Consider the following 119,992-nt stretch of genomic DNA (forward strand, 5'->3'; position numbering starts at 1 on the left):
ACTGCTTGCGGTTACTAAAGTAGGAATTGAACCAATCAAGTGGAACTCCATTTATCCCCATAAGTTCCATCTTTTTAAGCAATTTTCCTCTATCAACGGAATCAAATGCCTTAGCCAAGTCCAAGAATATTAGAGCACTTTTTTCATTGTTACCTATAGCCAAATTCAGGTCTCTAGTTATAGAAAAGAGGGCATCTGAGATATTTTTTAATTTTCTGAACCCATATTGGGAGTTAGTTAGTAATTCATTACTTTCAATGTATCTTGTTAATTGATCTTTTACTATTTTTTCAAGAATTTTGGAAAATATGCTAAGCAGGCTGATTGGACGAAAGTTTGAACTCTCTCTAATATCTCCTGACTTGAACAATGGGACTACTTTTGCTATTTTGAAAACATATGAATTCATCTAGTGTGGAGAAAAACAAATTGCATGATGAATTTATGTCTTGAGAACTAGTAACATTACTCCAAACACACTTGCTGATTAACTCATGAAGAGTTTTTTTGTCAATATATTTATCTTCTTTTTTTGATGAATTGATTCTTGGGAATGAAATTTCTAATACAATACTGAAATGGTCGGTTACATCAGTCATGACTACCGCTGTTTTTAGACTATCCTCGTAAGCATCCTCGTAAGCATCCTCGTAGAGGGGAGGCAAACAATACTAACCAAAAATCTATTTTTTCCAGGAAGGGTACAATATGGAAAACGTATGTTAAATATTTCCTGCCGCCAAAGTGCAGTACTTTATACCTGGCACTAGAATTTTTAGAAATAGAAGCATTTGGTTAACTTTGGTTTTACGCTTCAGTGAACATAGTCTATGAGCAGGGTAGTTCTACCTAAGGCAGGGTAGTTCTACCTAAGGACACCACCGATGACAAATTGACCGGGCTTTCCAGAAGTACCTAACGGGAAACATTTGACTTGTTTCATGGGAGCAAGGCATTGTAATACTGAATGAGTATTTATAGTTCTATAAAGCAAGGCCTCTTGGTTCTAATACCCGAGACGTCAGTCTGCAGATTGTTGTTATGGAATGCAGAAAACACCTTTCACCAACCTTAGACAATAAATGCTGTTTCAAAAGATTGAAAAGATAGAGACATGCCGCTTCCAAAATCTATGGATATGGTTTTTGTACTATATATATATATATATAATATATATATATATATATATATATATATATCTGTGAGTGTAGCATAAGGGACACACTATTATTCCTCACCCACCATATAGCATATAATATATCGAACTATCTCACTCCCACTCAACCACATCACTCTCTCACACATACCCTTTCCTTCGGGCTCACTCTCTCTCTCACATGATAATGAATTAAAACGCAGATTTCTGTCTTTGACACTAATATCATGCTTTAGTTAGATCAATAATGTTTCAATAGCCATCTAGATCTAGGTGAACTATTTGTAACACATAAACTAATAATTAAAACCACCCTAAATAAACCTTGATTAGTCCCAACCGATATGGGTTTCAGTAACTTTAAGGACATGACAATAAAACAATAATTGTGGGTTGGAAACGTAATTTTGAATATTTATTATAATAAAATATATAAATCCCATTTTCCTCGTGCTCTAAACTCGTTATTTAATAATAAGCCTACAGTTTAAGAGCCATCACTGATAAATACGTCACTTAGTATAAATACAGAAGAACAAAAATCATAAACCTTATTCCGGGCCACTTTCTCATTAATTCTAAATTCTCGTATATGTGTGTGATAAACGAAATTTGAATTTGAAATCACAACATTTTTTGAAAAACATACAGTTTTGAATTACGTGCTTATTCTACGAAAATTGAAACCCCTTTCTTAGCTGGCGTCTAGGAATAAGAAATATATTGACCGATAAATACAAACAATTTGGATGTAGATTAGGCCTTGTCTAAAGAATTCAGCTTATAGTCTGTTATACAATAAATGAGCAATTCAATTCATAACATCTTATAGTAGTCATCTTATGAATAGTGTAATCATTCATCAAATCAGTCTTATAAAGTCATAATTATCAACACCCAGTACAATTGAATAAATAAATAAATAAATAAATAGATTTATTTGTTTCAAGCACATATGCATCCAAACGAGTTGAGTTGAATACAGTCATTACATTCCATGATATCACATTACTGGTATGTCTTAAATCATGCTTTAAATATATATATAACGAGTATGAGTACTTTAGTAAGTATATATGTTCCTAATATAGAGAAGAATAGATCTATCACATTCGAAAAATTTGAAATTTCAAAATAAAATATCTATCAGTACATTTTTATGTAATAAGAATTCCATATCTATCAATCATAGCACTCCAGTATAATATATATACCTATACATATTCTGTAAACGTGCAATAACAGTTCAACTACAAAAAAAATCTGGTGTGGTACACTCACACAACTTTCCTTGCTCATCTTTGAAACTACGATCAGACTTCTGTATATGTGTATATATAATTGTTTTAGAGTACTTTTTCTTTGTGTGAATTGTGAAATTCAATGATTTTTTTAGTCGTCATTTTTTTAAAGTCGTCAAAACAGCTGTTCTACAGATGAAATATCTCGACTATGTGTTCTTTTTATGAACTGCGCTACCTACCCACCTCATGCACGAGAAGGAGGTTACTAAGTCCATTTCCCAAGGATGGGGTGGACCCCCATTGGTTTCCCAGAAAGAAGACTCATGCCAGTTGATAGAGCTGATGAATAACTATACAGGGTATGAATTTGAAAAAAATCGGTCAAGTTATTTTTGAGAAAATCGTGAAAAACATGGTTTTTTAGTACGCCGCACTTTTCTCAAGAATATTACGGAGCTCCTGCAATTTTCCCAGAAGAAAAACTCATGTCATTTGATAGGGCTTATAAATAGCTATCCATGGTATAAATTTGAAGAAAATCATTAGAGCCGTTTTCGAGAAAACCGTGAAAAACATGGATTTTTAGTCATTATCCGTCATTTTTCTCAAGAATATTACGGAGCCTCTGGAATTTTCCCAGAAATGAGACTCATGTCAGTTGATAGGGCTTATAAATAGCTATCCATGATATAAATTTGAAGAAAATCGTTAGAGCCGTTTTCGAGAAAAACGTGAAAAACATGGTTTTTTAGTAATTATCCGCCATTTTTTCCGCCATCTTGAATTGAATTTTATTGAATTTCTTATTGTCGGATCCTCATGGTATAAGGACCTTAAGTTTAAAATTTCAACTCAATCGGTTATTTAGGAATGGAATTATCGTGTTCACAGACATACACACATACACACACACACACACACACACACACACACACATACACACACACAGACCAACACCCAAAAATCATGTTTTTGGACTCAGGGGATCTTGAAACGTATAGAAAACATGAAATTAGGGTACCTTAAATTTTTTTGGAAAGCAATACTTTCCTCACCTATGGTAATAGGGCAAGGAAAGTAATAATGAATTTTTCATAAAATTTATCCAATACTATATTTCTTACATACTGAAATATAGTAATCAACAATAATAACATTCTAGTTTTAAATATCTAACTATTCGTATTTTATAAACGAAACGAGTAATAACAGTATTAACTTCAACAATAATAAATTGTAGACAAATATATCCAATAATACATTTTTATATAGTCTAATAATCCGCCACACATACAATAATCTCTTCCAACTATCTTATTTTTAGAGCTCATTCTATCCCCATCATACTTTATTCAGCTCACTGCATTCCCATTTAACCGTCTAAAATGAGCATCGAATACTTTTAATATTTTCAATGATAACCTCTGTTCCCCGACTATAATTATCGGAAATTATTCAAGTGTTTATTATCATGGATCTGATTTCGATTGCTTTCATTGTATACCCATACAAACGGTTGATTTTCTGCTCCGTAAAGTTCGAAAGTAATACCATGAGTTTGTCATCGTCAGTAACCACATTTGTAGTGAATTTTCTAAATAGTATCTTCTTATTCCACCATACATCGGGCACCTCAACAGAAAATGCTCCACATATTCCTTCTCTTTCATATTACTTAATAGGGCATTTTAATGAGCTGTTAATCCATATTCCCAGGTCTCTATTATTATATAAATAGAAAGAGTTTCTAGTGGCTAAGCGCAGTTGTGCGACGCAGCGCGTTTTCGCGAAAGACATTTTATACAGTAGCTGTTCACCAATCATGAAAAGAGGGTTTAATCTTTTATAATTTGGGCTGCTTGTTGAGTTCAGAGCTGCTTCTATTTCTTGTCCGTAGAGTCTGTCAAAATAGCTTTGTACCAGTTTTCCTTTTTCAACTTGTAAGACTTTAGAAAACTTTTCTCTGTCCTGCCAATCTCCAACCAGATTGCAACCCGCCAGATGCAACTGATTCTTCAACAAACACACCCAGTTACGTTGGTTATCTTGATCTTGCTGCGCCAACTCGTATAATCTATCAATGCATTCTCTGGGGTATCTCCCGTTAGCCATTGACATAACTCTACAAATGTATTTAATTGACTTGACGAATATAAAACTACTCAACCGTAGTCTTCCAGTCTCCAATCTCAATGACCAGCTGGGAGTGCTTCTATTCAACAGGAGTAAACGCTTTAGAAAATAAAGCTGTGCCTTCTCCACTACATTCATACAGCTTAGACCCCATATCTCCGATCCATATAGCACTGTGGGCATGAGAATTGAACCATAGAGCTTCATTTTGCTCGCCCAAACATCCGACTTCGCCTTTCTTAGAATATTTATGGTTGTCTCTCCAATGTATTTAGATCTACTAACTTGAAACTCCGCGAATTTATTGAATTTTCCCGATGAGTGGAACTAAACTCCAAGGTACTTATAGCTATTTACAATATCCAGTTTATTATCTCTGTAATAGAAAGCTGCATTACTTCTGAGGCCTTTTTTATGAAATGCAACTACCTTTGTTTTATCTATGTTTACTAACAACTTCAATTTATCACAATACTCGGCCAGGCACTTCAACTTGTTTCTTAGATCTGAGTCACTGTCTGCCAGAATAACTACGTCATCAGCGAACATTAGCATCATGACGTCCAAATTTCTATTTAAAGGGATACCATGTAGACCTCTCTCTCTAAAATGATGCTCTATTTCCCTTAAATAGCATGTAAAAAGTAAAGGACTCAACGAACCTCCCTGTAAAACGCCTTTTGACACCTTTATAGGCTGTGAAATTCCATCCTGACGACCCTTATCGACTATGAGTGTGGCAAAGCCATACAGCGCTCTCATCACCCTTATCACTCTGCTGCTTACTCCGCACATACCTAGCTCATGCCATAGAAGTTCATGCGGCACCGACTCGAACGCGGATTCGTAGTCAACGAGCAAACCAAATAAATTGCGTTTTCTTACTGAGATCTGATTGAAGATCAAAGTTTGTAGTACAAAAATGTTATCGATACAACTGCGCCCTCTTCTAAAACCACTCTGGCACTCGGGGAGTACGTTGCAGAGATCTGCCCAGTTTGAGAGTCTGATCTCGAGTAGTCGAGTAAAAATTTTAACAATATTATTGATCAGGGCGATTCCGCGATAGTTTTTTGGATCCAATCTATCACCTTTTTTGAATATGAAAAACATCTTTGTTTTTAACCAAGCCTCGGGAAACTCTCCTTTCAAAAATTGTTTATTGAAAATACCCAGTAGATAGTCTTTCCACCTTTCTTGTAGTGCTTTATAAAACTCATTTCCAATTCCGTCAATACCCGGTGCCTTTTTCTTTTTCATAAGTGAAAGTACATGTGACAATTCATCTGAACTGAACTCTTGATCCAAGTATGGGTGACGAGCATCTGCAAATCTAGTCTCAATATGAATTCTACCATTTTCTGCTCAACCGTATTTATCTTTCAAAAATACCTCCCAAGCCTCCAAAAAAATGTTATCAGTTCTGTATTCTTTATTTTTAAACAAGTTAACTGCTTACCAGAAATCTTTACTGCTCCTAATATTAGAAAGATTGGCTCTTATTCTTTCGAAATATTCTAATTTCTTCAATTTCAACAATTGTTTGTAACACTTCTTTTTAGATAGGTATAATAGTGATAAGTCTTGCTCATTGAACATTCCACGCTTCGCCACTCTAAACAGTCTTCGCATTTCTCTTTTCTCATTTTTACATTCTCTGTCAAACCACGGCTGATTATTATTCACTCTATCTCTTCTATCCTTGATTATCATGTCCGACGCTTTAGCACCATTGTAGATAGCAGTTTGTAATTCACGGAACAGAAAACCAGCTGATTGATTTGTTATCTGCGGGACATTCCTAGATTGCAAGGCACATTTGAAATGCGCTTTCTTGTTATCAAACCAGGTGAGCTTGAAATCATAGATACTGTTATTCCTACCTGTTGCATTTACAGTTACATTCAATTCTAAAGTTAAAGGCAAGTGATCGGAACTCAAAATGAAATCTGTGACAAGAAAATCGTTCACTATATCCAGGAATCCAATATTAATCCATATATAATCAATTGTACTACAACCATTCTCATTAAAAAAGGTGAAGAGGCCAGTGCTATCCCCCCTACTTTCACCATTTGATACTACAAATGATTTGTCCTCCATCATTTCTATTAATCTTTTACCTTTACGATCCAATATCTTATCATTCGATAATCTATTCGAATGCAGATCAGTGTGTTGGAACAGGCCTTCCTCATACATTGAATTCATATCCCCTATTCTACTATTAAAATCACCCCCGAGTATCATAGCAATCTTATCCAAGCGCGCTGAACATTGCGTTAAAAAGGAGTCTAACTTGTTCAAACCTTCCAGTTCATAGCCTGAACGAATATAAACTAATCCTATCAAAATTTTATTCTTATTTACAAAAATTTCAACTATCAGGAATACATTATTCAATTCTACAACTTGGAACTTCAATCTTTTATTTATTAGCATTATCAATCCTCCAATCGCTCTACCTCTACTATTATTCTTTTCTGCCTCTTTTTGAACTATGTTATATGTATTAGAGAAGGTTCCTACATGTTCTAATTTGTGTAGGATCCAAGTTTCACATCTCCCTATTATGTCGTAGCCGATAAGATCTTCTTGCTGGGTTAAACTCAATGCATATAAATTATTAAGACCATGACAATTCCAAAATACTACTCTAAATGGGAGGTTTTGCAAGTTTTCAGTCTCTTTCATATTGTTTTGAACGACTAAATTATTAGAACCTATACTAAGATTAGTGTATGATTCTACCTCTCTCTGCTGCTGGGAAGGTGAGGGTCCCATCTCGAATATGTCCAATCGTTTGGATTCCTTATCTTCCTTCGTTCTCCGTGCCGACTCCTCGTTTCGCGTGTTTCCAACCTCTTCTCTATTCTTGATTTGAGCCGATTCCCCACTCGAGACTCCGAACGATGTAGACCGGCCGCGCTCTCCAGCTCTCCCCAACTGCTATCCCGAATGTGGTTGGCTGCCTTGTGCAGCCTTTGTCCGCGAAGGTGTCTTACCGCGATTCAGACACGTTGTCATTGTGGATGGCTTTCTCGCTGGGGTATTTGTTGATTTCGCCTTCGGATGAGAATTATTTCCAACTGCTGCTTTGTTGGATCGTAGTATTCTGGAGCTGGAATCCGAGACGCTCCTCGCCCTCATGTTGTATGTCATATTCTGGCCTCTGTTTTGTTGTCCTCGTCTCTCCTCGGTAGTATGACTGGCTGCTGCGTGGACCATCGCCTGTGCTCTTACTATTGAACCAGTCTCAGAGCTCATCTCGTGCTGCGCTGCCTCATTGAGATTTTCAGTTTGTAAAGCTGTAACATCGGAAGATGACTCACTGCTAATTCGAATATCTGGCTCCGCCTCACTTGCATTCATTTCACTTGTTTGCGTTGTAGTCGGGTTGCTACTAATGTGTTTTTCTACTTCTACTATTTGATCTTCTCCTCCCACTTGTTCTTCGACATCCTGGATGTTCAAATTTTTGGATTGCATTTTCAATTTATCCAGCGTATACGGCTGACCGTTGACAAGCAGTTTGTCGTATTGGAGAACTGCATGAACTGCATGCTGTCCATCTCTCCTAGCCATTGACATGAATTGTTTCAACTCTCTACGAACGCTTCTAACTCGGACAGTAAAATCCTCTTCAACACCAATATTGGAGTCTTTGAACCGTTTCCTTTGTGACAAGACTTCCATTTTTTTCTTGTAATTCGCGAATCTCACAATAATTGGCCTACATTGTCAGTTCGACGACCAGTTCTATGAGCTCGTTCTATATCATACTGATCCAGATTGACGTTTAATCTCGTAGATATAATACTCTTTATGAGGATCTCGCACTTATCACTGTTTTCCGCCTTCTCCTCGCGAATATTGAAGAAAACCAAATTATTCCGTCTGGAAAAACCCTCGAGACGATCTACAAGAAAGTTCAGGCGACTGTTTTCTTCCGTAAGCTCATTACACGTTTGTCTCAGCGAGACAATATCACCATTCAAGTCTAGAATATTCTTATTAATTTTAAAAACTTCACTTTTTATATCCGGCACAATGGAGATTATTTTTTGTACCTCTTCCAACTTGAGATACACATCGTCCACTGTCCTTTGCGGCCCCGGGTTTGATTCTATGCCCGAAATTGCCAGAAGAATTAAAACCACACACGCCGCGTAAATATTAAATTGTTTGCAGTTCAACAACGATTTAGAAGCCTTATTTAGTTTAGAAGGAATAGCACGAAAAACAATACCGAACATTCCAATCCGCACACGAAAAAGCACAACATCAATCATTATCGCCTAGATAAGAGAGCTCCCGAAAATGCGACTGCTCTGGTCAACGTCTACAACTCAACTCCCAGTACAATTATTGAATAAATTAAGTCATACATTGAAAAAATCATAAATAAACTATTTATAAACTCACAGAACTGAATATCACATTTTCAACAATTTGAAAATTAATTTACGGAATAAGAAGCATTTTCATTCAGAATTAGATTTAGTGCGTTTTTTAATTTATTCAGAGGCAAGTTTCTTCTAATAATAAGATAGTGGCAGATTATTGAACATGGAGTACACTGAATAGGAATAAATTTCAAGCTCTTACTCAATCTGACATTGGGAGTTACAATACTTTAGTAGTCCAGATAACAGTAGACCTCACTGAACATCCTTTGCAATGTGGTAACGAGAATATTCAGCCATCTACTAGAAATGCTATCTACTAGGAATAAAGTCATTGTTATAATATCAGGGCTTTTTTAAAATGTTTGCCAATGGCCCCACTAAGAAATCTGATCAGGCTGGTTGGAGACTTCCAATCATAGAAGTCTATCAATCATTTGAATCACTTCAAATCTGATCACATTTCATTACATTGCATTACATTACCAGGGCTACCAGACATTGTTTTGCAGTATACTATATCATAATGGAAAAAGTAGAACTTTGATATGAAAGTAATGAACTCACCTCGTTACAAATAAAATCTATTGGTGTGCTAATCTAAATGTTGCACTACTTCAATCCTGTAAAAATGAATACCGGTATAATACTTATTCTGAATTGATGGAATCCCAAGTCCCATTGCGCTTATGATAATTTTTAATGTTACTTTATTAACTCAGTAAGTTCAGAAAGTTATTTCTCAGTTGAATCAGAGCTACTACGATTAAAAAGATGATTTGGGAATTATCAAGTGGCACTTTTTGTTTTTCACTGGGATTTTCATTTTGTAACATGTGGAAACGCTTGTAGAACAACAATCTGTTAAAATTTTCATGGGAAAGATTTCATGAGGAAAATGGAGTTTTTCATTGACATAATTATCCGTAACTCGGAACGCCATGATAAATCTTGGCATCTAAAGCTACGTTTACACCAAAGTTATTAACAAAATGTTAATAACTTAATCCTCACAGATTATTATAGATTGAACGGCACTTGAAAAACACATATGTTCATCATGTGTATGATATGTTCAATCTAATAGAATCTATAGAATCTATTGGTGTTAACGCAGCTTTACTCTGTGACTGCCTGAAGTTAATATTATATCAATTTTAATTTACAATTCGAGACCGCAGCTCGGAAAAAGAAGAGATGATTAGCTCATAATATCGGGGACCGAGCTTCGCTCAGGAGTACAAAAGCATAAACCATTTATTACGAAAGAAGGAATTATAATGAAAAACCATTTTGGCCATGTGGTTTTTAAGAAGCGGTGATGAATAGGTCAGTGGTAGGCTATTTGGCTTTTATATATTCCATTTCATGTTGATTATTCTTTCGGGTTGATGGTCTAATATATACTTACACTTATTAGATATATTGGAATAGTTATCTTGGAGTTTGGTAGAAATATATTACATTTGCATTTTTCTCAATTTATTTATTTAAGTTATCTTCATAATTCTATCTATCTTCTATCTAATTCTAATATGTTACCAACCCATCCCTATCTTATATGATAAACCTTTAATCATAATCATATACCTACTTGATTAAAAAACAGCAGACATTCAATTTACTAGAATGGAGTGCCTTCAAGTTCAGATGTAGGCAACACGCCTAACTTCTTCCTACATTCGCTACCTTGTCTCTATGACACTGACCTTGCTTCTGTGAAACACCTTGTTCCAGTGAGAACTTGCTTCTGTGAGACTGCCATTTATAGCACTACTACTTTGGACGGAGACCTTGTCTCTATGAAACTGCTTGTCTCTGTGAGAACTTGTTCCTGTGAGATTGCCATTTATAGAAATACTTGCTCCTATGAAACTTGTCTCTATGACACTAATATCGTTCAAAAACACTACTTGTCTCTGTGAAACATCCCCTTTACAACCTTTTGCTATTCTCAAGCTATGAACAGAGCAAGCAGGTCGATGTTCAGCTTTCATTCTTGATCAATGCCACCACTCAGGTCTAGTGAATGAAGTGAATCGAAAACATCTGTTGTCATAATATATTGTGCTGAAACGCGATCGAGTCTTTTCCAGTCATTCCATTCACTCCCATGCCTTACAATGTGTTTGTGTTACAAAGAGGTTGATCGAGAGCTCGACCTAAACATCGACCTGACCATTATGTTCATACGTTAGGACGTCACTGATGGACTATGTCGAGTGAGGTATAGATGACACTGTCGTTCAGACTGTCACGTGTGGCTTCAGAAGGTGACAGATTGTCTTGGTGACACCTGAACATGAGCGAGCGAACGAGATGATAGGTACTATTCCATGTAAGATGATGACTATCAACTGAAGTTTCAGATGGTGATTAGTTGTTTGAGGTGACACCACAAGCAATCACCCAGCTTGCTCCTCCTTTCAAATTGGAAATCCTTATTTGACCACAACAATTTGTTAGCAAACAATTTTGTATAGACGTAGTTTTGTAGACCTTAAATAACCACTAATGAAGCAGTCTCTGTAGCATTTCTCAGTACACTTTGGGTTAGTGGAAGAGTAGGCTCTTATTGCCTCAACTTCGCACACATCACATGTAATATTTTAAAGTGCGATAAATAAAGGAAATTACCTATCTATCAACACTCGAACTATCTTATACTTATAAAATTCTTATCTCACTGACTCACTCACTGATCACGATTTCTGGAAACTACTGGATGGATTGCAACAAAACTTGGAATATAGCTTCCTTATACTTCCTAGGTGCTCACTAAGGAATATTTTGGCGATATCTCAACTCTGATGCCCGTTTCACCAACCTTGGTCAAGGCATTTGAACATGGTTAAAGTTTATCAGCTGGTCAAATCAGAAATATTTCGTTCCACCAACACCAGTTAAGTTTAACCACAGTCAAACCAATGGTTAAGTTTGACTGCCGCCGAACGGGCGATCAAATTATTTGAACACGGTCAAAAGACTGGTTCGATTAATTTCCTTGCTTGTTTGTAGGTTACCATATTATGTTTTTGACGCAATGAAAAATGTCAAAGTTTTTAGTGCGATTGAATTTAGTTGTAAGTTATTTAGCAGTCGTTAGGTCATGTCAGAGGCCCTGAAATTGGTCAGTTGCGACCTGAAAACTCTGACACCAGACCTGAGCCAGCCAGGTCACACGATATTATTATTATTTATTTATCAGGTTTGTTCTCGGAATCTTTTAATTAGTAAATTATTATAGTATAGAAAATAAAGGAAGATTTTGAAAAAGATTTGCTTTACTCTTTTATTACACAGTAGGTCTATATTATTCAATCCTTAGATCAACCTTGCTGTTTAATGTATATCATTAGTATTGGAGTGTTCTTTTGTTCATAAAAAAATTGTCAAAAATGATTTGTAAATTTCTTTGTACGAAAGTATTCAATTCATATTTGAAATATTATTATAAATTAATGTAGATGTGTGACTACACAAAACGTCAGTGCCAGGGGCGTATATAAGAAGGGGGCCCAGGGGGCCTGCCCCAAAATAATGAATATGAAGAAAAATCAGTACAGTAATTACAGAAAAAAGTACAGTAATCTGAATTTTTGACGGTAAATTACCCTCTGAATATGAGCAGCGAAACTGATATTAATAAGTATCATGGGGTGTTATTATATTACAAAATTTAATTCGAATTTTCGTTTAATAATAATTATTAATTCATTAGAATTTGAAAGATTGCAATATCTCAGTAATTTCCATCCATAAAAATCAGATGTAGCCAATAGCAAGCCAGCAAACATGTTGGCCAACTTCAGAAAAGTAGCCTACAGCCTCAAGAGTTGACCATGTTCAGATTTGACCGACGGAGTTTTGATCAATCCCGAGGTTGGTGGAACAGTTGTATGTTTGAACGAGTGATCAAAGATCATTAGACTATGGTCTAATTGACCATGGCTGGGCTATATTTGGTCAAGGTTGGTGAAACCGGGATAAGGGTGGTTTTTAAGGGTTTAAAGTTCGTCTTTTAACATGTATATTCTTCTTCTAATCTCTTAATAAATTATAATTGAAATGTCCATATCATATGTTACTATAGAACTATTATCATCTAGAGAGAGTACCTATTCGAAACAGTTGCTAACTGGCAACTAAATTATGATTAATGCAGTTGAAGATTGATATAATGTATAAAACAATAATTGAACTTGTGAGAGGTAGAATTGTCTACATTTCAAGTCAGATTGAAAGCTTTAAATTTGAAAGAATTCTCTAATTAAGGGCCGATTTCCGAGCTCGGGATTTAGCTAAGTTCACTTTTGATATGGTTCACTGTACAATTCAATATAAAAATTCTCAAATTATGAAAACACTGACACAATATTGTTGTATAAGCTATAAGGAATGAATATGGAATTTCCACAGTTTCAGATGTTTCACTTGATTGTAATAAAGTTGTATTACTGAGAGTATTCAGTTAAAATAGATAATAATTATGTATGAGAGAGAAAACAGGGGAGAATTGACAAAAGAGGAACCCTCAGTATTGATAGATCATACTATGTAAAATTATGAACTTTCAATTGTGATTAAACTAATAAAAACGAGAGTTCAATAATTCTCGAGGAACAAGAAAACTTCACACTCTATTTATTGTAGAACTTGATATAATAATAGTGTGATGTATCAGGAGTTGTCTATTATAGTAAGAGATCATTTCTAGAGTATATATTCAATCACCCTTTTATTCAGATTAGCAGGCTATGTTCAAATTGAGAAGTTTGTTTTGAAATACATAGAATTGACGAAATTTATTCCATGTTAACATTTCAAGTGAATTCTCAATAATATTATTATTCTGTAATCGATAAGAATTATTTGAAACTTGCTGAATTCTAAAGCTGATTAATACAGTTGAAGATTGATATAATGCATACAACAATAATTGAACTTGTGAGAGGTAGAATTGTCTACATTTCAAGTCAGATTGAGATCCTTTAATTTGAAAAAATTCTCTATTCAGATGGTATTGTCTGAATAGAATAAAATTATTCGAGCCCAGGAGAGTTTTCTGAAATTAGGAGAATTTACCCTCCACAAAAGAAATTGAAGAAATATCTGAGAAATTGAATTTCATTTATATTACATTCATTGACCAGAAAATATGAAGTTGAGAATATTTTCAAACTTTTGTTACATGATAGAAATTAACATACATGAACTTCATCTATAGTGGGAGTAGTTCTCATTTACAAAATACGGAATGTGAAAGACTCAAATCTCATTCAAATTGCGCTGGAGTTTGGCTCTCTTTTCGAATCATAATGAGCTTTCTCAATTATTGACTAGCTATTGAAGAGTATTGATAACCTATTGAAGATTAAAAACCTAATGACATTACTTATTTATTCCGAGTTAGTTCCCTATTGACAGATCTCTAAATAATATGGATGATTACTCCTATGTTTCAGATTTTAATTATTCTGAATAGTTATAATAATAATTATACAGAATAGCTCTGTATATTGTTCATGGAAATCAATGTATTACATATTCACCATTGTACAATGATTGTGTCAAGTCGCTTATTTCTTGAGTTCAATTCAGCTTCAAAATCGATCGAGAACAATAATGTAACATCAAGCTGAAGAGAATTCAATGAAACAATGAATTCTACTAGGTTTCTTGCAATTTGCTGTAGACGTATCATGAGATTATCATTAAAGAGAGACCATCTCAGGAAATAATCGTTTTTCACCAATGTACTTATAATTAAAATTATTGATACATCTATTTTCCTTCATCATTTTTCCATTATTATATTTGTCTCACAGTTCCATTGGAGAGGGATCAATAGATTTTCGTCGGAGAGTTGTGTGGAGATGCTATTTCAGAAAATTATCGTCTTTCAATATGGCATTCTTCAAAGAATGTTGAACTCTTGGAGATACAATAAATTAGAAAGCTCTGGAAAATCATTCACCATCCTTTAGCTTGACTGTTTCAAGATATTTGTCTTCAATAACACTTTTTAATTGAAAAATCGCTGGAAGCATTAAAACATGAGAAAATCTGTCAATCCATCTATTGATTCAAGCAGACAAATGTAACTAGAAGAGCTCAATGTATTCAATTATTTATACTGTATTAATTTTTATATGCTATTTGTTATATATAGTTGATTAATGCAGTTGAATATCGATAATTATAATGTATGAAACAATGATTGAACTTGTGAGAAGTAGAATTGTCTACATTTCAAGTCGGGTTGAAAGCTTTTAATTTGAAAGAATTCTCTATTTAGATTGTATTGTCCGAATGACATTTGTCATTGTATTGTCCATTCGTTCACACACCGCTTGTCTTCATTCACCATAAACTCAATACTGACTCACATATCCAAGTTGTCCCTCTTTAATACTGGCTGCGAACTTTCTAGATCATTCCAGAGACGTACCCTTGTTGACCACCTGTCAATCAAGCTCCATAGAATGTTCTCGAATTCTCTAGAAGTCTCAAACCTGCCACTGGTTAATAGGTGAGAGTGAGATGGAGTGAGAGGAACATAGAGGGAGAGTGGCCGCATTCAGCTGGAGACAATGTAACTTGTGTCCCTTTGTTCCATCTCCTAGAACTTCCACACATTCCCCCTGCCCTGCACATTCCAGTCCCTAGGCCTTTTTGTCACATTACCCCCTCCTTAGGGCTGCTCGTCCCGAGTAGCCTCATGATACAGTGCTAGATGGCCACCATGAACCACTCTCTTCTGGCTCCAGGGATGTTTCTGTATCCTGTAGACCAAATCATTGATCCTGTCTAAGATGTTGTAAGGTCCTTCCCAGTGTGTGTCAACCTTCATCCTCTCACTGTCCTCCTTTGTTGGTACAACCAAACTTTGTCACCAGGTTGAAATCCTTTGGACTTGGCCTGTAGGCCATACCGAGCCTTCATGCTGTTACTGGCAATCTTCAGGTGCTGGTTTGCAGGGAATTCTTTCCCATGTGGTGTGCCAACATTGTACCGTTTCATGCTCCCTTTGCTCCTGGTTGCTGGTCCTTTTCTAGCTGCACAGATGCGACAAGAGTGGCACTATTTCTTCACATCATCACAAAGATGTAGCCAGTAGAACCTCCCTCGTGCCTTGTCAATGGTCTCCTTGATTCCCAGATGTCCTGGCCGTGCTCCCGATTCCTCTCCTTTAACTAGTGGTCCAATATCTGTGTCCTCTAGCTGGCTCTTTCTCATTTCCTCTTTGCTCCACCTCTCAGCGTCCCTGATTGTTACTTGTTGAACTGTCTTAACTTTATTTCTGTCCTCAAACCTGGTACAATGCTTACAGTTTGTGTCACTAGAACTTGCATTGCCGGGTTTCTTCTCTGGTCTATATTCTACCTTTCGAATTCTGAAGCACTTCATTGTCTTGCTTTCAGATTTATTCAATACCACTGTCCCTTGACGAAGTTGTAGTATGTGTTGTCCCAGATCGACTTTGACATCATGTGCTCGGAGGATATCCAGTCCCAGGATGAGATCATCGCAGATATCAGCCACAAACGCCCAAGCCTTCAATTTCACTACCCCAAAGAACAGTTGAATCAAGGCCTCCTCAAGAACAGGTAACTCCTCCCCGGATGCTGTCTTGATTTTGTATTGCCAGACAGGTGTGCGCCATTTACAGCCCTCTGGTAGCCTGTCAGGTCGGATAACAGAGACTGATGCTCCTGTATCAATGGTCACCTGACAATGATTTCGCCCCACTCATCTGGTAGCTGTCAGACTGTCAGTTCCTCGCCAAATAGTAGAAATTTTCATAGCTCTAGGAGGTGATGTTGTAGGTATCAGCTGGCTGACGCCCTCGTTTCCCTGATGATTGGCTGTTGCATTTCCCACTAACATTAGACATTCTCTCCTTAGGTGGCCAGGCTTGCCACAATTCCAACAGTAAAGTTCAGCTGCCTTGTTCTTGTATTGCAATCTTCTTCCTTGCTCCTCTTCCTTTAATTGGTGCACTTTCATTGTGGGGTGTGTCAGTGCTGCTGCAGCTTCCATGCGAAGAGCCTGCATGAGAGCCTCACTAATATTCTTGGGTCCAGCCAGCAACAGGTGTCTTTGAGTTTCTGCATCCTTGAGACCTTGTATGAAACTATGAGCTGCCTCCTCCTGGACATAGGCTCGTGGAAGACCGGCTAGAGCCTTTACTGCAAGCTGTTCAATGCTCGTAGCGAATTCTTGAAGAGTCTCTCCTGCCTTCTGTTGCCTCCCGCGCAGTTGACACTTGTATATAGCAGCCAGATTGTGCTCTCCATAGCGACTCTTCAAAGCCTCACACAGTTCCCTGTAGGTTGCCTCCATTGGGACTGTCTGTAGAATGTCTGCAGCTGGTCCTTGTAGAGCTGTTACCAGTTGAGCATTCTTCTCATCTTCTTCCCACTGGTTGTACAGAGCAGAAGTCTTGAACTGGCGATGGAAAACTGCCCATGGCGATGACCCATCGAATTTTGGTGGCTTCACTAGTCTGGATGGCTTAGCTGTACACTCATTGTCCACTTTCAGTTGCTTATCATTACTAACACTGGCTCCACTTATATTTCTTACACTATCAATTTTCCTATCACAAGCTTTAATATTTGACAGTTGTTCTCTAATGTCTTTCATATCTGAGCTACATTTTTCTACTATTCCAGTCACTGCTGATTGTACTTCAAACAATTCTTTCCTATGACTATCTACATCTAATTTAACATCACAAATTCTCTTAGAAATTTCATCTTCGAGATCACTCCTGAGTTCATCTATTGCTCCTTGAATCTCAGAAAAAGTCGTTTTCATCTCAGCCATCATTTTCACTAGATTTTCAAGAATAGAGTCCTGTGCCATTTTCAAATACTTTCTATAACTTCAGGGTGACTTGAAATTCCTCAAATAAATCCCACTTCTGACACCAGTGTGATGTTTTTAACAGGGTTGGTTCGGGATTTATTTGAGTGAAACTACAAACGGAAATTATACTTGAATTTATTGAAATAATCTGAACTAATACTCTATGGCACAGACTAAACGAATATTTACAGAGACATAGAAAACATTAATTGCTAGATTATAAGACTCACCACAATATTAAAATTACTACAGTACAATCAAAAGTCCATCGATTCACACGGAAAATAAACTAACACTAGCAGAACAAATTTCTGATTCCTTCAACTCTTAAAAGATTAACAAACACTGACAGATTAAACTGACATCAACCCTTCCTTTGCTGAATGCAGAGTCCACTTCGCCAAAACCCTACACTTTTACCGTTCGTTCACACACCGCTTGTCTTCATTCACCATAAACTTTTCAAAATCCCGATCTCGGAAACTGGGCCTTAGAGGAGTTGAATGGTCAGTCTGAGAGAGTGACAATATTAAGCTGAGGAATGGATCCCATAGAGAAAGTAGTGCAACGAACAATTATTTCACTTCACATTTTTTATTTATTTATTCATGTGGCTTTTATTGGCAGAGATCCTTTTGGATGTTCTGCCTTACCTATTACCCAATGGTGTTTCCTATATACACTCGGGTCTATAGGTTATTATATTGGGTTCTTCAAGTTTTCTCACTTCACATTATGTACCAACACGAATTAATTACTTAAACACTGAAAGTGTACACTTGTTTACACACAGAATGGAGCGATTTTAAGTCAAATCAGACTCATTGTCAACATGCAATCATATTGAGAAAAAATATTTGAACAATAAATTCTAAAATTGAAAATTTAAAAACACGTTTGAAGTGGGAACACTTACTTTTTAGCAGTGATGACGTTTCAACCTGTTGTGGAGAGTTGTCTAAAAAATTGAAAAGACCCCCAAGGCCACAGCAGGTCGAAACGTAAGTGTTTCCACTTAACAGCATTTTCTAAATTCAAAGTTTTAGTTTATATTGGGAAAGAATGGATACACAACATAGTAACAAATTCCATTTAGAGAAGAGGGTCGACCAGTCAAAAGCTTTTGTTTATGATGTCATTACAAATTGACACAATATACACTTCCACCTTTCCTATAAAATGAATTAATATTGAATAGTTATAATAAATTAAGTAAGATATATTTGTGCAAAGATGGTCGCACTAGCTCGGCAACATGTTTGCGCACATGTTGAACACAAAATTATGTTTTACAACATTCCACTTATTAGGCTACTCAACAATAATGTTGAACGTTCTTTAGAATGAAATCTTTCAAACTGTTATTTTTATTTAAAATAAAATTTCGGCCAATCGTTGACAAAATTTTCTTTCATTATCGTCGCAAATTAAGGGTATTATAATAGGTTTGTACAGTGAATCAACAGTACCCAATCGCAATAATTGACTATATTATACCCGTACACAAAGATGTACAAGTGCACAATTCAGTGAGAAGCGGAAACCAGCTTTTTCATAATAATTACGGTTTCCAAATAAACCATTCCACAGTTTGGTGGGAAAAATAATTATTCGTACAGTATGTAAAAGATCTAATACTCAGATCTCATACAAGACCTTTTAAAAGTAAAAAGGACAAATTTCAGCAGTGAAGTGTTGTTTAGTGGCAGTTGAATAGATCGAAGTTGGAGTCCTCAAAGACCTGCGATGGATTCTGGAGAGGCTGCTGAGGTCGGGGCATTTGCTGCGGAAGTGTCAACACTTGCGGCCTGTACTGAGGCTGTTGCTGGAAAACATGCACGAATGCATTCACCATTAAAAACCTGATAATTAATCCAATAAACAAAAAAAATCATTTTTAACATAATTGATTCATTTCATTTTATACTATGTACACTTCAATGAAAAAGGAACAACTGATTGGAACTGAAGAAAGCATTGCACTCAATTGATATTTTTCCACGTTGCAAATCAATATTGATTCCACTTGCTCCACTGAATACAATGAGATATCGCTGCTTGAATCAGTGCTAAAGATGTGTAGATGTTTCAGTCACGAGGAAAAGCTTGACATTGCAGCCGAGCTTTTTCTCGTGACTAAACCATCTACACATCTACATAGGACTGATTCAAACAGCAGTGTGTCGTCTAGTTTTTCTCCAATTCATATTCCACGGTAACAAGAAAAAGCTCTACAGCCATTATTTCCCAGCAATTTCAAGCTTTCTCTAGTGAACACTAATTCATTCATTCATAAGTACAATGATAGGCAGAAAAAATAAGGTAACCTTGGGCTATTACTCTTCCAAATTAAGAAAAGGTTACACATAGTCCGAAATAGGTAAGTCTTTAAGTTCTTCACTTCACAAAATTTTCAGTCCTTAATTATTTTCACAAAGTATATTTTCAAATTTAGATGCTTCGAAACCAGATATAGAAGAAACATTCCATATTATTATCATTAAAATAGGAAATATGCACATATTAAAGAAAAAATTTGAAGAAGGACCGAAAAACAAACTAATGAATATGATATTTTTCTCATCTATACTTCCAGCTTGTTGCTTTCACATACTAAAATACTTTACATGCTTGATAGCTACTAGAGGTGGCTAGGGTTAATTGTGTTCGATTGGAAAGTGAGGAAATAAGTATTAAACAAAGAAATGAACAGAGACGCTACTGTGACAATGAATGCCACCTCCAGTTGTTAGTTATCATCTCAGGGTAGGGTACCGTAATTTAGGTTGGTATAAATTGTTCAGTCGCGAGAAAAAGATGGGCTAGTGAAGAGGAGGACGTAAAGGCGTACGCAACAGCGGCAGACACAGTATGCAGAAGTATGCACAGATATACGGACGTCTGTGTGCGTTGCAATATTTATCATTTATCCATTTATTCGTGGACATAATCACAAATCATATAAATATGATTAGGAAGGAACAACAGGCTTGGCCCAAATCTATTCCATTCCCAAATTTTGATAAATTAATAAAATGTCCAAAAATTAGGTTATGTTTCTACTGTGAAACATTCTAGTTCAATTTTCGCCCAAAAATAAATATAAGCTAAACATTTTGAATTTAGAGAAATTAAATTCAAAACTTTAGATATTATTAGACTTTATAAGACCAGGGGAGGGGTCCGTCTGCCTACTGCTGTTTGTGCTCGCTTCAAGATTGGCTGCCCTGTCAGCTAGCGCACGAAATAAAATATGCGAAAGAAATAAAATATGCATTACTCTATTTGCCCTGAGCATTCTGTAATAATTTGAACGTCTTTCTTGTTGGTGAACAAAAGTAGGAATTGTTCACCTGCTGCAGGAGATGTCTGAGACCCGGATTGGCGATGCCCGGTCGCATCATGCGCTGCTGCTGTGGCACAGTGGGTCCCCCACCTCCCGGTTGTTGTTGTTGTTGTTGTTGCTGCTGCTGCTGCTGTTGTTGCGGCGCCATGCCTCGCTGCTGCTGTTGTTGCATCTGCTGCAGCTGAGCTCGCAGGTGTATTTGCTCTTTCTGCAAGCAAACCAGTCAAGTAGCCTAACCCACATTTCAATTCAATATCGATCTATTTATGTCAGAGGCTATCGAGATTCAATTATTCATCATTGCAGTACAACATGGAAAGTGTCAAAACAGGCAATAGAGCTAGAATATCCAGCAGACAGTTACACTGTGATAGGTCTAAATCCGAGCTATACGTACGTAAGTTAGCATTGACGATAGTCCTACAGAATATTATTTCATGAACAAAACATAAAATAAAAACAGCAATACAAACAAATGAACATATTAAGGCTGTGAAAATGCTGAAAATAAACTCTCCGCTGCTGATATTTTTCAAAGTTTTTCAATTTGTATACTATCAAACTATGAAAATGAAAAAAGTTTTCTTAGGAAAACATTTTTTTGCCGATCATTACTTTTTACTTTCCTTGCCCTATCACCATAGGTAAGGAGAGTATTGCTTTCCAAAAAAATGAAGGAACTCAAATTTATAAATTTCTATACATTTCACGGTCCCCTGAGTCCGAACAAGTGATTTTTGGGTATTGGTCTTTATCCTATTATATTAAGCGAGGAATTTCTGTATTTCTATAAGATAGTAAACCCAGCTGTTACATTATCTTCACTATCCCTATCATTATAATTTTTTGATTTTACAAGAATAAACAGTTCAGTTTTAGAACCAAAACGAACCATATTACTTAACTGGTACCGAAACCCTATTTGTTAAATTTGTTTGTTTTTGTTTAAATTTATTTCTTTTTGTTCAACTTTGTTTAAATTTGTTCGGTTTTTGGCTTCGTTACTTCCTTTTACCATGGCTGATGATAAAAGGTTATCAACCCGAAAAAAGGTTTAACTGGGATACTCAAGAACTGAAGCAGATAAGAATAATGATTAGGTTAGCAACAATTAGATGTAAAAATGGGCTAGATGTGAACTATGATTTAATCAATAGGGTCAAGAGTTTGTATGATATTAAGGTGATGGAAGCAAAAAGAAATATTTTGGAAATTTGGTTTCTACACCCAGTAACAAATCGAAAACTAGTTGGAAAATTATAAATCATTTTAGAGGTAAATGCAATGGTGTAACTGAGAGTATTAACAAATTGAATTATGATGTTAAATTAACCGAGAATGATTATGAAACAGCTTGCGCTTTCAATGAATTTTTTGCTCTCATAGGATCCAAAAATAGAAGTGATAGTAGATTAAAACAGATTGACACAGCTGACAATGACATGGGTTCCTTTCAAGAAAAAAGTCTCTTCCTTTCACCCACCGATCCAACTGAGGTAACTAACGTGATCAAAGCACTGAAGATGGAATCATGTATTGGCTATGATGAAATACCAATTAAAGTATTGAAGTATTGCCGTGAGGTCATTGCTGAGCCGATTTCGCGGATTATAAAATCTTGCTTCCAACAAGGCATCTTCCCAGATGCTTTGAAAATAGCAAAGGTCATACCCATATTTAAGAAAGGGGATAAATTAGATGCTAACAATTATCGTCCAATATCAATTTTGCCGGTCATTTCCAAAATATTCGAAAGAATTTTGTTCATTAGGATAATGAAATATCTAAGAAAAAATGATATTTTAGCCAAATTCCAAAATGGCTTTATTCCGGGAAAATCTACGACAACTGCTTTGATAGATATTTTTGAGCAACTGATATCAGATATTGAAGACAGGAAATTCGCTTGTGGTGTGCTGATAGACCTATGCAAAGCATTCGATTGCGTGGATAAGATGATCCTTCTTGATAAATTATACCGACTAGGAATTAGGGGTAATAGCCACAAGCTACTCAGCTCATACATAACAAACAGGTTTCAATAGCTTATAGCTTAATGTACAGCTTATCTCTACAGATACAAGTGAGAATAGATCCAATAAATTGAAACTAAGTACAGGAGAGCCTCAAGGCTCAATATAGGGGCCCCTCTTGTTTATAATATATATCAATGATATACAATATAGATACAAAGACAAGTCATCCATTACCCTATATGCTGATGATACAACTTCGATCCATAGTGATAAATGTCTTGAAAACTTAGAGATGAACATGAATTCAGAAAGTAATGAGTTAATTCAGTATTTAAACGAAATTAATCTTAAAGTAAATGCAAAAAAAAATCCAATATGATTATATTTGAAAATAGACCTTTGTCCTTCCAGCCAATGCTTGTACTTGACTCTCAATCTTTAGACAATTCCAATGTTGTTGAGCTACTTGGCATACTTAAAGACAGCAAGCTCACTTTTGTACAACATATAGATGATCTTATTAGTAAAATCTCAAGAATTATATTCATACTACGCAGCATGATAAATATCGCACCCAACGGCACAGGTAAAACTATTTATTACTCCCTTATATACTCCCACTTAGTATATGGTATTGAATTGTAGGGCAGTTCATCAAAAACGAACTTGGATAGAATTTTCCTCATACAAAAGAAAGCTGTTAGGTATCTGGCGGGACTCGGATACAACCACCCTTGTAGAGAAGCATTCAGATCGCTATCGCTACTGACTGTACCCTCAATTCACATTTTCAGGCTGATCATGTATTCAGTCCAAAATAGAACGAATTTCAGACTTAGAGCCGATATGCATTCGTACAATACTAGAGGGAGAGAAAACTTTGCAACTCAGCCTCATAGGATAAAGCTATTTGAGAGGAAGCCTAGTCATGCGGGGTGCAAGTTTTATAATAGACTTCCACGCTTTTTAAAGCTGTCGTCCACTAGCGGTGAATTGAGAGGGTTCAAGGCTGACTTTGTTGTTGGTTGAAGGAGCATATTACACGGTTGATGAGTTTTTTGAGGGCCATCCATGATGACTATTGTGATTTGTGTAAATTTGTAGATATTTTTTGTTCTGACTGATTTGTCGTGATGATGAGATTATTTTCATATAATTGACACATTCATGTGCATTTTGTGTAGTCTGAGAAGGGATGATTGATATAGATTATTTATGTTTCATACAATGTTCTGTGATTTGACCTGACTGTGATTGATTCTTTTTATTCTCCATTTACCTGACTGTGATATAAATGTTATCAATTTGTATTGTTTTAATCATTAATAGATATGTTGTTGTTGTTTTTCTGTTATAGTTGAATTCAATTATGATCTAGACTGATTCAGCAGTGGAACAAATAAGCTGTGATAAGATTTATATTGAATATACTATGGAATGGAACTTATAATAATATTGACTCTAAATTACTGTATGACGAAACTCTATGTTTGTAAAAGCTCTTGAGTTAATAAAACATTATGACTATAACAGGAGTTAATTATGGACCGAGGGAAAGAGTTTTGCAATAGTCAAGTGAAGGCAGTATTACAAGAGTTTGGAATCGCAAGTCATTTTACAACAACAGGACATCCAAGATCCCACGGCATCATTGAGACATTACATAATATTTCAACAGAGCACCTTCATCTCTTAGAGGCTGATAAATCAATAACTGGAAAAGAAGCTATGGCGAGGGCAATATTTGCTTACAACAATAGCATTCATTCAACAACAGGCCTTACGCCTCTGCAATTAATTCATCAGCATGAGATGCACAAACCAATTTGGGAAAAGATGTGTAAAGAGAAGAATAGAATTGTACGGCATAATTTGGAAACCGAACAAGTGGACGAAAAGATTAGTCGGTGATATAATCTTCAAAAAGAACCATTATAAACGGACTAAAGCAGATCACCGTTTTATAGGACCTTTTATTGTTCAGGAACTTCTCTCAAGGAATCGATTGAAGCTTGGAAAATTGCAAGGAATGCCAAAACGTTCTGAGATAACACATGTTCATGAGATAAGAAGAGTCAAGAGGCGATCGCCAGATTGGCAAACGAACTAACATAGGCTTGTTTTCATTGTTATTTTGGTTTTTATGTTTGTTGCAGGGATAGTGAAGACTGGGGAGGGGCAGATAGTAAACCCAGCTGTTACATCAGCTTCACTATCCCTATCATTATAATTTGTTGATTTTACAAAAATAAACAGTTCAGTTTTAGAACCAAAACGAACCACATTACTTAACTAACTGGTTATTTTTATATCTGGTTATTTTTAATAAAACAAAATAAATCTTATAGCACCCTTCATTTTTAAAAAAACTTAAAATAGTTGAACAACTAGTTTCGGTTTACACCATCTTCAGGTTATAGAATAAATTATAAATAAAATAATAAAATAAGTTATAAATGAATTTTTATTTTATTTTATAACCTGAAGATGGTGTAAACTGAAACTAGTTGTTCAACTATTTTAAAGTTTTTTTTTAAAATAAAGGGTGCTATAAGATTTATTTTGTTTTATTAATTTAAAAGTAGCCCATGTCAATAAGTGTTTTATAAAACTGCTTATTTTTATATCTGGCTTAATGTTTAACAGATCTCGAAAACGGCTCTAACGATTTTCACGAAATTTGGAACATAGTAGGTTTATGATATAAAGATTCGATTGCACTAGGTCTCATCCTTGAGAAAACTTGCTGAACGACATTGAAAGGATAATTCATCCTTGGCTGGAACAGCTGTGGATAGTAAAAAGTGAGTATGTGAAAAATCAAAATATCGCATCCCCGAAATTCATAAGATGACGTATAGCCAGCTGTGAAATATAAACACGATCATTTTAGAGAATCGTGTTCTGTTTTTCAATTAAAAAATAACGAGCGAAGCTCGGTGCCCCGATATTATAGCTTAATAGTTTAAAAATCGAAAAACTTTGAGAAATATAAATCACCATCAGAAAGTTTATTTTTTGCCTTTGCACAGCCTTAAAGGCATTTTTATTTGCAGTGATAATGGAGAATGCCTTTTTTGGGTCCTGCAAATATTTATGTATGTCGACAATGTTCTTGCTTGTTGATTTGTTACTCGTAAATGTCGAGATTTCACACACTTTAGTAAGTCAATTTTACTCTTACGATGTTAATGGAAACAAGAATAGAATAAATGAGCAAAATTACCTCCATCTGAGCTTTGTATTGATTCTCCTGCTGCTGACAAACTTCCAAATTTTGCTGAAGTTGCTGAATCTTCATGTGACTTATTATCTGTCACAAAAGAAAAAAATATAGATTACTAGAGGTTCATTGATCAATGAATGTATTACTGATAGAAATTTATTACTTAGTAATAATAACATTCAACATTACACAATAATCTTCGGGAATAATTGAGATCAGAAAATAAAAAATAATGGCTACATATTAGGATCGAGGAATTTTTACAGAGGTTTGGAAACTCTCAATTTTGATTTTTTAGAATTTTATACCTCTGAGATGGGATAATTATTGAAAATACAATTTCATTGGGAAATACTCATATTATGAAAATAAGATAATGAAAACAATAACTTAGACTAGTATACTATAATTGAAAGAGAAGCGGTTGTAAGTTGAATAGACTAATAAAACAGTAGAGTGTCTTTCCAAAAGTTGAATCATTTAAAACTACTCAATACAAAACCACTAGAAAATATTGTATTTTGGCGAAATAAAGTTTATTATTATTATAAATCTATATTTCTATATTTATAAAATTTCAGATCTTTAGGTAATTGTGTTTTTGTACGTTCTAACTTCTGACTGAGCCACTTGAATTAATCACACAATTGACAAGCATTCCATCCCAACAATATTAAACCTTTTTCTAGACAATTTCAATGAAAACACTTTTCAATAATGTAAAGGTTGGTATAGTTTATTTATGCTCAATCCAATTCGTTATTCCTTATACACCCGTTTTTCCCTTATTCTTTCGTTTTATTCTTTATTTTAACAAATATCAGTAATTATTATTCATTATAATTATAAAAAATGATTGGGGAAGGCGAAATAAGATTGACCTTGAGCTTCTGCTCTACCGAATTTTTATAAATATTATTTCAAAGCAATATACAGACCTCAAGTTGGTTTTTGTACTGGAGTTCTTGGGCTTGAGCCGCTTCTAATGTCTGTCGCAGTCTCTGTATCTTGACCAGGTTCTCTTGACGAGCGGCTTCTATCTGGAAAGGAGGTCTCTGTCCCATCATGCCACCGGGGGCACCCCCTTGACTGGTCAGCCCCCTTGACTGACCGTCAGCCCCCGACACCTGTGCCACGAACACACATTGTCAATAATATTAGATATCTATAAGATTCTTGAATTTCTAGATACAGCTCTGCACAATACGAATTAAGATGTTTCATCAAGTGATTTCCAGCTTAAGATACAACCTACGTCATCTGTCACATAAAGGTGCGTGAAGATTTATGCGCCACGAGCACGCGCATTTCACTTTTCATCAGCTGATGCTATGCTTTTTATTTATATTTGTATCTTACTGTTTCTGTACAACAACAGAGTCTGTAAGTCTGTACGCACCTTACACATTTCGCAAACAACATTAAATAAGAGACTGAGTTTTTAGATACCGTACTAGACTTAAAGAAACTACATGTTCCATCAAGTTGTTTTCAACTCTTCGAAATTAGCCCAATGCAGTGCTTGGTTGGTTTAATTAAAAAGTTATTCATCTATTAAATTGAATTTACAATGTTAAAAATTTATTGAAAAAAATCTTACTTGAATAATCACCTCTAACCTACTTATATAAAGTGAGTTATAATGTTGAAACATTTAATTCTAATTTAAATTGATGGCTGCCTTGGCACTTGATCTCTAGTATGTCCGCAGTACCTAGGTATTTTCTAGTTTTGACCCAGTTAAGATCACTTCTCAAACTAATATCGCTAACCCCATCTAGTTATACAAATTTCTGATTGAGTGGACTGTAATTTTAATCGATTTAATATTCAATATAGTCTGGCAGAAAAATACTAATGAATCCATTCATGATGCAATGAAAAACTCTATTATTAAAACTTACCCCGGCTGAAGATCTATGCTGTAAGTCAGAGTGATTTTTATCTATAGGTTTGGGTGGTAAAAGGGTAAAGGGAAGAATTAAGGAATAGAGAAATGTAAATAAATCACTTGACCTCTGATGATTTATGATGTACGGTAGCCAGACACTGCAGAGAATTGTTGAATCATGTATGGAATTCTGCTTCTCAATTTTACTAGGTATTAATTCACTACTACTTTCGATATAAAAAATAATCAAATTCTCACATGTACTTTAAATTCAGTACGATCGGATACACGGAATTAAAATTAATAATTTCCGATAGAAATACAAACAAATCAACAAACGAGTCGAACTGTCCTGTCAATGGAGGCAGCTTTTCGAACCGACTGAACGAAAACTACAAACCAACAATTAAACAATTATGCACTAGAGTACGCCAGTAGACGGGGAAGATTCGAAACTAACTTCTCAGCGCCAAACTCCATTAAATTCAAACGGCGTCAACATACCCCCGACCCTGAAAAATTAATTTTCAGCCAAAGCTGGAAACACAAAAAAAATCCGCAAACCCACAAAAAAAACATTCTAGAAAAAACCAACACAGAATAAAACAAAAGACCAATAAACTAAATGTGTGAACTACACACAAAAAAAAACAACTTGACAAATAGAAGGCTACGGGAGCATATAATGCTCATTGAGTAGGCAATGGATACAGTTTTGTAGCCGGTCGCTTATAACGTCCATTAACCAACCGTACTGTAGCCACCCTTACAATTCCGTCTGATCCAGGAAATACCTCCTCAATCACACCCATTGGCCACTTCAAAGGGGGAGGATTAGGCTGGTCCACTATCACCACCATTCCGACTGTGAGCGACGCTGTATCTTTACTACACCACTTCTGTCTGACCTGTAATTCGTGGAGGAACTCCAAAAAGATTGAACCATGGCTGACTAACTCGAAACGATTCAAACGATTGATTGAACATTTTTCGACATCCTGCATAGGAAGATATTTGAGAGGTGTCAATGTCAGGAAATGTGCGGGTGTGAGCGCTAGTGGTTCGCGCGGATCTGAGCTCAATGGACACTGGGGTCTTGAATTCAGCACGGCTTCGATTTGTACTAATACGGTGTTCAACTCTTCGTAGGTCAACAACTGTTTCCCAATCACACGGAACAGGTGTGACTTAACGTTCGCCTCCCATATGCCACCAAAATTAGGACTACCTGGCGGTAAAAATTTCCATTCAATACGGTACTCCGACAATTGAGATGAGAACATTTCTTGAAAGGCTGCTGAATTCAGTAATTGTGACAATTCTTCGTTGGCACCAACAAAATTCGTACCACAATCGTAGTGCATCACACGACAGGGCCCACGACACGATAAAAATCGCCGGAAAGCATCCAAAAATTGAGGCGTTGATAAACCTGACACCAGCTCAATGTGTACTGCCTTTGTCGCCATGCAAACAAACAAACATATGTAGGCTTTAAGGATGAAAGGATTCCTGCGCCTAGCCATGGTGATATTTATTGGACCTGCATAGTCCACTCCACATTCTTGGAAGGGTTTACATGACGTGACTCGACAAGACGGTAGGTTACCCATTTTGGGTGTGATCTCTCTTGGACTACATCGAAAACAGATATTACATTTATGAACACGATTACGAATAACTGTACGAGCGGACGATATCCAGAACTTCTGTCTAATTAGTGACAACAATAAATGAGGCCTTGCATGACAGTTTGTTTTATGATAGTGATCAATCAACAATGTGACTAAGTGATCTGTTTTCGGTAACACAATTTGATGACAACTATCAAAGTCAATGCTCGCATTCTGCAAGCAACCACCAACTCGAATAAGCTCGCTATCTAAAAAGGGGGATAACCACTGAAAACGAGTAGGACAATCTTTTCCATTTTTCAATAAATTCAGTTCTGATGAGAAATGAATTTTTTGAATCACTCTGCACAAATACAACTCGGCTATCTCCAAGTCCGAAGTTCCTGGTTTCGGTAATATTCGTACAGCCTTCGAAACAATGACAACAACACGCAACAAATAATTATAGTTGGAACAGCGCTCAATCAGACGATAGATTACATTATCAGATAAATTTTCTGACTCGAATACAGTCAATACAGTGTTTTTTTTCACCTCTGGCGGATTTTCCAGCTCAACGAATTCCGTATTAACCGTCCGATGACTCTCATCCATAGACAACCACTCAGGCCCCGTCCACCATAAATTGTGCTCTACAAGGTCGCGCGGAGTCAATCCTCTCGACAAACAATCAGCTGGATTCTCCACACCTGCTATGTGCATCCAACGATCAATCAGACAATCTTGAATCCGGGAAACTCTATTTGCGAGAAACGTTTGTCACCGAGATGGTGATGCTCTTATCCAATGAAGTGTAACAGTGGAGTCTGAAAACGCTAACACTCGATCCACTTGACAACGTTTGCGAATTAACAACACAGTAGTGTTCAATAGCTCACTCAGAAGGACTGCCGCACATAATTCCAATCGCGGTTTCGAGACCGTCTTTGAAGGAGCTACTTTAGACTTAGCACACAATAATGAAATCTGAGTCGAATGATCACTATTTTGAGTCTTCAAATAAATTACAGCACCATAGCTCAATTTTGAAGCATCACAAAAACCAATCAATTGTATGGGTGAATCAGATGATACTCCAACATATCTGGGAATAGACAACTTTGAAAGGCAATTAAACTCTCTTTGACAATTTTCCCACAATGTTCGAATCTCAATAGGTGCAATTTCATCCCAATCTAGACTTAATTTCCACAATTTCCCTATTAGACATTTCAGAAACAAAGTCAAAGGAGCTAGAAGACCAAGTGGATCAAATATTCTCGCAACAGTGGAGAGTATGTTACGCTTTGTTTGTCCTTCTGTTCTGAATTCACGAGAAAGTTAAATACGTCAGTACTAGGCTGCCATTCAAGTCCCAAAATAGCCAATGTACTAGCCTCAAAGTCTTTTCCGAGAGAGGATTTTTCGCTATCCAACATTTTTGACAACATTTCCGGAGAATTTGATGCCCACTTCGTCAATTCAAAACCTCCCTTTCTAAACAATTCTTTAGACTGATGTTAGAGCGCGTCTGCTTCATGTAATGATGGAACTGACGTGACTAAATCATCCATGAACATCGAACACGGGATTCTTTTCTCTGCGATCGGAAAATTTTCACCCTCTTCTTGTACTAATTGATGTACTGTTCTCAGCGCTAAATAAGGCGAGGAAGTGATACCAAACACTACACAATTCAACTCGTAAATCTCGACTGGGTCATCAGGAGAAAATCTCCATAAAATTCGCTGAAAACGGCGACAAGACTCGTCAACAACAATCTGACGATACATCTGTTTGATGTCCGCTGTTGAGGCTATCGTGAAAAGACGAAAATACAACAACAAAGAGCAAATATCCGTCTGCAATTTCGGTCCCACATGGAAGACATCATTCAGAGATAGGCCAGTTACCGTTCTAGCACTCGCATCGAAGACAATACGCAACGGTGTACTTGTACTGCGAGCTTTAATAATACAGTGATGAGGAATGTAATATCCCTGTTTATCTGACTGATCATTCACTAAAGACATATGACCCTGCCTCAAATAGTCAACCATAATTTCATGATACGCAATTTTTACACTTTCAGAACGAGCAAGACGTTTTTCCAAGTTTAACAGTCTTCGTTTCGCCATTGAGAACGAATCTCCTAGATTATCAGACGATTTCAAAAATGGTAATGATACCACAAACCGACCAGAGTCCAAACGACGAACCGACGATTCAAATTGATTTTCACAATCAATTTCGTTCACAGTGAGAGAACTCTTAGCCTTAGGACATTCTTCAATTTCCCAGAATTTTTGTACAAGATTATCCAATGATGGATTACAAACAAACAAACAACTATCATCTCCATCATTGTCTAATGCATTCACCACTGGTGCGCGGCCCATCACAATATGGCCAAACACACTGTTGACAGTTTTAACTGGGCCTAAACGTTCAGTAGACTGCTTATCTTTCAACAATTCTGGGATCAACTCGGCGCCAATAATGCCATCAATATAGCTAGGTAAATAATATTGCGTATCGGCAAGATCAAGACCCTTCAAATACGACAATTTAGATCTATCTACTCTTCGAGAAGGCAATTTATCGACAATATGATTTACGACCAAAGCTTGTACAGAAAAAGAAATAGCTGGCTCTTTGAGAGAGGAAAGCATAAAGGCCGTTTCACCCCGCACAGCTCTCGACCCTACGCCGAAACAATTAACTGTTGTCGCCAGACGTGTTATCGGCAAATTAAGTCGTTTACAAGTTTTGGTAGTAAGAAAGTTACACTGACTCCCAGAATCTAGCAGCAATCTAACCCTACCTCGATTTCCCTGTCTACTCAAAACAGTAGCCACTACAGTAGACAACAACACAGTTGATTCAGCATTCTTACTGTCATTGACCTTGGTCGAACAGTTAACCACTTCCTTGTTGACATTATTCACATCACTCTGAGACGATTTTTTATTAAAATCGAAATGCAATAAGGAATGATGCGGCTTTTCACACTGGTTACAACGCACTATACTAGTACATTCACGAACGACTGACTATTCAGTCTATACTATTCAGTAGAATGACTATTAAGCAAACACTTGAAACAACATGATTTGTCTTTGACAAAAAGGAAACGTTCCCATGGTGACAATTTCAAAAAAGAACGACAATCAAGTAAGCTATGAGTACCTTGATTACACTTCAAACAATTTGACTTTTCACGAACATTACCAGTCGAAGTCGTCTCTGATTGAACCGCCAAAATCTTAGAATTCGACAAGTTCTTGACTGGCTTCACACCACTTGATAATTCGAATTTATTAATTTTATCACATGCCAATGACTTGAACTGTCTTTCAACGAAGTGTACAAAATCTTTGTAAGTCGGAAGGTCCTTATCTCGACAAGAAATCTCGAACTCTCTCCCAGATGTTGGATCTAACACTTTCAATCCCTGGTACAAAAAAATACAATCCTCCAAACCCTCATTTTTTACCCGCTTCAAAGCTGTAATAGAATTACAAAATCTATCTAATATCGATGCCAAGCCCGCCCTAGATTCAACCTTCAAACCTTTAAACTGAAATATTTAATCTAAATAAGCATCTATCTGAGATCTAGGGTCATTATAACGGCTAACCAATACATCACAAATACTTTTGTAATTAGTGGCTATAGGTGGAAGATGTTTACAAATATTCGCGGCCTCATGAGTAAGCTTTGAAACTAAATTCTGGACCTTATGTTGATCTGATAAAGTGGTATTGTCATGGACTAATGATTTGAATAATTCAATAAACGTAGACCATTCAGCCTGACGTCCACTAAAATTTGGCAATTGAATTTTCGGTAATAATTGTTGTTCATTAGCTACACTACTTGCTGAAACTGTCAGTGAAGCTGCTTGCTTAGTTTCTGATTGTTTTTTTTTCGACTGCTTTATCGATAAATGCAATCATATCTAAATGCGAGTCATTGAATTTAGAGACATATTCTGGGTCTACACTCATTTCTAACTCATTAATCTTAAATTCAATACTATCATAATCCGCGACTGTTGCTGGAATTAATCTAGCCAAAGTTAAAACATATTGAGCTGTTTTCTGATCAGATACATTTTTACACAAATCAAAAATCTGGTGTGGCGCACTCACACAACTTTCCTTGCCGTTATGAAAATTGATCACCTGACGCTACGGTAGTGTTCCCGCGCATCTCAAGTCTACTATTCAAAGATTAAAGCCAGCTGGTGACAGGGTGAAACGCTAAAGACACACGGGATCTGCTATCTCTTCATAGTGAATCATTTAATAGAATCAACAGTTGCCAATAGTTTGAAATTGGATAATCACATTTTCTCGATTTTCGAGTTTATTTTTAATTTTAGGTGAAAATGTTACTAAACATTAATTGTAGAGATTCTCATGCTCAATCTATTCCACTCGAAATTTTTTGTTTAAATTGTATCTGAAGCTTGATAATTAAGAATCTAAAATCAAACTTTGTATAGATGGGGCGGAACTCCTGAAATTTTTACAGATATGGGACTTGTGGCAGTTGATAGAGCTTATCGATGACTATATCAGGTATAACTTTAATCAAAATCGTTGGAGCCTCTTTCGAGAAAATCGCGAAAAACCCTGTTTTTGACAACATTTTCGCCATTTTAGCCGCCATCTTGAATCGCATTTGATCGAAATTGTTCGTGTCGGATCCTTGTATTGTAAGGACCTTAAGTTCCAAATTTCAAGTCATTCCGTTAATTAGGAGATGAGATATCGTGTACACAGACGCACATACACACATACACTCATACACACACACACACACACACACATACAGACCAATACCCAAAAACCACTTTTTTGGACTCAGGGGACCTTGAAACGTATAGAAATTTAGAAATTGGGGTACTTTAATTTTTTTCGGAAAGCAATACTTTCCTTACCTATGGTAATAGGGCAAGGAAAGTAAAAGTACGCTGTATTCTCTGTTATAATTGTTCTAACTTCGCCCTATGAATTTTCAACATTGCAGGAATAGTTTTAGGATCTAATTCTCCTTGCGTATTCATTTTGAATAACTTTGTTATCACAAACGATAAGATAGTGATGAACAAACAACTTATCTGTAGACACAATCTTACTGATAAGCACAACAAAGTTTAGCGTGTCTGCTCTACGCTCTTGAACTTGTCGACTACAATACGAACAATACTAACAAACTAAAAATGCACATATGATAATTTGTGTCCAATTTAGGCCAATACACATCACGGACCGGTCGACCATCAATAGTTATACAAATGTCTGATTAAGTGGACTGTAATTTTAATCGACTTAATATTCAATATATTCTGGCAGAAAAATACTAATGAATCCATTCATGATGCAATGAAAAACTCTATTATTAAAACTTACCCCGGCTGATGATCTATGCTGTAAGTCAGAGTGATTTTTATCTATAGGTTTGGGTGGTAAAAGGGTAAAGGGAAGAATTAAGGAATAGAGAAATGTAGATAAATCACTTGACCTCTGATGATTTCTGATGTACGGTAGCCAGACACTGCAGAGAATTGTTTAATCATGTATGGAATTCTGCTTCTCAATTTTACTAGGTATTAATTCACTACTACTTTCGATATAAAAAATACTCAAATTCTCACATGTACTTTAAATTCAATTGTTACTCCCTACGATCGGAGACACGGAATTAAAATTGATAATTTCCGATAGAAATACAAACAAATCAACAAACGAGTCGAACTGTCCTGTCAATGGAGGCAGCTTTTCGAACCAACTGAACGAAAACTACCAACCAACAATTAAACAATTATGCACTAGTGTGCGCCAGTAGACGGGGAAGATTCAAAACTAACTTCTCAGCGCCAAACTCCATTAAATTCGAACGACGTCAACACCATCTTTTATCATAAAACACCAGTACCTTGGTATTTTCTAGTTTTGACCCAGTTAAGATCACTTCTCAAACTAATATCGCAAACCCCATATTTTATCATAAAACACCAGTACCTTGGTATTTTCTAGTTTTGACCCAGTTAAGATCACTTCTCAAACTAATATCGCTAACCCCATCTTTTATCATAAAACACATGTCAATTGGTCCAGTAGAGCGTTCACAGTGTTGCAGTCATTAGTTCTGCAAAAAGATTTAAACATACAGTGGAATATATAACTTCATGTTTTGGACTGTTGTATAAATTAGATTTGGAACCGTTTTGGGCGTAAGCCTGTGGCACTTTTCTGTGAGTTGTGTAATTCTGAAAGATTGAATAAATTTTTAGATTTTTTGGTGATCATTCTTTGAACTGATAAGACTCACGTATTCCTTACACTTTTTACAATAGTTTTCTGTGCATGTACAGATGTTAAACCTAATTGAGGTTCAAAAGTTGACATCAGTTGAATAGCATCAATTTATTGATAATTATTATAAATAATCAATAACAAAAGTATTGTAATATCAAAAAGTTATAAATTTGGAACGATTATGTACTGATGGTTGATTCACTTTGTCTAGGCTTAGTCTCACACCTTGTGGTAAAACACAGTTAGATTTTCAAAATTATTTTTTTCATTTCCATAAAGAATACAACATTACATGTTTAAATAAAGATTAACATTTATTGTCTCTTTTCTGTATAGGGCTGCTACTTGTAATATGGATAGAAATAAAAATAAAAATCTTAGTACCCTTTTTTGAATTATTTAATCACAACATGTTTCAACATTGATGCCATTTTCAAGTGAAAATGCCATCAACATGTTGTGATTAAATAATTCAAAAAAGGGGGTACTAAGATTTTCATTTTTATTTCTATTTAGATTAACATTTACTATAATATATTGGAAATGAATTTCACCACCGGAAAAAGTACAGCTTGCTCGCTGGTGGGTTGCGTTATCAACTTCACTGACAACATTCACTGTTATAACTATCATCAGAATGGTTGTCACTGACCTGCATGCCGAGCGCAGGGTTGGCCTGTTGTTGGGGTCCGCCCACCCCTGTGGGGGGCCGGGTGGGGTCTGGCTCTGCGAAGTGGCACTGCCGCCCCCGCCACCCCCCACCGCTGCCATGGCTTGCATCAAGTTGCTGGCTGCACTGCTGGAGGCAGCACCCCCCACTCCACCGCCTCCACTCCCCTGGCCCCCCTGCACACCACCCGGGCCGCCTCCCAATCCTCCACCTCAACACACAAACATCACACTAATTCAATAAATGAAAATGATTTACTAAAAAAACTATTATTTAAAACACAATATTACACTATTAACACACTAAATAAACATTAAATTTACACTATTATCACTATTTAGTACAGTCTTTGTCCCAATTTTTATCACATTTTCATACATTTTTATTGGAAAAACAAAGATATGGAATTAAAGATCTATCTAAGAATATTGATCCATAGATAAAATGGCTTATTATTTTTTTGATTCAAGATTTCCAAGATTGATGTTCGTTGCAGCACACAAACTGGTTTAGCTGGCAACGCCCATATGATTTTGTTGAGGAAAATATATTTATTTCATATTTACATTTGAATTAGGTATTTTAATAGTGTTTTTGATTTGAAAATTGTACGGTTTTACGGTAAATCAAGAATTTGATTGAAAGAATTGTAAATACATGGAATGATCCAATATATGTAGTTCAATTGTTCAGGGATACTTGTATTTGTATTTACATAGAAAATTTAAAATCGAAGTACCCTTTTTTGGAACATATACTCATCAAAATATTTATATTTACTATCGTGGGTCAAGTGGAAGAAGGGGGAACTTATTGCTTCAACTTTGCTAATATCACTTTCAATGTTATAAAGTGCAAATAAAAACATTTATCTATCTATCTATTATTCACGGCATGTTTTGGTTTTATTCAAAAAATCTAAAGCCGAAACATGACGTGAATAATAAAAATATATGTAGAAGAACGGGTATAGCCTACTTTTATTTTTAATTCTTATATAATAATATGGAATTAAATTTGTAATAAATAAAAAATATAGTCCTGAAACTCACTGATTGGGAAAAATGTTATATGAAATCGGAAAAAATATGTGAGTGAACTAAAAAATACAATGCAAATCACTGAAAATAATAATTACTCGTCGCTTGGTCGTCAACAGATGATTTCTTGGTGGTTAGAGTTCTAACTCGTACTTCATCATGCTCAAGCCACATAAAAAGCAATATTGGTAGATTCGGAATCAACAGTTGACTGATATTGATGGAATAAAAGAACTACTACAAATAAAATTCAACAGAAGTAATGCTAATTGGAGATAAAGATTTCCAAGATATATGAAATATTGAGATTCAAGTCTAAAGATGATTTACTAGTTGGGAAGAACGGTGAAGAGGAGGGGATGATATTACAGTAGAACTCCAATTATCCGAACACCGACTATCCGAATCGCCGATTATCCAAATCACTTTCAGAAAAAAATTGCGCTATAATTCTTCCCCCTGCGATGCCAGTGTTTGCGCATTCGCTCACTATTGTCATTCTCTTGTACATAAGTACATTTTATTTATATTTAAAACATGTGAAAATATCATGTTTCTTTCATTTAATTCAATAAAAAATAGTGAAATATCAAAACGTAGCCTTTTTCTCTTAAATGACAATTTAAAAAAAACTCCGATTATCCGAATATTTGATTATCCGAATGGGTCCCGGTCCCCATTAATTCGGATAATTGGAGTTCTACTGTATTATGATAAATGAAGAACTTGAGATTTTCGAAACCCGGAGATTAATGACTAATGAATCAGAATACTCAATTTATCAAGCTGTGAAGAATATGAGATGAGTATCTTCAATATCGATAGAGGCTTTACCGATTTTAAAGCAGAAGATTATCTTACATTATTGGAATAAAGTATGGAGACACTTTAAAAATTAGTAAATAAAAGAAATAGAAGCACCATGTTAGTCAGAGTTATTTGAATAAGTAAAATTGTTATTTATGGGAAAATAATGCCAACGATAACCAAAGTATAGGAATAAAACAAGTTGAATACTCCAATTACCTTCGGAAAAATGTAAAATACGGTGTAAGTACAGATGCATACAACAAAATATAAAAAAATCCTAGGAATATGCGGCAATATAAAAAGAAATCTGAAAAATAAAACGTATTTGTTCAAAAATAAAATTCCCAACAAAAATGTACAAAAGAATTTTAGAAATTGAATTTCAAGGATTTCAATTTGAAAATTGAAGTTTCGAAGTTACATCAACGTTCAGTGTGCTTGGATTTATGGAAATAGGAAAATAAGGAAATCCTGTACATGTCAATAAGAGTCTAATAGGAGAAAACTGTAAGAAGCGAAAATGAAGAAACAAATGAATTGAGTACTGTGAAAATGACGAGGCAGTAAACCTGAATGACTAATTCAACGAAACTACACAACTCAACCCGCAGAGAAATACTTCATTCCAATTGGAGCAACAATGTCTCAGTAAACCTATTGAATTCAGTAACTCAGAATCGATAAATAAAGTATGCTAATTGAATACTTCAGCTACCCTAGAAATAATAATTATTCTTTCAATGTATGATGTTTATGAGTTGTGTGTGGTTAATTAACTTAAGGAAGATACAAAAATGGATTTTGGACCGAATGAGAAAACTAACTCATAATAATATTATTGTGTGATTCTTTATCGTAAATTACAACGTATTGCCAGGTCTTGCAAGACCCATTGCATACTAACACCACAAAAATTATGGAATTGCTACGGCTTCCGTTGTATCGCTATTACCCAATTGATATCTGTATGCACAGAGCCATAGGACGACTAGGACTGCTAACATTTGTTTTGGTATGAACATGTAAGTATTGGTGTCCGTCCAAGTAAGCAAATATAAGAATTTAATTTGTTGATTTCCTATGTTGAAATTGATTAAATGAAACTAGATGAATGATGAAATATTTTTAATGTTGGAATGACAAAATAGAACTCTGGATAAAATTTGAAATAAACTGTTACAAGTGATAAACAAACTATACGAGTTGGAAACATCACAGGTGGCAATCATATGATTCGCCACATTAAGCCCCCCACCACGGGCAGACGATTTGGCCAATCGAAATTTTGAAGCTCACTTTTTTCTGGAACAGGGTGGGAAGGCTGAGGTGAGTCGTCTTGAAGGTTGTGTAAGAAACGGTCGAGGTTTCTCTGTAGATACATCACAGAGCACAGTAAGTGGTGATTCAGGAATGAGTACTCGTTTCAATGAAAAGAGAAGAATTCTCTGGTGTTATCTTCTGAAGTTGGATACCTTTGACATATTTGTATATCCATCGAAAACTCAGAGAAGAATGATAATTGGTTGAGTGGAATTGGTGAAAGTTGATTGGTTGAGTTTGTGGAGTTGATTGGTTGGCAAGCATAGACTAGAGGCTTGTGGTCTGTGCAGATAGTGAAGAGATGTCCTTCTAAGAGGTGGCGAAAATGCTGTACCGCTACATAAACAGCAAGTAGCTAGCGATAGTATACTGGCCAGCAACTTTCTTTCAAATATAATTTTTTTGAAAAGAAAGCAAAAGGTTGCCATAGTATATTCGCTAGCAACTTTCTTTCAAAGATACTTTTTTTTAAAAGAAAGCAAGAGGTTGCTATACGCCTTCAACCATTTGTAAGCATTCTCCAACTGAGTGGTTAGAAGCATCAGTAATTAAACCAAGTGTTTAATTCTTGAATTATTACTCTTCTTTCCCAATTCTGAATTACATAGTACTGTCATTTACCCATGCTTCATAAGGAAATATTGCTCTCTCCCAGTCCAGATGTTTGGCGGTATTCAAAAAGTGTTTTCTTTTTTGTAAAAATTGGAACTTGCAAGTGTTCAATGCAAAATTTTATCTTTTTATAAGTTAATAAAAGTTTTAAAAATGCATTTTTAAAATTTTAAATTCTCGGCAAAAGTTATCCAATTGATGCTGTAATATTGTGAACTGTTCACGTTGAACAGAAATTTGTTCTTCATCCATCGTGGTGGATAACTTGAGTAACTAGGTAATTTTTAGTTAACTTTTACTCACATGAAATATCTGTAAAAATGCTTGCTGTTGTTGATCACGTCGGGGTCACCAAAATAGGAATTTAATTTGTTGCTTTTCTATGTTAAAATTGATTAAATGAAACTAGATGAATGATGAAAAATTTTTAATGTTGGAATGACAAAATAGAACTCTAGATAAAATTTGAAATAAACTGTTACAAGTGATAAACAAACTATACCAGTTGGAAATATCACAGGTGGCAATCATATGATTCGCTACACAAATTAGTTTTGTAAACGTTTAATAGATATTTTAATAATAGTATTTGTAATATAGGATGACTGACCAAGTGAGGCAGCTTGTTGGCCCGCCATTGTCCCGGCCAATCCAGCAGGCAGCATACCCATCTGCTGGCCTGGCTGGGAAGATAGGGCACCGACGAGTGGCCCCCCCTGCTGAGGACCCGGCACCCCTGGTCCACCACCACCCGGCCCACCAGGACCCGCCCCCACACCCACTTGGCCGCCTCCGGGCCCCCCCGGCCCCCCGCCACCTTGCCTCATCAGCGCCTGAGTTGACTTCTGCTGTTGAATCACTTTGCGCAGTCGGTCGACGAAAGCCACCTAACCAAACAAACAATTGCATTTATCTGTTGTTGTTCGATTTTAGGCAAAATAAAAAGTGAATAACTGGGGAACTACATAATAGAAAAACTTATTTTTAGACACAAAATTACACAATACCCTTAGAAGTTCTCAATTCGGAATATCTTTTTATTATTATAAATAATTTTATTATTCAATATTAAACTATCATATTTATTACACTTTATTCTCACTTTTTGTTTCTATTTTTATTATATCTGTATATTTTTTATTGTATTTCTATTTTCTGCTAACGACGTGGTTAAGTGGTAGGAATCCAATATCTGCTGAAGAAAGACTTGTAATTAAAAATTAATTACAAAGTTTAAAAGTTTGTGTTTCTTTAATGGTTCTTAATTTTTTAATACCTATCTCAATATTATTCATTACAAATGGTAATTGAGTGGAATATTTCTAATTAATAAATCAATTCAAGCCATCTAAATTCAAAATTAGAAGTTTTCATGTTTATTTTTAACTAAAATTTTATAAAAATTGTACACGTGAAATTCTAACCTTATCTTGAACTTTGTCACCTATAAATTTGGAAGAAAAATAGCACAAGGACTACCTTATTATTTTATCTACCAATGTTATTACATAAGTGTCATTTTCATTGTAAATAAATAAATAACACTAAGGTAACCATATTTCACAGAAAATATGAATGAAATGGATTAGAATAGCCTTACTTTTGATTTCAAAGTGCAATAGATGAATGTCCTCTTTTGAATAATCAAATAATACACATTACAGGAGGATTTTGGCAAACATTACATTACTATTCCAGTGTACTAGATGGTGGGAAAATGTAGTAGAACAAGTGCATTATTATGCACAAGAGTAGACCACTATATTATGTACATTATAATATATTTACCACATATAGTATGTACATTAGTAGGGCACTCGCACGTTGACGCTTTGACCCTCCGCTTGTAGACGCCCCAAAAACAAACCAGCTTGTTCCAAAGTTTGACACCACGCTCGGCTCTGCGAGTAGACGCTTCCAGTGTGTTTTAGCTCATTACTTAACATTATATTGTTCACGACGCTCCTCAACGCCACGCCACGCTCCGCTTTCAGTGTGGTTGTACCCTTACTGTGACAACGAGATCTTTCAGCAGATCCGCTATCTTCATAGAAAAGTAGTAGGTTTGAATCGCAAAGTTTAGTGTCTATTGGGTTTGTTGTGGCTGAGAAGTTGGTTTGTTCATTTAATATGCATTGTATACAATATGTAGACAATATATATTGTCTATAATATGTATTCTACTTGTTTACGAGTAAAACCATGAAGATGGCGGACCTGACGAAAGATCTCGTTGTCACAGTAAGTGAATGAATCCATTTATTGAATAAATCTATCTGCTACTCATTCTATTGTATAGAATTATTGTATTATAGTTGTGTCAAAATATTGTCTTTACTTTTGACTTGACACAACTAAAGACAATATTTTTTACTTGCAATATGACAATACTTCCGCTACAGGCTACACACCACACAGCCACTTCCCACACTTTGTTGGATCTTGTCTGTTTGTGATGCTGATGCTGTGAAGAGTCATGGACAGGTGCCAGTGCCGGGTCTCTCAGTTCATGATCTGGTTTATTGCATTTATGCTGTGAAAGCCCCCAAGTCACAAGCAAGAATCATAAGATACCGTGATTATAAGAATATTAACTACTCGGAGTTGTTTGCTGACCTTTTCACTGTTCCTTGGCATTATGTTGTCGTGGCTGCTACTATTGATGAGAAGCTGGAAGTATTCCAACAAATTATGTGCGAGCTGTTCAATAAACATGTGCCGATGAGGTGCAAAAAGGTAACTAGGAGACCAGCTCCCTGGATAACACCGGACATACGTCAGCTTATGAACGAGCGTGACAAAAAATTCCGCTTGGCTAAGAGATGTGGGTGTCCAATGATGTTTGCAGAGTACAAAAGGCTTAGGAATCGTTGTAAGCTGAGGATACGAAATTCGAAATCCCATTACTTTCGAGCCCTACTGACAGACAATCGTTCCTCTGCAAGTGTCTGGAGAACCGTGAAAAGTATGGGGTTGGGTAAAGAGAAGAAACTGCCTAACATTACTCATAGCCTTGAAGAGCTCAACTCTTTTTTCTGCAATGTCCCAGTCAGTGATGAGGGTGCCCGTGCATATGCAGACACTCTCCGAGTAAACGCTCTAGAAAATGAGTTCGAATTTTCTGAAGTTTCGGAACTTCAAGTTTTCCACTGCCTAAACAGGATCAGAAGCAATGCAGTTGGTGAGGACTCTCTTCCTATAAAGTTCATAAGAGATACTCTTCCTGTCACTCTTCCTTATATAACACATTTGTATAACTTTTCACTTCTATCTTCCATTTTTCCAACCTACTGGAAATACTCAGCCGTCTTACCCCTCAATAAAATACCAAATCCCGTTTCACCGTCTGACTTCAGGCCCATACATATTCTCTCATCCCTTTCTAAGGGTTTAGAGAGGGTAGTGCATCAGCAGGTTAATAATTATCTTACAATGAACAATTCTCTAAGTGATTTTCAATCTGGTTTTAAGAAAGGCCACAGTACCACCACTGCATTGCTTTGTGTGACTGAGGATATTCGTAGAGCGATGGATGGAAGACTGGCTACTCTGCTAGTGCTGATAGATTTCAGTAAAGCTTTCGATTGCGTCTACCACCCTCTCCTGTTGAAAAAACTGAGGAATTTGGGGTTCTCCACTCATGTAGTGGATTGGTTTGGTTCCTACCTGAGTAACAGGTGCCAATCTGTTAAGTACAATGGGTTCTCATCTGGCTATCACATTTTAGGGAGGGGCGTTCCCCAGGGGTCTGTACTTGGGCCTCTTTTGTTCAGTATATATATAAATGATGTAACCAATATCTTCAGATTCTCCAAACAGCACCTATATGCCGATGACCTGCAATTGTACATCCACTTTGACTTGAACGACTTTACTGCTACAGTTGACAATATGAATAGTGAACTTGAGACTCTTACGGACTGGACTTTGAAACATGGACTTAGAATTAATGAAACGAAATCCAAGGCAATAATTATTGGCTACACTAAACTCATGACTCGCCGAGGTTTCAACTTTGATAATGGACCATACATCAAAATAAACGACATCAATTTGAATTACAGTGACTTTGTTACAAATCTGGGACTGACAATAGACAAAACACTCGACTGGACGAAACAAATCAACACCACCTGTAATAAGGTATTTGCAGGTATCCACTCGCTTAAGTGACTTCATTCCACTTCATGTGAAAGTGATGCTGGTTAAGTCATTAATTTTCCCATACTTCTCTTACGGTGACATTGTGATCAATGACATGACTGTGGCCTTGTCTGAGCGACTGCAGAGGGCTCAGAACTATTGCATCCGGTTCATCTTCAATCTAAGAAGAGATGATCATATCACCCCATTTTTCCAGCAACTACATGTGCCAAAACTCAAGAAAATGAGGGAGTATCACATTCTGATGCTGCTTCATGACCTTTTGCATGTAAAAACCCCAGGTTATTTGGCACATAAATTTGTTTTTATTGGAGATCGTAGTGTGAGAGGTACCAGGCAGGGCTCCCAACTATTGGTTATTCCAAATCATAGAACATCTATGTATAATAAATCATTCCATGTATCAGCTTGTCGGATCTGGAATCTGTTGCCTCCAACTGTGAAGAGTATTGGCGATCGAGCTCTGTTTGGCGCGGCAGTATTGAATTGGCTGGGATCTGGTGGCGCAGATTAGGCTTGGGTCGGGTTCAGCTTTATTTTTATTGTCTATTTACATTGTATCAATCTACATGAATTTAACTCATTTCCACCTTTTATGCAACTACAGATACAAAAATATTTCATCTTAATATATTGTTTTGATAATTATTATACTTTGTAAAATCTTTATTTTTAGGGTTGTTTTGTGTGCATGTGTGAGTGAATGGCAACTTGATAAGATCTTCATTTCTGATAGGTTTTCCTATAGATTTATCTAGTGGAATTTGAAATATTGTTTCCAATTGTATAAATAAATAAAGTTTAAAATTCTCTTTTATTATATGTTATTGTATTTTGATTAATAGTTTTATTTACTTATATATTAATCTTATGTAATCTTATTACATAATATGTAATCTATTTTTTCTGTTCTTATGTAAATTTGTCTTCTTTTGTAAAGGGTTGTGTGGCAGAGAGGATCAGGAGTCCTAATTCCGCCCTAATAAAGGCATATAATCAATCAATCAAATCTATCTAATAACAGAAAAGTGATTCAAAAGTAAGCAGTTCGTGATGGAAAAGAAAATTGAAGTAAAACTTGTCCATCCAATTTTTTGGCAGGGAGGAAATCTATAATTGGAGAAGATTAGGAAAGAATGGAAATGGATAGCCGTGAGATGTTTTATTATTGAAATGACTTTGATAATGGATTAGTTTTATGATGGATAGAAAATTTGAACAGAGTGAATTGAGAATTTTATAGAATTACAAATAGTTTTTGTAATTACAATATTAATAATACTGAATTTTAATAGTTTACCAGTATTCATTACTTTACAGTTTGCAGAAGTCTTCGGTGTAGACGATAGCAAATAATTTGGATTTTTATTTAATAACTTTATAATGGTGATAATATTGAAACGGAATACTATAGGATTGTGTTTTCTTCGTAATTGTTTTTATAGATTTGATTGTTTTTATTCAAAAAAGTGTAGGATTAAGATATTAGATATTAAGACTCAAATGATTATAAAGTTGAATTTTCAGCATCGTGAGAGATTTATTTTTCAGTTGAAAAATCGTTTTCTTATAGGAAGATTTTGCTAACTTGCGTCCGGGAAGACAGCCAGTTTTCAATTTTATGCAGGGTTGAAATATTCTCACAATACTGTATTTCCATTAGGGATAGAGAATACTCTAGTATTTGAGAACATTTAAAAACTGGCATATTCTTTTCTCACGGTGATGATGGCAATGTCCACAGAAATGTGCTGTCTCCACATGAACGGTCATCTCGTTGGTGGAGAGGGAGCATAATTTGGAAAGGGCAGTCCAATCACATTGAAATTTAGAGGTAGCCTCGAGCCTCTCAAATGGGAGTTTTCTCACTTCCAATATATTGAGAATTTGGCGAAAAGTAATTGTACGAAATTTTAAAAATGTTTCTTTCAGGCGATTTTATGAATAATTTTTGGATTAATTGGAAATGTTGCAAATTGTTTAGTGATAATGTCAGTGAGTCTTAATATTGTAAAAATGTTAACCGCAAAGGATTAATAATTTTAAAGATGGTGAGTGCCATTATATATTTTCTATTTCATGGTAATCACCCTAGTTGACCGACCCCCTGAATATTTGCAATTAGCTGTGGAGTTGTATTATTTGAAGAACTAGTAGTTACTATATTAAAATGGAGAAAGATCGCACACATTTGATAAAATCTTACTGAAAAGCAAAGAGGCGGAATTTATTATAAATTTATCCAAATTTGTAAAATGTTTTTACAGTTTGTTTTGTTCAAAATTAAAATGAGATAAATTCACTCAATAAGTTAAATCATTTAAATTTTCAAACATAATACTGCACTTCAATTGTGTAGCTAAACTTCTATTAAAAAAATGTAAAGAAAAGCATTACCTGATCATTGGGAATAAATCCGAGATAAGCGCGCTTCTCAGCCGTGTAGAGCAGAATGAGCACCTTGGGGTCGTACATGGTGGGAGGTGAAATGCTGGTGAAGTGCACACAGCCGGCAAAGCCAGAGCTCATCACTTTCGTCAGCGAGTCCAGTGCCTATAACCACGTATTTCAATATAGTTTATTAAAACTAACATGAATAGGTTGGTCAAACTGAATGACAAAAAAAAGATTAAATTCATACACAGTAATAAATAACTATCATGATCAGTATGTTTTCATCAATAATATGATAATATCAATTATCAATAGTATGATATGCCTGTTGTCTTGTTTAAAGAACTAGAAGTTACTTCTACTGCCTGTTTTCTTCTCTCAATCATATTGTTGTGTAATATAATGATTTGTGATTGTCAATAAATGATATAATATTATATCTTAAACAGTATAAATAAAGCAGTTGTTGGTGAACGAAAAAGAAAACATGAATCACACAAATAGTATGTGAATCCAAAAGCTAGTACCGACAGTACGAGACAACAATAATATTAAGCTTACTGTCATCAATCATTTGGTTTAATGCTAGAGTAGTTCCTTTTTCAGAGTTCTGAATGAAGCTATAGTGAGGTGAAGGTTATAATGGCGGTGGAGAAAGATAGGAGAACAAAGTTGCCGATTCTCTGCCTTTCCACTGCCTTATACAGACGATAGCTGATACCAGTATATCTGATGTAATATTAACTGTTAATTCTTGTTCAGAATAATCGATTATATTTCATTTGTCAAGAAAATATATTTTTCGATCATTTATTATTAATAATAATGTAATCATTATCGTTATTAATAAATTTTTATAATATTGAGATTGAATATCTTGTAAATTAATTGGATTTTTACATTATTGAAAAACTATTTGGCAACGTTGCGAAGCTAGAAAAAGATAGTGCTATATGCTTGTCGAATGCAAAGGATAGACAAGGTTAAAAACAACAATGTTAATCACATAATGCCATTATAACGTGGACCTCACTATAGTCAATGTGTAATCGATGTTTAGTCAAAATGTCACGGAAAACTTGAGAATTTTACAGAAACCAATGGAGGACTTTTGGCAGATTTGTATTCCCAGAATAATTTGTTCACTTACAAAACGGCAAATGGCTACATATTTACTTCATAATTATAAACATTGAACTAAAACAAGAATTACAAACAAAAAACAATAAGAATTAGTAAGTTGACCAGTTAGGTGTGGAGAGTAACATGCCTCGCACTGCTGCGGATGGAAGAGGACGGACTTTGAGTTCTTGAGGTAGGCGCCGCCAATGTTGCCGATGAGCTGCTTGGGCATGAGTTGCATGATGAGCTTGGGCGGCCAGTTGTCGGTCTTGAGCTCCTGCTCGCTGCCGTCCTTGGAGTTGGCCGACACCTGGCAGGGCACGTGACGCGTCTGTTTCTGGTTGTCGTTCGGCCCCTTCGCCTTCTCCACCCACTCCACAATGCCCTGCCATATCGTCTGTCGTTCGCGGCCAGTCTGTACAAACAAACACACATTCATCACATGCCCTATCGACAACACTCTCAACGTAGGTTGAATAACAACCTATGGTTTTTATTGTAATCGAATGGTTCTAAGATTAATCTATTAATCAATTAATAATCTATTTACCAGGAAGCATTCCGTCCAAAACTGTATCTCTCCTGAATTTTGAAAAAGTTGAAATTTTGGTTTAATATACGCGTTTGGCTCTATCAAATATTCAAAGATAAAAACCTGCGTACAGTGTATATAAAAAAAACTAAATTCCATTATTTTTGTTTTGTTTTGTCTCATTGGATACCAGCGGTTCGGATGCATAGTACTTATTAATCATTGTTTATTTCTTTGATAGTATCTATAAAATTAAGAAACTGGTAATATTTTTGATGTTATTTTTCAAACACAAAACTAAATTTCCTCAATTTCTGTTATTTTTTATCCAAGTAGTTCCAAATTTGTATATATTTTTTCATTATCATTGGTTGCTTCCAATAATGATAGTCACAATAGATTAAACAAATATTGAGCCCACTCAAACAAATGGTACATTTTTTATACAAAAAGTAACTAATAAATTAATCACCTTCAGTTAAACGACAACTCAATTTACAATTACACAAAATACACAAAGTATTCACAAATATATATTAACATACAAAAAACTATTGCTTTACGTGACAAATACTTGATACTTCTATAGTCTTCACCAGCAGCCATGGCTGCGGGAATCGTCATTTCGTCTTCCCTTTTGTAGGGGTCGTTTATCCCTTATGGTTTGTAGGTGTGCTCGTCTAAAAACTCGTCCAGGCTGTAGAATTGCTTAGGTAGTGCTTTAGTTTCCTGGTGAAGGCTTTCCTGTGTTGGATATTTTTTAGGCTAGATGACAACTGGTTGTAGAGGTGAGGTCCGATGCACATGGGAGACCTACTGTACTTCTGGAGTCTATGCTGTGGGAGGTCTATGTTCTGTCTGTTTCTAGTGTTGTAACTGTGTCGGTCCGATCTGAGCACTTGAGCTGATTTTTCATATGGATAATAGATTCCAGGATGAACAATGATATAACTGTGGGGATTTGGTATTTTACGAATAGGGCTCTGCAGTGCTCAATCCTGTCAACTCTCAGTATGGTTGTTATAGCCCTCTTTTGTACCCGGAGTATCCTCACTAGGTTTGCTTGAGCTGAGGATCCCAAGGCAGTTAGTTATATCTTAAGTGTGAGGCAAAGAGTGAGTGATAGGCCACAAAAGCTGTGCCTTCGTCGGATATATTACGTATTCTTCTGATTACATAGACTGCTGACGAGAGTTTTTTTTACATAATGCATCTGTGTGAGCATGCCAGTTCAGATACTTATCTATTAATATGCTCGTTCGAATTATTTGATGGAGTGAAATTTATGTGAACTGTTTTGTTTGAAGAAGAAACTCACATTAATTTTTGATAGAAACTTTCAATAGTTTCTCCATTGGTTTGTATGTTTCAGATAGGGTTACTTCTTCAACGATTGATACAATATAATTTTTTCTTTAGAGTGCTACTCCCTCCCCACAAGTAAATAATGAGACAGAATTCAGCAGCAAGGGTGTACCCAGTGATGTTTGTACTCGAGAGCGCCTCATGTCTAAAGCCATGTTCTGTAAGAATTATTATATCAGGTGTGCATTGATTCAATTCTACGAGTATCTGTAGTTTTTCCATTTTATTCTGTAAGCCTCGCTGTATATTGAGATAGTAGACTGTGATTGCATTATTTGTTCTTCTTCTTTCCGGTATTTTGTTAGATGCATTATGAGAAGTGTTAGCTATATCTGTGTTCTGTATTCCTGTGTGAGCCAGTTTGGGTAAGGCTCCTGGTTTTCAATTCCCTTCTCAGCTAGTGCATTTATTACTCGCCGTGCCAGTATTTCCGATCCCTCCGCATTTAGGTGAACTCCATCCCATTCTAGGTGTTTTACGTTCAGCATTCTGGTGTTGTCTACAAAATTTGATTTTAGTTAAGAGCACGTGAATTCTAGAGCTTTGTTTGTTTTTCTCATGAATCGTTCACTTATGTCTCCTTGGGCTGGTATGGAGGTCACATACCATTTTGTTTGAAGGAACGGTTTAATACCTGTTTCAATTGTCAGCCATAGGGGGCGCATTACATGGTTTGGGGTTTTGGCTCCCGTGGTATAATTTGCGCCAACAAGGAGAACTTTCTCTGGTAGTGTTTTCTGACCCGCAATAAATCTGCTTACATCCTGAACTTTCCCACCTGGGATCACCGTTATGTTTGCCTTAATTTTATTAGATTGTTTCATCTGTGTCGATGCTGTAGCAATCGAAGAATCTTTTATCACCAGCGATGTTTCATCTGTAACTACAGTCCATAGGGCGATGCAGCCTCATTCATCTGTGTTGTCTCTCTCCCATCCGTCGGTTTTTCAGGCATTTGTTTCCTCTTTTCAGCCACCAAGTTGCAGTGTGCCTCGTTTACTATCACTTGTGCTCCCTCATGTGTACTCATTCTCTCGTGTCATGAGTGATTTGGATCCCTGATGTGGTACGGTGGGCCACAAAAGAGTGATTTCATCCTTCAGCTAATTGATGCCGTCAAGCAATATCATGATTATAATAATAATTAATAATATTAATAATAATAATACTAATCAGGATTTGCATCAGGCTTAACCTATATGATACCTAAGAAAGAGGGTGAACTCAGTCCCAAAGATTACAGGCCCATCACCTGCTTGAATAGTGTATACAAGCTTTTGACCTCCATTATCACCACAAAAATTGACAAGCATATTACAGAAAACTGTTTTATTGTCTCAGAACAACTTGGGTGCAAGAAAGGAGCAAAAGGATGTAAGGAGTTGCTAGTTGTAGACTCCTTCATTGCTTGTCAGGCGAGTGCTAAACAGAGATATCTATCCATTGCCTGGATAGATTATGCGAAAGCCTTTGACTCTGTCCCATACAGTTGGCTAGTGCATGTTCTCCAACTTTATAAAGTCAGTTCAGGTATTGTCAACTTTTTGAAGCTAGCCATGACTGAGTGGAGTGCCAGGCTGTGTATTGGGGATGGAGTGGACCAATTTCAAACAGGTGCAATCAAGGTTGTCAGAGGAATTTACCAGGGAGACAGTCTGAGCCCTCTCTGGTTCTGCCTGGCCTTGAATCCTCTTAGTTTGTTGCTAAGAAATTCCCCATATGGATATAAGTTTGATGTTTCAAGAGAGTTTGCAGTATCACACAGTTTCTATATGGATGACCTGAAACTATATGCCAAGTCACCAGAGCAGCTTGAGAATTTGCTTCAGCTAGTCACTACTTTCAGCCAGAGTATCAAAATGAAATTAGGATTGGAGAAGTGTGCAGTACTGCATGTGAAGAAAGGTAAAGTAGTAAATACAGCAGAAGGGATGTTGACACTGGAAAATGAAATAGGGCAGTGGCAAATAGAACAGACATATAAATACTTGGGTGTGCACCAGCATTTGAAAATATCCCGTGTTGAAGAGTTCAGCCGTTTGGAAATTGAATTTAATAGAAGACTAAGTAAAGTCATGAAATCTAAATTGCCTTCAAAGCATCTGATTAAGGCAATAAATTCTTGGGTTATGCCATCTCTGACCTACAGTTTTCGTGTTCTGAAGTGGTCTGACACTCGTCTGGAACAAATGTACAGGCTTGTGAGGACTCATATGACAAAAAACAGGGTGCATCACCCAAGATCATCGATGAGTCGTCTATATATGCCAAGGAAGCTGGGTGGCAGGGGTTTGTCCAGGGTTTCAGATCTGTGTGCAAAGCAGGAGAAAAGACTAAGAGAGTATTTCATCTATGCTAACACAGATCTCCTCAGGGAAGTGTGCCGATTGGATGACAATTATACTGCACTTAACCTGAGGAATCCTAATGGTCAAGAGCTCTTGACAGTGCATGATTACAAGGCAAAATGACAACAGAGGGAACTGCATGGGGCTACTGCAAGCATCTGAACTCTGATCATACTAATCATGACCTTTCAAGCAAGTGGCTGACAGATGGAAGTCTTTTCCCAGAGACAGAAAGCTTTATAATTGCTATGCAGGATCAGGTTGTAGCTACCAATGCCTATAGAAGACATATCAGAAATCTGAACATAAGTGATAAATGCAGGCTGTGTAACGCTGCAGTAGAAAGTATTCAGCACATAGTTTCAGGCTGCTCAATATTGGCACCAAAAGAGTATTTGAGGCGACATAATAATGTTGCAAAAATAGTGCACCTGAAATTGCAGCAGGAATTTGAGTTCTTTGAAGAAATGGGGGATACTATTCTTACTCTCCTCCTGCATTTATAGAGAGAAACCAGATTAAGATCTATTGGGATGTTCAAATGATCACAGACAGGCAAGTCATTCATAACAAACCTGATATCCTAATGTTGAACATGAATCAAAAAGAAGCCTTGATAATTGATGTAGCCATACTAGCAGATGAAAATTGTCAAAGAACAAGAGGTGAGAAATTGAGAAAGTATCAAGAGCTACAGTAGCATTTGAGCTCAAAGATATGTATGGGCTCAAGAATGTCAGAATAATCCCAATCATAATATCCGTGAATGGTCTGATTCTTAATACAACAGTGGAGAGCTGTAAGGTTATTGATGTCTCAGAAACTCTGGTAGGGAAAATGCAGAAGTCTGTTCTGCTTGATACAGCTCGCATAGTACGCCAAACGCTCCAACATACTTGGTAAAATACTTTATCGATAATAGAAAATAATGCCAAGAGGTTGCATAAATTTTGCCCCTCTTCGCATAAGCTATCCGCAATTGCGTGAAAAAGGGAATAATGATAATAATAATATACACTAATATATTTATAATAATATTAATATCATACCGTTTAGTTCAGTGGCGGCGCTTGACCTGAACAGTTGGGTGGGCCAGTGGTGGGAATTGTTGGGGTGTGGATGGGAAGGGGGGAGTGCTTTATAAAGCATTTTTAAGTTTACAAGTTGTTACACAGGTAGACTATAGACTAAACTTTAGTTTAAAGTAAACTAAACTTAACTTTATTATTCTACTTGGAGGCAAGATGAGTTTGATGTTTTTCGATTGAATGAATTCGATTAGTCATCTCGTTGCCATTGTTAGTTAGCGAGACCATCCTCGCAGCCCATTCTTCTAGAAAACTAAACTAAACTTCATTATTCTATAAACTGAATTAAAACAACATAATATGCAACTCACCAAAAGACTTGTCAAAGTAGACCTAACCTCATTTAAATCATGATCACCACACACTAATATAGCACTTCTCAATAAAATCATGCCTTCAAATTCACAACCGCAATCAATACAGCTGGATTATTGCTAATTAATCTATGCAAATATTAGCACAAAAGTAGTTGAAGGTATTAACTTATTAACTTTATAAAATGATATAGCCTAAAACCTGTTGTCGATTCGGATGCAATTCACATTTTACATGATGGCTGGTATGTAAAAACAAAGCTATACTAGCGCTCAGCAGTCTGAGCGAGAATAGTGTGAATCAACGTGCAATGAAACTGGCCCACTTGCTCCATATATCAATGCAATGCTCCCAGCCAGTCTAGCGCCGCCGGCTTGCGTTGTCTTGCCAATACGTTCTTATGAGAGCTAGAAGGGCCCGAATTATGGGGCCCTTCAATGTGCTACGTAATGATTCGTAATGATTAATTTTTATTGTATTTTAATCAATAATAGTTAGCCACATAACCTAGCATTTTAAAATGTATTTTACTGTTTCATTTGGGTGGGCACGGCCCACTTGGCCCTTATGGAGGCGCCGCCACTGGTTTAGTTTGAGTATTAGAATTTGATCTAGCAGTGACGTTACCTCGCGTATTTATTGCATTCAGTGTCAGTAGCATAGTTTTCTGAGACATTCAGGAGAGTAGATATATTAATAGCTTCGTTATTTATATGAGTATTACATTTTTCACACAGCCATAACTGATCTGCGTTTGTCTCTAACTTCATCAATTCATAAAGTTGGTCAGAGATGTTTACACATTTAGTATGGTACACCATATGGATTCATTGCAGCAGCAGGCAACCGCCTTGTCATCATAATGAACTAAATGGTTACATTATCATTGTTTATTGGGTCTGGCTTCATTGGAGTTTTCCGCGCTATTTCCGGCCACAGGTACTGTGTTTAAAACTTCTTGTGTTGTATTCACTGCCCTTTTATCCATATCAGCAATTTAGGTCACACGAAAAAAGTTCTAGCCTATTCCGAATAGTTACTGCTAGTCTATAATTGAATTTTGAGACTGGTTTCTATTTAAATCTATTTTAGGTTAAGTCGTAATTTAGGCAATGAGTTTCATCACAGTAGCTTATATATCACAGTCACATGGATTGTTAAATAATGGTATCACAGATAGAGTCGAGTGGATCTGATAATAGGCTAGAATTTTAGTATTTTATATATTATTTGTTCCAACAGGTTATCACAGTATCGTATCGCAATGTTTGGTTTATAAGGTATATTCCTATAATATTAGAGCTATATAACTCTATTATATTAGAGCTATTTTATAGCAAATAGTAAGTTCCTAAATACTAATTAGTAATAATAAAAAAAATAAATGAGTTGATTTGGAATACTTTTAATGAGAATGACTAATGTTGTAAGTTGCGTTATGATATAGGCAGTTTGCATGAACAATTATGTCTGGTTTACGTCACAGTTTGTCCAGATTAGGCAATATTATAGCAAGTCACTAATAACTTGTCTTAAAGTATGAGAAATATAAACTTTTGAATTAACTTGTAGTAAAAAATAATGTTCTAAAGAGAAATTTTAGTAATATCACCAGATTTTATGTAGAATAATATTTATGTTCAAAACTTTATGCCATGAAACGATATCACCGTGTCATATGCAGATTTGAGGTTAACGGCTTTGCTTCGTAAAGGGCCCTACACACCTACGGCCCTCCCAATTTCTAAATTCTAGAGATAATAAAAAATGATGTGAAGCAAGAGTAGTTTGTAATTGCAATACCTGTTGTTGACCAACTTGTGAAACGGTTGACATCTGTGAGGCATTGGTGGACTGGGCCTGAGACACATTGGGCTGCTGAGGTTGCCCCATCTGAGGACCCTGTGGTCCCTGCTGACCCAGCATCCGCATTGCCTGTTGTTGCTGTTGTTGTTGCTGCTGTTGTTGCTGTTGAGTCAGCTGGCTCTGTTGTTGCGACTGGTTCATCTGGTTTTGCTGTTGCACTGCTTGTTGAACCTACAACACAACAAATGAATCAATTGATAGAGTAGAGCTGGAAAAACAATAAAACAACACACTGAGAGTAAACAATATAATTATGTGTATGAAATTTAAAACGCACACACTCAACACTATCAACTTTTTGGTGAGGGCTGCTCTTATTTATCTGCAAATTAAAAAATCAAAGTACCCTTTTTTAACTTTTTATTTACAACATGTTTCAACATGTTGTTGATTGTAAAAGGCGTGGTCATAGAGTGACAATAAATATAAAGAAGGTCCACCCACCCTCTCGTAGCCTTTTGCTACTCGAGGGGGGCCTTTTTTAAAGTGGTCTCCAACCACTTAGAAGCTCTCATTAGTGACAAATGAAAAATGTTTAGAAAGGGTTTTGCAAGTTCCTATGTGTCTGGAAAAATAAATTCTTTGTTTGATGCAAGTTGGAGTTTAGTTGTTATTCTAGGATTACCAGGATTATTCAACAAAATTATTACATAATATCGTAGTAAGACACATGATGATTTCATGCTCAATAACATAATTTAAAAAATTATTGATCCACAATCAAAGATTTATAATCTTCAAGGGATGAACCGCGAAAAGTTTTAATGTACCAGCATATCATAATGAAAAATGTTTCTGGTCAAGGATTCATCAAGTTTTGGCTCCTAAAAAATTTAATCTTGACAATTCAATGACAATACGATTCACATATTGATGATAGTTAATGTAACAGCCATTGTATTTTTCATAATATCAGTCCTTGAAATTCTGCTTCCAGACCAATAATTACTGACTCTCCTCCTATGATGCAATTATTTCTAAATAATTGAACTTATTGTTGAACTAGCCTGTTGTTGCTGTTGTTGTTGCTGTTGTTGCTGCTGTTGCTGAGCCTGTTGTTGGGCTTGCTGCTGTTGTTGAGCCTGTTGTTGCTGTCCCAACTGATTCTGTTGTTGCTGATTCAATTGGCCAGCTTGACCTTGCTGCTGGTTCATGGGATTGGTATTCTGGCCCATGACTGGATTATCTGAAAATTAAATACAAATATCGAATTGAATTCAGTAATTGAAGAGTCATACATTATTATGTAGCTTTTGTCAGTAGAGTTAAATCTATCTACTGATATCCAATAAAGAGGCACCTCCTTCTTGTTTTGGGAAAATTGAAAAAAAAGTAGAATATTTACATTAAATTGCTACCTTTATTTTATTCGTGGAAGGCAGATTTGGAACGCAGATGGCAGAAACTCCGTAAAGTTTTCATGCGGGCTCCTCATGCTACACTACCTTTTCACTAAACATCGAACTTTAATACCAAGAGAAAGATACATAGCTGTACGTTATTTTGTTCAGTTTACATTCACTGCCAAAGATTGTATACATTTTTTGGAACCCTCTGTAGTTTGAAAACATAAAATTAGGTTTGACACTTCTTCAAAACAAAACCAACTTTAACTTCGGGAATTTGATGTATTAATAATATCAAGAACTACTCAAAACCCAATAGGCTGAAATAAGTATATAGATGAAACGCGACACATTCAGCAAAATTTTCATTATGAAATTATCTTTGCTAGGAATGTTTTACAACTTTTTCCAGGTGAAGAGCCTCGTGTCACCTCTCACTGAGTACTTGAAAAAACACTCACAATTTTCCTCTTTTTTTTAGTGAGATTGTAGTTCGGATAGAGAAGGAAGATGGGTGGGGAGGAGCATCGGTCTCTAGTCTTTTTTCAAAAGACGCTAAATCAATATAATTGATTTTTAATTTTTCAAAAAGCGCTGAATCTCTCAATGCTGTTCTGATGATGCCAGACTATATTCTAAATCCAATGCATTGCTTTGCTTTATTTAATTTGAGCTGTTACATTATTTAGCACGTATATTACTTTTATATTTATTATAGTCATGTTATTTTCGTATTCTTTCACATTAATGTACTTAATTGAAAATTGCTGTTACGTTTAGAAATTAAATAAATATGTGAAATCTATATATTATCTAAGATCACTTTGTGTGTCCGGGCCCTGTACTGTATATTAGTATGTGTTAAATCAAAAGAGCACTAATCAAGACTGTGATTAATATTATGATTTAATTCCTATTACTTGATGTATTTCATTCAATGTTAGGAAACAATACTTTCTCCATTACTAACTATAACTTATTTCTCCATTATTACCTATTGACGTCAAGAGTTTCAGTAATGTTCTCTGCAATTATGTATATATTATGAAAAAAGAACGTGATCTAAATTGAAGAATAAGTAAACAATTGACGTATAATTATTGCATTCTTTTAGCGTCAGCAATTTCGATTGTAGTAATAGCAGTGAGTATTGAATGTAATAGAGCTGCCTTCCCGTAGAGTGGAGCGTGCTTCACCCCCCAACTCTCTGGTTAAATACCTCGCATTAGCCGTCTCAAGGCCTTATATTGCAAGCGTTACGGAAATCGTTCATATCTCTAATTCTCTAGTACCAATGGAAATATCGAAACAAAATTAATGTCCATGTCTTTCTCATATCATTCCCTACAATTAATGTCATACCTTTCCATTTTATCTGCTAGAAAATGTTTTGGTATCTTGAAAACCAGACATAATGAGTCTTGCTCAAACATTCGAGGTAGATGACAACACTGCTCAGCTTGCGAGAGCCATTCTCAAGCTTGTTTAAGAGAAGAATAGCAAGCCTCCATTTAATTGTTGATGACTCATTAAAGTGAATATTTCAATTTCAGTTTATTCCAGACAACTTATTTAACATAAGTATTTTAAGTCTAGTATGAGCTGGATGATAATGATGATGGTGCTAGAGATGAAGAGTGAGTTACATTGCAACACTTATATCACTAATGAAATTTAACATAAGTATTCTAATAAGTCTAGTATGGGCTGGTTGATAATGATGGTGCTGGAGATGGAGAGTGAGCTACAGTGCATCACTTATATCTATCTATTCATCATTAATGTATCTATTAATGATGAAAAACTGTATCTATTAATGTATAAATAAATAAATAAATATCACTAATTAAATATCACAATATACAAAGACTATGCTAATAAAATTACCAAACTAAACAGTAAGACAAATTATTTTACAACACTAAATTAACTTACTTATAACAAAAATTAGTAATTATAATAATTTTATCTAAACAAACAGCAAGTCAGATTTACTACATTCATTAAATTCAGTGATGGAGTAAAAAGCCTTGCCCTTTATCCAGTTACCCAATACTGACTTGAACTTCACCAAAGGTACTGCACGGGCACTGGCGGGAAGGGCGTTAAAGAGTTCAATACCTACATAATTATGGCTTTTGTGGATTTTAGTTAGCCTGGAATAAGGTAGATCTATTGTGTGTTTTTTCCTAGTGTTGTGTGCATGAATAGATGTTCTGGTTGTAAGTTTATTGATATTTTCTTCAATGTAAGTTATACAGCTATATATGTACAAACTGGGTACTGTCATTATTTTCAATTTCTTGAAGTACTCCCTGCAGGAATCTTGAGGAGACAGCCCACAGATACATCTCAGAGCCATTTAAACACTCTGTCTGAGCCAGTGGAGTTACCCCAGAGTATTATGCCATATGTTAGGTGGCTTTGGAAAAACGCAAAATAGGAACTCAGCAGCAAGTTTTTACTGACATTACTTTTTAATTTAAGCAACAGAAAATTAACTCGTGCAGGCCTAGAGCAAATTAAGGCCACATGATCCTCCCAGTTCAATTTTTCATCTTATTTTATCCCTAGAAGTTTTACGGATTTATTAGATTCATTGCTAATTTTCATATTAAAAATTATCTTTTCACTTTTGGTTTCATTAACTTGAAGGCAGTTAGCATTGAACCATTCTGTACATCTTTCTAACACAAGCTTTCTCTTAACAGCTAATGATATTTCACATTTGTCAGTGTTAATGAGTGTTGTGTTGTGTCGTCAGCGTAGAGAACAACTTTACATGCTAAATGTTTGGGCAGGTCATTGATATAGACTATGAAGAGGAAGGGTCCCAAAATAGAGCCTTGGGGAACACCTTTTCCCACTTCCAGAGGATCAGAGAATTTATTATTTGTGCTAACAATCTGTAGCCGGTTACTCAAGTATGACTGTAATAATATTATTGACCTGTCATCAATTCCATAGTGCTTCATTTTCTTAATTAATAATTCATGTGAAATAGAGTCAAAGGCTTTTCTCAAATCCAGTAGGTTTACGCTAGTTAGTAATTTTTTTCAAAGCCTTCATAAATGTCAGATACAATGCTCTCTACTGCCTTAACTGTTGAAAGCTTTGTTCGGAATCCAAATTGGGCAGAGTTCAGAAGACAGTTTTTTTTTCAAAGAAATGGCTCAGCTGTTGGTGCATAATAATTTCCACTATTTTGGAAAATATTGGTAGGAGAGAGATGGGACGGTAGTTGTTTGGGTTATTTTTCTTAAAAACAGGGATAGTGATTGTGACTTTTAAGCATTCCGGAAAGACTCCTTCATCCAATATTTTATTTATGAGACTGACTAGCTGCAGTTCAATCTGTTTGATTATATTTTTAATTAAAAAGTTTGAGAGGCCATAGTAGTCTTCTGATCTACTGTTTGTGAGTTTGCTCACTGCTTTATAAAGATCATCTACTGTTATGAAGGTCCACTTAAATTTGTATATGGGATTTAGGGCAGGTAATAACATAGAGAAAAAATAGCGCAAGTAGATATCCCATGGTATAGGGAATTTATGTCGCAACTTTTACTGTTATCCCAAGACGATTACTGTCGATTATTGTCAATTTTTACTGTTTTGTTGGGGTGAGAGTGTATGAACGGCACAATTTGAGAGACTACCAGCGTCACACAGCTGCATAGGAAAGAACTATGTGAACTATCGGGATAACAGTAAAAGTTGCGACATAAACGCCCTATACCATGGGATATCTACTTATGCTATCGTTTCTCTATGGTAATATGTTCTCAGGGTGTGGTTTTGGTACTTGGACCTGTTTGCTTGTACCAGAATTTATGAAAGATTTGTTCAGCTCATTGGGGTCAATAGGTACCTGATTTAGTTTTTTAGGAAGATTAATTTCATTTTTGATCACATCCCATGCTGCTTTACAAGCGTTTTTAGAATTAGCTATGTATTTGTCATTAGCATTACGTTTTGCTTTTTTAATTTCAAATTTATACGTTTTTTGAGCTTTGAATATTTTTCTTTAAATTCATCACATTCACACGATTTTATTTTGTAGATTGAGAGCAAGGAACGAATACTGTCAAGATGAGGAGTAAACCATTTGGTTAGTGCTTGTGGCTTATGTTTAATGTTAATTTGTTTTTTGACAATTCTAGGACAGCAGTCATTGTACTGCTCAGCTACAATATCTACGAGTTTTCTAGTCATTGTATTGATGTCTGAATATCTATACATTATCTCAGACCATTTGATTAGCTTCACCAATATTAATTCAAGAATCTAAAGATTATTTATATTGATTAATCTGATAGTTCTAAGCTGTTTGATTGGTGGAGTGTATGGTAGTTTAAGCCAAAGTCCACTGTGATCTGATATTTCAGGATTAATTATGCCTGTTTGAAGGTCGTTTGAATGTACATTACTTATGATATTGTCAAGGCATGCTTTATCTCTGGTTGGCTTGTCATTCAGGCAGTGGAAGTCATAGGTTTATCCAAGACCTATGTATATATCCAAATAGACCTTAATTTATCCAAGAATCCGCTTACAATAGTACTTCTAACCTTAATATCAATATTAATGTCACCAAAGATAAAGATCCTGTAATTCTTATATTTGGGCTTATCAAACTGAGTGTTTAGTTTCATCAGATTTTCAATTAAATCAGCTGCCCTAGGGGAGGGCGTCCGATATACAGAGGCCACAATAATCTTGTGGCTAGGTATTTGTATAGCAGCAGCTTCAAATATGGTTTCAATGCAAATGTCCTTCACCTTTATAGGAGAAAATTGCAAATTTAAATCACTCCTTACGTAAATTGAGACCCCATGTATTTTATCTGATCTGCAGTAACTACTAGCAAGATTATACCCTATAGGATGTTTAGATCTATTATATCCTCAGTCAGCCAATGCTCATTGATACAGAGTATGCCACATTTCTCATTCTCAAGCCAGAGCTGCAATTCATCCAGTTTATTTCTTAAGGACTGTATATTTATGTGAAAAAACAGCAGGCTACTTACATTTTGTTGTTTGAGGAATAGTGATATCATTTGAGTTGTTATTGGTTAGATTGGTGTTATTTAGAGCTGGCTTAGGTCGTTTCCCTGTTCTAAAAAAGGAGTGTGATTCTTATACAACCGATCATACAGCATCCCAGTTGGACCAAGCACTAATCTAGTGTCCAATGCTGCTTCTTCATTAGGAACAGGACTGAATCCTCGAAATGGAGAGCCAGGAGTAGAATCCAGCAGGTCGTTGACCTCCAGGTGGTTAGGTCTGGATCCTCGAAGAGGAGAGTCTGGGCTAGAGCTCATGTCAGAATTCATTGGGCTGCCATCCTCTAGGTGAATCAGGTCTCTAATGTTTCCTCTGCATATGATGGGGAAGGTGGGCTTGTCACTTCACATACTTTACTTGCTATAAGATTTGCAAGTCTACGTTTACCAGACTTGCTCAAGTGTAGTCCATGAGTGGTGTAATGATGCCGTTTGAAATCGCTCGATTTTATGACTGCCACATTTTTGTAATTAGCACATATTTCATAAATCATGGAATTGACACGTCTAATTTCTTTATTTACACAGGACCAATGTGGGAGGTCATACCTAAAAGGCACATCTACAACTATCACCTTTTTTACTATAATTTCAAGTTTGCTTTCATGTTCTAAGATTATTTTGTTACTTTCATTGAATGATACATCATTTTTTGTACCTCAAAGAATTACAACTACACACTTTCAGCGCTCAATGTGCAAATGTTCTTTATTACTTCCCCCATCCTTGCACCCGGATATATAATAAGTATATATAAGTATATATAATAATAACCCTGTATAATAAGTAACCGAACTGACCTCAGGAAATTTTTATTGGCAAAATATGTGCAATTTTTCATTAGATATCTTCAAAGTGGTCCCTATTGGAGTCGATAACACGCTGATACCGGATTTTCAAATCCCTGAACACTCCCTGGAAGTCGGCAACCTCTATGCTGTCTAGAGCCCTCGTCGTAGCACGTTGAACGTTTCCAGAGTCCCGAACCGCGTCCCCTTAAGTTATCTCTTGATCTTGGGGAACAAAAAGAGGTCCGGTGGTGCCATATCCGGGCTGTAAGGAGGATGTGGCAACGTTACCCTCGACTATTTACAAGTTACCCTCTACAACTGCTCGGTGACGAGCAGGCAGGTGTGCGACGGAGCATTGTCGTGATGGGATCACGAATCGGCAATCACCGGACGGACTCGTTGAACCCGGGCGGTTAGTCGACGGAGCACCTCTCTGTAGTACTGGCCGTTCACAAAGAGTTTGTGCCACCCGGCCAAACTGTAACCGACCAGTACTAACCGTCGACTAACCACCCGGGTTCAACGAGTCCGTCCGGTGATTGCCGATTCGTGATTCGTAATTCCATCACGACAATGCTTCGTCGCACACCTGCCTGCTCGTCACCGAGCAGTTGGCCAAATAGTCGAGGGTAACGTTGCCACATCCTCCTTACAGCCCGGATATGGCACCACCGGACCTCTTTTTGTTCCCCAAGATCAAGAGATAACTTAAGGGGACGCGGTTCGGGACTCTGGAAACGTTCAACGTGCTACGACGAGGGCTCTAGACAGTATAGAGGTTGCCGACTTCCAGGGAGCGTTCAGGGATTTGAAAATCCGGTATCAGCGTGTTATCGACTCCAATAGGGACAACTTTGAAGATATCTAATAAAAAATTGCACATATTTTGCCAATAAAAAATTTCCTGAGGTCAGTCCGTTTACTTATTATACAGACCCTGTATAACTTACACAGTTCAAGTCTTCTGTTTCTTTGATTATGCATGATAACTCACGTCCTTGACTATCACTAAAAATGGATATTTCAGGTTTGGGAGGACTTTTACAATTGTTTGATATTTTAGAACGTCTAACATCATGTTTTTTTTGTTTTATTTGTTTTCTTTAATACAGCATTAGGGCAAGTCTTTTGTTCATTGGCCAGATCATCTTTTTCTACTACATTTATCTCCGGTGTTTTTAGGCACTCATACCTATTTTTCACAATAAAGGAAGATGATTGACTAATTAATTTTTTCTTTGCACTAATACTTTTGAGATTCACAGTTTGCCACTCATTTTCACATGTGGATTGGTTGTACACGCTGTTTTCTCCAATGGATGAGTTTGTAATTTTAAGGTTAGCTTCGAGTAATCTTGTGTTTTCACATCGTAGGTCATAATTATCACTTTGTAGCAAATTAATAACTGATTCTAAACTAGAAACACTATCTTGAAGGTTATTTACTATATCTAAACACTTACCGCATAATTATGTAAGATACGTTTGTATTCAAATTACAAGATGCTTTAGTAAACACTGACTCACTTACAGACGCCATATTACTATGTAGATAGTAAGTTGGTGAAGTTTTAGAAGTTTATGAAGTAATAGTAATATTTATAGTTTATGAGGTAAATAGTGTTTGATTAGGGTCTCATTCAACATTCATATCTATCAGATCATAGTTATTTGCCCGACTTTGATAACGAGTAATTCCTTATTAGACCCGTGTTAAGACATCCAAATATTTGTTGACCATAAGGCCGGTCCGACCGTCAGTGCGTACGTCAGTCGCATTTGTCTTTTCCATAGATGTTCCATGTATCCGTACAGAACAGGACTGACCGCACGCATGTGCACGGTCAGTACCATGCGTCTTATAATGCGTACGAAGACCATCGGTCGAGCTCGTGCGCATCCGTTCCATCGGTCAACTGAAGCGCTATAGAAGCAAATAGAAGCGTTCACAGTAGTTTTCAACTGATGTGCTGGATTAGATAGAAAAATGAATGAATTCAATTAATAAAGATGTCATATTTAAAATAATTATTTTTCATACATTCCTTCAATCATCTCTGAATTTCTTATTTTAAAAAATCAGAAATTATTATTATTTTTACATTATCTAGTCTTTCCAATGGTGATACAGGAGCTCGAAATAAGTTTTGACGTTTCAAGTTGTCTTGTAATTTTTCAGATATCTCATTGAAACTTCTAATAGACATTCTGAAGTAGGAAAAAATTATCTTCGTCCTCAAGCAATGATGTACGGTATATATGGTACTGAATTCCCCTTGAAATGCTCTTTAGGCGACCATCGGGTGAACTTGATATCTACGTCTTTTATTCCTTCGTTCCTTCAAACAATTCGTAAAGGCGTCCATTTTGTGAGTCGGATCGGTTCGTTCGTCAGGAGAGCTCTGAATGTGTCAAACTGATTCATGGATGCGTATAGTCATTCACACTGACGGTCGGTCGAGCTCTGTAACCGGTCTAAACAATCAAATATCTATGATCTGATACATAGGACTGTGTAATAAGGCCCTTAGAAACATGGAATAAAGAATCATTGAAGAGCCTTTAGAAAACTGAGACAAAATGTAAGCGAGAGATCTCCTTGAATTACATTATATATTTCACCATTCAACAAGTTCGAATAAACTTGATTAGTATACTAATCAAATTGTAGCAAGTGAGGGCAGAATGACATGACCACTGCTAACTAACTGACAACGGAAGATAGCAATTGTGAACGAACAGAGCTGAAGTTCGACTCTATTTCCCGCCCCACTATCTCAAAATTCTCCTGCAATTACTATTCTGCAGGGCAGTTTCAATACTATCATTATTTAAGTCCGAAACATGAACGAAATAATCAGAGGATGAATCTTGAAAGCCTTTAGGCGCAATTCAAACAGAAGTAGTAGTGGCACAGACATGACGCTGACTTTTGTCACTTCCACGCCACCATAAACATTTGATACAATGCAAACAGAAGTGGCGTTTCGCCACGCCACTTCTTTTAGCATTGGACCATATGATTGTTTTTAAAGGAATGATAAAACTACCAATTGTGAACGAAAAATTCAAAGTTCGACTATAATCCCCGCCCTACTATCTCAAAATTGCGCTCCTAATCTACAGGACAAAAATGGTTTGTACTGACTAGTGAACTGCGGAGGTCCGATGACAGAAGGCGGTTGGGTGAGCTGTGCGATGAGTGCACTCTGCTGCTGCGTGGTGGCCGTGCTGAAGGGAGGGGGGCCGCGCTGCTGTGCCGCCATCATGGGCCACCTGCCGGGGGGGCGTTGGCCCCCCATCATGTAGCCAGGGGGCGCCTGCTGCTGGTACGCGGGACTTGGGCCCGGGCCACGGGGGCCTCCCACTAAACCCACCTGTCAAACATACAAAATAACTCATTAGCTCTACAAAGATAATCACTTCAAAATTTAAAATAATTGGGAGAAAATTTATTTTTAAGATTTCCTCTATTGACTGCACAGACAATGACTGTGATGCCCACATGAACTCCTGGATTATGCGTGGGCAAGGTCTGTAGAAATAGGTCAAGACACGATCCAATGCTGCATTGCACAACGGACATTTATTGAAGCTATTTAGTTTACTATAGAGTTTAGATTAGGTTTTGGAATTTTCCGCCAAAATAACTTCAATATGGCTGCTCCATAAGTAACAGTTACTGTAGTGGGTAATGTGATTGATTGATGAAATTTATTTATTTATTTACATACAAAAGCTCACAGATTATATCAATGAAGAGCCTTATTGACGACATCAACTAGCTTAGTCACGTATATTTGATGCAAAATGAGTATGGAAAAATAAAATAATAAAAACAATTTTTTGAATACTAATATGATAAGAAGAGGCGAAATGAAAAAATACACTGATGATAATAATATTAATACAGAATAGAGAAAGAATAGGACTTGAGAAGAAAAAAATGAGGGATTTTAGCATGATAATCATCATTTATCAATCATGAGTCTGCTATAGAGCGATATCCTAGTTTACAGGATTTCTTAAAGGTTTGGAAACGGTCAGCAAACGGATTAATGCAGTGGCTTATTCGATTGAACAAACGTATATATGTACGAGTTCTGTATATGTAAGAATAATATTGTAATGATGAGCCGTTCTTATAAACGGGACATAAACTTGCAACATATTTATAAATTCTGGCATGAATACTTGATTGTTTAGGATATTATATAATAGCAAGAGGGAACCGACAGATCTCCTTTCTTCCAAACTTTGAACATTAAATATCAACCTTAGATTGTCTGTTGAAAAAGCTAACGGACAGAATGCGTTGAACTTTTTAATATAAAGATACCTTAAAAATGTATTCTTATTTTTTTTCAAATTAAGAATTGCGCTGCTGTGAAATGGAGCCCAAACTAAAGCAAAACATTCAAGCTTACTCCTCACTGTAGCATAATATAATTTCAAAACAACGTCGCATGCAGCAAAAGGCCTACAATTTCGAAATAAAAACCCTAGCAATTTATTAGCACTATTAATAACATGTGTTAGGTGTTCTTTAAAACTCAAAAGTAGGGTACATTATGACGCCCAGGTCCTTTATACGGATAACACAATCGAGGTATTCATTATTAATATTGTAATTATAATGAAAAGGATTTTTCTGATGTGTGGATATCATGTATTTTGTTTTTGATATATTTATTTCTAATCTATTTCTCAAACACCAGTCGTGAATCGCATTCAAATCCCGCTGCAAGAGAGAGCAATCCTCCAGACTAGAGATATGTCTGAAAAGTTTTATATCGTCTGCAAAAAGCAAAATACTTGATTCCTTAAAATGGTCAGGCAGATCATTTATAAGTAGGAGGAACAACAAGGGACCAACCAAGGTTTGATCCCTGTGGAACCCCAGAAGAATCGGTATAATAAATAGATCTATGTTTATTAAAAACCACATAAGACTTCCTATCTTTTAGATAACTCATGCAATCAAACTATCAGACAGACAAAACCATTTCAATTTTTTCAATAGAATTCCAAAATCGAAGGTTTTTGTAATCTAAATAGATAACATCCGGATACGACCATGTATATATAGCTGCGGAGAGACAGATTAGGTGAACAGATTAGTTATAGTTGAACGCGATGGCATAAAACCATGTTGGAATGAGGAAATTATGGGTCTTACATGGTTGAAAACTTTGCTATCTATATAAATAAAAATCGAGCCTCAAATTTTGACATTCAATACTTTTTATTTGTGCACCGAATTTGATGATTTTTTTTAGTTGTGTTCGTTTTTGAAATTTTTCAAATGTTTACTTTTCTTGAATGGCGGCACTCCTTACTGGGCAATCCGTATTGAGACAGAAAGATTCAAATTGGCTTTCATTGTGTTCTGTGAAGCCGCCAAATGGTTGATTCGAATACTGGAAATGCCAAATAGTAGATACCCTAGGAAGTGCTACGATATTATGGTATCAGAATTAGCTCAGGGAGGAATTGATCATTCAAAGCTCAGATTCAATTGGGTACATTCACTCATAAAGCCAGTTTTTCAATGTCTCAGCAGAAAATTTGTGGACGAATTATAGTATTAATGTGAATGCTTTGAAACAACGCTATGAGGAGCTTATAGAAGCATATTGTGGTAATCTGTACAACTTAGATGTAGGTAGAGCCATCGATTCCCAATCCTCTCCCAGATACACGCAGTTGAATCCAAATTTCATTTTAGGTGAGCAGTTCAGATTTAGATTGGCCTTCTCGAAGATTAGTTGTTTATCCCAACTAAGATTGGCTAGTGACCTGAGTATTTACCTGTATGTTGAAGGGAAGGGTATTTGGAAAAATTGCAAAGAGCACTGTCCAATCTGCAACTTTAGAACTGATGAGACGGTGGAACATTTTTTATTAGTATGTCCTATGTATTGCCACATCAGGAGGCAATTTACTGCCAAATTTACTCAGAATATTGTAAATGACGCAGATAAAGTAATTGTACTGCTATCCAACTTGAGTGTAGAAAAAATAAATTCCGTGTACAATTTTACAGTAGAGGCGCTCAAAATAAGATCAGAGATACTAAGCGTGACAGGTTGAGCCGGCAGTGAGTCTTTTTAACAATCGCAGCAATTTAATCATGACGTTTCACTCGATTAATGAATTTTGTTATCCTGTTTGTAATTATAATCATAGTTTTCATATTGTTTGTGTATTTTGTCTGTTTGTATCATGATGATTGTGACTTTGTATGGGGCGTGGCCCCGATTGCAAATAAAGATATTTATTTATTATTCGTTTATTTAGTTGTGTTCGTTATGTTAATGGCCTATCAAATTTATAATCCGACTTCAGGACTCTTTCCATGTTTACATGTAATCCTTATGGGAGAAGATTTGTGAGCTGGCCACACACAGAAATAAAAAAAACAGCTGTTATATTCATTGTGTCATCCAACAGCCGTCGGTAGATCTGTTTTTCTATTTTTCTTTCTACTGATTCACAAAATTCTAATAATAGAAAAAATAATCTGGTGTGGCGCACTCACACAACTTTCCTTGCCGTTATGAAAATTGATCACCTGACGCTAGTGTTCACGCGCATCTCAAGTCTACTTATAAACAAAGATCTGAGCCAGCTGGTGACACGACAATAACGCTGGAGTCATACGAGGTCTGCTATCTCTTCATAGTAAATCATTTAATAGAATCAACAGTTGCCAACAGTTTGCGATTGGATAATCACATTTTCTCGAATTTCGAGCTTATTTTCAATTTTAGGTGAAAATATTACTGATCATTAATTGTAGAGATTGTCATGCTCAATCTTTTCCTCTCAAATTTTTTTGTTCAAATTGTATCTGAAGCCTGATAATTGGGAATCTAAAATCAAACTTTGCATAGATCCTGAAATTTTTACAGATATGAGACTTGTGGCAGTTGATAGAGCTTATCAATGACTATTTCAGATATAAATTTAATCAAAATCGTTGAAGCCGTTTTCGAGAAAATCGCGAAAAACCCTGTTTTTGACAACATTTTCGCCATTTTAGCCGCCATCTTGAATTGCATTTGATCGAAATTGTTCGTGTCGGATCCTTATAATTATCGTAAGGACCTTAAGTTCCAAATTTTAAGTCATTCCGTTAATTAGGAGATGAGATTTCGTGTACACACACACACACACACACACACACACACACACACACACACTCAGGGGACCTTGAAATGTATAGAAATTTAGAAATTGGGGTACCTTAATTTTTTTCGGTAAGCAATACTTTCCTTACCTATGGGTAATAGGGCAGGGAAAGTAAAAATAATGCCGCGGTACGAACGACGACCAAACTTGGGTCGTAGAACTCGAAATGCTGTAAATTTAGAATATGCACGGGAAAATCAGCAGCAAGGAGATTTATACCATTCAATTTCCCAGCAAGCTGCATTCAACTATATCTAAAAATACAAACTGCTGAACAACTAACTAAGCACATAGGAAGTCCATATTGAGATATAAATGTAAATACTGATTGTTGGATAATTTTCATGAAAATATAGTGCATCAGATTAAGCTAAGGCTAAGCACACCTGAGGAGGCGCGGCTTGGTGATACAAAGTTTTATGGTATTACAAATCTTTTGAAGATTGCCTTATCACACCGTTCCACGCCATGCCCGATTCAGTATGTGTAAGTTCTTCCATCCAAACCAATAAGCAGGAAGCAACTGAACGGCATTTTGCCGCTTTGCGCCTCCTCAGGAGTTTATCAAGCTAAAGTTTGTCATGAGATGCATTAACTATTTGGCGGTACGAAGTTCGCCGGGCCAGCTAGTATAAAATATATTCAAAAACCTTCCTTGCAGAATTCAGAATAGCAATGGGACGAAAATTCGACATTATGTTCTATCCACCAGTCTTATGAACACACCTGTTCAGGGTGACACCACACCCTTGAAGATTTCCATTTTTTAGGATATTTATTCAATCTCAAGGACAAATTAAAATAAATTGTAAATGTTGAATAAGAATGTCTCTAAAACCCTTTATAATGTATGCTGGTACACCGTCAGGCCCACAAGATCTAGTCGTTTCAAGTTTATTTATAGCTGAATTTACTTCATTTTCAGGAATATATTAAACTTGTAATAGGTCAATATGAGGAGATGAAGGAATTCTGTCATATGATTCGTCATCGTTATTGACCGAGCGAAGTGAGGTTTAAGATTCAAGTCGACGGTTTGGCATTTCTCTTAATGTTTAAATGTTTATAAGTTGCGCATTTACGGCGAAACGCGGTAATAGATTTTCATGAAATTTGACAGGTATGTTCCTTTTTAAATTGCGCGTCGACGTATATACAAAGTTTTTGGAAATTTTGCATTTCAAGGATAATATAAAATGAAAAAGGAGCCTCCTTCATACGCCAATATTAGAGTGAAAATCAGACTATAGAATTATTCATCATAAATTAGCTGACAAGTGATTACACAGATGTGTGGAGAAGCCAGTCTATAGCTGTATTTCCATAAGGTCTATAGTTTCAATCAGGTACTTGTGGATAAGAATACTGCGTGAGGTCTACTGTTCACAGAACTACTAGTTAAGTTAGATGCTATTACAGTTGTTGCTATTATTGTAAATAGATGAAAAATAATCAGCAAAAGCCTAGCAGCTGCAAAAGATTAGCAGCTCTGCGAAGTTATCCTCAACTGTGTGTAACGTGTGTGTAATGAGTGTTCTGTCACTGAAACTACAGCAGCTGATATTCTGTTTTCAATATTATCATGAGGTGAAGGAAAATCAACCAACTTGAAATTGTCACATTCACTATTCACTTATTTATGAGTACTAAAGTACTAAAAAAAGAAATCTAAAATTTCTAATAGTATAGCAACTGAAAACGTTTCTCAAGTCTCTAATAAATGAGCGGTTATGACAAATTTGTGGTTTTATATTTTTGTAATGAGTCTGCTTATTCCAGTATTCTTGTACTGCTTACTTGTAGAAATATTTCACTCATTGCAAAATATTTCAAATTATAATTCAGTCTCTTTCTATAACATTATAGCTCTCATTTCAAAGTAGCTTCCACATGGAGTTTCTTTAATGCATCTATAATAACTAATGAAGTATCTCTATAAGTGCAATACTAAATAGCTTTTAATTATTATTAAACGAAAATACAAATGCTGTAAGTCACCCCGAAGACTTCTGCTAGTGCTAATATTGACAACAAGGTTAACAGATAGATGGAAATTCGATGAGAGCTACTATCTAAAAATTATTTGCCAGCCTGGGAATCGAATCCGGTACTTCCTAACTGCTAATCAGGTATGCTCGCCCTTACACCAAACTGACAATCTCTGGATAGCAGCGCTCATTACCGAGAAGGTAACGGGTTCGATTCCCAAGCTGGCAAATAATTTTTGGATAGTGCTCTCATCAAATTTCCATCTAGCTGTTAACCCTTTAGTCAATATTTGCAGTAGTAGAAGTCTTCGGCGTGATTTACAGCATTTAATTTGAATTTTCATTTAATAATAATTATTCATCAATTAGCATTTGAATAAATGCAATTTATCATTAATTTCCATCTGTAATATAACTATATGAAGTAATACACTTCCATTGAAATAAAGACACTTCAAAACAAATTAAAAAAAAACAAATAACATTAACAAGTGTTTTATCATGGAAAACATTACCAATTTCAAAATAGTTCATTTAGTACTGTTAAAGTGAGTATTTTAATTATTTACTGTTTTGTTACAGAAATAGATTATCATTTTATTCTTCAAATTTAAAATAAATCATGAGCATGAAATAATGTATACTCAGTTCAATCTTGAACGCAGTTCGTTTGTAATTTGTATTTTTCCTTTAGGGCTACTCTTGAATATAAATAGAAATATAAATCTGAGTACCCTTTTTAAATTATTTCGTCACGACATGTTTTATATTTACTCAGATTTATATTTTTATTTATATTCATTTGTATTGAACATAGTTATATCATAAATTTAATCTAACACCATATTATAATATAATTATTACTACGAATTTCAGTTTAATTTATCATACCTGTTGCTGCATCTGTTGTGCTTGCTGTTGTTGGAGGGGATTCTGCTGCTGCTGTTGCTGTTGTTGTTGTTGCTGCTGTTGTTGTTGTTGCAGTGTTGCCTGTTGCACAGCTTGTTGCACAGCTTGTTGCACGGACTGCTGTTGCGCCTGTTGTGCTGCCTGTTGTTGCGCCTGTTGCGCCTGCTGCTGGGCGGTGGGCGCCTGTTGTGGCTGCGGCTGGCCCATAACCTGCCAACAAATTAATGTATCTCAAAATAAATGAATAAATCAACATCACACTTATTCAGCCAATCTCAAACAAATGTTGAAAATATTCACTCTCATCCATAATAGGGCTACTGATTATTAAAACACAATAAAAATCTATCACGTACCTTGTATTTCATTGCAACACTACTATACTAGTTTCAACTCTTCAAGACTCATAACATATAATCAAATTATTAAATTCTTCTATAAATATAGTATTTATATTTTTATGTAACAATATGACTGGTTTAACCATCAACGTTTATGACAAAGGATCCGGGTGCTATGAGCTATAAATAACTTAATGAAAGAGAGTAGCAATGGACAGATTTGGATGGAGGGCTGCCTACCAATCAAACGATTGAGCTGGAAGAAGAAGAAACATCAACAGAAGTGCATTTGGAAGTGATATCTGATAACTGGGATGAAGATTTTAGGAAAAAGTTTTTTGTCGTGATTCTCACATGAAATAATAATTTTCGCTCACAAAAGGCACAGTGTTAGGTTTCCCCAAGTTGACGAAGTATGAACTAACAGTTACAACCGATATCTGATTGCGTAGATTCTATCTTACATTTTTGTTCGAAGCATAAGGATTCGGTTTATTCATCACAAATATAGTACTTGTGATGTGGGAATGTTTTAATGGCATTAAAAAACAGCCTCTTATCGCAATGTAATAATAAAGTAGTGTGAAGGTTATTCGTATTGATCTATGATGTATGACTTTGGACCTGTAAATTTGAAGACCAAAAACCAAAGCACAGACATAAGACCAGAAATTATACATGTAAATTTTGAATTTTTGTTAACTCGTTTGATTTTTGTGAGTATAAAGTTTGGACACGATATCTCGAAGAGTGAAACGAAAATATCAAACTTCCTCATAATTAACACTATTCAAAAATATTAAAAATTCACTTGAATTTCTATTCAACTTTTAACCAAAATACTCTCATTTAATCGAGCGTTGCAGTAGTTCATGTTTATTGTAGCATGAGCTCACATAGGATGTGTTTATGTACAACATTCTGCCAAAATTTACCAGTCAAAATAGAAACTATTCAAAATATAAATCGTATTGTACTTGAACCACTCAATATTAATAATAAATTAATAAATATATCATTTATTAATTAATTTATCAATTTATAATTATTATTAATAAACAACTTAATAATAATAATAATAATCTGTTATTATTATTCGATTTGATAACAGATTAATATTAATACAGATTTCAAATTGAAATAAGTTTAATGGTGTCTATATTAGTATATTCTTGTCCCTAGTTTCGAATGGTTTCTATTTTTACTGTTTCACAGATTTTTCGCACATAATCGCATACACTGTGAGCGTGGGCATAATTTATTAATTATAATAAAGTATTCTAATGAATTGTTAATTAATATGGGAATAATTATAGAAGTGTTTATATAAAAAAGTTTCGAAAAAGGGTACAATGCAATAATTTTTAGATTATATCAAAATGAGGGTGTGACTAGTAAATGATACCTGAGGTGCGGCCTGAGGCGTGGAGCGGTAGACATTCTGCGCCTGCGGCTGGGGAATTGGACTGCCAGTGTTGGGGAGTGGACTGGACAGTCCGGTCTGCTGTAGCGAGATGTTGGGCGGTGGGGGAGGGGGTGCATTGGCCCCTGGTCCAGGACTGATCGGCCGTTCCTTCAAACTAACAACAAATAATTATTCAACTTTTGCTACTATGCTTATGGAGAAAACACTTCAGATTGTCCTCGTCGCATTTGCTGCTAGGATTGATTATCTATGTACAGTGTACAGTATTAATAATTATTTCAACAATAATATTATTGAAAATAAAGAATTTGATCAATTTCTCACAATGACTGACTGACATACCACACAACAACTTTGTGCTGAACCCAATTTCCCGATCATTGTATGATTCATCTATAATATCGGGGCAACGAGCTTCGCTCTGGAGTACAAAAGCATAGTTATTTATTTATTGATAAACAGAACACAATTCTTTAAAATGATTGGGGAAGGACTAACAGGCACAGCCCAAAACTGTTTCTTCCCCGAATTTTGATATACTTGAATTCAGGTCCGATTTTCAGTCCAAACAGAAAACAGAAAAGTTTGAATTTAGATTGTTTTCAAACCAAATTGAATAACAAAATAACACTCACTAATCACTTGAAACTGTAAAATAATTATCAACTTTGAAAATTTGTATATACTTTAATTTAGAATAATATACTATGTTTAAACTACGCTATCACTACTACATCACGTCTAAACTACTGGACTTAAATTAACTAGAAATTCTGCATATAGATTCTTAATTAACCGAGGATGGTTCTAGGCCTACTTCAAACTCTTCAACATTCCACTTGGTCAAGTTTTAAAATAGACCCTTGCGGAGCACGGGTTACCTGCTAGTATCATTATATGAATACGCCTGTTTTTGCTCTTCCAATATCATTTAAATGATAAGTTATTCTGCACTAATGAATAAATAAATACATTAGTGTCAACATAAATGGATTGATAAATAATATCTACATGGAATACGATGAGTATCAGTTGAGTGAAAGACTTTAGAATAAGAACATCTGCTAAGAGCTGGCGAAGATTAAAGGCAAATGCACACAACAGCAGACAGGAGTAAGAGAAAACAACAAACTGGGCAAGGATATTACCTCCATCTGTCTGCATACGTCCGTCTGTTGCTTTGTGCGTTTGCCTGTAAGTGTATTGATTTACGTTTGAAGGGTGTGAAAAATAAATTACGTTGTGAAAAATATTCAAACAATTGATTTCATCCAAATTTGTACTCAATGAGAAACTTGACATATTCATATTGTTAATATAGTTGAAAAAAAGAAACAATAGTAAAAGATCGTACATATAGGATAGAATATAATGATAATGTTAACTTTGAAGTCAGCTCACCTGTAACCTTTTAGCAGAACTAGATGTCTAGGGTCTTTGGCGTAGTTTTTGGTCTGAGAAGCTGGAAGATCACCACCGGCCTTCTCATACAGTTTGAAGAGAGCGGGGATTTTACGCGGTGACAGGATGGACAGATTGATACCTCTCTGAAAAAAAGAGTTTTGTAATTAAACTGTGGAGAAATCGTAATAATCCATGGGAAATTAACAAACATCTTATTTTTCATTTTTAGAAATAAATTTTACAATTAACAATATTGTTGGTTAGATCTGATAACAGTTTTACTGATTGTATAAAATAAGGCAAGTTTAAGGGCAGTTTTAAATTTTCAAGGTTTTTAGCGAGTTATTCCAAGGATGAGACTCAGCGCAAAAGAATTTTTGCATCACGGACCTACTATTTTTCAAATTTTATCAAAATCATATGAAACGTTCTCAAGAGCTGTTGGACATAGGTACATAGATTGCTCGGTTGATGAAATAGAATTCTGCGATTCTGCATTACTCAGAAGTATATTATGTTTTCAATCTTAATTGTATACTTCACCAAGCCTAAGAAGACTAACTATTTCGGACTTTTAAAATGTTATTCAAATTTTAGAGAAAAAAAACAAGGAGTATCTTTAGTTTTTCTCTCCCGATCAGTGCTTCTTTGTAAAAATTATAAATAAATAAATAGTCCAAGACTAGTTCATTTTGAATGTAAATCATAGGTTTTTTTAGAAATTTAAAAATTATTTGAAAAGAGCTGGATAAGTAGAATATTTTCATTACAACATGCATCCCAAGTAATACTTTTAAAACTATATTTTCACTGGGGTTAATATGGAATTTTGCAAGAATTTGTATTACAAATGCAGATATGTATATTGTATATTGCAAATACAATGAATATACACAAGAATATGTATCCATTAGTGACAAAATGTGATATGGAACTGATGATGACTGGTCAGTGGTCACTCACCCTAATATGAAGATAACTTTGATGAACGGTGGAATTCACTTCAAACTGCCAGCGTTCCTTATAACCAACCAATGCAATCAGACGATTCAAGTGAATCTCAACATAGCACTTCATTTTATTTATATAGCGTAAATATATTAGAGTAATATTATAATGTTCGTTAGTTTAATCTATTGTTCTAAATTATTGTACTGATTTGTTTTTAGAATAGTTCGTTATTTTTGTTTGTATTTTGTCAGTTTATGAATAGATTTCAATTTCAATTAGCCTGACCTCAGCCAAGACAGAAGCCAACTGGTCAACAGTATGCCCTGAGAAGACGAAAGAGTCTCGGACCGGCATCAGGTATGGCGGCGAGTTGCACACCAGAATGCAGTGCTTCTGAGGAATACTGTTCGCTTCTCTGCGTTGCTGCAGGTCGTCGAAGCATTGCAGCGCTGTTGCCAAGCCTTCTGCTATGTTCGCGTGTGACTCTCCTTTGCCACCAATCAATCTAAAAATTAGTCATTTCAAAAATTAGGGGTTCAATACAAGTTTAAAACACACATAACATTTTCTAATAGTTTGTTGTTAAATAATAATTCTCATAACAATGGTATATTCTAATAATTTGATTGTATGGGAAGAGAATTTGTGGTATTTCTCCATTATTGAAAGACGTTGATGTTGTCAGTACCATTATATTTATATACCAATATAGTGTATTGACCACATTTTTTCAATGCTAGATTTTCCCAATTTCTTGAAAAATGGTTGATCTATAGTACTTAAATTCGTCAATACTACTCTTGATGTCATCGAGAGCTCTGATTAATTTTTCTTCGTAAGTTGCTGGATACCACCTCCTGCAGAGTTCTTATACAGCTGAAACATCAACAATACCACAATGTAGATGATTACCTATTTGGGCATTAACTTTTTCATGAACAATCTATCCATGTAGACAATATTGCCTTCTAGCGGATATATGCCTGGAGGAACATGTTGACTCATGAAGTTATACAATTTTGTTTCAGCTTCTTCCAATGTGATTTTACTCTTTCTCCCTTCATCTACCTTACCAGTTTTTGCATGGTTTTCGACACACCAATCATTCGTATTAGCTAAAACTTCTGGCTCATTGATCACCAAGGAAGTTCGGCGATTACATTCAATTTGTCGTTGGTGGTAATGCAAGCCACCTCAATTATACGATTTATGGATAAATCAAGGCTCCATGCTCTCCATGTCTATCAGATCAAGATTCTCATCTAATTGTGACAGTAATTGTGGATATTCAATACAATAAACAAGGTTTTTGTAAGTATTCCGATTGCTAAAATGGAATTTTCTAATAGTTTGTAATGATATTTGTGAATGGTCCATACAATAAGAGTTTTTTTTCAATTTAATATTCAAATTGCTAGTAGCGTAGTAGTCAGTCACAGTATTCAAAGGGAAGGCGGTGAAGGACAAAAATAGGAGGAGTAACAATTTTATATTTACTGATTTTGCAGCGGTTTTTTTAAGGTATGGAAATATAATAATAACTCCGCTGCAAAGGGAATGTCATCGAGAATGTCATCGACGTGAACAGGCTGTTCAATATATTTCCAAAAACTTTGAACATAATATTATTCATTATCTATGATATAAAAAAAGGAAAGAATTGGATTGTACACGTACAGTACGCGTCCCGTAGCTTTGCCTCCGTGAGTTTGAAACGGCATATAGGCAAGGTATGGTCGCGGGGCAATATTCCTACTTTTACAAGAACATAAGGCTCTAGAGTACCTGGATCCCTAGATGGAGAAAGCTCCCTACTTGAGATTCCTTGAAGGAAACTCCCTACAAACAGAAATTCTTCATGAATGAGAGAGTTGCAACGTATCACCAACAATGGAAAGAGTACGTTGAAAGAATGTCAGCTGATAGGCTTCCACTGAAAATTTTCAAGAATTAGCCGGTAGGCAAAGTTACAGGACCTGGACTGTAAACTGTGCTAAAAGGACGTACAGTAACTCTAAAAAAATCCTTGTGTATCTTTTCGAATGCAACACGTTGATTTTGAAAAATTTGGAGAGATTTTTTTGACCGATACAAAAGAGCATCTGTTGCTAATGGAGAGATAAATTTTCAAAAATGTTCCATGTTTTTGAACGGGTAGTATTAATGTGGCCCTCCGCCAATAGGCAAAGCTACAAGACCCGGACTGTACGGGATAGGAAATTCACATAATCGCTTCTGTACTAAAGGACTGATTAACTTGAAATTCTGCATATTGATTATTAATTTACCGAGGATGGTTACAGGCCTATTTTAAATTCTCTAAGATTTCAAAAGTTCAAGTTTTCAGTTTGTCAAGATTTTAATTAGACCCTTGCGGAGCAAGGGTTACCTGTTAGTTATAAATAAGAAAGGAATAATTATATTTATTTACTCTTCGAGCAATGAGTCTTGATGTTGGAAGATATTTCGACATTTTGTTACATCTATATAATATCTATTGATGATAATTGGTTAAACAAGATAAAATACCAAAACTACTTGGAATTTGTGTTCTATTAATAATTGTGACTTATTAAGCCTTCTTTATAAAGTCTTATGCAAACCACTGCAATCTGCATGATCTGTATCATCTCTAGTAATAAGCCTGTTTTGTCTCTCCCAATAATTTTATCAATACTCGCTGTACAAATCAATAAATAGATAAATAATTATAGCTTCTCAAGCACCCATCAAAGCTCGAATTTAAATGCTCAAGACTTTCAACAATATTGACAGTAACAATGACTTGCAACAATACTTAATGCAAGAAGTGTATCTTAAAAAACCTAAGAATACGATGACTGCGGCTGTACCAAGCAAATAAAGCCTTCCGGAAGCAAGAAAACTCTTGGATATACATTCTTGTATAAAACATCTTACAAAATGACAATGATTTTACACGGAAAAGAAACAACTTACTCTATTTTATCAAGTGCATTGAGTACTTTTGTGGGACTTGTGAATGGACCGTAACAGTCACTGCTGGGATTCGGCAGGCAGTCAGCTGCTTCATATACGACAATCCCGTACAGAGTACTGGTGTTCTGCAATACGTATTGAAGTGAGGATTCAAAATTATAATTTATATCACAAACACAATATATAACAACACGAATATGAACTGAAAATGAATATATAAAATCCAGTTTCAGTTTGTGGTTGCAAATGAGCAATCGGTTGTTGAACAAAATGTTAGTGAAAAGAGAAATTATTTGAACAATCATGAAGAGCAGCAGCAATGTTATTATAAATATCGGGGGCACAAATATCGAGAGCTTCGCTCTGAGTTATAACCATGGTAAATAGAAGAAGACGGTAGGTGTCACGCGCATGTTTGTGCTAAATTTCCGGTGTCGTTGACGTCATTTTATATCCAATCATCTGTTTTTAACAAATAATTTTCATAAATTGCCAATAGGTCTTATAAACCTCGGTTGGTGGCGATGACGCAATCTAGCTGGTTGGCCACTGCGCACACATTTCATGACCCCTACCATTTTTATCTAAATACCGTGGTTATAACAACATAGAAAATTTATTACGAGAGAGAAATTATAATATAATACAACATTAATAAAATATATTTATTTATAATACAAAAACAGCTGTAACTTACTAATAGTGGGTGGGTTTGTGATTTTGTATTCAAATTTTTCAAATAAGTGTGATATTTCTCAAGTTTTTTATCCATTGTGATACATTCTGTGATTAATTTAAAGTATAATGTCAACCATCAAATCATTATTCCTGGACCAAAATTCAAGTGACGAAGCAGTGTGTGATATCATAACCTCAACCTTTGGACAACATTAACTTTTTATCAACATTTTTGGAGAGAAATAGTACAGGCTCAGTCTAGTTTTTACTTCAATGTGATATTATATTATGATTGTCACTTTTTGTGTAGTTGAGAAGTTGATATTGTGGTAATTATTCATATTGAATGAAAAAGACTAAGAAATTGTCAAAAGCCACAGATTTATTGATACTTAGAAAGACCGGTTTCGGTTATTACACCATTGACAATCTCTGATAAACTAAAACTAAATACAAGAGCAGCAGAATTTATACTAGTAGGCGAGTACTGCTATTGGTCAAGGACATGAACGCCTGCCATTGGCCCAGCTAGACAGTCTCCTCCCACTCAACGGTGTGACAAAATGGCGGCTTGAATTTTGTTATCATGGCGATTCTGCTGCTTAAGCCGCCATTTTGTCACACCGTTGAGTGGGAGGAGATTGTCTAGCTGGGCCAATGGCAGGCGTTCATGTCCTTGACCAATAGCAGTACTCGCCTACTAGTATAAATTCTGCTGCTCTTGTATTTAGTTTTAGTTTATCAGAGATTGACAATGGTGTAATAACCGAAACCGGTCTTTCTAAGTATCAATAAATCTGTGGTTTTTGACAATTTCTTAGTCTTTTTCATTCAATATTATGATTGTATTATTTTGTACAATAAATGTAAAAGAATATAAATATATTCATAGTATATACAGAAAGGTTCTATCTAATCATAGTGGATTCAGATTACTTCCCAGTGGAATGCAAAAATCTCTCACACAAAGGTCCGGTTGCACAAAAGCTGGTTAAATTTTAATCCTGATAAATTTCACGTGAACCAAATCAGAGATGACCACCTTCAAAAGACGCCTTTCTGATTGGTTCTCCTGGAATGAATCACGATTAAAATTTAACCGGCTTTTGTGCAACCGGCACTAAGTACCTGATTGAATGATTGCAATAGTTCAACAGCTGAGTCATAATTTTGTCTCGGAGCTGTGAAATTCAGTCACACACTTCGCACTCGCTCACACACTTCCATTATCGACAGACGACGAAATTATCAGCTGTATTTCCAAGGATGAATAATTATTATCCTTGTAATGTCCTTCAGCGACATTTCCCAGGGATGTGACCTTGAGCAATCCAAATAATATATTATAAACCTACTATGTTCCAAATTTCGTGAGATTCGTTAGAGTCGTTTTCGAGATCCGGTGATATACAGACATATAAACAGAAATTGTTCGTTTAATAGTATAGGATTACGTTTTTTTTCAAATAATAATGATGAAGATATTTGTTATTTTAAAGAACCTTGAGAAATTCAAAGGTTTTGGAAAATTTCAGTTATTGATGCAGATAATACAGAAATTCTCAGAAGCTTTTTTCGCAGCATTGAACGTGTTTGATGGGCTTTTCTTATTGTTATCCTACATATTAACTTGATGTCGTCAGTTGCAGAAAATTGTCAAGTGGGGAATCATCTCATATTAAGCATACAGAACGATATGAATAGACAAATAACCAGTATAGAAATGTATAGTAAAACACCCAGTTATTCATACCAATTTTATAAGTAAAATGTTTTTATGAGAGTCAGCTCACTTACTTCACATACATAATCCTCCAGTGCTCCTTGACTGAAATACCTATTGAAAAAGATATACTGTTGTTAATAAAATAGTATTTAGAAGAACATTTTACTTAAAAAGAGGTATTTCAATAAGTGCGTCATTATTGAAGCTCCTAAAAAGGAGCGATGAGAACTACCCACTCTTGGTGTTCAAGTGACTTGTCGCAAAGCATTAGATCTCAGAGGTTTATCGGACTAGGGCAACACATTTTAGTGTCCGACTGGTGTCTCATTTGGGATAACAAAATCTGGTGCCTCAGCTGGTATGCCAATTTGATAATCGTCATGAAAACTAATGCTCCGCGATTCACTCAGACACCAAGAATGGAGGAATGAGGCAGTATTATATTAATTCCTTGTGTCCTAATGTGATATGAGCCCACATATACGATAAAACGCCAGTAAGATACTAGGGCTGAGCATGTGTAAAACCATCTGGGACATCAGCCACATGAGACAGCAGCAGGACACTAAAATCTAGAGTCTCAGCCTAGTGCAATGAGCGCAATAAGATACCCGCGACTTACTGGGACACTTGGTGTCCCATCCTAGTGTGCTAATGTAATACAAGCCTTACCTAGTTTCTGTTAGAAACTAGTTGTTTAAAGCATTCTTCAAACATCTAGCCTGGCACTAGTACATTGCAGCAGTGTCATCAGTATGGGAGCGCAGCACCCACACTAAGAAGATAGAGCAGACGTTGCTCTAAATGAAAGATAAGTGAAACCATCAGACCCACTGAAACTGAATGGTTCCTTGTTTTCTGTAATATTGTTCCTATAGAATTAAGAAGAGAAGAAAGTACTTCTTAGTTAATGAGCCGTTTATCTTTTAGGCAGAAGCTCACTCTAGATGGAAAATATGAGGATGAACTATGCAATCTTATTATGCACACCCTAAATTAATGAGGTCGATGCACTATCTCAGGCTGGAATTGATATAAAGCAACTGTGGCAGCAGAAACGGGATAAGGCCAATGTAGTGAACAAAACCCATCTCTGTCAGGAATAAAACTTTGATGCAGAAGCATCTTAAAATTGAAGTTTGAATTGGTTCCGTAAATCTGACGGTATAGATGTGCTCATGCACAAATCACATGATGGATCAGGATCAGGGATCACAACTGGTCCGCACTTCCTCTGTACAATTGAAATGCATTTGGTGGAATACTGTATATTGTTATCTTATGAAGGAGGGCTAAGAGGAGTCCTCCTGGCAGATGAGGACTGGCTGACTTGACCTGGTAGAGGAAGTTGTGGAAGAGCTTGACATGAAAAGCTTAAAAAACATGACATGACAAGACATATCATAATAAATTATTTAGTTTTTATTGTTTTGAATTTTATGTTAATTTTTATTACTATTTTTACTTTAATGATTGTTTTCTAACTTGACTGGACATAAAAATGCATAAATATAATATATCGAGTTAGTCTGTTAAAGTCAGTCTGTAGACAACAGTCCAAGAGCCCCACATTAAACCTTCATAATACTTTGATATTGCTCTAGATACAATATAATATTGTAGCAGCTCTTGATATGCAAAATGAAATTAAACATAAGTTTAGCTAGCTTTCCAATCAAATAAATGTAAATCTTTTAAAATTGAAGAATTTGAGACTAGGAGTATTGTTTGTCCTCAAAATAGACATATTAAAGGCATTTTCTTTAGAAAAACTCAAAAAGGTAACAAACAAACAATAAATTGAATAGCCTACAGATATAAATCACGATTTCTTTTAAGGTAGATTCAATAGCCATTTAGGTAGATTTAAAAGAAAAATTAGTAAACGCTTCAAAAATGTTTACTTTGTATGAAAATTAAAAACTTACTCTAAAGTGGGTATGATGTAATTTGTTTTCAAATCATTCATATAAGCTCCATTGATGGCAGTACCCTCGATAACAAATATGACATCGGCTTGTAAACTATGATCTGCAGTAGATACAACCATCTTTGAGGTTAGACTATTCTAGGTTATGTCAGATTGACAACAAACAATCAAGATAGGGTTTATTACGCGAAGGAAACATATGATATATCTAATTATTAGAAAAATTAATGTTCCAATATTACGGAAACATTAATCTACATATCAATCCATGACACAATATCGAGATTATCCTAATTTATAATTATGACGAATAATTTGTTCCCCTTCTCCCTACGGACATAATTATGTATATGTGTGTACTCATACCACATTACCACTGTGCTCCACTCCACTGAACTCTATACTAACTGGAACGGGCTGTCCAATGCTAAGCTACAGCCAAAAGTGTGTAAGGCGGAGTGAGTGAGACAGGCCTACCGTGTGGGATTCCCTTCTCTCTCGTACTTATACATTAAAGCAGGTTGTTGCAGCTCTTGAGTACGATTATTCATTTTTAAAGTTGAAAAACGGATTTGAATGAGTATTAGGGCTATCAGTATTAGATCACAACCTTTTCTCTTAAATATTGTGATGTATTTGTCGTAAAATGCGTAGAATTGAATAAAAATACGACCGAGAAATGGTGATGCATTTGGATGCAAGAATGGGCATGTTAAAGGAAATAAAATACCATTTCACAGTTAAGTCAAACATTTTTAGTCTATTAATTAATTTGAAGAAACCTTTTTGTTTTACATACATTTCCAATAAACTTTTCTATATTGATCAGTTTATTTGACCAAAAATAAAACAACAAATTTGGTTATATTCCTAGTATACGGTGATAGTTTCTATGCTAATTGAAAATTTAGGCCTACTTTATAGAATCTAAAATAAAGAAACATAGTTGAAGAACAAATTAATCCTCATTCAAAAAAGAATAAATACAAATGATTAATAATTCTGTGTTATCATCGTGAGATGACATAATTTATTTTAGGTACGGTACCGTACCTACTTTTATTTTTTAAAATATGATATTGTTATCAGCTGAATTGTGATTAATTTTTGAAACCTTTCCGTTTCAAATAAATAATCGTTCAATTTACAATAATAAATTATAATAATTATTTAGCATATTTTGCTTATCATATGGTCATAATTATAATACAATTAATATAAATGTTTCTTCATAGATTTCTTTGCATCATTTCTGAAACTCCCACACTTACATGATTTGAAATGTTATCAGAATGCCTAGTATAATGCTATCATTACATATTCAATAATCCTGTGTTATTGAATCATCATGAGTCCACATAATTCATTCTATTTACCTACCTACTGTAATATTACATTTTTTCTCACATTGGAATCGAATCTTCAATTCGAGATCTATGAAACTTTATAGTAAATATCAGAGTCATCGATAGACGGACAAACTTTTCGATGGAGAATTTATTATCGTAAATGATTGTTGCATTGTTCCATGGTGTCACCGAGGCTGGGTTGACAGAATTAAAAAGATAAATGGTTTAGTTAAATAGAGATGATATATGAAAGTTTAAAATAATAGTTTCAAAATAAAGTTTTATTGTGAACGAATGTGAAATGTGAGTTCTGGACTTGTAATTTGTAATTTTGTTGTTGACGTGTCATGGAGTCATCACTGATTTGAGGTGCGTCTACAAAGCTTCCTTGTAGCTTTGTCTTTTCCTGTTTTTTCTCTCTAAAACATGGCTGGCTGTTGTGTGTTGTAAATTTTTGCTCTCTGAATAATTTTTGTTTAAGTGAATTTATTAATGTTTTAAATTGAGTTTTAAACAGTTTATAGTGTTCTATTTTGTTCGTATATTGCTATTTGTGTATTCAAGCCAATAGCCACTGTTTTTCAACTATAATCTGGATAAGTACCCTTAGCTCGTAGTAACTTTAAATGCTTAGGCTTGTAATATATTGTTCTTTGTGTATTTGTGTATATATCCAAAATTCTTTTGAAGATTATAAGTTCATTTGCTCTGAAAACTGGATTTCTCATTCATAGGCGATAGATCCATTCATAGTTTATCAAGAATCTATTACGTTGGAGCCGATAAATTTCCTTAGGGTAATAGGTGGAATGCTATTCCAACCGATTTAAGGAAAAATTGATAGCACGGCACTACTTTTATTGTAAAAAATATGAGATTGTATTTTCAGCTGAATTGTAATTAATTTTTGAAACCTTTCAATTTCGAATTGTTCATTTTACTCTGGTAATCATGTAGCATATTTTACTGTTTGCTTATCATAGTCATATAATATAATAAAATGTTTCTTCGTTATTTGCTTCATTTCTGAAACTCCCACTCTTACATGATTTGAAATTACACAAATGCACACCTACATAATTCTACATTCATAGCCTGCTGTAAGTAGGCCTATATTATTAAATTAAGATATTTCCTTAAACAATAAATAATAAATCTTTCCTTTTACAGTAACAATGAATCATATAATCCAAAAAAACAATAGTATATCCTATCAAAATAAACATAAGACTGTGTTTAATAGTTTCAATTAAACACAGCCCTCCTTTGGACTGTGTACGAACAAAATTCGAGATTGGAATAATAAGGACTATGAGCCTGTTTTTTCATTCCCAATCATTTCATGACAGTTTATATTTGTCCTTGTTAAATAAATAAAAATTAATAAATGATACGCTTATCTGAAAGCTGGCCCAAAGTTATTCCCTTGCTTGTAAAAAGTTGACAATACTAAAACTACTGCAGTCACAAATGAAAAAAATCTTTTCTTTATTCATATTCAACCTATTTCATTATTTTTGCTCTCAAAAAGTTAACAATGAACTGCTCAATAAAGGAAAAATAACGCTTCCATGAAATAAGACATACAAAATAGAAATAAAATAGAAATTGAAACTGTGCAATGCATTGCATAAGAGCCAATGTGTTACAAAATGACGAATCCCACAGCAATGCGGGTTGCCTATCTTTACCAGCTGCCTCACTTTTTTTGGGGTTGCTAGTCCATTCCAGTTAGTATAGAGTTCACTGCTGTGCTCAAAGACCTTAAAGATGCATAGACTCACATGCAGCGCTAGTGTCGCACTTGGAATTGAAATCCGCCATTGAGGGGGCAACCCATAAGATTATTACATACCAATGACACCATTGCCTTCGTGATCTATAGTATTACAAATAAATAATATATAATATCTCGTGCTAAAATACCCCAATGGCGGCCTTCAATTTCAAGTAAGAGCTATCATTGGGAAGGCATAGGCATTATGGGTCTATATCTCTTTAAGGTCTTTGGCTGTGCTCATACTGTGCACACACAATAAGCCTTGTACACACGTCCTTACAGATTCGCGCGAACAATCGTATGTACATATGCCTCAACATTCACTGTACGTCCTTGTGGACGCGATCCACGTATGCCTCGGCATTCAAAAACCTATCTGATTTGCAGATGACACGAAGACATGTTAAGCTGCGTACACATATACGCTCTTCCAACCCGCACCGAGCACACTCCTCCCTCGTACTGCCCTCGTTCCTCCATCGAACTACAGTCGCGCCGCCCACGCACCCATCATGAACGTTACGGAAGATGTTAGATCTTCTCGCGTTCCCCGGTCGAACCATTGTTGCTCCCCGGTCGATCATCAATCGCTCTGCTAGAGTGACGTTCGGTTGCGGAGCAGAGCGAAAGTCTGTACGCACCTTTAGATGTAGATTTTCCACAACATGACAACAATTGCGTCACTCCATCATTGAAGATAGTTATCACAAATTACAGCAGTGTCATTTTTTTTCAATGAATTATATAATAAAATCAAAAATAAAACTTGACAAACGATGTTGGTGGGTTGAACCATTGTAGGTTGAAGTAAGGAAATAAATTGCTACATGACATAAGATTGACAATTCAAACTTTATTAGGTTGTCAAAACATCATCTTGTTGATATACTGAATCTAATTCAACTAGTTATCTAAACAATAATGATATCATCATGAGGGAAGCAGTAACTCCACAAGAACGATTGGCTCTAACTTTGAGATTCTTGGCATTAGGCGATTCATTTGTTGGTTTCCAATATCTATTCTGAATTTCAAAAAAAGAAAATTTCTACAATAATTCCAGAAGTTTTGATGACCTAATCAAAGCACTTAACACTGTCTCACAAAATTGACAGTCTTCTTTAAGGAAATTAGCCCTAAATTGGATCAAATACTAAATTGCTGCCCATTTTAAACTAACTCTGCTCATTCACATGACAAAACAAGATTCTCCAAAAGATTAGCTTCAAGATTTACCTTTAAGGGAATACTAGTTCAAAGTTTGAATAAATCTCTCTATAGATAGCCTAGCTATTTAAAACGTATAATATCATATTGAAGATTACAATTTTAATTAACAACTCTGATAACATGAAACAAACACAAGATGATTTGATAGCCACAGTAAAATAATATTTGAGTTATACTTTCTTGTAGGAACCCTGTAGAGAAGCTTTTTTCACTTAAATTATGCAGTTCTAAATTTGTTAATCATGATACAAATTATATATTCCATGCATGTTTCTTTTTAAATATTTGACAATCCACATATCCTACAAAATTACAAAAATCCCACAATTTACAATTAGTTATTGGATCACAATTTGATTTGTCATTCATTAACCTAATTCATTGGAATTAGGTTATGACGCCTTCAATGTTTACGTTTTGCCTCACCCGTATGGCAAAATCGCGCCCACACGTACATTCAATGCTCGCCCGAGGCACCTTTGAGCACGCCAAAATACCGACAGGGTTCCGGTTCGCCCACATGCCTCAGCGAACAGTGTCCACACGTGCGAATGCAAGCCCATACACGTATGCTCACCCGAGGCAAACGTACGTGTGTACACCGTTATAGGAATAGGTACAGAATGGAAACTTGTAATCAAACGCCTATCTAACCAATGCTTTTTACATGACGCAAATACTAGACACGTCACGTGACCTTAGGAAGTTCCAATCCTGGTCTTGGATTGTCTCGTGGCAGTGAATAAAATCAATTGATCCGGATCATTAAGGTGATCCGAACCTATCATTATATTACAATGCGGCGCTTCCTAACAAGATGGCGGATTTTTGCATCAGGATACTAGCCAAGTTTTCATATTGTATGTATACTGTGGAATAGGTACAGAATGGAAACTGTCAATAAAACGCATATCTGACCAATGCTTTTTTCATGGCGCAAATACTATATAGTAGGGATGGGTATCGAAAGACAAAACATCGATGTTTTGAACATTGATGTTTTTTACCTTAACATCGATAAGTGAAAAACATCGAACAGTAAACATCGATGTTTTAAACATCGACGCATCGCCATAAACGGTGTACACACGTACGTTTGCCTGCATTCGCAGGCGTACGTTTGCCTGCATTCGCAGGCGTACGTTTGCGTACGTTTTACGTACGTACGTGTGTACGTTTTCGCAGGCGTACACATGTACGTTTGCTTGCATTCGCACGTGTGGACGCTGTTCGCTGAGGCATGTGGGCGAACCGGAACCCTGTCGGTATTTTGGCGTGCTCAAAGTCGCCTCGGGCGAGCATTGAATGTACGCGTGGACGCGATTTTGCCATATGGGTTAGGCAAAACGTAAACATTGAAGGCGTCATAACCTAATTCCAATGAATTAGGTTAATGAATGACAAATCAAATTGTGATCCAATAACTAATTGTAAATTGTAGGATTTTTGTAATTTTGTAGGATATGTGGATTGTCAAATATTTAAATAGAAACATGCATGGAATATATAATTTGTATTATGATTAACAAATTTAGAACTGCATAATTTAAGTGAATCTTGTTTTGTCATGTGTATGAGCAGAGTTAGTTTAAAATGGGCAGCAATTTAGTATTTGATTCAATTTATGGCTAATTTCCTTAAAGAAGACTGTCAATTTTGTGAGACAGTGTTAAGTGCTTTGATTAGATCATCAAAACTTCTGGAATTATTGAAGAAATTTTCTTTTTTTGAGATTCAGAATAGATATTGGAAACCAACAAATGAATCGCCTAATGTCAAGAATCTCAAAGTTAGAGCCAATCGTTCTTGTGGAGTTATTGATTCCCTCATGATGATATCATTATTGTTTAGATAACTAGTTGAATTAGATTCAGTATATTAACAAGATAATGTTTTGGCAACCTACTAAAGTTTGAACTATCAATCTTATGTCATGTAGCAATTTATTTCCTTACTTCAACCTACAATCGTTCAACCCACCAACATCGTTTGTCAAGTTTTATTTTTGATTTTATTATATAAGTCATTGAAATAAAATGATACTGCTGCAATTTGTGATAACTATCTTCAATGATGGAATGACGCCATTGTTGTCATGTGGAAAATCTACATCTACCATGTCTTCGTGTCATCTGCAAATCAGATAGGTTTTTGAATGCCGAGGCATACGTGGATCGCGTCCACAAGGATGTACAGTGAATGTTGAGGCATATGTACATACGATTGTTTGCATGAATCTGTACGGACGTGTGTACAAGGCTATACATTTACAGTGAACTCTAAACTAACTAAGTTAGTTAGTGTATGTACACTGTACATTTATGGGTGATACCATAGAGAAACAACAGCTTGAGTAGATAACCCATGGTATAGGGCGTTTATGTCACAACTTTTACTGTTATCTCAAGCCGATTACTGTCGATTATTATCAATTTTTACTGTTTTGTTGGGGTGAGAGTGTATGAACAGCACAATTTGAGAGACTACCAGCATCACACAGCTTCATAGGAAAGAACTACGTGAACTATCGGCTTGGGATAGCAGTAAAAGTTGTGACATAAACGCCCTATACCATGGGATATCTACTTATGCTATCGTTTCTCTATGGTGATACTATGAAGACTATGATACAGAGTATTTCAGAAGTAGTGTCAAACATTTTAGGGTATTGTTCCTGGATGATAGGAGACTACAAATGTTGTATTTGAAGTGTCCAAAACTCAGCAGTTATCCTTATAGCTACCATTTTCTTTTTTTCACTTAGGAATTTTTATCTCAAGATTAAATAATTTTGAATAAATAAATACTCAAAAGCATCAGAAACGATAAATGAATAGATTTTTATTAGTATTAATAAAGTGAAAATGATACAATGTACAGTATATGATACTTTACATTTATTCTTGATAAAAATGATAAAACAGGGTGAAATCAATTTGATTGAACCCACAACACTTCTGTTAATAAGCTTACAGAGTATTAGTTTATCATTTTGTATAGATATAACTCAATTATTTTGGAAGTTGATTGATTCATTGGTATATTTTTTCATGATCTCGAAATACTTAAAAGTACAAAAAAACTTCTAAAGTGACTACAATTTTATCTGGAGCTATTGTTTCAATATTTTAACAGTTACTAACTGGAATTACAGCAATTTTGGACTTGTGGTAGTCAAGTAACAGTCTTTCGAATAATTGAAGTCAGGTTGTGACTAGAAAGATACATCAACTCTATTATAGGTGGTTTACAAGATTTGTCATCTTCATAGTTAAGTCAGAAACCTCTTGGGATATCCTCGAAGATTCTGTCTGGAATTTCATCCCAAGCTAATTTTAGCAATCATTGTTACTCATATCATATTCATTCAATACCTGATAGTTTTATTTAGGAAATGGAAATGGTTGAAGTTTTTTTATATGGATATCTACACTCCTTACAATACGAGGACCTCTATTCCAGAGCTAGATCAATTGGTGTTAAACATATGTTGAGGAAAGCACTTGTAATAAGAAAAAAATGTTTTCTTCCTAAGAAACGAAGAATCAGACCTCTTATTTAATTCCAAATAAGTATCTAACCTTGACAAGAGCTACAGAAGTTTTGCAAATCTTCAAGAGTATCCAACAGTCTCACATAAAAATACTGAGAGCCTAAATGAAAAATTCATTTTAGTTGGGAAAAACATCGGATGACTGATGTCTAGGTAAAACCATCGATAAGTGAAAAACATCGAACAGTGAACATCAATGTTAAAAACATCGATGTTTGATGTTGAAACATCAATGTTTTTAAACATCGATGTTTTTAAACATTGATGTATCGATACCCATCCCTACTATATAGACATGTCACGTGACCTTGGGAAGTTCCAATCCTAGTCTTCTGATTGGCTCGTGGCAGTGAACGAGATAAATTGATCCAGATCATTGACCAAAGTGAAGCTGAGGTCTTAGTTTCAACTCGATCGGCTTTTGTCTGTTTGTTTGTACCACAGTTACAGTTGCAGTTATTGTCTGATTTGGAAGAAATTTGGTATGCAAGTTCTTTGAAACAAGGCGCAGAAACGTATGTGTAACGATTTTTGATAAGACCTCCGGTTTTAATATAAACTGTGCTGCTCTAAAATGTACTGTATTGAATGAATTGTATCGTTGGAATGCTATTGATAGAGGACAAGATTTGTCAGTGGTGAAACTTGAAACGTCTGAGCCGCTCCAAATCATACTGTATTTATTAATTAAAGAGAACTTCTCACTTGATTGCATCCATTTCTTCTTCCCTTTTCAACACGATATTTCCCTGTTTCTTAAATGAATAGTTTCTAGACCTACCGAACCGGCCGGAGACATCACAGCTTAGTTAGCTCTTGTTTTCGTTTTAGTATGAGATTGGAAACCGACTTGTGAGCATAAACATTCTGCATAGGCATAACAAGCCGCCATAATATCGAATCCACTTTACATGAAAAACATTATTAACAACCTCCTGTCATTGTCACCAACAAACCCATGTTATTTAGAATCATTTCCATCTCACTATTGTCTGTGAGACGATCCATAGTCTCAATTGACTACTGCATATTCCATTCTTCTGTCAGTTGACCGATTTTTTATAATTAATTGTTAGAAAATTTGTAATATTGTAAATACAATATGAAGTTACCTCTTTGAGAGACATTTATAAGTCCGGTGTCCCTGGAAACAATGTCTAGCACTTTCAATGGGGAAAATAATAGATGACATGGATAAATCTTCACAATATACTGTACTTTCTTAATGGCCCTTCTCATTAGTTTGAAAGTTGTAGGCTATTCATGAGCGAGGTCTACTGTTCGCAGAACTACTAGTTAAAGTGATCCGAACCTACCATCAATACTATTACCTTAGACCAGTTATAGAATAGACACGGCCCATTGTATATTCATACTGAAAGTCAATGAAGCCAACATCTATTGCCATATCTCCAAATCGTGACGTCAGCATCAGATAGAAAACTTTTCTGTAGAGATGTTCACATTGTTTTCCATAGCAGATTGTGTCTATTCAGGCGGGAGCGCAGCTGGAGTTTATCATTTTGATTTTAATGAATAATAATTCACATCCTTCTGTAATAGACACAATCTGAAAGTTTTCTTCTCGATGATGACGTCACGATTTGGAGATGTGGCAGTAGATATTGGCTTCAGAGGCTAGACTTCCCAGCGTGTCTATTCTATAACTGGTCTAAGACTATTAAACGGTGTACACACGTACGTTTGCCTCGGGTGAGCATACGTGTATGGGCTTGCATTCGCACGTGTGGACACTGTTCGCTGAGGCATGTGGGCGAACCGGAACCCTGTCGGTATACAATGCAGCACTTCCTAACAAGATGGCGGACTTTTGTGACAGGATACTAGCCATAGAGAAGAAAGCAGAGGACGTATCTAATGCAGTGAACTAATCTAAAACGGTGCACACACGTGCGTTTGCCTCGGGTGAGCATACGTGAATGGGCTTGCATTCGCACATCTGGACACTGTTCGCTAAAACGGTGTACACACGTACGTTTGCCTCGGGTGAGCATACGTGTATGGGCTTGCATTCGCACGTGTGGACACTGTTCGCTGAGGCATGTGGGCGAACCGGAACCCTGTCGGTATTTTGGCGTGCTCAAAGGCGCCTCGGGCGAGCATTGAATGTACGTGTGGACGCGATTTTGCCATACGGGTGAGGCAAAACGTAAACATTGAAGGCGTCATAACCTAATTCCAATGAATTAGGTTAATGAATGACAAATCAAATTGTGATCCTAACTAATTGTAAACTGTAGGATATGTGGATTGTCAAATATTTAAATAGAAACATGCATGGAGTATATAATTCGTATCATGATTAACAAATTTAGAACTGCATAATTTAAGTGAAAAAAGCTTCTCTACAGGGTTCCTACAAGGAAGTATAGCTCAAATATTATTTTACTGTAGCTATCAAATCATCTTGTGTTTGTTTCATGTTATCAATCAGAGTTGTTAATTAAAATTGTAATCTTCAATATGACATTATACGTTTTAGATAGCTAGGCTATCTATAGAGAGATTTATACAAACTTTGAACTAGTATTCCCTTGAAGGTAAATCTTGAATGATATCTTTTGGAGAATCTTGTTTTGTCATGTGTATGGGCATAGTTAGTTTAAAATGGGCAGCAATTTAGTATTTGATTCAATTTATGGCTAATTTTCTTAAAGAAGACTGTCAATTTTGTGAGACAGTGTTAAGTGCTTTGATTAGGTCATCAAAACTTCTGGAATTATTGTAGAATTTTCTTTTTTGAGATTCTGAATAGATATTGGAAACCAACAAATGAATCGCCTAATGCCAAGAATCTCAAAGTTAGAGCCAATCGTTCTTGTGGAGTTATTGCTCCCCTCATTATGATATCATTTTTGTTTAGATAACTAGTTGAATTAGATTCAGTATATTAACAACATAATGTTTTGACAACCTAAGAAAGATTGAATTGTCAATATTATGTCATGTAGCAATTTATTTCCTTACTTCAACCTACAATCGTTCAACCCACCAACATCGTTTGTCAAGTTTTATTTTTGATTTTATTATATAAATCATTGAAATAAAATGATACTGCTGCAATTTGTGATAACTATCTTCAATGATGGAATGACGCCATTGTTGCCATGTTGTGGAAAATCTACATTGACCATGTCTTCGTGTCGTCTGCAAATCAGTTAGCTTTTTGAATGCTGAGGCATACGTGGATCGCGTCCACAAGGACGTACAGTGAATGTTGAGGCATATGTACATACGATTGTTCGCGCGAATCTGTACGGACGTGTGTACAAGGCTTAAGGCATGTCGGTGAACCAGAACCCTGTCGGTATTTTGGCGTGCTCAAAGGCGCCTCGGGCGAGCATTGAATCTACGTGTGGACGCGATTTTGCCATACGGGTGAGGCAAAACGTAAACATTGAAGGCGTCATAACCTAATTCCAATGAATTAGGTTAATGAATGATAAATCAAATTGTGATCCAATAACTAATTGTAAATTGTGGGATTTTTGTAATTTTGTAGAATATGTGGATTGTCAAATATTTTAATAGAAACATGCATGGAGTATATAATTTGTATCATTATTAACAAATTTAGAACTGCATAATTTAAGTGAAAATAGCTTCTCTACAGGGTTCCTACAAGGAAGTATAGCTCAAATATTATTTTACTGTGGCTATCAAATCATCTTGTGTTTGTTTCATGTTATCAATCAGAGTTGTTAATTAAAATTGTAATCTTCAATATGATATTATACGTTTTAGATAGCTAGGCTATCTATAGAGAGATTTATACAAACTTTGAACTAGTATTCCCTTGAAGGTAAATCTTGAAGCTAATCTTTTGGAGAATCTTGTTTTGTCATGTGTATGAGCAGAGTTAGTTTAAAATGGGCAGCAATTTAGTATTTGATTCAATTTATGGCTAATTTTCTTAAAGAAGACTGTCAATTTTGTGAGACAGTGTTAAGTGCTTTGATTAGGTCATCAAAACTTCTGGAATTATTGTAGAATTTTCTTTTTTGAGATTCTGAATAGATATTGGAAACCAACAAATGAATCGCCTAATGCCAAGAATCTCAAAGTTAGAGCCAATCGTTCTTGTGGAGTTATTGCTCCCCTCATGATGATATCATTTTTGTTTAGATAACTAGTTGAATTAGATTCAGTATATTAACAACATAATGTTTTGACAACCTAAGAAAGATTGAATTGTCAATCTTATGTCATGTAGCAATTTATTTCCTTACTTCAACCTACAATCGTTCAACCCACCAACATCGTTTGTCAAGTTTTATTTTTGATTTTATTATATAAGTCATTGAAATAAAATGATACTGCTGCAATTTGTGATAACTATCTTCAATGATGGAATGACGCCATTGTTGTCATGTGGAAAATCTACATCTACCATGTCTTCGTGTCGTCTGCAAATCAGATAGCTTTTTGAATGCTGAGGCATACGTGGATCGCGTCCACAAGGACGTACAGTGAATGTTGAGGCATATGTACATACGATTGTTCGCGCGAATCTGTACGGACGTGTGTACAAGGCTTAAGGCATGTCGGTGAACCAGAACCCTGTCGGTATTTTGGCGTGCTCAAAGGCGCCTCGGGCGAGCATTGAATCTACGTGTGGACGCGATTTTGCCATACGGGTGAGGCAAAACGTAAACATTGAAGGCGTCATAACCTAATTCCAATGAATTAGGTTAATGAATGATAAATCAAATTGTGATCCAATAACTAATTGTAAACTGTAGGATATGTGGATTGTCAAATATTTAAATAGAAACATGCATGGAGTATATAATTCGTATCATGATTAACAAATTTAGAACTGCATAATTTAAGTGAAAAAAGCTTCTCTACAGGGTTCCTACAAGGAAGTATAGCTCAAATATTATTTTACTGTGGCTATCAAATCATCTTGTGTTTGTTTTATGTTATCAGTTGAATTCGGACAGCCGAACTGGACGGTAGTAGATAAGATAGCTCGTGCCGGCCTCGAGAAACGGTTTTCCGCCGGCTATAATAGCTCAGTTTGTAAGGCGTTCAATAAGGGCGGAATGGCTGAAGGCGGCTAGGACCATCAGGATAAAAGCGGTGGACGTATCGGCATCTTTAGGGACAACTCCTGTCTACGTGAATGAACACTTGACCAAGCACAACAAAGATCTTCTGAGGCAGGCAAAAAACAGCATCAAAGCAGGGAACCTAACACACGCATGGGTGAGGGATGGCAAGGTGTACGTGAGGAAGACGGCTGACTCGAGAGCGCGACGTTTATACTGGACGCTGGACGAACAGGATAGGCCGACAACCTCCACCTCCAACGCCAGTGCTAAGTGAAAGTGCCCATGTTTTTTACCACAACTATAAAAGGTAGTGCAGTTGCTTGTCTTATTTTATCTTTTTTTTCTTCATTTTATTTATTTATTTTCAATTTTTTATGTTTATTTACAATATTTTTTTTTATGAACTTGGAATTCTTTTATTTATGCCAGTGAGCTATCTCTCTCATTCATAAATGATACTAATAAAATGTATTTGCTTTTAATATTTCTATGCTCAAATGCAGCTCTTATGAACTATTTCACTATCTTGAGCGTGAGCGAAACCTGAGAAACTCATTTGAGGACTTAAGACGCAGTATTAGTCTAAATTTTTAAAACAAAATAATATTGATTTACATTTCAACTTATATTATTTTTATAGTTTTGTGATGAGAATTATGGTAACAGGATAGGCCTACTATGTATGAAATCATCAATAATATTATTTCATTAATGTGTTGCTATATTCACTAATTTCGTTATCGTTATCACTCTCGTTAACTGATTATAGAATAAATGCACAAGTTACATTATCATTTAAACATATTTGCTTGATGTATTTCAGTATTAAATGTCTTGATTTCATCTGTCTTGATCAGTAGGGCTTGAATCGAAATGCATCAATAGTGATTATGGATCAATATTTCTAGAGTTGTTTGCGCAACATTACGATGCTGAGTCGATATCCTACATACTGTTTTATGCAAATAAGAACTAGTGTTGAATAGAATTAATATAATTGAAAATTAATAATATAACAGTTTCTGAACTATTAGCGCACGAGAAAAACGCTTTTAATATGCTTTTATTCTTAATTGAATAGCCAACTAATTGGAACTACTACTTCTGTTTTCAATCTGTTAGATTAGAGGATTAAACTACGGTATTTAATTGACTCTCCTACAAGGAAATAAGAAGGTATTTGATCCGATATCATCATTCTGGCCTTGCTTTTGTCAATAGTACAGCATAGATTATTTCAGGGAAGAGTTTGGTAAACAATATTGATGGAACTAATTCTAAGGTTTTCTCTCTCTTCTCTCATTCACTCACTCACTCACTCTGTCTCTCACTCGCTCTCTCTGTCGCTCGCTCTCTCTCTCGCTCACTCTGTCTCTCGCTCACTATCTCTCTCGCATTCTTTCTCCCGTTCAAGATATTCTGCTTGATAATTAGTTATGTCGTAAAGAAAATAAGAATAGCTTTAGGCTGACCTCTCGAAAATGATTTTCGCTAAAAGATAAGATTGTGATCTACTGTAGTAGTCGTAGTTTGATTTTCATTTCTTATCAATTTCAGTATTAATGCTAACTACTTGCTTTCGAGCCTACTACTATTAGGCTATTGACTTTTATCACCCCTATCAAAATCCAATACACTCAGTCTATGCATTAACTTCATCATCTCATATAATTATATTCTATTACATCGGTGCCGGTGGGCTTGGCGTGTCTATTGTTCAGTTTGAGGACGATATGAGCGAAGTTCTTTCTAATTTCAGAAGAACAAAGGAATCTTTTTCTGTTATTGCTAATAGAATCTTTGTATGCTCATGTATTTCTTACTTCATCTATCGTGTTTATGTGTTGTGTATGAATGTTGTACGAATGATTTGTGTGTGTGTCATCTCAATGATTGATGTTTTATCATCTATTAGTATCGAGCATAACCTTCGTTATTATACTATACAAAATAACTTCATCATTAGTAATGGTTGAAATTTGTGAATTTGTGGGGGACACCACTGATGTTAACACGTGCTTTCTAACAAACGGTGAAAACATCACAATTTTTCACCAAAATATCCGTAGTTTGAATAAAAATTTTGATTCATTTTTAATGTACCTTAGTTGCTGGAAAGTAAAGCCGGATGTAATTATCTTAACTGAAACCTGGTTTCAACCGATCGATGATACCAGCCCCTACAACATCGAAGGATATGATAATTACTCTACCGGTAATGATGTAAGTAGGGCATCAGGTATAATCATTTTTGTCTCATCTAGCCGAGGTATTGTGTGTTCGCGGGAGGAATCAAAAATTGATGGTGCTGATTCAGTTTTATTGCACTTTAAAATTCTTAAATACAATTTCAGCATTTTGAGCTTGTACAGATGGCAATTTGTTGGAATGGATGTTTTTCTGAATAGTTTTGGCCAATTTTTGGAGAGTGTAGGATGTAAGGGTGACTCAATGGTTCTAGGTGACATTAATATTAATATTAATGATATAAATAATCCTGGAGCTTTTGACTACTTGGAAATTTTGCATTCTAACGGTTATCAATCGCTCATAGATATTGATACCCGTGTAACAGATTTGAGTTCAACTTGTATTGATCACATTTTCTTCAAGTCGAAATATAATAGGATAAAAGTTCGGAGTGCAGTGATTGAATCGCTCATTACTGACCACAGAGCGATTTCAGCTTCATTGTCAATACCTGAATATAGAGACAGTGATGCTACTCCAGTAGTTCAAAATATAACAGATTTCAAGAAGTTAGCTGACTTATTGATGGAACACGACTGGACTAATTTATATGATTGTAACCTTGTTGATGGCAAGTTTTCCATATTCATGGATGTACTCCTCAACTATATAAATCAGTGCACTTACCAGCGCAAAAGATCTTTTAAAAATAATAAGCACTTGAAACCATGGATGACAGATAGCATTTGCCTTGCAATTAGAAATCGTGATAAACTTTACAAAAAACACAAGAAATATCCCCAAAATAATAATTATAAACATGATTTTTTAACTGCAAAGAGTAATATAAATAAATTGATAAAAGAACAAAAATATAAATACTTTTCAAAATTGAAGACTTTTCCTGTAAAGAAGCAGTGGGAGATCATCAATGATCATTGTGGTCAAGCTACTTCTAAAAAAAAGCCTATCCATCTGCATTGCGGAAATAGTGTTTTGATTGATGAAAAACTCATCGCAAATAAATTCAATGAATATTTCATAAACATACCACAAGAAATAATTTCTTCTATACATGATCCAGATGAATCGATGAATGATAATTATAATAGAAAATTCAAAACTATTAATTTCTGTAACTCTTTCTTTCTAAAACCCATAACTTTTTTTGAATTATTAACTGAAATAAAAATATTGAAGAAAGGAAAGTCTCCGGGACCGGATAATATATCATCTAATTTAATAAAATCAATATCTTATGCAATAGTACCTATTTTGTGTCACATCTTTAATGCGAGCTTTTCAGAGGGTAAATTCCCAACTAGACTCAAAACTGCAAAAGTGATCCCGATATTCAAAAGTGGATCTAATACGGAAATCTCAAATTACAGACCCATCTCATTACTCTCAGTTTTTTCAAAAATTTTTGAAAAACTTTTTAAAAAAAGAATAATATCCTTCTTCAGTAGAGTAAAGTTCTTTCATAGGGATCAATTTGGTTTCCAGGAGGGCTTAAGTACAGAGCAGGCGCTTAACAAGTTCATGGCAGATATCTATCACGGGATCAATACACCTCATAAGTACAGAACGTCAGGTCTATTCTTAGACATAAGAAAAGCATTTGACACTGTAGAGCACAATATCCTTTTGGAAAAGCTTCGTGCTGCTGGAATCCGTGGGGTGGCTAACATGTGGCTAAGATCATATTTGTCAGATCGCAAGCAATATGTTTCAATTTCTAACAGTGATAGTGATTTGGCAATGGTTAAATATGGTGTCCCACAAGGATCAGTTTTGGGTCCGATACTATTTTTAGTGTACATTAATGATTTATTTTCTCATACTTTTAATGGATCCATTACATCCTTTGCTGATGACACAGCCCTAGCATACTCAGCCAAAGACGAAAGAGAATTGCATAGAATGATTCAGCATGATCTATTTGATCTGCGATGTTGGTTTGATTGCAACAAATTAGCAATTAATGCAGCTAAAACCTCCTACATAAACTTCTCTTTGTCAGCAACTTTCTATTTCCCAGATCCTATTAAATACCATCAATTTGGATGTGATTCGGTGGGTTGTGACTGTGAAGTTATAAAACAATCAGATTCCGTCAAATATTTAGGATTGATTTTGGACCAGAGTTTAACTTGGGACTGTCACATAAGAAAAATAAAAAGGTACCTTCTATATTTAGTAAAGACATTTTATCGATTAAGAGTGTTCTTCCCTGTATCTATTCTTCGTATGATGTATTTTGCTTTTTTCAATTGTAGGTTGGAGTATGGCATTTCTTGCTATGCTTCCACATTCATGTCACATTTTAAAAATCTCATAGTTCTACAAAAATCTGTCATTAGGGTCATTTATGGTGCTAGTAGACGGGCTCATACTTTCCCTATGTTTAAATCATTGGGGATCCTCCCTTTTAGATATATGTATGTGTTGAAAGTTCTATCCCTGTTTTATAAAATGAGTGGGGATAGATATTTGATGGAAAATATTGGACAAGACAGTTTGGTTACACGGCAAACTACACGAATGCTGGTGAGACTTCCCAAACCCAACTGTACCACCTTTCAAAGATGCTTCATTTTTCTGGGACCAAAATTTCACAATATCCTTCCTGAGGAAATAAGGAAACTGAAAATTTGCAAACAATTCATCCGTAAAACGAAGTGTTGGCTATGGCTTCATTCACCTTTGGAAATTGAAAATTTCTTCAGAGTGGTAAGCTAAGTAAATAAATTGTCATAAAACCTAAACATTTTTCTTCTTCTTCTCTCTTCTGTCTTAAATTCTTTTTTCTGCCTTAAAATACCTATTGGTCGATTTATAGGTGGTGGCTTCCTCCCTACTGTTCACATGAAGTTTATATCACTATGAGATATAAGTAATGAGGGGAATGCTCTGATGTGTCAATTGTCGAATATCGATGACTGTGTGAATGCGTGTGTGTATGTGTCTTATCGTTTTCATATATGTCCCATTATTCAAACTCCTATTCACGGACAAGGGCTTTGCGGAAGCTCTTTTGTGAATAGTATTTTTGTTTGCATCGGTTCTCACATAAAATGTTAAGGTTCATTTCCATCATCAGTTACATTATTCAAAAATGTTTATATGAGTTGTGTACTTATAAGTTTAAAGTTAATTTCTACTGTATTATTGATACATTATGATATAGTGCCAAATTAACCTTTCAGAAGTGTTTAGTATCTTTAAATTGTTAGTTTTAGGTATCTGATGAGATGTTTTTTATTTTGTTGTATTGCTGATGATGTAAACAATAAACTTGAAACTTGAAACTTGAAACTTGAAACTTGAAATCAGAGTTGGTAATTGAAATTGTAATCTTCAATATGATACCAGTATTATATGTTTTGGATAGCAAGGCTATCCATAGAGAGATTTATTCAAACATTGAACTAGTATTCCTTAAAAGTAAATCTTGAAGCTAATCTTTTGAAGAATCTTGTTTTGTCATGTGTATGAGCAGAGTTAGTTTAAAATGAGCAGCAATTCAGTATTTGATTCAATTTATGGCTAATTGCGTTAAAGAAGACTCAATTTTGTAGGACAGTGTTAAGTGCTTTGATTAGATCATCAAAACTTCTGGAATTATTGTAGAATTTCTTTTGAGATTCAAAATAGATATTGGAAACCAACAAATGAATCGCCTAATGCCAAGAATCTCAAAGTTAGGGCCAATCGTTCTTGTAATCTATCATTTGTTTGGATAGCTAGTTGAATTAGATTCAGTATATTAACAAAATAATGTTTTGACATCCTAATGAAGTTCGAATTGACAATCTCATATCTTATGTCATGTAGCAATTTATTTCCTTACTTCAACCTACAATCGTTCAACCCACCAAAATCGTTTGTTAAGTTTTATTTTCGATTTTATTATACAAGTCATTGAAATAAATGATACAGCTGCATTTTGTAATAGCCTAATATTATCTTCAATGATGGAATGACGCCATTGTTGTCATGATGTGGAAAATTCACATCTACCATGTCTTCGTGTCGTCTGCAAATCAGATAGCTTTTCGAATGCCGAGGCATACGTGGAACGCATCCACAAGGACGTACAGTGAATGCCGAGGCATGTGTACATACGAATGTTCGCGCGAATCTGTACGGACGTGTGTACAAGGCTTAAGTTCAGTGATCTAATGTTGCGCTAAATGGGTGACCAGCAATGATTAGTCGGTGTGGAGGGGGGTAAAGTGGGTGACTAACAGTTAGTTGTTTTATTCGCCACGAGAGATCAGTACTATCGGCAGGCCTTCCCCGCTAATTCAGAAATCCCCCTCGAACAGTTGTAGTACTACTCTGTCAACTCCTCCCCTTGCTTCGCTCTTGTCATTCCACATCCATATCCAACAAGATAAAAACAAGTCACAATTGGCAATTATCCAATATTTCTAGTAGATGGCCTCTTCCACACGATAGGAGACGTGCAACCTGAACACTGAACAGTGTTCACGTTTTTTTGTTGAAGTACAGAGTGCGGCAGTCAATCCAGCATTTTTGAAATGGGTGTAAAAAATAAATGGACTTAGATATCAAAGTTATATTCATAAAATATTTTTCTACATTAAAAAGCATTTAAGAAACATTGAAAATAATCGCTGTTTGAAAATAACATCAGCAAGATGGCAGCCTTCCCGAGTATGGCATTAGCGCAGGTGATTTGCCAAGCTGTTCATAACATCACGAAGCATAGGCTGAGGAATTCTTAGGCTGAGATACTTTATGGTATTGAAGTGACCAGAACCTGCAACAATTACATCAAAAACCTCTCCATTCATTTAAGGTAACAGTTTGGTGCGCAATGTCCAAGTCGGGTATCATAGGCCCTTATTTTTTTGAAAACGAAAGAGAGCGATCTGTTACTTTGAATGCTGAGCGCTATTTAACAATGTTGAGGACATTCTTCATTCCTCAACTTCGGCAACATGAAGTGAATGAAGAAACATTGTTTCAACAAGATGGAGCAACAAGTCACACAGCCCGCGTGAGCATGAATGTTCTTAACAGAGTTTTTCCAAACCGAGTGATTCCCCGCAATGGCCTGGTTCCGTGGCCGCCCCATTCACCAGACCTCACTACATGTGATTTTTTCTTGTGGGGTTACCTAAAAAGTAAAGTATATGAAGAAAGACCTCATACTGTTGGTGAACTGAAGGCAAGAATCCGGCTAGAAATTGAGAGAATTCCTCAGCCTATGCTTCGTGATGTTATGAACAGCTTCACAAATCACCTGCGCGAATGCCATACTCGGGAAGGCCGCCATCTTGCTGATGTTATTTTCAAACAGTGATTATTTTCAATGTTTCTTGAATGCTTTTTAATGTAGAAAAATATTTTATGAATATTATTTTGATATCTACGTCTGTTTATTTTTTACACCTATTTCAAAAATGTGGGATTGACTGCCGCACCCTGTACATTGAGTCCAATAGTGGTCCTTCACATGGTGATCCCGAGCCAGGAACCTCCTTTTGTCATGTCTTTTCCCCTTGAGGCAAGCAGAAACCCGTTTGAATCGAGATACTAGCGGACAAATCGCCGCTTTCACATGGTGATTTTACATCTCTCGGGTCATCACTTTTTCTCAAAATCTATCTTTCTTGAAAATGAAGATAGATAGATTCTGATTTCGGATTTGGATTCAGCGACCCAAGATTCTTAAGAGCGTAAGTCCCGTTTTCAAAAATATCTGAAAACAAGGAAGTTATGGCTGTTTTTAATAAAGCTTTCTATTATCATATACTTAACTTATATGGTGAAAACGAACAGGTACTGTACTATGCAGTACCTATGTACTGTAGCTATTATAATACAGCTTACACTGTATTTGTGTGGGAAATTTGGTGGGATATTTATCTTGATTTCTGAAAATACCCAAAAATAAGGGAGTAAGATAACTTAAAAAACCAACGTTTTCCTGCCGATTGACAAAACAGATTAAAAATTATTCCAAGACATATTCATGAACTGAAAAAGTGTAACAGATATCCTGATCAATATTCAAGCTATCAAGCTTTTCATAAATTCATTTGTCTCCCCATGGCAGTAGGTTTGCGCCCAATGTTTTCGCTTAAACATTTCTGTGATAATTATTAAATTATGATTGAACACATTATTGTATTGATCTTATAAATCCAGTTACATGCACATCGATTCTCATAAATATTATTATTACCGTTCCTATGAATTCTACCAGGTTCAGCGCAACTTGTTAAATATCATTATGTTTGATTCAACAGAATCCATAAGAACAGCAAAAAATTGAACAACAAATAAGCCGAAGTTTGTGTCGATGGAATACAACATAGAAAGCAAAAGCTTGCGCTTGGTCCATAATTCTAAGACTGAGGATTCAGCTCAGCAACTGTTCTGAACAAAGCAAAGGCTAGAGCTACCAGAGGACTGTAATTTACTATTCAAATAATCGAATACAAACAACGGGAAAAATTTAATCTTCAATTTGAGCCAGGTTATTTGTACAGTTAAACTCTGCATTAATGAACAATAAAAAAGAGCAAAAACTCACCAGATTTATTCCAATCTTGACTACTTGCCCTTCGAAGCCTTTATTAGGTGTTCTGGTCAGGTTCAGGGTGGGATGAAATCGGGGAATAGACAGGTTATTTGCTTACGGGCTGCCTTCTTGTTGATTCTGTGTTCAACTTGCAGGTCATACACTGTGTTTCGAACAAAGCTCAAACTGGATTCTTTATAAATTCAAATCTGATTCAAATTAATTCAATTCAATACTATTTACGCTGTTATATTCATAATTCACACACATGACACTCAAACAATTTACAAGAAATTTCTGAACGAAAATTACATGACAAACACAAATTTGTTCTTGCAACAGAACGGGCTGACGAGACAAGACAGACTAGAAACTAGGACGACAAGGCCAAAGCAGCAGGACGGTCTGCGCTGGCGCAAACACAAGCCTACTATTGGCAGAACTGCAGTCTGAAAACATTGTGAGATCACAACATCACTTTTCCTGTGATAGCTAAAATAAACCCTACAAGGACCACTCGCATTTAAAGGAATGCGAGAACCTATTAGATATGTAGACAGGATTAAACCTAGATGTAACAAAGCTAAGTGAAAATAAAGAATTGATGAACTCAATCAAGTCCATTGAATTCACCTATATTGACCAAATGATGATAATTGGATGAAATAGAAAAACACTTTATTGATAATCGAATAAGTATAATGCATGACAAAATTTAGTTTCAAAGATACAAATTATATGGATTAATCCACATATGCTGAGACATTTAAAATATCTGAAATTACTGAAAATATTGATAACATGTAAATTGATACAGGTATTCATTGCAAGAAATGTAATTATGCTTAGTAACATTGGTGCTTACAATAATAATTAATAGTGAAAATCATATAAACTCAGATTATAAGTAAAATACCTAGATTGATAATATAAATTGAATGGATATGGTATGCTGATGATTTCAGACATATAGGAAACAGCCACTAATTGAATAAGCCAGGCCTGTTATGTTATGATTACTCTTAAGGTAACATAAACTTCATTTACAATAGAATTGAATAGATATGCTGATGATGTCAGACATATTGATTACAGCCGCTACTAGAGCCAGGCCTGTTATGTTATGATTTCTCTCAAAGTAACATAAGTTGAAAGATATGCTGATGATGTCAGACATATGGGGTAACAGCCACTACTGGAGCCAGCCTGTTAGATTATGATTACTATCAAAGTAACATAAGTTGAAAGATATGCTGATGATGTCAGGCATATAGGGAACAGCTGCTGTTGTAGCCAGCCTGTTAGGTTATGATTACTATCAAAGTAACATAAGTTGAAAGATATGCTGATGCTGTCAGACATATGGGGTAACAGCCGCTACTGGAGCCAGCCTGTTAGATTATGATTACTATCAAAGTAACATAAGTTGAAAGATATGCTGATGATGTCAGACATATGGGGTAACAGCCGCTACTGGAGCCAGCCTGTTAGATTATGATTACTATCAAAGTAACATAAGTTGAAAGATATGCTGATGATGTCAGACATATAGGGAACAGCTGCTATTGTAGCCAGCCTGTTAGGTTATGATTACTATCAAAGTAACATAAAATACATTTACAATGAGTCAGATATGCTGATGCTGTCAGACATATAAGAATAACAGCCGCTATAAGAGCCAGGCCTGTTATGTTATGCAACGATTTGAAAACATACAAAGTAGAAAACAATGTGTAACACATGAGAATAGTTGAGTGATTAATTACCTAGAAAATGTGTGCTCTGGATTATCAAGACTGATAACAAACTGCTACAGCTCCGGTGTATTGCAGACAGTAGAGTGAGAGAAAGCATGGCCAGGTCAGGATGTGATCTACTAGATTTTCAGGAAGTTGTAGTCATCAAGGAGGTCCAGGATGCTGCATATTACAGTTGAGGATGGTATAGACTGATCACCAGGAACGAGATGGTACATTCTTGTCAAATTGCTGCTTCATGGGCTTATAGCTGAAGTGGGCTATCAGTTTGAGCCATGGTGAATACATAAGTCCAAGTTGCCGGTATCATAGAGGTTAGAATTTGGAAAGTCCCAATAAATATTGATAGAAGAGGGCTACAGTTTAGATCCAGAGAAAAGTTAAGTTCATCAAATTTTGATTTGAATAGATATAGTATTACTTTGTTACCTTGATCACAAAAGTTAAACGGTGATGGTCGTTCATCATAAACTTAGCCCTTTGCGCTCGAAAGCACTGTTTATAGTTTGTCCTCAGTGCTCGGATGGCCAGGACTGCTGGCCGCTGCCATTTCCGCGTCAGGTCGTATTTGATTTTGCTATAATGTCCTCACAGCTCGAATGGCCAGCTGTACTGACCAAGACTGAATTCGTCTATTGCTCAAATGTCCAGTACCACTGGCCATGGAACAAACACATCTATCTAGAATTAACTTTGCATTATGATATGTGGTGAGTGCTGAAATCTATCGGCCAACTCTTGAAAGAAAAGAGCACGTGGTTTTATTGAATTCCATTGCTAACACAGTTCATAAAGTGAGTTTATTTACATCAGTGTATTGTGAATATTGCAGTGTCTATTGTACTGTTTTATGTTGTAAAATGTTATTATTGTGTAAATAGTATAAATATGCCAACATAGTGTTGTTTTTGGACAGTTATTTTGAAGTTTTATAGGCCTAATATTATATAGGACAAATATTGTTTTGTGATTCTGAAAATTGATGAAGATAGTGGTTCAATTCACAACAGTGACATTGCTTCAAATATAGGTGAAGAATTTGAAAATTTAATACAAGATGAAGAAGACAATTATAAACGATTTAGAAGACAATTCAGAAGATTTTTATAGAAGATTTAGAAGACAATTATAAAGAATACAGTGATCACGAAATAGAGTCTAATGAAGTTACAGAAGATGGAACAAATGAGGAAGTGAGTGTATTCGAACAATTACAAGAAGTTGAAGAAATGGATGCTTTTTATTTACTGCAAAACTTGTACTAGCAATCTTTGACTGCATATTTGTGTTTGTTTTGAGAAGTACCATTCAGCAAGAAAACTTAAAGACTAAGATAAATGAGAAAAAGTTTTTGTCTCGGTGTAACATGGCTGGAAAGTCCTACTTTGTCACTATATATTTAGTTATCTGTGTTACAAATGATTGTATGAAATTTTTATTATGCAAAAGTATGTTTATTGCAGTTTTGGTAAGGCTAAATGAAAATGAAGATTTAACTGTCCATTGATTCTTATTTATTGATTTGTTTTGAGCGTGCACAAAACACAAAAGTCATCTAAATATAAATACGAGCTAGTGGTGATACAAACAAGTATGGCGGCCAAGCTAACAATGAAAGTAGCATGTCCAGCTGTACTGGCCTTTCGAGCGCCAAAGCCAAATCACGGCAAGAGAAACACAAGCTGTCTGCAATCTTTACACGGCCAGTATTATTGGACTTTCGAGCGCAAAGGGTTAAAGTTGAATTAGTTTTAGTAACTTCACTTCACAGGACATTTCAAACATCTATAAAACTATTCATAATTAGTTTGTCTCGGATATACCAATTTTGGAATACATTGTAGGATAAATTTGAAGATAATAGAGTTGAAAGAGATCTGTACATTTTGGATCATTTCCGAACAAGAACAAAGAACAAAGTGGGGAATGGACACGGAAAAAGTGGCAAACGGAAACGATATAAAAATGTGCTCTGAAACCGGGGTTTACAAATCACAAGAAATAATCTAAATTTTAGGGGAAGTTGAAATATTATTACAGTATGCTTAACGAATGCAAAATCAGATGCTAAAATTGAATAGTAATATGATAGATAATGTAGTTTAAAATGATAGGAATAAAAATGACTTCTAAATAATCCACAGTGCCTGGCCTAAAGGGAAATATTGTGCTGCAGTTGGCAAACTGTAGCGTGGACAATTTGAATATGATGCGAGATGCAACATACCAGGCCTGTCAAGTAATTTGCAAAATTGCTTGAAGAAAAACAATAAATAAAGTGTTGGATCGAGTTAAGTATTCAAATCGTCATCATCGAGTGGAATTGGAACAATATTTGAGATTGGACGTTTGAATGAACCTGATGAAGTAAGAATGGTGACAACGCGGACTTTATTATCCAAACCAGGGTGAACTTGAGTAATTCTGGCTAATTTCCAAGTGGAAGGCAAAGAACCAGGATCCTTTAGTATGAGGAGAGTACCTACTTGAAGGTTTTCGGAAGATGATGACCATTTTTGTTTTTTTCTGTAAGGTAACTGAATATTCTTGAGACCACCTATCCCAGAAAGATTGTGACAGAGCTTGTAAACGTTTCCAACGAGAGATATGATCAATGTGAGTTGTATAATAGAATAATTATAATGTTGAAATTATTATTTATCATATTGATTCTGATAGTTGTAATAGTAAGTTGGCTACACTGCAAGAGAGGCTAGACAAGGTTAGATGCTAGGCAGTCTAGAAAACTAGTATGATCCTCTTGAACTTTATAATGTATTCAAATAAACATGTTAATAATTATTACTTATGTTTTATTTATTGAGTGAACACATAACATGGCACAGTCGGTATTTAGTTTTGAGTTCCTAGTGAATTGATTGTGTTACGCTGTGAATACGTAAACTGGATTTACAACTACAATCTACAATGGCGGCTTCTTGTAATGTCCCAGCTAAGTTGTGCCTTGATGGCAACCTAAGTGAAAACTGGAAAAAATTTGAACAGTCCTTTCAAATTTATCTTCTAGCCTCCAGACTTGACAGATCAAGTGAAGAACGTAAAGTTGCCTTACTTTTGAACTTGATAGGGGAAGATGCTTTAGTCGTCTACAATACAATTCGTGATGAAAAAGACAAAAAACTACAAGATGTGCTTAATCGATTTAAAAATTATTGTAACCCAAAAAAGAACATTCTACATGCTAGATTCCTATTCAGTGAAAGAAAGCAACGAGACGGTGAGGATTTTGCTTCATTTTACACTCATGTGAAAGTATTAATACAGGACTGTGAATTTGAGAATGTCGACGAGATGCTCCGTGATAAGCTAGTTTTTGGCTCCAATAACAATGAAATAAAATCGAAAATGATTAAAGAAGGCAATCCCAAGTTGGATGATGTGGTGCAGACCTTCAGGCTTGCTGATATCTCTTCCAAGCAAGTAGAACAGATTTTATCTAAACCTAACCTCGAAATAATTCACTCTAGTAATGTACATGACAAGAAAATGAACTATCAACAACCTTCTGATAGTGGTCAAACATTGATAAACTGCAATCGATGTGGCTATAATCATGCTCGTGGACGTTGCCCAGCTTATAATAAGACTTGTGCCAAGTGCCAAGGCAAAAATCATTTTGCAAAAATGTGTAAAACAACCAAGCCTAATGATCGACAACGCAAAGTACACTCCCAGTCAGCAGTAAGGCTTGATTCAAGGCTTGAATTAGAAGCAGCCTTCACTTGTCAATCAAGGCTGAAGTTGAATCCAGCTGGAAACGATGTTGCTTGACATTCAACTCGAAGTCCCCTTGAATTTCCATACTAGAATCGAAAGCAGCATACCCTTGTTTTTCAAGGCTAACAAACTTGGTTGGAATCGAAATTTAATATGGCATGCTATGTATTCGTTCGAATTTAGCCTTTATTGCATGGGTCAAACAAGTCTTGACTTTGCCTTGAATTTCCCTTGTCAGTCAAAGCTAACAGTTTTGATTAGAATCGATCTTGAATATGGCTCGAAAGGTATTCGTTCGATTTCAGCTTCTATTGCATGAGTCAAACAAGTCTTGACTCTGCCTTGAATAACCCTTGTCAGTTAAAGCAATACCTACTATATTACTTCAGGCCCCACAACTAATTAATGACGTCATAACATGTAGATTGATTCTTCCTAGATCGTAGTAGATTCTACTAGCTTATCAATGTAACTTTTGTTACTGTATGGATTTTTATTGGATGGAATACTATCTAAATTTCAAATTAAAGACACTTGTATTTTAATAAATAGAAATTTTATTGAAATAAAAACACTATTCCACAAATGCAATAATTTATCCATATTTTCAGATTGATAGACATAGGCCTACTCAATTCAGTGATAGAGCTATTGATAAATTCATCTCAACCAAAAATACTTAATAATAGCCTGTATCAGAGTCGAAGGAGAGGTAAATCAAAGATAAACCAAATTCCTAACTCTTTTTTAGGAAAGAGGCTCCCACAAACTTGATCACAATTGATCTGTAGTACAAAGAAACCCATCAGGAGATGTTTTTCAGTTAGGTAAAACCTTCAATATTTTGATGTTATGGGCAGTTCCAACACTTTGCATTTACTTTTTAATTTATTAATTCAAAAGTTCTTTCACACACTTTATTCACACTGTTCTTCCACACTCTAATTACACTGTTATTTCACATTTTATTTACACTGTTCTTCCACACTTTAATTAAATTTTCCACTCACACTTTATTTACACTGTTCTTCTACACTTCATGTAAACCGTTGTTTTGTAGAATTGAAGCTCTTTCTTCTTATCGCTCGTATCCATTTTCGTTTCAAAGTATCATCTTTCGAAAAAGTAAAAAAACCGTTTTAAACTTTAAAACCCTACGGAAACTTTTGGAATCTTGTTATAATTCCCGCAACAATTAGGTACCGGTACACAGCAGTATCCCAATGATTTAAAACCCCAAATTCATTATTACTTTTCACAAACAAATATTAGAAGATTGATAAACAAACCATATTCATTGAAATGGAACACCGTTAAAATTGAATTTGTAATTCCAATTTTGTTGATTACCATATCAGATGTGATAACAAGCATCAGCGCCCTTATTCAATACCTACTATTACTTACTCGCTTGCTTACCGCCAGTAGATCATCGATGATCTACATGTGATGACGTCATAGTTTGTTAGAGATCAGTTGTGGGGCCTGAAGTAATAGTAGGTATTGGTTAAAGCTGATTTGAATCGATCTTGAATATAGCTTGCTACGCATTCCCTTGAATTTTGTTTCTATTGTGAGTGTCGAACAATCCTCGAGTAGCCTATTTTACATTGTCTTCTTTACATTGTCTATTTCTCATTGTCACTTCCAAAATCTCCTCTAATACAGGGGAGAAGAGATCAACCTGTAGTGTTCATCCCACACAGCACAAAAAGTTTAAAAAACGTTTAATAAATTAATAAATGTTTAAAATGTATAAATCCGATAAACGTTATGAAAACAACGTTCAATAAACGTTAGGGAATTTTACTAAAATGAACGTTTACTCTATAAACGTTTAATAAACGTCTAGAATGTATATTGCTGATAAACGTTATGAAAACAATGTTTGATAAACTTAGAAATGTTTACTAAAATAAACGTTAGAAAGGTTGGTACAGTATGGAATTTCTACAGTACCTACCCAGTCAACACACTAAGTGAAAATGTTATAAGTGAAAATCAAACATTTTTTTCAGAAGGTGTCTCCTCCCCCCTCACCTGTGTATCTTAATCCCTAAAAATGTCTCAATTTAGGCTTTCTGACCAATATTCCTAAGTGGAATTGAATTCCAATCCCTTTCTATCTTCTTCAAAAATCGTCTCCAACTCACCGTTATCGAGATAAAGAAAATGTTTTACACAAATTAAGACTGAAATTTTTTTGAGTTTTCCAAAAAGTCTCATTTTAAGCTTTTTGTTAATCAATTCAGGTGCAGAATTGCAATTAAAATACTTTTTGTCTTCTGCGAAAATCGTCTAAAATGCACTGTTAACGATATAATTGACCTTTTGCGCTAAATGCAGAGGGACTTGCCAGATGTTCAAGTTTCCCAAAAAAGTCGAAAAATTGTATTTCTAATCAATAGTTCAGATGCAGAATTGAATTTCAAACACTTTTTGTCTCTTGCGAAAATTGTCTACAACGTACTGTTGATGATATAATAGACCTTTTGCGCTAATTTTAATCCAAATAGGGACTTGGAAAAAATTTGATCGATTTCTAAGTTTCCCAAAAATGTTCAAAAAAGCAGTCTTTTATCACTTATTCGACTACAGAAGTAGATTTCCAGCACTTCTTCTCAATGCAAAAATCCCGTCAGACGGGCCGTTGACGTGCTACTAACGTTTAAAATTTTAAATAATTGGTAATTGATGATGGAAAATTTTGAAAAAAATAATTAACGATTCTGTTCATGTTATAAACATTGTCCTAGAATTTCAAATGTTTCCATCCAAAATTGAGAAAGTTATATCATTTTTTCAAATTAGATTCCAGTTTGTGCTGAAAATCATGTCACACACCAAGCCTATGAAATAATTTTCAAGTTTCAAATTCAAATAATAATAAACTAGGTACTATTTTATTGATTCCAACATTATTTCAGTGGAAGCACAAATGTCCCCATAAAGAAATCATTAATCCATCCCAGAAATATGGACTGTTTCAATGTTAACAATAAAGATTGTCTATATCAATAACTTTGAAACTCCCGGGGTGATTCGTGCTTGTGCACTACTGCGCTTGAGCGACAGCCATTAAAGATGTCCTCCTCCTGTCTTCTTCAGTTTTCAGTAGTTGAAGGTGAAGTATTGCAGTATTGGTTTGTTGTTTGTTTATCCTTTATTTTATCGCATCATCAAGTTGATGATGATTTTTGATTGCTGAAGGTCTTAAATTAAGGTAAGATCATTCATTTATGTCTAGGATATTTATTGATAAATTTAATAGCATGAAGTTACCTACTAAACAAAACTGTTTAGCCTAGTGATGGCAAAGCGTTCCCCAGACAAATTTGTAAAGCACATGTTGTTTTAAAAAGCACTATAGTAAATAATTATTATGTTACGCCCTATTAAGAACCCTGATACAACATTAATTGCAATTTTTAGTGTGTATAAGTTAATTTTTTCCATTTTTAAACCTAAACAGTTGATTAAACCAACTGTTAACATTGTTGGTACCTTAAACTTGTAAAACAACTATCAAGTGTGGTTTTGATTTTATGATTTAGTTAATAATTTTTAAACTAGTGATTATATGATTCAGTAATATCATAATAGATTGATTTAATTATTATTAATGTTCAAGATATAAGAAGCTATTGTAAAATGTTACAATAATAAAGCTAATAAGAGAATAGGCCTACCCACTAATAATATTAGTTATTTATAGGCATATTAGGGACTATGGTTACATTTGACCTAATTAACTTTTTGAATACAGTATTTTGATTAGATAAAACATTATTTCAATATGACTAGTAGCCTATCAAATCAACCTGTTGAGAAATACTCTAAATAAACTGTAAATAGCAGCAATCATTCTTATTGATAGGCTACAATTTAATAATTAGTTCAGTACTATGTAAGGTCCTTAAATACTCCCTTGTATTGGTTTATTGTTTTAATACTATCAATTTATTAAAACCATACTAAATTATTACTTCAAAATTTCGGTGTAAATGCACGTCCAGTGCCAACATACCTGTCATCAAATTTTTGGTTGGGATCGATTATTAAGTATGCTATTTTGAGCACAAAATCACAAAAATTAAACGGCGGTCACTATTGTTTTTGAAATAAACTAAGTTCAAAGTAGCACAATTTTACATGCATTTAACCTATGAGTAGCAGCCATTTTGATTATTGAAATCATCAAATTATGATATTCCTAATCTGAGTTTTCCTAACCCAAAGCTTTTCCTAACCTAAGCTTTATTAACCTAAAGCTTTTCCTAACCTTAGCTACTTATGGTTGCTACTTATAGGATAGGTTGAATGCATGTAAAGTTATGCTACTTTGAACTTCGTTTATTTTGAAAACAATAGTACTGCAGAATAGAACTGCAGATACATATTATACTAAAATCCACCATGACAGATGAATATGATGCCAAGGATTAGATTTGAAAAAAGTTCTTCTCCTCTCTACATTTGATGAAAGCCATTTTCAGTAAGTTGCACTCTACCTCCTTCAATAATCAAATTTTTCAACATACATAAACAAACTTACTTGTAACCTTAACAAACAAACTTAGGCTACCTACAATAGCCTATATTCAAGAATTACTGGAGCAGTTTTAAGATTTTATGTCAAGCCCTATTAATAACCCTAATATAACAGTAATTGCAATTTTTAGTGTGTATAAGTTGAATGTTTATCATTTTCAAACACTAAGGCCCGGTTGCACAAGAGCCGGTTAAATTTTAACCGTGATTAATTCCGCGAGAGCCAATCAGAGAAGCCGTTTTATCAAAAACGCATTCTCTGATTGGTTCTCGTGAAGTTAATCACGGTTAAAATTTAACCGGCTTTTGTGCAACCGGGTCTAACAGTTGATTAAACTGTTACCATTGTTGGTTAACTTCAAACTTGTAAAAAATCTATTAAGTTAGTGGTTTTAATTTCATGATTCAATACATTTTAAGCTAGTGATTATATGATTCAGTAATATTATAATAGATTGATTCAATATCATGGATGGTTATGATATAAAAGAAGCTATTGTAAAATGTTACAATAATAGAACTATTCATAACATCATAATAGGCCTACCTACTAATTATTAGTTATATTTATTAGGGACTATAGTTACATTTTTGTTAGGGACATGAACTAAATTTTTTTCTAATATTTTGATTAGATTAAACCATATTTATTCCAATATGACCAGTATAAAATAACCCCCTTGAGAAATACTTTAAATAAATTGTAAATAGTGTAATATTACATTTTTTCTCACATTTGAATCGAATCTTCAATTCGAGATATATGGAACTTTATAGTAAATATCAGAGTCATCAATAGACGGACAAACTTTTTGACGGAGAATTTATTATCGTAAATGTTTGTTGCATTGTTCCATGGTGTCACCGAGGCAGGGTTAACAAAATTACTAGATAAATGGTTTATTTAAATCGAGATATATATAAAAATATAAAATAACATTTTCAAAATAAAGTTTTATTGAGAACAGATGTAGAATGTGAATTCTAAACTTGTAAGTTATAATTTTTTGGTGACGTGTCTGTAAAATCTATACTGAACAAGGCGTTGGCTTTGTGACTTGCAACTTAGGTTTTTTCCTGTTCTTCCTTCTCTAGAAAAATGGCTGGCTAAGTGTGTTGTTGTGGAGTTTTGCTCTGAATCATTTTCGTTTATTAATGTTTTAAATTGAGTTTTATACAAATTTTTGTGTTCTGTTTTGTTCATAATTAGCTATTAGTGTAGTCAAGCCAATAGCCACTGTGTTTCAACTGTAAACTAGATAAGTATTTTAGTTCGTAGTTACTCTAAAAATAATTAGGCTTAAGATATATTTCTTTGTGTATTTGTATAAATTCATCTGAAGATTATAAGTTAATTTGCTCTGAAAACTGGATTTCTCATTCATAGGCAATAGATCCATTCACAATTTATCAAGAATCTATTTCATTGGAGCCGACAACTATCCTTAGGTTGATAGGTGTTAAATGCTATTCCAACCGTTTAAGGAAAAATTGGTAGCACGGCAAATGGTACGCCCTGGTGTGGGACTCAAACTACAAAATATATCCCTGGTTGTAAAAAAAAAATTATTGGTAGGATAGATATCTTGATGAATTGTGAATGGGAGATGCTGCTGAGTGGGAAATCGGTTCAAGAAAGTTCAGGTTCTAATGAGTAAATATTTTTTACGCAGTAACAAGATGGAGGACAATAAAAATAATGAAGTTTTATCCAGTGAAAACATTCAAAACTTAGATGAAGAATCACAAGATTTAGACCTAACCTTAAACAATGACTCAAACGATAGTGTAGCTGTAAGTGAGAACATTTCAAATGTAACAAGTCATGAGAAAGTAGTAGAAATATCAAATGAAACAAGTATGGTAGGAGCTAAAAATGATATAAATCTTATAGAGTTCTTAACACAAAAGTTTGATAGACAAGATGCCAGATTTGATGAGCAAAATGCTAGATTTGATGAGCAAAATGCTAAGTTTAATGCTAGGTTTGATGATATGAAGCAAGAATTTGCTAGCATAAGACTAGATCAGGTTAGTACAAAGCGGGAAATAAAAGAGATAAATGATACATTAAGTAAAAATCACAAAGAAATAGGGCATCTACAGCAGAAAACTAATGATCTTGAAACATCAATGTTAGATGTAGAAACATCAATGCAAAACAAAATCATTCAAGTTTCTGATAGGGTCAGTGAGGTTAATGAAAGAGTAAATAAAAATAAGATCATAGTTGAGCAACAAAATATGACACAAATGCTATCAATGCAGAAAATAATGAAAGTATTAAGCATGTTGAAAAAGAGGTTGTAGAATTAAACGAAAAAGTAGACAAGGAAATCAAGGTATTATCCTCTTTGAAAATAGATTGTCAAGAAAATACAGCTGCTATAACTGAGGTTAGAAAAAACATAAATAAAATTAACATGTCAACAAAACCGATGTGTAATCATACTGGTAACAATAGTAATTTCGATAGGTTTGAATTCCAAATGCAAATTGACAAAAAGAATCCAATGCATTTCTTAGTAAACTTGACCGAGTATCTTGAGAGAAATGAAATCACAAACTGGATCAAAATTAAGGGTATTTTGGAAAACAATTTTAATTCAAATTTTGCTCATCGTGATTGGTGGATTTTCATTCGTTTTGATATAAATAACTTTGAAGAATTTAAAGAGAAATTCATTGCTAGAATGTGGTCAGACAACATTCAGTCATCTGCTAGAGATGATTTGAGATTTGGAAAATATAAGCCAAACTTATCTAAGAATCTTACTGAGTATTATATTTCTCGTTTCAACATTGCTAAGAATCTAATTCCAGCCTTAGATAAAGATACTATTTTCAAGTTTTTGAAAGGTCATTTTGATGAAACCATATCTACAGCTGCTATTATTCGTAACATTAAGACTAGTGATGAGTTAATATTAAATTTGAAGAAATTCACAACCATGAATTTTTCAAAAAAAAAAATTTTCCCGTTGTCAGCGCTATAGTATACTGAGCAACTAAATAATCCTCGCAGTCGATTATCCACCTCTTCAATGCCTATCACTGTTGGGCGCCAAATCATGTAGAGCTCTTCCTGGGGGAGTCACTCTCACCTCCAAGGATAGGACAACACATGTAGGGTGAATCTTGTACTAAGTCAATGGTGTAGCGGCTATGAATTTGTAATTGCGTGCGTGGACGCTGAGTGAACACCAGACTGATTGACTCACTACAAGACTCAATACAATTGTCGGAATCGCGGGAGGCCTAAACGCTCGCTCACCCTTGATTCCTCTAATGACAAATTGTATAATGATGAAAATTTTTTATAAGTAGTGTAGCGATCGCTAAACACTGAATACGGATACCTTAAAATTATTACCTGTGAAGAATGAGCATACAAAATCATACAGGTCGAGCAAAAATCCCGAGGTAGATAATTTACGGGACTGCGTCTCTAATAAGTTCTGAAGGATTAAAATACGGTATTTGAACCAAATATCGTTCAGAATATACTTCGAGAACAGAGTCTTGTCGGGTTTTAAGCTCTATTGTAGGAATTTATATGATCTATGGCTGCCACTGCTGTACAATTGATGCATTCGCTCCAAAGTCGAGGTAGGTAACAGATAAAAGCTGATGTATGAGCAGGTAAGGACAAAGAAA

The 119,992-nt window shown here is 35.3% G+C and overlaps 2 protein-coding genes across 6 annotated transcripts in view; one reads left to right on the forward strand and one right to left on the reverse strand.

Moving 5' to 3' along the window:
• Positions 1 to 18,920: 18,920 nt before the first annotated feature.
• On the reverse strand, positions 18,921 to 84,953 carry LOC111052801 (mediator of RNA polymerase II transcription subunit 25). Of its 5 annotated transcripts, none has more exons than XM_039428398.1 (19): positions 84,549 to 84,929; positions 82,692 to 82,731; positions 80,217 to 80,341; positions 77,544 to 77,763; positions 76,305 to 76,450; positions 74,883 to 75,057; positions 73,119 to 73,346; positions 66,194 to 66,422; positions 56,848 to 57,026; positions 55,778 to 56,011; positions 48,475 to 48,741; positions 47,208 to 47,363; positions 41,257 to 41,533; positions 38,931 to 39,021; positions 36,847 to 37,075; positions 27,300 to 27,488; positions 26,362 to 26,448; positions 21,167 to 21,367; positions 19,153 to 19,632 (listed from the first exon to the last, which is right to left on the reverse strand). In XM_039428398.1, the coding sequence occupies exons 1-19, from the start codon at positions 84,668 to 84,670 to the stop codon at positions 19,513 to 19,515; spliced, it is 3,315 nt and encodes a 1,104-aa protein (XP_039284332.1). In that variant the 5' UTR covers positions 84,671 to 84,929; the 3' UTR covers positions 19,153 to 19,512. The 5 variants fall into 5 exon arrangements, 3 of the variants coding, with proteins under 3 accessions (XP_039284332.1, XP_039284331.1, XP_039284333.1); XM_039428397.1 differs by having other exon boundaries at positions 19,282 to 19,638; positions 84,549 to 84,931; XM_039428399.1 differs by having other exon boundaries at positions 19,282 to 19,638; positions 21,094 to 21,367.
• A 26,328-nt stretch (positions 84,954 to 111,281) lies between these two features.
• LOC120351626 overlaps positions 111,282 to 119,992 on the forward strand; it is a 21,904-nt gene continuing 13,193 nt past the window's right edge. The window contains exon 1 of the mRNA XM_039429502.1: positions 111,282 to 111,581. Within this exon, the coding sequence (XP_039285436.1) occupies positions 111,359 to 111,581 (223 nt within the window). The 5' untranslated portion in view covers positions 111,282 to 111,358. The remainder of the gene's footprint in view (positions 111,582 to 119,992) is intronic.

The sequence above is a fragment of the Nilaparvata lugens genome, chromosome 5, assembly GCF_014356525.2.
Source record: "Nilaparvata lugens isolate BPH chromosome 5, ASM1435652v1, whole genome shotgun sequence".
NCBI classification, from domain to species: Eukaryota; Metazoa; Arthropoda; class Insecta; order Hemiptera; family Delphacidae; genus Nilaparvata; species Nilaparvata lugens.

Excerpts from the sequence above, each read along its gene's own strand:
- LOC111052801 (XM_039428397.1), bottom strand. The coding sequence starts at position 84,670 with ATGGTTGTATCTACTGCAGATCATAGTTTACAAGCCGATGTCATATTT. Across the intron at positions 37,076-38,930 it reads TATTTTACATTTTTCCGAAG|GTGGAGGATTGGGAGGCGGC; the intron begins GTAATTGGAGTA and ends TTGTGTGTTGAG. Across the intron at positions 26,449-27,299 it reads AGTACAAAAACCAACTTGAG|ATAATAAGTCACATGAAGAT; the intron begins GTCTGTATATTG and ends CTTTTGTGACAG.